This window comes from Microcaecilia unicolor, chromosome 5, assembly GCF_901765095.1.
Source record: "Microcaecilia unicolor chromosome 5, aMicUni1.1, whole genome shotgun sequence".
Classification (NCBI taxonomy): domain Eukaryota; kingdom Metazoa; phylum Chordata; class Amphibia; order Gymnophiona; family Siphonopidae; genus Microcaecilia; species Microcaecilia unicolor.
Genome location: NC_044035.1, coordinates 181,360,906 through 181,505,084, shown reverse-complemented (window position 1 = coordinate 181,505,084; position 144,179 = coordinate 181,360,906). Strand labels below are relative to the sequence as shown.

The following is a 144,179-nucleotide window of genomic DNA, read 5'->3' as shown; positions in this document are numbered from 1 at the left end:
CTTTACTCATTCCCTGTCCATTTGTACCTCAGAATGCAGTGCAACCGCTTGGGAAGGCTGTAGGCTCTCCTCCCATTCCATCTCTCCTCTCCCTTCCACAGATCTCCTTCAAACCTCTGTTCCTCAAAGTCTTGAGGAATGCAGCCTTCTCCTCCTCACAGGTGACAGCGATTTTATATTGATTCTTTATCCAAGGGAACTGGTCCTCCTGGCTCACACTCCCCTGCTGGCCAATGGCGAGATTGACTTTCCTTCTCTGCACCTGATGAGACCAGCTCCGGGATAAAGAGTCTCTGGCTGGTTTTGACTCCCTCCCTCCTCCCTGATGGATTCTGGGTAGGGTAGTTCTGGCTCCTGAAGCTTCTCAGGAGGCAAAAGGGACCTGGTTTTATTACAATATACAATAAGTAAAATACAAAAAACAGTAAAATCGAAATACATCACTTAAACAGGACAATGAAAAGCCTTGAACCAAAGAAAATCTCTTAGGTGCTTTCGAAATGCTGGCTCACATTTGAGCTGTAATGGCAGACTGTCCCATTCAATAGAGCCATGGATGGAAAAAGTACCCATCCTAATGAGTTCCAGGCGCAAATGTTCCTCTCTCTCCCGCCCCATCCCCACCTGTGGGTCCAGTATATCTCCCTCTTCCTCCACCCCTAGACAGGTCCCAACATCCTTTCCTCCTCCACTCCCACTCTTACCCCCACCCCATGCGTCCAGTATATCTCCTCTCCTTCCCCCACAGATCCCAGCATTATTTAGCCCCCCCCCCCCCCCCGACATCACCTCACTTGGGGTATAAAAGCCCTTTCCTTTCCCTTGTCCTGAGGAGAGTGTTTCTGGTGTTATGGTGGGTGATCATCTGGCATCCAGTGATCACCAGATGGTGTGATTTAATATTAAGATAGATGTGAAGAGGGTTCATTCAAAAGTGAAGGTTCTGTACTTCAAAAAAACTAACTTTGTTTAGATGGGGGATTACCTCAAGGGATTCTTGTCTGGATGGGAACATTTGGAAAGCAGTGGGCAAAACTGAAAGGAGCAAAAGGAGAGGAATGGCCAGTAGAAAAAAGGAGGTGATGATGCTCCTGTGTAAGACTGGAGAAGGGGGTCTAATGTGTGTGACTTGGTGAATCTGTATACTTTCTGAATTCAGCAGGGAATCCAATGTATTGCTTTATTTTACAGAGACATCTTGGAGAAATCCACACAGGGAATGGACGTGCTGTCACAAACATGCATATATACACACACAAAACACAAAGAAAAAGCTAAGGGGCCCTTTTACTAAGGTGAGCTGAAAAGTGGCCTGCGCTGGTATAGGCGCATGTTTTGCACACACGCAGGTCTATTTTTCAGCATGCCTAGAAAAGAGGCGTTTTTTGTGGCCAAAAATGGATGTGCGGCAAAATTAAAACCAGCACGCATCCATTTTCGGCCTGAGACATTACCACCACCCATTGACTTAGTGGTAAGGTCTCACACGCTCTTAACCGGGCGGTAAGCATCAGTGCATGTAAACTGCTTTCACCGCTGGGTAAGCGCCACATGGTAAAAAATAGAAAATATTTTCTACCGTGTGTTTCTACCGCATTACCTTGCTCTAACAAGCTTGCACTGAAAATGAGTTTTAGAAAAAAACCTGACTAACGGGGTCTTTTACTAAAGATTAATGCGTTATCTGCAGCAGGGCCCATAAGAATAAAATGGGTCCTGTGGCAGATAACTTGTGCTAACCATTAGTAAAAGACCTCCAAACCCCTGGATTCTATATAGTGTGTTTAGAGATCTATGCCAAAATCGGTGCTTATCAAGCTAATGAGCGCTGATAACAGCACTTAACAAGCAATAATGAGCACTAATTGGCACTGATTAGAATTTAGGCGCACAAGTTGGTGAGCATATTCTGTAACGATGTGCACCAAACTTCTAGCGTGTAGGCAAAAAGGGGTGTGGTTATGAGCAGGCAAATGGCGTTTCATGGGCATTCCAAAATTTATGCGCCTAGTTATAGAATATGGCTCAGTGTGCCTAAATCTACATGCTGGGATTTACGCCATGTTTTCACTGGTGTAAATGGATATATGTAGGTTTAAGCGCTGAAATATCAACTAAGTGTATTCTATAATCGGCACCTAAATCTAGGCACCAATTATAGAATACGCTTAGTTGGCACTGATTTCAATGCCAATTTTTTAGGCGCCATATATAGAATCCCCCCCCCCCCCCCCAAAGTGTCTAAATGACATGGTGTTAGATTGGTAACATCGTAGTTTTGGTAGCTGTCCTGAATTAATTCTAACCAAATCTAAACATGAAAATTTCTGTATTGCTCTTATGTAATACCACTGTCATGTGTCACAACTAGGGGATGCCCTAAAGGGCATTTTCGAAAGAGAAGGGCGCCCATCTTTCAACACAAATTGGGAGATGGGCATCCTTCTCTCAAGGTCGCCCAAATCAGCATAATCCAAAGCCGATTTTGGGCGTCTCCAACTGCTTCCCGTCGCGGGGACGACCAAAATTCCTGGGGGCATGTTGGAGGCATAGCGAAGGCGGGACCGGGGCGTGCCTAACAGATGGGCGTCCTCAAGCGATAATGGAAAAAAGAAGGGCATCCCTGACGAACACTTGGCCCGACTTTACTTGGTCCTTTTTTTTATGACCAAGCCACAAAAATGTGCCCTAAATGACCCGATGACCACCGGAGGGAATCGGGGATGACCTCCCATGACTCCCCCAGTGGTCACTACACCCCGAAAAAACAACTTTAAAAACTTTTGTCTTTTTTTTTTTTTTTTTTTTTTTAGAGTATGGGTGAAGGATGTCCTTCGCTATACCTCCATCTCTGTGATGGCAGTTGAGGATGTCCTTCCTATGCCTCCGTTCCTGTGACAGCAGTTGAGGACGTCCAAAACGTGGATGTTTCTGTGAGAAGGATGTCCATGCCTTTGCTATGCCTCTGACACCTCCTTTATTTATTTGGATTTTGGATCACAAGTAGCAACAGTGGGATTTGAACTGGCCACCTCTGAATTGCAAGACCAGTGCTCTAACCACTAGGCCACTCCTCCACTCCACTCCCTTGAAATTTGGCCATCCCTGGGAGGGGGTATGTGTGTGTCAGTGGGGGCATAACGAAGGCATGGACGTCCTTCTTTCAAACATTTTGGACGTCCTGAACTGCCCCCCCCCCCCAGGGATGGCCAAATTTCAAGGGGGAGGAGTGGCCTAGTGGTTATAGCACTGGTCTTGCAATCCAGAGGTGGCCAGTTCAAATCCTACTGCTGCTACTTGTGATCCAAAATCCAAATAAATAAAGGGGGTGTTGGAGGCATAGCAGGCATGGACGTCCTTCTCACAGAAACATCCACATTTTGGATGTCCTCAACTGCCGTCGCAAGGACGGAGGCATAGCGAAGGACGTCCTTCATGCATACTCTTTAAAAAAAAAAAAACATCCCTGGACTTGTGTTTTTCTAAGATTGTAGACGGCTAGTATACACACAGCTTGTCTGCATGTATGAAGCCATCTTTGGCATGCACAAAGCAGCCACGCATAATGCTTGGCTGCTCTGCACTGGCTTCCCCTCTTTAGGAGGAAATCGTGTGCAAACGAGCTAACAGCGAGCAGCTCATTTGCATGCGATTTCCTTCATGCATACCTGTTCCTTTCCGAATCGCTAAAGGATCGGTAAGGGAAGGGCTTTTTCAGTTCAGTTAGTGGGACCAGTGCACTACGAATGCTGGCTCCTCCCATGACTAAATGGCTTGGATTTGGTCGTTTCTGAGATGGGCATCCTCGCTTTCCATTATCGCTGAAAATCAGAAACGACCAAGTCCTGGGGATGACCATCTCTAAGGTGACCTAAATTTGCTGATTTGGGCGTCCCCAACCGTATTATCGAAATGAAAGATGGCTGCCCATCTTGTTTTGACAATACGGGTTTCCCCGCCCCTTGCTGGAGCATTCCTGCAAGGACGTCCCCAGGAAAACTTGGGCATCCCTTTCGATTATGCCCCTCCTAGTGTACTTGTCCCAGTCTTAACGTTTCTACTGGAGCCAAGGACTACTTGAATGGAGTCTGCCTTTCTATAGCGGAGAGGGCTGACCGAGGAAGTCCCTTTATACTATGGCTGAGCTACCCTGCACACTACTTTAACCTTTCAGGTATAGCCCACTCCTCTGGCCTAAGGCAGCTGCCTAGCGAATAACCAAGCCTCCACAAGGTTTGAATAAACCAAAATACCATTTATTCTAGGTATAACAACTTTCATTTATTTAAACAGTGCTGCACTCTTCACATTCCAGAGAGTAACATAATTCAGCAAAAGTATTTCTTGGCTTCCCACCGCAATTATATAACAGAAAGTTCACTAATACTCTTGATCACAAGCTTGCAGAAAATACCTTATACAACATACTATGTCCATTTAAACAACAGACTTCTGCACCAAGTCTCCAAGCAGATACAGCTTTTGTCCCAGGCTGCCCTCCTAGTCCCTCTTCCACATCCTGCCTCCAGCTACCCCTCCCCCAAGACTCCTGTCATGTTTGGCTAGCACATCTCTTAGGTAAGGACTTATCTTGACCTTTGTTTCTGCTTTTCTTTTGAACCTTTGAGTTTTAACTGGGTATAGCAACTGGTTAATTCCTAACCTCTATGACTCCTGGGGTCCTGACCCAGCTGGTGAGTCACACATGCTGCTTGTTGTTTGGTGACAAAGTTGTTACCTTCACTGGGTGTTGCAGCAGTTAAAGCTTGAGCCTCACCCAGTCAGTTGTTTCTCCACAACTTTTGTTGTCTATGTTTTTCTTCCTCTATTACTACAGCACTACTATAAGTGGACTGATACTAAAGCATCTCCATTGTTTCTCTTTGGATATCAGTCAGTCATGACAGCCCAGGATCCCACCAAACCATAAGCTTCGCTGGCCTATTCTTTTCCAGATTTTGAACCACCCTAGGTGAGCTGAGGATATGTCCTAAAGTTCTGTCTAAGGAGAAGGCCACGATCCACCTCCTTGAGGCATTCTGCTGTCCCAGTCTAGAGCACATGTCATGCTTTCACTCCAGCCTTTGCTGCCATCTAGCAGGGATGAGGAATGAGGCTTCAAGACTAATAGAATTACTTATATCTTTCTGGTTACTACCTCTGTCTTTGGAATGCTACTGTCCATCAAGAAGTTCATTGGCTCCTAGATCTTTATCGAATCATTCTCAAGGGCAGCCTAGAAGCCACCAGAGTTCAGTTATTCCCTTTCCCTTTGTTGTGAAGTCAACTGGGAGCATCTTTGCATCTTTGACGCTTAATCAAGTTGATTATATTCATTCCCTTCTTTCGGAGTAGGACCCTTCTTTTGTAAGGCTTTCTGAGTAGTCTTGTCAACCTCTTTTGGTGCTCCAATGATTTCATTGTCTTCTCCTAACCATAACATGCCATCAATAGATTTGCTCTTTACCATGCCTGGACCTGAAAGCCTCTTCTGATCCAGAGTAGACTCCATTAGTACTGCCAAATTCTTAGCTCTGTGAACTTTCCAGAAGTGTTTAATTTTGTTAAGAGTTACTGCTTCTTTTCTCTTGGTTTCTGCTGCCACCGGACATTCAAAGGCTCTCAACCAATGAAACACATTCACCTTTTTGCTGTGTCTAGCCTCTGTGATCAGTTTGATGGACACGAGGAATCCAAGAACTACCAGAACAAGAAAACTGGCAGCAATTAGACCTTTCTTCATATTCTCCTTCATGTTCTCTAGCAAGAGCAAAATAGTAAATGGAAATCAGATCAATCAGAATTTGCACCTTTTCTCTATAATGCAAGCATGAATCTCACATATAAAGAGCAATTTTCAAAGGCTAGTCACCCGTGTAAATGAAGTTTTGAGGATGGATTCCTGGTTTGGGGTTAAGCCAGGGGTCTCTGGACCTTAAGAACCTCAAACTAGTAAGGTTTTCAGGATATCTGTAATCAATGTTGTTCAAAGTACTAGGGCAGGGGTAGACAACTCCGGTCCTCGAGAGTCGCAGGCAGGTCAGGTTTTCAGGATATCCGCAATGAATATGCAGGAGATAGATTTGCAAGCACTGCCTCCATGGTATGCAAATCTATCTCCTGCATATTCATTGTGGATATCCTGAAAACTTGACCTGCCTGCGGCTCTCGAGGACCGGAGTTGCCTACCCCTGTACTAGGGCAAAGTACTTAAGTAAAGGTAAAAATAATTGTACATTTTAATACTTAAGTAAATAAAATAAAACAAAACAACTAAGTAAAGTACAGTGAGAACACAATAAAATGTACTTAAGTGAAAGTAAAAAAAGGTTATTGCCTAATATAATACTTTTTGAGTGAAAAGTACCACAACTGCAATGAATGTTGTCAACAGTTTTATTTCAACAACTCTATTGCTCTATAATTCAATCTATTTTGCTTTCAGTAAAACTAAATTTTGAAAATAACTGTCACTCGTGCAAGTGCGCTTGTGAGTCATTAATGCAGCAAAGCTTAAAAGGTGTTCAACAACTTCACTGGCAGGATGTGGAGTGTTCAGTCTGATAAAAAGTTCCTTCAGGTCAGGCCAGGCTGCAATATTACTGATTTCTTTTGATTGGGTCTGCAGGTATTGGATCAGGGGAATCTCTGCCCTGAAACACTTGATTTTCTCATGACAAAGAATGCTGTTATCATCATCATTGTCATTATCATCTGCATTAGAAGTAGTGCTGTCTAATTCATCACTTGCATCTTCATCTTCATCCTCGTTATGAGTTCAATTACAGAGAAGGCTTTTACAAAGTGGGAATCATTGTCTATGTTATTCAACAAATTTTCATCTGATGGCAAACTCTATTTGAATTTCTTCAAGAACTGAGGCAAGAATGTCAAATGTGTGGGAACCCTCTAGTCCATCCAACATATGTCTGTTCACCAAGAATTGCAACCATGTTCCAGGTTTTTTTTACTTGATTTACTGAGGAATCGTTTACATCTCACCTCTGCTTTTCATTTTTACTTTTAACTGCAATCATCAGATGTAACTGAGTAAAAGTAATTCAAATTGGTGAAATTATTACTTCAGTAAAAGTAAAAAATGTTTCCTGTACTTCTTTACAAGTAAAAGTGATAAAGCATTTACACTTAACTACATTAACTACTTACATTTACTTAGTTACTCTAAAACACTGCCTGTAATGAATATGTATGAAATATGTTTACATATCATGAAGGTAGTGATTGTGGAAATTTCCTCACACATATTCATAGTGATACCCCATAAACCAACTGACTTGTAGCCCTCAAGGACCAGTATTTGAGACCCCTCAGCTGGAAAGGCAACAAGATGTGTAGTTTGGGCAGAAAGAAAGTATTCACAAGAAGAATATACAAATCTCTATGTGTATTTTTCTTGGCAATTTTCAAAGGTAAAATACTACCTACCTTCTGTTTGAGAAGTGAGCAAGTATCCACAGATTTTGCATCTGCAAGCACAGGTTTGAAAATTGCCCTCTTCAATCCAATCAGGATCTCACTTCAGTCACTTCTGGGACAACCAGTTACGTGCACTACCTAGGAGTAGGAAGGAAACCAGATGTCATTATGTGTATATGCAGCTGGGAGAGTGGAGACACACCATGGAAGATGAACTTCCCCTCCACGTCCTTGTTAAAGCAAAGAATAAAGCCCAGGAGACACAATTTATAGGCAGTTCAAACTAATACAAACATAGGGTCCTTTTATAGAGCGGTGGTAAGCCCAACGCACGCTTACCGCTCGCTCTTCCAGGACCTACGGTAGTCCCACCCCAAGCGTGCATCATTTCTGGGGAGAAAAGGAAACCCCTGGAAATGGATTGCATGGCGGTAACCTGGCAGTAATTGGGCATCACTGTGCACTGTCCGGTTACCGCCAGGTTAGCACAGAAGCCCTTATCGTCACCTCAATGGATGGCGGTAAGGACTCGAGTTATATTACCACATGGTCATATGTGTCTGGGGCCTTTTTACCCGCTACGGTAAGAAGGGCCCTGGCTCATGGGAAAAACAGCCCCTGCCTCTAACTCAGGGCCCTTTTTCCCACAGTTTGATAAAAGGACCCCAAAATAAATTAAACATACAATACCAGACACAAGAATTTAACAATTTCTCAAATTTCAATACAATCAGTTTTCTGCTGGGCAGTTTTCAGTTTCCAGCAAGGCCTCAGACCAACTGAATTTCTAAATTAAAAGCATCTTTAAATAAAAATGCCTTTAATTGTTTTCAAAATTGTACATAGTTCTTTAAAGTACGTATATTATCTGGAAGCAGATCCATAACCTGACACCCTCCGTATAAATATTCTAGATCTGTACTCATCAAGACAAATATACTTAATAGATGGTGCATCTAAAAGTAATTTACTGCTTGAACAGAGAGATCGTTGAGGGCAGTAAATTCTCAATAAGGTTGCCAGTGTGAGAGGAGCATCATTATTCGTACATTTATAGATAAGTGTCGGGATCTTAAATTGTGAATGTAACTTTACAGGAAGCCAATGGAGCTTTATCAATACTGGGGTGATATATTCAAATCTGTGTGTCTTTGTTAACAATCTTGCCAATACATGTTAAGCCACTTGAAGTGATCTTATCATGTAATCTGGTACTCCTAATATTAATAGCGCATTACGATAGTCAAACAACAGCATAATATGTGCTTGAATCACTGTTCTAAAATTGTCTTCCGATAGTAAGTCCTGTTGTCTTCTGATAGTAAGTCCCTTAATCTTCTTAACAACTTCAACTTAAAAAATATAAATGTTATCAAATTGCTGACATGGTTTTTGAAAGACAGAGATGAATCCAGAAGCACCCTTAGATATTTAAATTCTCGCTTTATCAGGATGTGAATCTCTCCCATCTCAAATTGTACTGGAAAACTCATGTCTGACTGGTCATAGAGAATTATTATCTGGGTTTTTAACATATTAAGTTTGAGTCTATTTGCTGTTATCCAACTTTTAGTTGATGAGAGAAATAATCTCAAGCAATTAAATCCCTCTCCAATCAAATTTTCAAAGGGAAAAAAATTGTATATCATCAGCGTATAGCCAGTAAAACACTCCCAACCCTCTAAGAAGCTTACAAAGAAAAAGCATATAAATATTAAAAAGAAACAGAGACAGGGCTGAGCCCATTATGGACTCCTGAAAGAACTTTCATCCACTTAAAAAATAACCCTGAGAGGTCTCCACTCAAAAAACTCTTACCACACTAAAAAAAAAAAAAAATATATATATATATCTAAACCATGCAGAGACTTTTCCCCTTATACCTATTTCCTCTAGGCGGTCCAATAGGAGGTCATGATGTATTGTGTCAACAGTCAAAGGCTGCAGAGATGTCAAGTGCAACCACAATAAAATTTACTCCTCTGTCAAATCCTACTGTGATGCTATCACACACTGTGATTAACAGTGTCTCTGTACAAAACTTAGGCCAGAATCCAAATTGGAAATCATCTAAAATCTGATGGTCCTTGAGAAAATCGTGGCGATGAATCAATACTACTTTTTCCCAGATTTTTGCAAGTTAGAGAATCAATGAAACTAGTCTATAATTGCCTATATCATTTGTCCTTTAGATTGTAAGCTCCTTTGAGCAGGGACTGTCCTTCTATGTTAAATTGTACAGCGCTGTGTAACCCTAGTAGCGCTTTAGAAATGTCAAGTAGTAGTAGTAGTAGATATGTAGCTGTTTGTTTTTATAAAGAGGCTTAACTATTGCTTTTTAACATTTTTCTGGAAAGTTACCCTTGCATAATGATTTATTAATGACCATAGTCAAAAATGGTAAAAGGTACATTTTTAAAGACTTCACAAATGTTTGGAGAACAGACATCTAAAGAGTTAGTAGAGTTGTTTACCATGCTAAAGATCTTCTCTACCTGAAGTACTGTGACTGAAGAAAATTCACACCACCTATTCCTTATTTTGCTATCTAATCCTACCTTGGGAAGGTTATTTGATTCAAAAGAAAGCGGAATGTCCTCCACTTTCTTATAAAAAGTTTCTGCAACCATTTGACTAATAATTGTACCATCAATAAGATCCCTCTTCTGATCCAGACCCACAAGCTGCTTCACTATAGAAAACAGCTCTTTGGGAGTGGATTCTGCTTTCTGAATCTCCTTATCATAATAGATCTTTTTCCTAGGTTTGTCATCTTTAGGTAGTTCTCAAGACAATCCCTATAATCTATCAGTGAATAATGATCTAGATGTTCTTTCAGTATTGTTCCTTCCTACGCAATAACTGCTTTATTTTTATTTTTTTTCAGAGGCTTGATATACTGCATGAGGTCCAGCAAAGCTACTGAGCAATTTATAATACTAATACAAAATAAATGGGAAGGAGACAGGAGGGAGGGGTGACAATGGAATGCAGATTATCCAAAGGTCACAGAGAATAGGTGAGTTTTTAGTTGTGATTTTAATTTACTATAAGAGGTTTCCATGAGGAGAAGGAGCGGGAGGGCATGCCACAGAGTGGGACCTACAAAGCTGAAAGAAGATTCCTGAGAAAGAGTTAGACGAAAGGAAGGTACAACAAATAGGTTCACAGTGGAAGAACAAAGAGAACATGCGGGGGTATAAGAAGTATTACCGAATTAAGGTAACAAACGGCACCTCCCAGAGTTTGGAAGGAGATCAGAGACAAAAAAAAGCTGACCGTTGAGAATTTCCTAGAGGCCTTGGACTATCCACATGTAGATGAAAAGACAACAGTGTCAGAACAAGTTGACATCTGGAATACACACTTAGCCAAGACCTTAGAGAAAACAGCACCACTAAAAAAGGTCTTATGCCCCACTCACAAACGCTCACCTTGGTTTTCTCCAGAACTTCAGATCCTTAAACGTGAAGGACAAAAACTGGAAAGGAGATGGCACAAATCTCACCTGGATGAAGACAGGCTAAACTGCAGGAAGAACATGGCAAAGTACCGCCAAGCTTTAACAGCAACTAAAAAACAGCATTTCTCTCAATGCATTGCACAGGCTGCCAATTCAACCAAGCAGCTGTTCAGTATAGTAAACAGCCTACTGCAACCCCCACAACAAGACCAGCCTGCCCAGTCTAAACTGAACTATGATTTTGCTGCATACTTTGCCAACAAAATTAAAAGTCTCCACCAGGATTTACAGGCAATTCCACCCAGTGCCCAACCAGTCAAACAGGGGTGTACAAACTCGCCCCCTCCTAACAGAGACAGATGGAACACTTTTAACCTAATGACAGAGGAGAGCCTTGACAAAATCCTAAGAGACCTTCGACCAACTACCTGCTCCCTCGATCCCTACCCATCAAAGATAGTGCAGCAGGCATGTATGGGCCTTATAGAAGGCGCCACAAAAATTGTGAACACCTCTCTTTCTAATGAGCAACTACCAACCAGGGGCGTATCTGCGTGGGGCCTCAGGGGCCTGGGCCCCCGCAGATTTCGCCCTGGACCCCCCTACCGCTGCCAACCCTCCCCCTCCGTTGTTGTCGCCTACCTTCGCTGGCGGGGGACCCCAACCCCCGCCAGCCGAGGTCCACGTCCTCCTGCCGCTGCCGGCTGCCGTTAAAAGAATTCCGTCAGCTGGCGGGGGACCCCCAACCCCCGCCAGCCAAGCCGAGGTCCTTTCATTTCTTCTTCCAGTAAAAATATTCAAGTAACAATACAAAGTTCATTCTGTTCATTCTGTTCATTCTGTTTCTGAGTCTGACGTCCTGCACGTACAACGTGCAGCGACATCAGACTCAGAAGAAACTTTCGGCGCCAGCTTTACTGGAAGAAGAAATGAAAGGACCTCGGCTTGGCTGGCGGGGGTTGGGGGTCCCCCGCCAGCTGACGGAATTCTTTTAACGGCAGCCGGCAGCGGCAGGAGGACGCGGACCTCGGCTGGCGGGGGTTGGGGTCCCCCGCCAGCGAAGGTAGGCGACAACAACGGAGGGGGGAGATTGGCAATGGCAGCGGCTGGGGGGAGGGGGATCGGCAATGGTGGCGGCGGCGGGGGGGGCTATAATGTGCCCCCTCACTCTGGCCCTGGCCCCCCCTACCGCCGCAGTTCAGATACGCCCCTGCTACCAACAGCATTAAAAAGTGCAGTAGTTCGCCCTCTGCTGAAGAAAAACAACCTTGACCAGGACAAACTTCAAAGTTACAGGCCAGTATCCAACATCCCGTTTCTAGGGAAACTCATAGAACAAACAGTCTGTGTTCAACTTAATGAATGGCTAGAAAAGAGTAACTGGTTAGATCCATGTCATCTGGATTCAGACCCGGTTATGGAACAGAAACGGTCCTCGTATCCCTGCTAGATGATCTTCACAGAAACCGAGACAAGGGATTCGCCTCGATGTTAGTACAGCTAGATTTCTCAGCAGCTTTTGACACTGTGGATCATGATATCTTGTTAGCACGACTGACAGAAACAGGTATCAATGGAACAGTACTTGCCTGGTTCAGATCCCATCTATCAGACAGGCAACAATCCATAATGTTTGGCAGCAACTCATCACCACCAAGGACACTGACCTGTGGGGTACCACAAGGATCGATACTGTCACCTATTCTGTTCAATATCTACCTCAAGCCACTAGCTGAGCTGATTCGGACAATGGACACTCAGTTCTACATCTATGCGGACGATATGCATCTACTCATACCCATTGAACCTGACTTACATACAGCCTTGAATAAACTGATTACTTGTCTAACATCAATTCAAGAATGGGCTAAACACAACAAGCTTTGCCTGAACAGAAGTAAAACTGAGCTTCTCTGGGTCCCTAACACAAGTGAATACATACCTGACATCAAAATCCCTTTTGGGAAGTATGAACCCCCCCTCAAATACAAGTTAGGAACCTTGGAATACAGTTAGATTCAACACTTACTCTGATTCCCCAAATCCAAGCAACCTTCAAGAGCTGCTTCTATTATTTGCGACAGCTACGCTGCCTCTCTCCTTACATCGAGAAGGTAAATCTTATCCCAGTTGTGCATGCCATGGTAACATCAAGACTGGATTAAAGCAATGCACTATACAATGGTCTGACTACAAAGGGCCTGCACCAGCTCCAGTTGATTCAGAATGCAGCAGCAAGACTCATAGAAGGTTGCAAGTGACGTGACCACATCACACCATTTTTGTAAAACTTCATACAGGGCTAAATTTAAAACTCTATGTCTGATCTTCAAGGCCCTGAAAGGAAATGGCCCCAAGTATCTGAAGAATAGGATGATCCTCCACACACCGCCAAGGACACTAAGGTCCTCCCAAGGACTTTCACTAACTACACCCTCTCCAAAAGACATTACACGATGTGATACCCGCAAGGGAGCCTTCTCCGGAGTAGCCCCCACACTCTGGAATGCATTGCCTGAAAGATTCCACTTAACACAAGACTACAGGAAGCAGGTGAAAGCTTGGCTCTTCAACCAAGCCTTTAATGGAAGAAGTAACTAACTTGTTAGTATCACTCACACACACAAGGATTGATTCGGGCTGCACATACTGCAGCGGGACATGTTTATCCACTCCTACCCTAGCTGAGATGATATTTAACCATCTCTGTGATCTCGTGTGCAACTTTCTTCAAATCCGTCACCTTACTTTCTAATTCTTCCTACTTTTTACTCATCTATATGTTACAACTTTGCCTTACCCTTCACTACCAATTATAATGTTCTATTACGTATTGTGTAGTCATTGCAAATAGTATACCATGCCATACTTTGTATTGTTACTTGAATATTTTTACTGCTGTAATTGCCTATTGCTTATGTTTGATCTATTTTTACTGTACACTGCCTTGAGTGAATTCCTTCAAAAAGGCAGTAAATAAATCCTAATAAATAATTAAAAAATAAATAAGGTAAGCAGGAGCAGTCAGGAAACGTTATTTGTAAGCAAGACAAATAATTTTAAACTTAATACATACAGAGACGGGCCAGCCAGTGCTCCGAGTGAAGTGGTGGAGTGACGTGGTCAAAAAAGTGAGCCAAATGCAAAGGTTTAACAGCAGTCAATTGAAAGAGCTGAAGGCACTTAATGGAATATAGAGGGAGACCAGGGTAAAGTGAGTTGCAGTAATCTAGATGGGAAATGACGATGGATAGGAGGACAGAGCAGATAAGGTTAGGGTCTAAATAACAGCAAAGGGGGCGGATATGATTTGGAGCAAAGAATGCTAAACGGATTACTTTGTCAATTTGAGACTTGAAAGTCAGCCGAGAGTCAGAGAAGGGGAAGGGGTGGTTGTTGATCAAAGGAGTCGGCGGAAGGAGGGATCTTGGATTCAATCAAATCTGCAGAAGACCAAGGGGTGACCTAAAACTTTTGTTTTCACTGGGGCAATGAGATCTAAACAATCAGATAATGAGGAAACCCACTTTCAACTATGGAATTAATGGACAAATCCTCTGATTCACTCAACATGAGAAGCCAGTGAGTCTTCAATTGGGGTAAACAATCAGACCACAGGTTTGTATATTAGTTAGCTGTTTACTTTTACATTTCATTTCCTGAATCTCCAATTTACATAGTAGAGAACAATGATCTGTCCAAGATAAAGGCACAACAACAAGCAGCAAGACTACATCCAAATTATCTGAAGAAAAATCAAATCTAATATATGCCCCACTTTGTGTATAGGTTATAGAGAGGAAAACACATCTAAAAACGATGTCTACTTTCACCACCGGATCTATCCGGTGGCCTAGCTGCAACATGGGAACAAATCCAAAAAGGCTAAAATGAACATATCTGTAACAAAATAAATTTTGCACAACATAATGGAAAATGTCAAAACTATCCTAGGCCTCCAAAGTCTAAAGTGGTAACCAGCAAAGTCTGCACAGCTGCCCTCCAGAGCCAGCTTAACCATTAGGGGACCATTATTCTCTTTGAAAATTTACTAGGATATTTTATAGCATGGAAAAGGACTCATAAAATTTTGCCACCAAATACTCGTGTATGTGTGTTGGCAAGATGACACCTACTTATATACACACCATATGTAGGCATTCACAGAGGCAAAGTTTTGGTGAATCTGAGTCAGACTACACTCCCTCCACCTTCACTCATACGTCTCACCAGTCACCACCACCCATGGCTCTGCTTTCAGTTATCTGGGCTCTAAGCAACGGAACAACCTAAACTCCATGTCAGGAACCAGCCAACCCTCTCTTCCTTCAGACAAGCTCTAAAAGCCATCTCTTTTCTATCTCCTTCCCTTGTACTACGCAGTCTTCCCTCCCTGCCTACTTTCCTCCTTATAGTCTGTGTTTTGTAAACTGCTTTGATGACTATGTGTAGGCCTTTGGTGGTATATCAAATGTGTCAAATAAATAAAGTACATGCACACATTTGTACCTTCAGAGCAAGTGTGAAGTTGCGCTTGAGAATTTGCACACTAGTGGACTGGTTCTGTCTAGCCATTTTATAAAGCCTTTAAAGGGCCTAAATTGCCTGTATAAAATAGGCATCCTTTTGGAATTTTGACATAGATAACTATGTGCTAGGGAGAGCCCTCCTTATCCTGATGTGGCCCTGAGAGAACTTGCCATTATTTGATGTTTACTAGGGCAAGTAGGCACCACTCATTTATGTTTGCCAGGGAGATCTTCCCTTTCCCTGATGTGTGCTAGAGAGAGAGAGAAAAATACCTTGTATTTATCCCGCACACATTAGGGAGAGATATTCCCCTTGCACAACGTGTGCTGTACAGAAACATTCCTCTTCCCTGATGTGTTCCAGACAGAGAGAGGTATTACCCATATTCCAAAACACAGAAGAGACCTTTCAGCTCCCATCATCTGAATTTTTTGTTAAAAAGATTGTCATACCTTTTCCACATCAGGAAGAAAATCGCAAGAGGAGCTTTCCCTTTCTAAGGGCTCTTGTGGTACAACTCTTCAACCTTTGGACTTTCAAAGGAAGGCGTGAAACTTCCCTTCAGAAGCACCTTTGACCCTTGTGCTCAGAAACAGACAGCAACAGTAATACAGGACGAATAGGTTTCTGATACCATTGTGTGAAGTGTGACTTCAGCCAGGATTCCAACTATTCAGCACATGGAGAGCTCGGAACAGAAAGTACTGCAGCTCCAGTGCAACAGATTAGGCAGACTTCTTATGGGTAGCACAACAACAAGAGAATGGGAGAAGGAATAACACAAGACAAAAAGACAGAAGGGAAAGACAGAGGAACAGGAAAATCAGAGAAGAATTAAAGAAACAGAGCATCATTCTCAATCCTTCCTTCCTTACCCAGGGATAAGGATGTGGCTTCCTTACTTTAGAAGTTATTTAAGGTGCTGCGTGCTGGAGAAGCAGATGCCATTGGGATTTTCTAGTTTAGCTTGTGAAGCCTGCAGCCTGCCGTGTATTCTTAATACCCTTACAAATGCATGCATACCAGGTATTTCACACAAAGGTATATTAAATATACAGTATTAAAATACTCATCTTCAGGGGTATCATCACCACTAACCACACCTAAACTGGGAAGCTTTGATAAGCTCTTACCTCCATGGGACAAAAAATGACAATATTCCAGTAAGTATCTCTGGGATTTTCAGATGAAACCAAATGTTGAGACTCTCTCCCAAAATCTATTAGATTTCATCTTAACTACTTACAATTCCGAAAATTGCTAAAAACTCACTTTTTTCACCAATTCATTCCAGAATTCATTACATTAGTTAATATAACAATAACCAGTTGATAATTTTGTCTCTCTTTTCTGTATTGCGAATCTATCAGTATGTACACTATTTGTAGTTTATTTGCTAATCTGTTACTCTCAGCCACTTCATCATAGTACTTCACTATTGCTTAAATTCAAACTCTGTATTTTAAATCTAAACTGTAAGCCACGTTAAACTTGAGCTTGTTTTCTGGATAATGTGGGATATAATGTCATAAATACATAAATTATTCTGTGTATGAAGCCAGGCTAGTTTCCAGGATCTCCTCCTGGCTGTTTCCACAGGGTCCTCTCGTCAGCACACACTCTTCCAAGTGGCTGCAGTTCAGGCTTAGCTCCAGGGAAGTGCATGTGGATGAAGCTTTCACACCTCAAAAAAACTGATATACTACAATGCTAAGATTAATCATTCACAAAATTCCTCGACTTTATTTATTTATTTATTGCATTTGAATCCCACATTTTCCGACCTCTTTGCAGGCTCAATGTGGCTTACAATACATCATGAATAGTGGAAATATAAAAGAAAATATACATTTAGTATAACAGAAGGATCTTGGGTAACATGATAATGATAAAACGTGATAGTAGTTTTACAAGCAAATATTGTGAGGCAGTTCTGGATATATGTATAGTAGTTCATATTTGTTGATCTTTGTGGTATGCCTTGTTAAAGAGATGGGTCTTCAGTAGTATGCGGAAGTTAGTTAGTTCATAGATCGTTTTTAAATTGTGCGGCAGCACATTCCAGAATTGTGTGCTCAGGTAGGAAAAGGTTGACGCATGAGTTAGTTTGTATTTTAGACCTTTACAGTTGGGGAAGTGGAGATTAAGGAATGAGCGGGATGATTTTTTAGCATTCCTGGGAGATAAGATCCTCCAATAATATCTCGAAGTTGGTCCAGGTTCTGTCTGCTGGGTATACACCAGGGTCTGGATCTAGACAATCAAGGAGTGTGGCGTAATCGGTGGTACTGACTGGTATTTTGAGTCACAGTTGTACGGGGTAATTCTATAACTGAGTGCCTCCAGTTAAGTGCTCCAAAAATGGGTGATAGAAGCATATTCTATAATGACATCTGGTTGCCCAGGTGCAGTAGTGTTCCTTGGTTGGCTGCCTCTGTGCACCCCCCTCAAATGCAGCGCACCCCCCCCGGTGCATCACCTCCAACCCCCCCCCCCCCCCCCCCCCCCCCAGGTGCATTGCTCTTACCTCCTGGGGCTGTTGGCTCCGCCGGTTCCCTGCCTTGGAACAGGAAGTAACATCAGAGGGAGCAAGGAACTGGTGGAGCCAACAGTCACCTGGCTGCTCCCTGCACCCCCTTGCAGCACGCACCTGGGGCAGACTGCCCCTACTGCCCCGTCCTCGGTACGCCACTGCCCAGGTGTTGTTATAGAATACTAGTGTAACCTAACATTTATACACCCGCAGTTACACCACACACATACCTGGTGTAACTGAGGTTGTGTAAATGTGGCTAGAATGCATGTAAAATACAGTATTCTTTCATTTTTGTGTGTAACCAGGAGCCCTGCCCATGCTCCGCCCACACATATGCTCCTCTTGCAGTTATGCACTATTCCCCAGATTCAATATAAGGTGCCCAAATTTGTGCATGCTGCTGAGATGTGCATACAAATTAATTGGTTAACTAGCTCTTATCAATCAATAATTGGATTCCTACTCTTGAACTGGACATGGTTGATGCATATGTAACCTGGATCCTGCTGGGGTTGATGTCAACTACAAAGAATACACCAAGAATTAGCTTTAAATGCCTAAGGCTTTGACTGCCTGATCATACTGAGGAAACGTTAACACTCAAAAGATCTCCAATCCAGTCCAAGGCATTATTTTGAAAGCAACTTTATTAAATGTATTCCCCCCAAATAAGGTATCTACTCTACGATATAGCAATATGAAAGGAAATTTTCTGCAAAATCACTGGTATGATTCAAACAAATTAGTTCAAAACAGAATGGCACAGTTAGTAGCAACTTTGTGGATAGGTTCCTTCTTCTGGTAATTCACCCTAGATAGCACCCACTACTCCCTTGGAAATACACACATCAAATTTCTAAAAATATCACACAATCTTTTTATTAGTTCTTGAGTTAAGTACCTGATGAAGCTGTGCCCTAGATGCTCTAGAAAAATCCAAAATAACTCTCAAAAATTAGGCTTCAGGGAAGGTGCAAAGAATGGGAAACATTTTACATCCCCAAGGACAAAAAATCCATTAAAAAATCTCAAGACATTTGTCACGGCCCCTGCCGTCCACTGCACCCCAGCTCACCTTTTGACCTCGGGTGCATTGGGGTTTGGCTCCGTGGCTTCGGCTGACCCTCCCAGTGTGGCAGGTCACCTGCACATCACTTTCAGTATTCCGGGCTGCCACGTTGGGCCTGCAGGGCACTCCAAGGCTGGATTCTTAGGTGCACACTTGCGCCAAAAACATTTATTTAAAGGCACAGCATCAGGGAAGCCAACCAGGCTCTCATAGATGACATCATGATCTGAGGCCTATGTAAGGAGGTGGCCCTCTCCCTATCACTGCCTTTGCAATAGTGGAATTAGAAAGTGCAGAGAAGGGCGACGAAAATGATAAAGGGGATGGGATGACTTCCCTATGAGGAAAGGCTAAAGCGGCTAGGGATCTTTAGCTTGGCGAAAAGGCAACTGAGGGGAGATATGATAGAGGTCTATAAAATAATGAGTGGAGTGGAACGGGTAGATGTGAAGCGTCTGTTTACGCTTTCCAAAAATACTAGGACTAGGGGGCATGCGATGAAGCTACAATGTAGTAAATTTAAAACGAATCTGAGAAAATGTTTCCTCACTCAACGTGTAATTAAACTCTGGAATTCATTGCCAGAGAATGTGGTAAATGCGGTTAGCTTAGCGTAGTTTAAAAAAGGTTTGGCGGGCTTCCTAAAGAAAAAAGTCCATAGACCATTATTAAATGGACTTAGGGAAAATCCACTATTTCTGGGGTAAGCAGTATAGAATGTTTTGTACTTTTATGGGAGCTTGCCAGGTATTTGTGACCTGGATTGGCCACTGTTGGAAACAGGATGCTGGGCTTGATGGACCTTTGGTCTTTCCCAGTATGGCAATAATTATGTACTTATGTCACCTTTTCCCTTCTAGTGTTGCAGCCTTGCTTTGCTCTGTCTCCAGTTGCCTTGCCTCCAGCCAGCCCTGCCTTGCCCTGTTTTCAACTGCCCTGCCATGCCTTCCCCCAGCCAGCCTTGCCTTGCCTCCAGGCAAGCCTTCAGTTCTCACCGAGTCTTGTCTCCAGTTCCAGCCAAGCCTTCAACCCCAGCCAAGCCTTTAATTCTCGCCAAACCTTGTCTCCAGCTCCAGCCAAGCCTTCAGTTCCAGCCATGCCTTCAGTTCTCGCCAAGCCTTCAACTCCTGCCGAGCCTTGTCTTCAGTCCCAGTTCCAGCCAAGCCTCCAGCTCCAGCTGAGCTTTGTCTCCAGCTTCTGCTGTGCCTAGTCCTTGTACTGTCTGGCCTGTGCCTAGTCCAGGTGACTTGCCTGTTGCCAGCCGGAGTCCACGTGACCCTCGGTTTGGCCAGGTAGTGCCAACTTGGCTGCGGCTCACCCTTCCTGAATCTCCGCTCATTCTGCCTCGCCTCACCCTATGCTTGGAACAACCTTCCTGAACCCTTACGCCAAGCCCCCTCCCTGCCCATCTTCAAGTCTTTGCTTAAAGCCCACCTCTTCAATGCTGCGTTCGGCACCTAACTCTTACCGTTCAGTAAATCCAGACTGCCCCAATTTGACTGCCCCGATCGGACCGACTGTTCACTTGTCCTTTAGATTGTAAGCTCTTTGAGCAGGGACTGTCTCTCTTTGTTAAATTGTACAGCGCTGCGTAACCCTAGTAGCGCTCTAGAAATGTTAAGTAGTAGTAGTAGTAGTATGGCAGATTGCAAAGGCCATGAGCTCAGGCAAGTTACCCACTCTGCAGCAGCTCCAACAACTGGCTCTTCAGCTTCAGCAGCTGTGTGGTTCATTCCAGGATCTGATTTCTTATGAGTGTTGTTCAGGCTCAGTCCAACTGTCTGGACCATCTCCAGATGTCAGCAGCATACCAGGCCTCAGCCTCTTCTCCTCCAGATCCTGCTCCGGTGGCCACATCCACGGTCAGGGCCGTGCCAATGCAGTAAGCGGGGTAAGCAAGGCAGGGGGGGCGCCGCTGCCCTTCAGTCCCTGCCTTCCACTCACTTGCAAAATCTTTTACCTGAAGTTGCTATTCTCCTATCTCCCCTGCCCTCCTTTTCATGTGTAAAGTGGATCCTCTTTTCTCAGCGGTTGCAGCTCTCCACAGCCTGAAGAACACCTTCCAGTACTGCTCCTCTTTCCCTCAGAAACAATGACTCTTTTATTGCCTAGGAGGGGCTTCCCTCCTTCCCTCGGTTGTGGCACCAAAACACAAAAACAAAGCACAGTTATCATTCACCTTTTTCAAGCCGGTTAGTTGCCCAGTCCAGGCTTCCACAACTGCTTCCTCTCCCTCCCTCCTGGGGGAGAGTTGCAGCAAAAAAAAAACCTTGTTCAGTGTAGCGGGGTTTTCCCAAAACACAGTTCACTTTTAGCCGAGCTTCCCCCCCACTGCTCAGTTTAGCCAGGCTTTCACAACACAGTTCAGTTCTAGCCAAGCTTGCAAAACACAGCTCAGTTTAGCCAGGCTTTCAAAAACACAGTTCAGTTCTAGCCAAGCTTCAAAACACAGCTCAATTTAGCCAGGCTTTCAAAAACACAGTTCAATTTTAGGCCCAACTTTCAAAACACAGCTCAGTTTAGCCAGGCTTTCAAAAACACACAGTAATGGCTTTGCGCGGGCTCAAAGCCTAGGGTCCCACCCTCTTGGTCAGTCATACTCCTACCTGACCTCCTCCCGCTTAACCCGGCTTGGCCCCGCTACTTCCTTGGCTTTCGCTGAGCCAGAGCCAAAAAGTCCATCGGCTCTTCCAGGGTGTTCTCCGGTTCAGTCAACTCCATAGGGCAAGGCTCACTCTCCGCCTCTCTCTCCTCAGGAGCCCAATCCATATTCTCCTCGCCCCGCCCTTCTCCCAGCTGCTCACCCTTTCTTTCATTAAAGCTCTTTGGTGGCTCTTCTTTCTCCCACCACCTCTTCCACCAGGTTGGAGAATCAGCCTTATTCCTTCCCCTGCGGCCCTCCTCTGGAGACTCCTGGGAATGCACATAGTTTCTCTTATCCCCGGTCTCCCTTGGGGCATGCTGGAAGTTGTAGTTCTTTATTTCTAGTTTTTTTCTGGGGAATGCCTGCCTATAACGGGGGTATTCTGGCCTATCCCAGGGTTCCTTTGGGGCCTGTCCTACATACTCTTTACACATGGCACTGGAACGCATCATTATTCACTGAGGCAGGCAGGCTCTTCAAGTTATTTGAGAGATTGCAACCAGATTGCTATATATGCTTTGGTTTGGGGATAATTCCTCACTCAGGGTGAGCTTCAGAGCTTGAACAGCATTCAAATTAAAGAGAACCTGAAATTTTAAAAGTGCTAAAAATAAGTTTTAAAAGTATTTGCATTAAATCTAATTGCAGAATTCAGGTGCTGGGAGTCTGTACTTGGTTGTCATATGCTCAGATTTGTTTAAATCATATGCAAATTAGTCCGTTTTTTGGGAGGTTCTCATTTGCATATTTATGGATAAAAAATGATGGAATGTTTACAGCCTTAATGTTAGGTCATGGCTGTGATCAAAAGTGTGGAGTTTGATCCAAAAAACGAAGGGTTTATCTAGTGTTTTTCACTAAAAATTCCCATGAGTGTCTGTATGTTAATCTGCATTCAAATAGAGCTCTCTGATTGGATGATCAGCTTCTGTTAGAAATCTGCCCGGAAGGGAACAGAGTGAGACAGCAACTGACCATCGGTTTGGCCAAGAGAGCCATGCAGCTGTGAGTTCCTATGTGTGTTGACTGAAATTATAAAAGAGTGCCTGATTATGTGGTAAATGAGAAAATATGAATGAAAAGAGGTTGGTGGAGATTGAAGTTTCTCTAGTGAGAAAAGGCTCTGAATATTTCAGGATTACTTGAAGTTTATGAAGAATAGAAAAGGGTGAATTTCAGTTTAAGAGTGTTTAAATCCTATCAATATATATAAAAGGCGAGTATCGTACTCACTCGCAAATGCACAGTAGAGACCTTCTCTGCCCCGCCCCCGCGTCAATACGTGATGACGGGGGGCGGAACAGAGAGGGTCTGTTGCTTATTTCTGAGGGAGGGACACCGCCGTCTAACGCTCCCCCCACCCGAGTCGCCGCCGCCACCCACCTTCTACCCGGTCAGGCCCTCGCTCCACTATTGAAACAGCGAGGGTCCGGGAACGCAGCACTGAGCTCTGCTGAGCTGCCGACATCGCCCTTCCTTCTTCTTCTCTACCTCTGTCCCGCCCTCGACGACGTTACGTCACACGAGGGCGGGACAGGCAGCTCAGCAGAGCTCAGTGCTGCATTCCCGGACCCTCGCTGTTTCAATAGCGGAGCGAGGGCCCAGCCGGGTGGAAGGTGGGTGGTGACGGCTCGGGGGGGCGCGAATTCGGAGGGGGAGGGGCAGCGGCGAACTCGGCGGCGGGGGCGGGCCTTTCAACCCCCCCTTCCTATAATAGCCCATTTTTACGGGCTCAAAGGCTAGTAAGCTATATAAAGGCTAGGTAGATTTAAGTGACTGTAAGCAAGGAAACCTTAATATTTGATCTGAAATAAATATTTGATCAGAGATAAATGTTTGATCTGAATTATATCCTTTGGTGCAAAGGAGATTAGAAAAAGAATCTTTGGAAACTAAGAGGACTTTGCTCACATTTTGAATTAGCATTCCTATTTTGAGTTGGAAATCTTTGAAGTGTTATGAAAATACATTTTGCTTTAATGAAATTGCTAAACTTTAGAGTCAGAGACTTATCAATGAGGGATACATACAGTGCTATTTTTTCCTAAGGTCCGGCTTACTTGCCTGCTCCCTTCTGTTCCTGCTCTGCTAGATGGAGGGGGGGGGGGCACCAACTGATAGTCTGCAGGGGGGCACCAGAGACCCTAGGCACGGCCCTGTCCACGGTACCAGGTATCTGATTTGTGGCTCCGCTGAGATACAACGGGAATCCCAAAGACTGTAGAGGGTTCATCAACCAATGTCTGACTATTTTTGAACTCCAAGCTAAAGACCTTTTCAGATAGAGCCCAGGTGGCCTACATTATCTCCCTGCTGTCTGGTCAAGCACTTGCATGGCCTTCTCCACTTTGGGAATGGAACAATCCAGTACTCAGTGATTTTCCTGATGCAATTCAGGAGGGTCTTTGAGGACCCAGGGAAGGTCACATCTGCAGCTTTTGAGCACCTTAGACTGAAGCAGGGAATGCGGACCCTTGAGAATTATGTTATACAGTTCTGCACGTTAGCTGCGGAACTAAGCTGGAACGAGAGTCTTGTTGTGGCCTTTTGGCAAGGGTTGGCATCCCAAATCAAGGACAAGCTGGCAGAATGGGACCTTCCTACTACACTGGATGACCTTATTGGTCTCTGTAATCTGGTCGATATCCGTTTCCAAGAGTGAGCTCAGGAACAACAATCTTCCGAAAAGACAGCCTGACAGGCACCTAGCTATCAGCAAGACACATACACCCCTAGTCAGGGAGGCCTATTCCCTGACTTAGAGGAACCCATGTAGGTGGACTGCTCCCCTATCTCGGTATAGGAAAAGCAGAGGTGGCGGACACTGAATTTATACCTATAGTGTGGTGAGAAAAAACATTATGCACTTAAATGCCCTAACAAATTTGAATCTTCAAGCCTTGTTTTGGCCGGGGGTGGGGCACTAGGCCCACCTGTCAGGATTGGGCATACTCTACCTTTGAAAATTGTCTGTATCACCTATGACAGCTACGAAATCTCTCTCCATATATTGAAAAGACGAGTCTGACCACAGCGGTTCATGATAACATCATGACTGGATTATTGTAATGCCTTGCACACTGGCCAAACCAAAAAGAGTTCGTATCAGCTCCAACTAATTCAGAATACTGCAGCATGACTGATAGAAGACTGCAAACGATGTAACCACATCACACCCTTCCTGTAAAATTTACACTGGCTACCAGTGCCTTACAGGGCTAAATTTAAAACTCTATGTTTGATTTTCAAGGCCCTCAGAGAAAATGGGCCAGAGCATTTAAAGAATAAGTTAGCTTTTTACACAACTTTGGGACCTCTAAGATTCTCTCAAGAAGCACCTGTCCCTTCATCAAAGGGAATTGTACGATGTGATACCCGCCAGCGAGCCTTCTCAGGAGTAACCCCCACACCCTGGAATTTACTCCCAGAGGGGCTGCGTATAACTCGAGACTACCTCTAATTCAGGAAGCGGGTAAAAGCCTTTAATACATAGGGTGACTGACTATACAGTGGGGGAAATAAGTATTTGATCCCTTGCTGATTTTGTAAGTTTGCCCACTGACAAAGACATGAGCAGCCCATAATTGAAGGGTAGGTTATTGGTAACAGTGAGAGATAGCACATCACAAATTAAATCCGGAAAATCACATTGTGGAAAGTATATGAATTTATTTGCATTCTGCAGAGGGAAATAAGTATTTGATCCCTCTGGCAAACAAGACCTAATACTTGGTGGCAAAACCCTTGTTGGCAAGCACAGCGGTCAGACGTCTTCTGTAGTTGATGATGAGGTTTGCACACATGTCAGGAGGAATTTTGGTCCACTCCTCTTTGCAGATCATCTCTAAATCATTAAGAGTTCTGGGCTGTCGCTTGGCAACTCGCAGCTTCAGCTCCCTCCATAAGTTTTCAATGGGATTAAGGTCTGGTGACTGGCTAGGCCACTCCATGACCCTAATGTGCTTCTTCCTGAGCCACTCCTTTGTTGCCTTGGCTGTATGTTTTGGGTCATTGTCGTGCTGGAAGACCCAGCCACGACCCATTTTTAAGGCCCTGGCGGAGGGAAGGAGGTTGTCACTCAGAATTGTACGGTACATGGCCCCATCCATTCTCCCATTGATGCGGTGAAGTAGTCCTGTGCCCTTAGCAGAGAAACACCCCCAAAACATAATATTTCCACCTCCATGCTTGACAGTGGGGACGGTGTTCTTTGGGTCATAGGCAGCATTTCTCTTCCTCCAAACACGGCGAGTTGAGTTCATGCCAAAGAGCTCAATTTTTGTCTCATCTGACCACAGCACCTTCTCCCAATCACTCTCGGCATCATCCAGGTGTTCACTGGCAAACTTCAGACGGGCCGTCACATGTGCCTTCCGGAGCAGGGGGACCTTGCGGGCACTGCAGGATTGCAATCCGTTATGTCGTAATGTGTTACCAATGGTTTTCGTGGTGACAGTGGTCCCAGCTGCCTTGAGATCATTGACAAGTTCCCCCCTTGTAGTTGTAGGCTGATTTCTAACCTTCCTCATGATCAAGGATACCCCACGAGGTGAGATTTTGCGTGGAGCCCCAGATCTTTGTCGATTGACAGTCATTTTGTACTTCTTCCATTTTCTTACTATGGCACCAACAGTTGTCTCCTTCTCGCCCAGCGTCTTACTGATGGTTTGTAGCCCATTCCAGCCTTGTGCAGGTGTATGATCTTGTCCCTGACATCCTTAGACAGCTCCTTGCTCTTGGCCATTTTGTAGAGGTTAGAGTCTGACTGATTCACTGAGTCTGTGGACAGGTGTCTTTCATACAGGTGACCATTGCCGACAGCTGTCTGTCATGCAGGTAACGAGTTGATTTGGAGCATCTACCTGGTCTGTAGGGGCCAGATCTCTTACTGGTTGGTGGGGGATCAAATACTTATTTCCCTCTGCAGAATGCAAATAAATTCATATACTTTCCACAATGTGATTTTCCGGATTTAATTTGTGATGTGCTATCTCTCACTGTTACCAATAACCTACCCTTCAATTATGGGCTGCTCATGTCTTTGTCAGTGGGCAAACTTACAAAATCAGCAAGGGATCAAATACTTATTTCCCCCACTGTATAGTCAGTCACCCTATGTATTAAAGGCTTTTACCCGCTTCCTGAATTAGAGGTAGTCTCGAGTTATACGCAGCCCCTCTGGGAGTAAATTCCAGGGTGTGGGGGTTACTCCTGAGAAGGCTCGCTGGCGGGTATCACATCGTACAATTCCCTTTGATGAAGGGACAGGTGCTTCTTGAGAGAATCTTAGAGGTCCCAAAGTTGTGTAAAAAGCTAACTTATTCTTTAAATGCTCTGGCCCATTTTCTCTGAGGGCCTTGAAAATCAAACATAGAGTTTTAAATTTAGCCCTGTAAGGCACTGGTAGCCAGTGTAAATTTTACAGGAAGGGTGTGATGTGGTTACATCGTTTGCAGTCTTCTATCAGTCATGCTGCAGTATTCTGAATTAGTTGGAGCTGATACGAACTCTTTTTGGTTTGGCCAGTGTGCAAGGCATTACAATAATCCAGTCATGATGTTATCATGAACCGCTGTGGTCAGACTCGTCTTTTCAATATATGGAGAGAGATTTCGTAGCTGTCATAGGTGATACAGACAATTTTCAAAGGTAGAGTATGCCCAATCCTGACAGGTGGGCCTAGTGCCCCACCCCCGGCCAAAACAAGGCTTGAAGATTCAAATTTGTTAGGGCATTTAAGTGCATAATGTTTTTTCTCACCACACTATAGGTATAAATTCAGTGTCCGCCACCTCTGCTTTTCCTATACCGAGATAGGGGAGCAGTCCACCTACATGGGTTCCTCTAAGTCAGGGAATAGGCCTCCCTGACTAGGGGTGTATGTGTCTTGCTGATAGCTAGGTGCCTGTCAGGCTGTCTTTTCGGAAGATTGTTGTTCCTGAGCTCACTCTTGGAAACGGATATCGACCAGATTACAGAGACCAATAAGGTCATCCAGTGTAGTAGGAAGGTCCCATTCTGCCAGCTTGTCCTTGATTTGGGATGCCAACCCTTGCCAAAAGGCCACAACAAGACTCTCGTTCCAGCTGTATCTACATGTTAAAACCTCATGGACCTACCGCCCAGAAATGCCACAAGATCATCTCGCAAATTTCTCAACCTGCACTATCCCAGCTGCAAAGGACTGAAGTACAAACAGATGCATGCCACTACCTTCTTGTACATGAGCACGCAGTTATGGAATGCACTACCCACAGACTTGAAAGCAATCAACAAAACAACTATCTTTCGAAAATTGCTGAAAACATTCCTCTTCAACAAGGCCTACAATGAGCACCCACAACCTCATTAACTCACCTCACCAACCCTCTCAACTATGAAAGCTTACCTTATACAGCTATCCAATTCACTCCCTCCCTCTTCCCTTCTTGATCGCTACACATTACTAACTGTATCTGATATCCTGATATGACAATGTCAACAAATCTATGTAAGCCACATTGAGCCTGCAAATAGGTGGGGGAATGTGGGAAAAATGCAATAAATAATAATAATATATACCCATTCTGCACCTGAACTAGCTTGCTACACCCACTATAACTTAGACCAGTTCCTTCTATCTTGATTAACTATACAAAGAACTTGCCTTTAGTTTAGCCATCCATTTAGTTATCCCAACTGACACTGTACCATGCATTTTGTCCCCATGTATATCTGCACTTGGCCCCTCTGCTATATGGTAAGCTGTTTTGTAAAAAAAAAAAAAAAAGCATTAGTATCAATAGCAATGTTATTGGAATGTTCTAATTGTGTGATTATTAGATATTCCATCACTATTATGCTTACATCGTATTATGTTTCTATTATTTGAATTTCAGTGGCTGTTAAATAATTATATTTTTGATCCTGTTTCATGGATTGTGGAGGGGAATATCTTTGGGAAACAGATACTGTCACAGCCACTGCCATGCCCTGCACCCCAGCTCACCTTTTCACCCTGGGGGGGCATCAGAGTTTGGCTCCGCGGCATCCTCTGCGGTTTCGGTCGGCACTCCCGGCTTGGCAGATTACCTGCACCGTCACATTTGGAGTTCCGGGGTGCCACACTGGGTCTGCAGGCCACTCCAGTGCTGGAAACATTTATTTAAAGGCACAGCACCAGGGAAGAGAATCAGACACACGCAGATGACATCATGATCCAGGGCCTAAGTAAGGAGGCGGTACTCTCCCTATCACTGTCTTTGTAACACAGGTCGCCTTGTCCCTGCTAATGTTGCAGCCTTGCCTTCCCCTGTATCCAGTTGCCTTGCCTTACCTTGCTTCCAACTAGCCGTGCTTTGCCTTACCTCTAGCCAAGTCTTCATTTCTCACTAATCCCTATCTCCAGTTCCAGCCAAACCTTCAGCCCCAGCTAAGCATCGCTAAACCTTATCTCTAGCTCCTGCCAAGCTTTCAGTTCTTGCCAAGTATTGTCTTCAACTCCCACCAAGCCTTGTCTCCAGTCCCAGTCAAGTCTCCAGTTCCAGCCAAGCCTTCAGATACAGCCATGCTTTGCCTCCAGCTTTTGCTGTGCCTAGTCCTTAGTACTGTCTGGCCTGTGCCTAGTTTGGGTGACTTGCCTGCTACCAGACGGGGCTCGGCTAACCCTCGGGTTGATAGTCCTCACACCATAGACTGAACTTTAGTGAGAAAGACGAGACACCCTGTACTGGTCCCACTCTTCCCCTGAAGGATCAAAACTCCAGACTGTACACTTTGAATACTGCTAGATTTCTGCTATTTTCATTAACTAATTCTCTTTGGCTCTCCATTCCAGACCCTTTCTAAATCTGTCCACCTCTCTGCTTCTTCTCTCAGAGGCTGATGTAATAAACTGTGCTGTCCTTTAGCTGGCAGTTTACTTTCATCTTTCCTGCACTAACCTTACTTCTGCTGCAGTGCAGGTTTTAGCATGGAAAAATCCACAGTAAAACCATTGTTCTAAAGGGTAGCATAGTCAGCATGCAAATTGCATGCAAATCTGCTGAATCGGGAATTGCTTCTGAAGTAACGTGTAATACTAAATTTTGGCATGTTTTTTTTTGTTTACTTCCCTTGTAGCACAGAATCATTACTCCAGTTCTGGGTTGAAGTAAAGATTCTTTATGTGACAGCAGCAGAGTCTGGGGCACTCCTTTTAGTGAAACTGAGCATGCGCACATGCTCAATTTCATTAAAATAAGCGTGCCGGACGTGAGGAGAAGAGAGAGGAGGGCAGGCAATGTAGCGGCAGTGGCGTACCAAGGGGGGGGCGGTCCGCCCCGGGTGCACGCCGCTGGTGGGGGGGTGCCGCACGCCTGTTGGCCGAGTCCGCTTGTTCCCTCCCTGATGCTCCCTCTGCACGGAACAGGTTACTTCCTGTTCCGGGGCAAAGGGAGCAGCAGGGAACGAGCGGACTCCCCCCCAGCAGGTAAAAATGCACCCGGGGGGGTGCATCGGCGATCCGCCCCGGGTGTCAGCCAGCCTAGGAACGCCACTGTGCAGCGGCACCAGAGACCAGCGCTACATGAAGACTTCAGCTGGCAGCTGGCATGACCAAAGTGCTGAGCTGGGTGGGGTGATAAAGCCACCATCTGCTTTCACCCCCTCTTTACTCCTGACCCCCCCCCCATCTGTAGAACCCCTAGTTTAGTGATATTCACTCCCAACCCTCGAGGGCTTCAACAGGTCGGGTTTTCAGGATATCCCTAATCAATATGCAAGAGAGAGATTTATATACAATGGAGGTAACTTACATGCAAACCTTTCCCATATATATTCATTTGGGATATCCAGAAAATTTGACTCACTAGGGGCCCTGAGGGACTGGGATTCAATATCATTGCCCTAGCTCCTCACTGTTGCCCTAGATCAGATGTGGGCTGTGGCATTCTCTCAGTCTCTACCACTACCCCCCCCCCCCCCCCCCCCCCACACACACACACACTTTACAAGTAAGGGAAGAGACTGGGTGACCTCACTGCAGGAACTGTAAGCACCAAAGCACCTGAGTCCCTATATTTAGGAACCTGTGAGACAACCCATTGTACACTGGGGGAGCGCAGCATGTATGTTAGCATTGGGGTTGGTATAGAAACCTGCAAGGGGGGACTGGCAAGGTGGATCATCTCCCTTTCATTTGTAATAAATAATTAATTTGTAGCTATTTCTATAATTTTGTTTTTAGATACCCATTATTTTTTTGTCTCCTGCCACCCCAAAATATATTTTCCATGGGCATCCCTGGATGGGAAGTCTGGCTGGATACACTATACATCAGCAGCAGCAGACGGGCAAAGGAGGCGCCCAATTTTGAAGCTGCACAAGGCAGCCAGAAACCTTACATTGACACTACTCTGACAAGATTTATTTTTGTCCTTCCCTAGATCACAACGAGGCAGCTGCCAGTAGCAGAGAGAGAGAAAGCTGAAGATACAATAGAACAAACTTGTGAATTATTTCCCTTTAACCTTCCCTTGTGATAGTACAATACTGTGTGACTAAGTGACAATTGACTGGTCTGCCTTAACCAGTGCCACCTTAACACACTTATGCTCCCCGGACGGCCTTCCTTGTTTAGGGTCACTCACAGGAGGCTATTGCTTTCTCTTTCTGAGAACTCCCAGTTGCGGTTGCCTGACGATCCAGCTCCGAGATTTGCCTCTTGCACAGCTCCTCGCCTGTCTCTTCTGCCTTTTAATCTTGCGTTTCTTTCGGTGTCTGCTGCCTTGACTGCGATCTGCCTGTACCGGGGAGCCTGGCATGGTCCTACGGCTTATCCAGAGGCTATGGGGAGGCCTCCAACCCGGTGCGAACAGCTACAGGCAAAGCAGGAGGGTCTACAGCCTCCAGCATCAGGTCAGTCTGTCTCCTAGTGCAGGGGAGAGGTCGGGATCCCTCGTAGGTACCTTGACGTTTTCCCCAAACCCCGAGAGCTGCATTCCACACCACTCTACTATAGAATCTAGTAGCTCTCTCATTGTGTACTTGGTTTGGCAGCAGGAAGACTCAGGCATTTTGAGTCTTTGCAGCCTGCATTTTGCTAGGGAGGCTTGGGCGTTTGTCTTTTGTCCCCTTTTTCCCCCTCTCCAGACAGCATGCCCAGGTGGGTAGCTTGAAGAGTCCCAGGCTCCCAGCAAGTCAGAGGAGCACCTCCTACAAGATGATTCCTCAGGAAGGGGGCGGTGGAGGGAAGCACCTAGGTAGCAGCAGTCTCCTGCAGAAATAGGTTAATTCCTCCTTAACTAGGGTTTTGTTTTGGGGTTTTTTTTTTTTACCCATTCCTGTTGACTAGAGAATTAAGAAAACTAACTTGTGAAGTTTCTGTAGGTGGGAAGAGTTGCATGTTATCCTGATTTTTGAAAATCAGTTCCCACTGCTCTTGATGGCCGTCGATAACCAGTTCCTTTCTGTGCTCAGGTGTGGCTTACCTGCCAGCTTTGCAACAACACTGAATTGCTTTTCAGTTGCTTTATTGAAAATTTGCACAGCATGTGCAAAAAGAGAATTACAAGTATTTTTGTGAATTAAAAACCTAGCGGTCCTGATCTTTTTTTAAAGCAGTAGGTTTCAAAATCCAAATGAAGTAGGCCCTAGTAGTGATTTTCAAAAATATTTGTTCTCACTGGTGGCAGCATTTACAGCTGTGGCTGGGGTTTTTACCAGGCAGAGGACATGGAAGAAAGAACAAACAGAAACTTCTGCCTGCTAGGATACAGGGTTCCCTCTGTACCCACCATCTTCTCTAACTAGGGGTTACCATATTTGCAGAGATAAAAAAAAAAAAAAAAAAAAAGAGTACAGAAAAAATAAAAACGGTTGTTACCTTTGGTAAAGAAATATTTAATCCTAGCCTTTAGTTAATGAACACAAATCAAACAGTGACTTATAAAACTTCAGGATTTGAGTTTGAGCCCAAGCATACTTATCAGAAGAGCACATATTCCTCAGCAACTTTGGCTGGCTTCTGATATATCTTTACATGACATATGCTTAAAGTTGTGCAGCTCAAACAAAATTCCTTTGACAGATTCAACCAGCAGGGAAACAGAGAGGAGAGATCAGCAATGCCTTTCCCTCTTTTCAGTACCCCCACTGACTAATAGGCCACAGATGGTTTCTCTCATCAGTGGATAGGTGTGTTGGTCATAGGCACATAAAAGAAAAAGAATTAAAAATCCTGGAGGACATATGGTAATCTTATCTCTAACTGACCCCATCCAGTGCTCATTCTCAAATAAATTCAGATTTAGGAAACTGTATAGGCATGAGAATTTGTACGTTTTGACAAAGTAATATATATTAGGGTTGATAGTCAGCCAGCGTGTCCAACACTTAATATGTATATTTAGAAAAGCTGTATGTATAAGGAAGCAGGAATTTTGAATTTATTTCATGCCTTTTTCAGGTTAATTACATTCAGGTATTGGGGGGAAGGCTTACAAATTTGTGAGGTTAATGCAGAAAGCCATGTGCTGATGGATGAGTACACAGATTAGCAAGAAAATATTCTGCAGTGCTGCAGTAATGCAAATTCAAAGTGCACAGAACTTGTGTGCTAATCACGGAAAGCCTGCTGGACATATGCGCACAAAGGTTCTACAATAAGGACAGCTTCACTGCATGCAGGGGCAGATTGCGGGTGGCCTGGGCTCCCTGCCCAGCCGCTGCCCAACATCTCCTTCCGCCCCTGCTACTCCGGTCCTACCTGAGGAGTCCTGGTGGCCTTGGCGGGGGGAGGGATGTTCTTTCCTGCCCTCTGTGCTGCTTCTACCTCCGTGTTTTCAAAATAGCAGCTGAGACTTCCCGTGGTATTCTCGCGGTTCTGGACAGTCTCGACTGCCATTTTTAAAATACGGTGGTGCCGGGCAGAGGGGGGGAACAGTGGCAGCCTAGTGGGCCGGGCAGGAAAAGATATGTGTCTCTCTCCCCCCCCCCCCCCCCCCCATAGAGGCCACTAGATCTCCAGCGGCGTGCCGGGCATCCGGGCAGAGCCTCTGGGCCCTCAGGCACTGCCCGGTTGCCCAAATGGTCAGTCCGCCCCTGAAAGTTTTCTTCACATACGCATGCAGTGAAGCAGCTGTTACCTTTGTGCACAGCGGTTACTTCCATTCTGTCTTTTAAAGTTGCAGGTACTTGCTTTGGTTGTAGAAAAAAAACTGGTAGTAAATCTTTTTGACACCCTTCTACACTGCCTTGGATTTGATAGTGAATTTCTTGCATTGTGCACGCATTAAATCGCCTATTTACTACTGTGCATTATGGAGGAACACCTAATGGCCTCATCATTCATGCTAATGTACTGTGCGTCCATGTGTATCGTGCAAAGTTAACTGCCACAGTGAATCACTTTAAGAACATAAGAATAGCCATACTGGGTCAGACCAAAGGTCCATCTAGCCAAGTATCCTCCTTCCAACAGTGGCCAATCCAGGTGAAAAGTACATGGCTACCACAGAGGAACCTTGTCTCTGAGTCTTTCTCAGAAGCAAAGCGCTAGTGAGCCCTGGCTGTGGGCTTGTGATGCTGGACAGGAGCCACAAGAGGGCCCTCAGCACATGAGAGTACCCTTGGGGGATTACATCATTTAACCCTAACCTCTATTTTCTGTCCAATAACCAATTCCTAATCCATAGAAGGACATTGCTTCCTGTTAACTTTTTAATTTTGTCAGGAATCTCTCATAAAGAACTTAGTCAAAAGCTTTCTGAAAATCTAGATACACTACATCAACCAGCTCACCTTTATCCACGTGTTTATTCATGCCTTCAAAGAAATGAAGCAAATTGGTTTAGGCATTATGCATTTCTGCATTATGTGGCCAGTAAGGTGCATGCTTACCTTGTCACTGTATGTGGCTATTCACAGTGGCTTCCTGCATCAGCCCCTAAGTTTGTACTTGAGACATTGGAGGGTTAAGTGATTTGTCCAAGATTGAAAGGAGCAGCAATAGGATTTGAACCCTGGCTTCCCTGGTTGTTACTCACTATATTTATGCGTTCCTTAGGATCAACTTACACAAAGTACAATCTCACTGAAAAACTAACCAAAAGAACTATACTACTTGTGTCTGTGTAATCTTTTACGGAGGAAAAAGCCTCAACAGCCTCCTCAGTTCAGCTCTACAGCTCTTAATTGCCCAGAGTTCTTGCTGTCATCATTGGCAAAAAAAAATCTCCATTTCCTACAAACTCATTTACTGTTTGTTATTTAATGAATTAAACCAGCACTTATCTTTCTTCTGCGTTCTAACCGTTGTCGCTTTGTCTTTCCACTCCACGGCCGACGTTGGCCAAGGTTTCGGTATTCCTTTCCTGCCTCAGGGTCTGTAGTACTGGCAACTCTGTACAAAACAGCAGTAGAGTTAAAGTAAGAATATCTTCCACTAATCACTAAAGTATACCGTTCTATCTGCGTTCCTCACTTCACTTCTACTTAATGTTCTCTCTGGAAGTGTCACGCTGTTTCCTGCTTCCTTTTATACAGTGACGTCTGACGTCATCTCTTTTCTTCCTCCAATAGCCTCGTTCAGAAAAAGTGAACCCATTCAATTCTGTTATTTAACCCCCTAGGGTGTACAGTCTGTAATCGATAGATTCATCTTTGTTCTTGCTGTAATAACACCAGTTTTTTTAATCTCCTCCCCTGGTGCTAAACTCAACCTTTTGTAGCACTATACATCGGAGAGACTCGAACTCATGTCCCTCTTCTCTTCAGTGCGCTGCCAAAGGTGCTGTCAGTTTTTTAATGTGTATATTGCTTTTGTGTTCTCCCAATTACTGGTGTTACCATCTAATCACTGCTAAACTTGTTTAGTTCCATTCTTTCTATACAGGATTTATACCACGCATTTTTAAATTCTGTTACTGTTTTCATCGCCACCACCTCCAGTGGGAGGGCATTCCAGGTAGATACCACCCTCTCTCTGAAAAAGTACTTGCTGACTTTATTCCTGAGTCAGCCCTCTTGCAACCTCAATTTATGTCCTCCAGTTCTACCACCTTCCCTTCTCTGGAAAAGGTTTGTTTGTAGATTAAAACCTTTCAAATATTTGAATGTCTGTATCATGTCACCCATGTTCCTCCTTTCCTCCAGGGTATATCATTTATTTGTATTTACTATACCACACAAATCTGACAGAGCAAGATGGTATACAATCTAAAAAAAATTAAAGATGGAAAAGAACTGCAATTCAATTGTCAGGCAAGAAAACAGCAATCATACACGTATACAATTTCTGGCAGAGGAAGCAAACAGGAAGGAGAAAGGTGGAGGAAAAGAAGACAGAAAAAACTGGAGAAAAAAAAGAGTTGTCAGACTCAGGCCACATCAAATGGGATGCCAAAAGCCTGGGAAAAAAACTGGGTTTTGATGAGTGATTTAAACCTAGTCAAAGATAACTCACTTTGAGTGATCATAGAATATACGTTGGAGTATAAGGAATAGTGAGGGCAGACTGAAATAAGATCGTATTGCTCAAAGCTGTCTCAGCCCACAAAAGGAAGATTTGACGGTGGAAGAAATATGCTGATTAAACAAGAGATGGGAGCCAAGTGTGACCTCAAGATAATGGAAGAAATCAACTGGTAGTATTGAGGAGCTGGGAGGGTACAAAAGAATGATGCAAGTCACCGTTTTTTTTGGTGTTCAAAATAAGACAATGGGTGGAAAGCCAGCTACCTACTGAGTCCATCAGGATTGGAGAATATTTAAGGATGGAGCCTCAAGATCGGTACAGTAGATGAGTAGGATATCATCGGCGTAAATGTACACCGAGATTGCATATTCTTTAATAACTCTAGTAAGAGGATTAAGGAACAAATTAAAGAGTAGAGGGGATAGAGTGGATCGAAAAAATGCAGTGTTGCAGTAATAGCTAGAGTCTAAAATTCGTAATGTGATACCAAACAAACAAGACTCTAGAGTAGAAAATTATCACAATAGTGTACTTAAATGTGGAGAAAAACCCTCAGAAACCTGAAACTAAACTGTCTCAGGTTTAGAGCGGGGTTACTAATGTTTTAAAGTAACTCACGCTTAGATTCTATCATCGGGAAAAAACTCCACTCAGTTGTTTACTAAATTAATGAATTAATAAAACTTTATGTGTCCATTGATTTGTTGTGTCTCATTTCAATAAAAAGAAAACACTCTCTGTCTTAATGTCCACTTTTGATATTGCTGACAGCATTGCTTGTATAAATATAAAGAAAACGCTCTTATCTTAATGTCCGACGGGGGCCACTGCCGTTTCTCCTTTGCAACAAGGCTTCCTCAGGAACTAAGCGTTGAATCGCGATGCTGTGATTCTGTGAAAATCAAGAAGTGAAACTAAGAACAACATAAAGTATGTAAAGCGCACAACTTTAGGCAAGAGTTCTTGGGTCGGCTTACAGCTAAAGCGGAGCACCAAACTTCTCAAAATGGCGTCTCAGCGTCTTTGGTATGTCAGCTGACATTTATAGAAATTAGAGGCAGTTAACATTGCTCACGGGCTGGTGAATTGAAAAATTGACTGGAAAATGCCTAACTAGTAGGCTAGTAAAAAACATGCCAGTCAATAGAGCTGTTGAGACCATTGGGTTCAACAGAGTTCAAATTGAAAATCCACTCTGCCTCTTTTCTTTGTAATTTTAACTTGCGGTTTCCTCCTCTATATGATGGATCTATTCTATCGATGACATAACATTGTAGATCCTCAAACTTATGATTGTTAATCATGCAATGTTCCACCAAAGGTTCTTTAATGGCTGACCTACGAATGTTGGAATGATGTTCTAATATTCTTATTTTCAACATTCTAGTGGTCATCCCAATGTATAATTTGTCACAGGGACAACTGATTACATAAACAACATGATCTGAAAGACAATTAGTGAAACGACGAAAGACATAGTGTTTGTTAGTCTTTGGAATGTATATTTGCTTAACCTGTTTGGTGATAGGACAAATGGGGCAAAGCCCACATTTGAAATGACCATGTATTGCCTTCTTGTCTGATGTTCTAATAGATTTAAGATCTGCAGGACTGATCCGCTCTTTAAGATTGCTACATCTGGCATAAGCAATCCGTAAGTTGCTGTTTCTGAAGGCAGGAATTGATTGTACAATATCCCATCTGTTTTTGATTAACCTTGCCACAGAGGGACTGTCTTCGTTGTATTGCATAACCATGGTGCAAATTTCTTCGTCATTTTTATCACAGGTTGTAGTTTTTAAGAGCAATTCTCTATCGTTGAATTTTGCTCTTTGATATGCTTTATGGAGTGTCGATTTTGAGTAGCCTCTGTCAGCCAAATCAACTGTTAATTTTTTGGCTTGTTGTTTAAACGTGGAATGTTCCGTGCAGATGCGTCTTAGTCTCAGCATTTGAGAGTAGGGTAAACTCTTCTTTAAATGTACTGGGTGACAGCTTGAACTGTGAAGAAATGTGTTCCTGTCTGTACTTTTTTTATATACCTGAGTGACAAAATGACCATAGGTTAATCTCACTTCAACATCAAGGTAGTGTATCAATTCCATTGAATGTTGTTCTGTGAATTGAATATGTTCGCTACAACTGTTGAGCCATGTCATGAAATTTTTGAGTTCCATGGATGAACCTCCCCAAAGCATGAAAACATCATCTATATAACGCCACCATGTGATGATGGCCTCAGAGAAGGGGGAGTGGTCAATCCATTCTCTCTCAAATTCTGACATGTAGAGGTTCGCAATGGAGGGAGCGAAAGTGGCCCCCATTGCTACTCCACTAGTCTGCAGATAGAACTTGTTGTTAAACACGAAATAGTTTTCTTTTAATGCAATTCTTGTGAGATTTAATAGAAAATCTGTTGGAATTTGATGTGGTCTTTCCCTGTTTTCGAGTGTGTGGTGTACAGTTACTAGCGCATCGGCTTGGGGAATAGAGGTGTATAACGAGCAAACGTCAAGGGTTACCATAATTACCTTGCTCGTTATACACCTCTATTCCCCAAGCCGATGCGCTAGTAACTGTACACCACACACTCGAAAACAGGGAAAGACCACATCAAATTCCAACAGATTTTCTATTAAATCTCACAAGAATTGCATTAAAAGAAAACTATTTCGTGTTTAACAACAAGTTCTATCTGCAGACTAGTGGAGTAGCAATGGGGGCCACTTTCGCTCCCTCCATTGCGAACCTCTACATGTCAGAATTTGAGAGAGAATGGATTGACCACTCCCCCTTCTCTGAGGCCATCATCACATGGTGGCGTTATATAGATGATGTTTTCATGCTTTGGGGAGGTTCATCCATGGAACTCAAAAATTTCATGACATGGCTCAACAGTTGTAGCGAACATATTCAATTCACAGAACAACATTCAATGGAATTGATACACTACCTTGATGTTGAAGTGAGATTAACCTATGGTCATTTTGTCACTCAGGTATATAAAAAAAGTACAGACAGGAACACATTTCTTCACAGTTCAAGCTGTCACCCAGTACATTTAAAGAAGAGTTTACCCTACTCTCAAATGCTGAGACTAAGACGCATCTGCACGGAACATTCCACGTTTAAACAACAAGCCAAAAAATTAACAGTTGATTTGGCTGACAGAGGCTACTCAAAATCGACACTCCATAAAGCATATCAAAGAGCAAAATTCAACGATAGAGAATTGCTCTTAAAAACTACAACCTGTGATAAAAATGACGAAGAAATTTGCACCATGGTTATGCAATACAACGAAGACAGTCCCTCTGTGGCAAGGTTAATCAAAAACAGATGGGATATTGTACAATCAATTCCTGCCTTCAGAAACAGCAACTTACGGACTGCTTATGCCAGATGTAGCAATCTTAAAGAGCGGATCAGTCCTGCAGATCTTAAATCTATTAGAACATCAGACAAGAAGGCAATACATGGTCATTTCAAATGTGGGCTTTGCCCCATTTGTCCTATCACCAAACAGGTTAAGCAAATATACATTCCAAAGACTAACAAACACTATGTCTTTCGTCGTTTCACTAATTGTCTTTCAGATCATGTTGTTTATGTAATCAGTTGTCCCTGTGACAAATTATACATTGGGATGACCACTAGAATGTTGAAAATAAGAATATTAGAACATCGTTCCAACATTCGTAGGTCAGCCATTAAAGAACCTTTGGTGGAACATTGCATGATTAACAATCATAAGTTTGAGGATCTACAATGTTATGTCATCGATAGAATAGATCCATCATATAGAGGAGGAAATCGCAAGTTAAAATTACAAAGAAAAGAGGCAGAGTGGATTTTCAATTTGAACTCTGTTGAACCCAATGGTCTCAACAGCTCTATTGACTGGCATGTTTTTTACTAGCCTACTAGTTAGGCATTTTCCAGTCAATTTTTCAATTCACCAGCCCGTGAGCAATGTTAACTGCCTCTAATTTCTATAAATGTCAGCTGACATACCAAAGACGCTGAGACGCCATTTTGAGAAGTTTGGTGCTCCGCTTTAGCTGTAAGCCGACCCAAGAACTCTTGCCTAAAGTTGTGCGCTTTACATACTTTATGTTGTTCTTAGTTTCACTTCTTGATTTTCACAGAATCACAGCATCGCGATTCAACGCTTAGTTCCTGAGGAAGCCTTGTTGCAAAGGAGAAACGGCAGTGGCCCCCGTCGGACATTAAGATAAGAGTGTTTTCTTTATATTTATACAAGCAATGCTGTCAGCAATATCAAAAGTGGACATTAAGACAGAGAGTGTTTTCTTTTTATTGAAATGAGACACAACAAATCAATGGACACATAAAGTTTTATTAATTCATTAATTTAGTAAACAACTGAGTGGAGTTTTTTCCCGATGATAGAATCTAAGCGTGAGTTACTTTAAAACATTAGTAACCCCGCTCTAAACCTGAGACAGTTTAGTTTCAGGTTTCTGAGGGTTTTTCTCCACATTTAAGCACACTATTGTGATAATTTTCTACTCTAGAGTCCTGTTTGTTTGGGATAGAGTGGATCCCTGGGGCACTCAACATGTGAAAGGTTGTAGGTCCAATGATGGAAGTGTGGTGGTTGATAATAAGACCTTGAAAGAACAATCTGTCAAGAAGAAAACCAAGTTAGTACTACTGTACCTGAAAGACCAAATGAGGACAGATGGGATAATAAAAAAATCATGGTCAATAAAACCAAATACAGCAGAAAGGTCTAACAAATCAGCTAGAGTATTTCTACCTTTATCAAAGTTGGAGAAAATTTCACTGAGAATTCTGGTCAGCACTGTTTCAGTGCAGAAATGAACTCTGTAACCTGACTGACACAGGTGAAGCGTCGATTATTTTCCAGCAAAGGATAAAAACTGATCAAGCACCACCTTCCCAAGAATTTTGGATATGAAGCCTAAATTGGAAACAGGTCGATAATGTGCAGGGTTTGTTGGGTCATGGGAGGGTTTCTTCAAGATAGGGCATACAACCACGGTATATTTGTTCAGGTCCTCAAGTCTCTCTCATACATCTTATGACACAAACCTCATTCTATTTTCGTCACTTTTCTCTGAACTGCATCATGTCTTTTTACGTCCTTCGCAAGATACAGCCTCCAAAACTGAACACAATACAAACGGGGCCTCACCAACGACTTGTACAGGGACATCAACACCTCCTTTCTTCTACTGGTTATACCCCTTTCTAATCAGCCCAGCATCCATCTGGCCATGGCCACCGCTTTGTTGCATTGTTTCATCACCTTGAGATCCTCAGACATCATCACCCCAACATCCCTCTCCTGAGCTGTGCTTATCAATCTCGCTATTCCTATTTGGTACATCTCCTTTGGATTTATGCACCCCAAGTGCATCACTTTGCACTTCTTCACATTAAATTTAAACTGTCAGACCGTTTGATGTGTGCTAAGTGCAAATTCTATAACGGCAATTGTGCATGCAATTGCCGTTATAGAATACTAGTGTAAGTCCACAGTTGCATGCTTAACTTTAGGCACATGCACCTATGCCAGTTCAAAGGCTTGTGTAAATGTTCGTGCCTAACTATAGGCAATTAGGTGTGTAACTGCTAATATTATATTACCCACGTGTGTAAGTGCCATTCATAACCCCAGTTGCATACGGTGGAGTTTGCACGAGCAATTTGCTCAACTAAGAGCAGTTATGCACATAACTAATGCTAATTAGTGCCATTGTCACCATTGAACTTTAATGCAATACCACTTTCTCAGTCCGGAAATGAACTCTCTATACCTGACTGCTTAAAGTACTCTGTCACTTATGAACTTTAATGCAATACCACTCTGTATTTCTCATTCCGATAATGGCGATCGCCACTATGGCATAATGTAAGCCACATTGAGCCTGCAAATAGGTGGGAAAATGTGGGATACAAATGCAACAAATAAATAAAATAAATAAATTATAGCCAATAATTGGTAGTTAATGCTGGATGAAATTGGAGATTCATGGGATGGGGGGAGTGTTCTATTGTGGATTAAAAACTGGTTAAAAAATAGAAAACAAGAGAGTAGGGTTAAATGGGCAGTATTTTCAATGGAGAAGGGTAGATAGTGGAGTTCCCCAGGGGTCTGTGCTAGGACCACTACTTTTTAACATATTTGTAAATGATCTAGAGATGAGAATAATTAGTGAGGTAATTAAATTTGCTGATGACACAAATTTATTTAAAGTTAAATCACAAGAGGACTGTGAAAAATTGCAAGACGACCTTACAAGACTGGGAGACTGGGCATCCAAATGGCAGATGATGTTTAATGTGAGCAAGTGCAAAGTGATGCAAGTGAGAAAGAGGAACCTGAACTATAGCTACGTGATGCAAAGTTCCACATTAGGAGTCACCGACCAGGAAAGGGATCTAGGTGTCATCGTTGATGATACGTTGAAACCCTCTGCTCAGTGTGCTGCAGCGGCTAAGAAAACAAATAGAATGTTAGGTATTATTAGGAAAGGAATGGAAAACAAAAATGAGGACATTATAATGCCTTTGTATCGCTCCATGGTGCGACCGCACCTCAAATACTGTATGCAGTTCTGGTTACCAGATCTCAAAAAAGATATTGTTGTTCTTTGGATCATGATTGCCTCTCTTGTGTTGAGCTCAAAATTTGGTGCCAGAAAAAACTGATTTTGTGTGATTCTATAAAGGGTGCACGCCTTTTATAGAATTACTTCTAGTACCAATTCCTGCAGCTAACATTAGGTGCAAGACTTACGCCTGCTGAAACCTGGTGTATATGCTGGCACCCAAGTTAGACATGTTTACCAGTATTCTATAACTATGCATGCAACTTTTTGGAACACCCCTGACATGCTTATGCCCCTCCCATGGTCACACCCTCTTTTGAGATACGCGCAATGGGTGTTATTTGCCCTGCCTTATAGAATAACATGCAGCCAGATGTGTGTGCAAATTTTAATGTCACCCAATTATTGATGGTTAAGAGCTCATTATCCAATTAATTTGCTTGCACATCTCGGCAGTGTACAGAAATTTGGCCACTACACATAGAATCTGGGGCAGTTGTGCACTTAAGTTGTCCAGTACTAACACTTGCATGCATGACCGTTATAGTTAGGTGTATAAGTGCTAGTTGGGACTAAGCAGTATTTTATAAATTTTAGTTTACAACTGGCTTACTGTATAAATGAGAGTGCATGCACAGGGAGAGATACATGGGCGGGTCCCACATTTATGCATGTAACCAGGGCCGGCTCGAGGTACCATGGTGCCCTGAGCCAACTTTTGGTTTGGCACCCTCCGATTAGCACCCCCCCCCCCCCCCGGGCCTATATTTAAAGGCAGGTTTTCCCTCCTGAATACCGACAGCATTTTACCTAACACTACCTGCATCAGCCCCTACATCTTCCCTCTGCTGCGTCCCTGTGGAAACCATGGGCGTAGTTTGACTGTTTCATTTTGGGGGGCAAAGGATGGGGCGGAGCATATTAGCATATTCATTTGTATATGTATATATTCAAATGAATATGCTAATATGGAGGAAGGAAGGAAGGGAAAAACCTGGCTTTTTGGGGGGAATAACCATAATGAATATGTATGTGATATCAAGCCAGCTCTTTCTCCCTTCCTTCCTTCCTTCCTTCCTTCCTCCTTACCCAGCACTCCCTCTTCCTCTCCAGTAGTATTTCCCCACCCCTTTCCCATACCATGCCAGTGTTGACCTTAGAAATGCATAAGCTCTATATGTAGATCCTTCAAGATGTGTCATGATTTAGGCTCTACACCCTTTCTGATGTTTTGGTGCCACCTCAGTAAGGCCAACACACAATCTCTCCACTGCAAAATGCTATACACAAACTTGTGCAAAAACACACTCACATCCTTACTAATCCATAACAGCAGTAATTCCAAGGACAGGACGAGCTACAACCTTATGTGTGAAAAGGCAGCACTGTAATTATACCAGGCTCTAAAACACCAATACACTACCTTGTGAAAAAAAGCAAAACAACAGGCTGCAAATACTACATGCTAGCAGAACACTGCACCTTGATCACACATGAAAAACACATGACACAACAGACATGACACGAGGAACCAGAAAGCAAAAAATATGAAGGCAAAATACTGAACTGGAAAGTTAACTCAAGAAGTTAGACTCAGCATGCAGCAATACCAGAAAAAATTGAAACTTACATGCAAAATATCACAGATGCACATTTCAAAAAGCTGACATTTTAATTACTACATTCTGAATAAAATACTTTTTTCTACCTTTGTTGTCTGATCATTTAGTTTTTCTATTCACTTTGGTCCCAGTGTCTTCTGTTTTATGCAGTGTCTTCTTTCCATTTGATATTTTTTCTCTCACCATGTCCACCATCCTCCTGTGTCCTTATGCGTCCTGTCTACCATGCAAGCAAAATAGCCAGGCTGCTGTAGAGGTGGGATGAACAGTGACAGTGGAGGCAGTAGTTGCAAAGGACAGAAGCAGCAGCTGCTGTGGGGGTGGGGCTGGAAATGGCAGCAGAAGCGGTCATGAGGGTGGGGCCAGAAGTGATGGCAGTGAGGGTTTGATGAGAAACCACTGGGAAGACTGGAAGTGGGAATGCTGGGACTAGCTTCAGCCTGCAGGGCCTGAGAACATCAATATTTGAGGAAAGAGAGAGATACAAATAGTGGGGACCAGCTGGAGGGAGAGGGAAACTGGCTAGCTCATGTGGGTTGGCTGGAGGGAGAAAGGAAGACTGACTGACTCATGGGGATTGGCTGGAGGGAGAGAGGGAGACTGACTGATTGATGGGGATTGGATGGTGAGAGAAAAGAAGACCAACTGACTGATGGGGATTGCATGAAGAAAGAAAAGAAGACTAACCAACTCATGGGGATTGGCTGGAGGGAGAGAGGGAAACTCATTGATTCATGGGATTGGTTGGGAGAGAGGAAGAGGAAGGGAGATATGGATGACTAGGGGGTCCATCAAGAATAGTGAGGATGAACTGGTGGTCCTTGAACATTTTTTGAGGTTAATAAGCAATCCAGTCAGACAACCAACAAGGTGAACGGTGACGGCTGCGCGGGGGAGTGGAAATCAAGATTAACCAAATGGCTTCCTTACTTACAGTGGACTATAGGCTGGCTGGCTCACTCCACTCCGGAAGTTGCAGCGGCGAACGGATGGGCGTAAAAGCAGCAGCAAGCATCCAGGCTCGACTCCGTCCTTCGCTTCCTGCCCTCTCTGCGTCCCGCCTTCCTCTGATGTCATTTCCTTTCGGGCAGGCGGGATGCTGAGAGAGGGCAGGAAGCGAAGGACGGAGTCGAGCCTGGATGCTTGCTGCTGCTTTTACGCCCGCCCGTTCACCGCTGCGGACAAGAAGATGAAGTCGTCATCGTCGTTTGGGGGGGGGGGCATTGCCCCCCTCACCCCCCCCCCCAGTCTACGCCCATGGTGGAAACAGGAAGTTATGTCAAAGGAGGGTCTGGGTCACGGCAGAAGGAAGATGCTGGAGCTGATGTGGGTAGTGTTAGGTGAAATGCTGTCTGTGTTTGGTAGGGGAAAACGTCCTTTAAAGGTAGATGGGGGAAAGAGGCCTGAGACAGAAGGGGATTGCTGGCTCTTCATTTTTTCCCCGCATACGCAATGCTGCCAAGTATGGGCCAGTTTAACCTATAGGGCCAGTGACATCACAGGCCCAAGCATTTGGTGCCCTTTATCTCTGGCACTGTGGGCCAGAGCCTCACCTTCCATAGATTAAGCCATGTTATGCGCAGAAGTGCCAAATGTAGACATGTGCATTTATACCTGCTATTGATATGGTATAATGAGTCCGCCTGAATCCTGGCATATAAATGCTAACACGCTAATATTCCATAATGGCATCTAGCCTCCCAGATGCCGTTATACAGTTAGGGGCCAATATTCAAACTGCGGGAGGCAACCCAGCTAACTCTTGCGGTCGGCAGTGAGACGGATATTCAATGCCGGGCCATTTCCGGTGACGAGCATTGAATATCTGGTTTACTTTTGGCCGGTTTAAATTTAACCGGCCATGCCAGTATTCAGTTCTTGCCGGTTAAGTTTATAGCAGCCAAAGATAGGCCTGTTCTTTGGGCGGCCCAATTTGGTTGCCAAACTTAGCTGGCGATGCTCTAAATATTCGTAGATAGCTGGTTAAGTGTTGTTTAACTGGCCAGGAACGGCTCCTGGACGGTTAAATGGCGCTGAATATCGGTAGGGTTAGTGCTTAGTGCTCTGCATCTTGGCACCTAACATTTGACAACCTTTATAGAATGACCCCCTAATTCTATAATTTTGCACGCTCTCATTTTTGTGCTTAGCATGCAGAATTGTGCTCACAGGTTATAGAATACTGCCATTAAGGTCAGACAGACAGCAGGGCCACAAGAACTTTCCTAAGTTCCTTTAGTACCCTCAGATGCATCCCATCTGGCCTTATTGCTTTGTTTACTTTTATTTTGGTTAACCCTTCACAAGTAGTCTTCTTAAAATTGAGATCTACCTCACTTTCATCCATCTTAAATAGGGCAGAAATCATTTTGCTACTGTTTTTTAGTTTCCATCTTCTTGCCCTTCAGGGTCGTCTAGGTTTATCTCATGCCTTTTGAATTCCGTGTTTAAATATCTATATTATGTCTTCCTATCTCTCCTCTCCTGTAGGGTATGTATATTTAGGCCCTCAAGTGTCTTGTCATATGCCGGATCACTTCCAGTCTTTTTATATCCTTACTGTGCCCTCCTCCAGTCTTTTTATATCCTTATGAGATACAGCCTCCAAAACTCAGAAGATGAAGCCTCATCAAAGTCCTTTTACAGGGCAGGGCCAACTTAACCATTAGGTGAACTAGGCACACCTTAGGCAAGTTCTGGGGGGGTTGCAAGAATGGCTGTATTCAAGGCAAAACAGCAGGTCCTGATAGCCACACAGATGGTAAAAAAAACATCAGCATGTACAAGGAAGCTGGATAGTTTTCAGATAGCCCCTTTACCTAGATAAATGGCTTTTGGAAATTGTCCTCATTATGTAAATATATACAAAATAAAGTATGATGTCCATTCTGGAAAGAAACTGTTGAAGCAGACATGGTTGGAAGGTGAAGCAAGAATTTTACTAGTACTTAAATTAAATTGATATCCAACACTGCCATGTTTTGCCTGGCCTGGGCTGCTTCAAGGGCAAAACATACTGTAGGACAAATAAAACAGCAAGAATAAATGTAAAATTATAAATATGCATAAGATGACAAATACATGTATTCATGTGATTTTATGGCTATAATCTATTCAGGAAGGACAAGGTAGAAAAAAAGGAGGGATGGCATTATACGTTAAAAATAATATTAAAGTGACAGAATCAGTGGCGTAGCAAGAGGGCTGCCATCCGGGGTGGTTCACCGTTGCACCCCCCCCCCCCGGGTGCAGCACGATGACACCCCCCCCCCTCAGCGCATCAACACCCCCCCCCCCCGACCCAGTGCCTGCCCTCCTCAGCTCCCTCCAACCAGCTGAGCACCCTACCTTTAAAGAAATTTCGGAAACCGTGGAGAGGCGAGGCGCAGCGCCTCGCGCCTGCAAGTAAAAGAAGCGAGGATCGTCATCGGGCCTTCCCTCACGCTTTCTGTCCCGCCCTCCACTGACGCAACTTCCTATTTCTGCAGGGGCGGGACAGACAGCGTGAGGGAAGGCCCGATGACAATCCATGCTTCTTTTACTTGCAGGCGCAAGGCACTGCGCCTCGCCTCTCCACGGTTTCCGAAATTTCTTTAAAGGTAGGGTGCTCAGCTGGTTGGAGGGAGCTGAGGAGGGTAGGCACTGGGTCGGGGGGGGGGGTGTCATCGTGCTGCACCCGGGGGGGAGCTGGCAGGGAGCACCCCAACCCCCGAGCGGACACCCGGGGCGGACCGCCCCTCCCGCCCCCCCCCTTGCTACGCCACTGGACAGAATTGCAGGACATATAGGGTAAGGAAGAAGCACTGTGGGTTATTCTGGAAAGAGAGAATGGAAAATGTGTTTACATTGGTGTGATATACAGGCCTCCTTCACAGTCAGAAGAAATGGACAGAAGTTTAATTGAAGACAGTAACAAAATAACTAGGGAAGGGGAAGTACTACTGATAGGTGATTTTAATATGCCAGACGTTGATTGGGGAGTCCCTGCTTCGGGGTCTTCTAGAAGCAAGGGGATCTTGGATTCTCTGCAGGAAAAATTGTTCTAGCAGTTGGTAATGGAACCCACGTAGGATGGAGCTATTCTAGACCTGGTGTTTACAGACGGTTTCTGATGTTACGGTGGGAGATCATTTGGCATCTATTGATCACTGAATGGTGCGGTTCAATATTATGACACAAGAAGAGAGGACTTATTCAAGATTGAAGATCCTAGACTTCAAAAGAACAACCTGATTCTCAGAAGACTGTGTTCGTGAGGAGCTAGCTAAACTAAAAATAGACAAAGTGATGGGGCTGATGGAATATACCCGAGGGTACTCAAGTAACTTGGAGGTGTTCTGGCGGCTATCAGGCTTATTTTCGAAAGTGATCGCCGGGCATCTTCCGACATAAATCTGGAGATGGCCAGCGATCTCTCAAAAGTGGTGAAATCGGTATAATCGAAAGCTGCTTTTTTGACACCATCGCCGCTTTCCCGTCGCCAAGCTGATGAAAGTTCAAGGGGGCGTATCAGCGGCGTAGCGATGGCAGGACATGGGTGGGCATGGGCATGGCTACCAGGTGGCTGGCTTTTGTGGATAATGGAAAAAAAAAAAGCGGTGTTAATCAGTATTTCGCTGGGTTTACTTGGTCCTTTTATTTTCACGGCCAAGCCTCAAAAAGGTGCCCCAACTCACCAGATGACCACCAGAGGGAATGGGGGATGACCTCCCCATACTCCCCCAGTGGTCACCAACCCCCTCCCACACTAAAAAAATAAAAATAAAAACCTTTTTTGTCAGCCTCTATGCCAACCTCAAAAGTCATACCCAGCTCCCTGACAGCAGTATGCAAGTCCCTGGAGCAGTTTTTAATGGGTGCAGTGCAGTTCAGGCAGGCAGACCCAGGTCCATCCCCCCCCCCCCCCCTACCTGTTACACTTGTGGTGCTAAGTGTTCAGCCCTCCAACCCCCCCCCCCCCAAAACCCACTGTACCCACATGTAGGTGCCCCCCTTCACCCTATGGTAATGGTGTAGAGTTGTGGGGAGTGGGTTTGGGGGGGATTTGGGGGGCTCAGCACCCAAGGTAAGGAAGCTATGCACCTAGGAGCTATTTGTATATATCTTTTTAATTTTTAGAAGTGCCCGCTAGGGTGCCCGGTTGGTGTCCTGGCATGTCAGGGGGACCAGTGCACTACAAATGCTGGCTTCTCCCACAAGCAAATGCCTTGGATTTAGCCGGGGTTGAGATGGCCACTTTTAGTTTCCATTATCACTGAAAAACAAAACCAGCGATCTCAAACCCGGCAAACTCTGGCATTTGGCCGGGCCAAACCACATTATCAAAAGAAAAGATGGCCAGCCCTCTTTTTCGATAATAAGGTTCGGCCAGCTGTTTGCAGCACCGCCAAAATAGATCGCCGGCAATCTTATTTCGCCGGTGCCGTTCGATTATTCACGTTGTCTAACCTCTTCAGTGCTTCTTCTTTAGAGTCTGGAGTGGTCCTGGAGGACTGGAGAAGGGCAAATGTGGTCCCTCTGTACAAGAGTGGAAAGGAGGAGGTTGAGAATTACAGACCAGTCAGTCTGACCTCAGTGGTGAGTAAACTAATGGAAATGCTGCTAAAGCAGAGGATTGTGAGGTTTCTCCAATCAAATGGACTTCAGGACCTGAGGCAGCATGGTTTCACTAGAGGCAGATTTTGTCAGACAAATCTGATTGATTTCTTTGACTGGGTAACCTAACAGTTGGACGAGGAAAGGGCATTAGATGTGGTGGTCTTAGATTTTAGCAAACCTTTGACACAGTTCCACACAGGCGACTGATAGATAAACTAAGTGCCCTCAGAATGGGACCTAAATTGACTGACTGGGTTAAAAACTGGTTCAATGGAAGGAGATAGAGGGTAGTGTTTGCTCTAAAGAAAAGTATGATATCAGTGATGTAATGCGGGGATCTGTCTTTGGGCCGTCTCTTTTTAACATCTTTGTGAGTGATATTGTGGAAGGTTTGTCTCTTTGTGGATGATACCAAACTCTGTAATAGAGTGGAACTTGGAGGGTGTGTATAGGATGAGGAAAGATCAGGGCCGGTGCTAGGGTCTCTGCATAGGCGGTCGGTGGCCCAACTGTTTGGGGAGGCTAAAGGGGGCGGGGTTAGGGGTGGAGCCAGGGGCGGAGCTTATAGCCACAATTAGCAGAAAAAAAATAAGTAAAACTAAAATAGTCACAATTAATACCTTTTATTAAATTTAGATATTAGATATGTATCATATGTCAAAGAATAAAGTGGTTGCTCAAAGCATATACTAACCACAATCGCTCAACTGTAAAACACTATGCACAAATTTGTGCAAAAACACACTCAGAACCTTACTGTACCATAACACTAGGCAGACCCTAATACACCAATATACCACCCATATGGAAAATGCAGACTATATGAAACAAGGGATCATAATATCACAATTCTCATGTAGAGCCACAAAACACCCTTTTAGGGTGGATAGTGTTCACAATGAGCTCCTTTTATTAACGACTATATGTAGATCCTTCAAGAGGTAGTGTGTCATGATTTAGGCTCTAAAACCCTTTCCAATGTTTTGGTGCCACCTCAGTAAAGCCAATACACAATCTCTCCACTGCAAAACACTATACACAAACTTGTGCAAAAACACACTCATAACCTTAGCAAACCATAACAGCACTAATTCCAAGGACAGGACGAGCTACAACCTTATGCGTGGAAAGGCAGCACTGTAATTACTCTGGGCTCTAAAACACCAGTACACAACCAAGTGAAACAAAAAAAACAAACCAAAAAGGGCTGTAAACACTACACACTAGTAGAATACTGCACCTTGATTACACATGAAAAACACATGACACAACAGATATGAAGGCAAAACTGGAAAGTTACCTCAAGAAGTCAGACTCAGCATGCAGCAATACTAGAAAAATTGAAACTTACATGCAAAATATCACAGATGCACATTTCCAAAAGCTGACATATTCCAGTTAATAAATTCTGAATAAAATACTTTTTTCTACCTTTGTTGTCTGATCATTTAGTTTTTCTATTCGCTTTGGTCCCAGTGTCTTCTTTCCATTTGATATTTTTTCTCTCAACATGTCCACCATCCTCCTGTGTCCTTATGCGTCCTGTCTACCACCTGTAGCCCTGTCGCTATCCTTTCTGCAGTTTCAGCATCTGCCCTCAAAGTGTTCCAATCCAGCCCTTAAATTCAGCAATTTGTCCTCCATCCATATCCAGCATTTCTCCCCTCCCCATGTGCATGTACTTCCTGTCTTTCCTTCCCTCCATCCATGTCCAGCATTTCTCCTCTCTCCCTTCCACTCCATCCGTGTACATCTCCTTCCTTTGTCTTTTCTTCCCTCCATACTTATCCAACATTTCTCCTGTCTTCCCTGCCCTCCACTACATCCATGTCCAGATTTCTCCTCTCTTCCTTCCCCTCCGTCCATCCATGTCCAGCACCTTCCCTCTTTCTCTTCTACCCTTCCATCCAGTGTCATCCCTCTTTCTCTCTCCATCCTTCTACCCATTACCCTCTCCCAATCCTTTTGTCTATTGTCTCCCTCTCCTTCCATCGTCTCCCTCTATCTCCCCTTCCTTCTAAACAGTTCTCTCTCTCGACCCTTTTCCATTCAGCATGTCCTCTCTATCCCCATCCTTCCAGTGTCTTTCCTCTTTCACTCCCTACCCTTAAGTCCAGTGTCTTCCCTCTTTTTGCCCCCTCCTTCCCGCATTTTCCCTCTTTCTCCCTCCTTTCATTCAGCATTTCTCCGTCTGACAGCTAGGGTCTCCCCCAGTAGCTTCTCTCTCTCTCTCCTGCCCATGTCCCTTCTTTCTCTCCCCATCTTTCCACTAATCTCTCTCTCTCTACCCCTCTTCCATCCAGCATTTTCTCTCTGGCTCTCCCCTGCTCTTTTCCATGTCCCCTTTTTCTCTCCCCATCTCTCTCTCTGGCTCTCACCTGCTCTTTGGCATGTCCCTGACTCTCCCCTGCACTTTTCCACTTTCTCTTTCTCTCTCCTCCAGCGTCTTCATGCATCTCTCCTCTCCTTCATGCATCCCACCTTTCTCTTGCCTCCCCTTCTTGCTTCCATCACTCTCACTCCTTTCTCCACCCCCTCCTTTTTCCCATGCCCTGCCATTGCTTTCCTTCCTCCCTCTTCCCTTTAGATGTGGCATCTCACATCCTCCTCTCTCCACCCCCCTTTCCCTTTGGTCTGGCAGCTGGCTGGCATCGCTTCCCACCCCCACCCACCAACCGGACTAGTGCAGTATCGATCTCCCCCTCCGCTTCTGTACGTCGTCTTTCAACTTTGAGGCTTTCTTCCGGTAGCGGTAGCAGCAGCAATGATGTAAGCGCTGCTTTCAGCCTGCCCCGGAAGCCTTCTCTGGACAGCATCCCTCCTACGCGGGAAGCTGTACAGAGAGTGCTTCCGGGGCAGGCTGAAAGCAGCGCTTACATCATTGCTGCTGCTGCTGCTGCTGCTACCGGAACGAAGCCTCGAAGTTGAAAGACGACGTACAGGAGCGGAGGGGGAGAAGCGACACCGCACCAGACGGGGGGGGGGGGGGGGGGGCCAAGATCGGAAGCCTCGAAGTTGAAAGCCGACATGACAGGAGCGACGGGGGAGAAGCGATACCGCACTAGACGGGGATCGCACGGTCCCCCCACCACCCCGCCCTTGCTGCACTTCTGGCTGGGGAGGCTTAGCCTCCCCAAGCCTCTTATACCGGGCGCCTATGGGTCTCTGGCACCCCCTCTGCAAACTATCAGTTGATGCCTATTCCTCCCCCTCCCCCATATCCAGCATCTTTTTTCTCTCTTCTCCCTCCCCCTTTTTCAGCCCAGTGACTTAAAAGATGAAGAACAAGTTTTTTTGTTTTTTTTACTCAGTAGCTTTTTAATTTATTTGAAAGCTTCCCATATGTAGATATAAATATCACAAAATTAAAATTGAATATCACTAAAACTGCTTAAAAAATTATTGTAGCTGGTGGAAACAGCACTAATAAAGGCTGTATTTTGTGCTCTTTTTTCTACACTGTTCTATACAATACAGTAATATATGGTCAAATTTCAATGAGGATATCCTCTTTACTGGTGGTTTCATCTTAACTGTTGTTGTAATCTGCCTTGGGAAGTCTGGTGTTATAAAGATTGGAAGTAAAATGAAACTCTCCTTTCATTGGAGCACATGGAATCACATCTTCACCTCATCTCTTTTGTACAAATGGATTATTCTGTTTTGAGTATGTTTCAGGGACAAGTAGTTTTCAGAAGTCAGAATAATAAAAATAAATATTTTCTTTCGTGCAGGTCTCTCATTTGCTTAAACATAACTAAATGGGCTATAAGCCCCTAATAGTTATGTTTAAGCAAATGACTGATCTGCATTAGTTTTCTTATATTTTGTCTTTGTGATGACTTATACTGTGCCAACCCCCTATCCCACACACTACAACCCTCCCAAGAACACCTACCTTGATCCTTGAAGGCCACCCTGGTGGTGTAGTGGCCTCTGCAGCTGTGGGGGCAGGAAAGAATCCCACTCTTTCCTGCCCTCTGCCGCTCCACTGTCTCCGCTTTGCTCTTCTGTGCTGCGGGCGACGACGCCGGGTTATCAAAATGGCTGCCGATACTGATCATGAGACAGTCCCTGCTCAGAAGAGCTTACAATCTAATCAGGACAGACAAAAAGGACAAATAAGGGAATTACTAAGGTGGGAATGATAAAACATACATTGGTACTGTGCAAGTGAATAAGGGATTAGGAGTTAAAAGCAGTATCAATTGAAGACAGCCAGAGATGGAGCTTGACGTACGGGCTCAGGAAGTCTATTCCAGGCATATGTGCAGCAAGATAAAAAGAACGGAGTCTGGAGTTGGCAGAAGAGGAGTAGGGTACAGATAAGAGAGATTTACCCGATGAACGGAGTTCATGGAGAGGAGTGTAGGGAGAGATAAGAGTGGAGAGGTACTGAGAAGCTGCAGAGTGAATGCACTTGTAAGTCAATAAGAGGAGTTTGAACTGTATGCGGAAATAGGGAGCCAATGAAGTGACTTGAGGAGAGGGCTAATATGAGCATAGGGACACTGGCGGAAGATTGAATGGCTTAGTGGGAGACCTGTGAGAAGTAAGTTGCAATAGTCTAAGCGAGAGATGATAAGAGTTTTGGTAGTGTGCTTAGAAAGGAAGGGATGAATTTTGGTGATATTATAGAGAAAGAAACGACAGGTTTTAGCAGTCTGTTGGATATGTGCAGAGAAAGAGAGAGAGGACTCCAAGATAACCCCAAGGTTACGAGCTGATGAGAGTGTTACCCACAGAGATAATGGAGGAAAAGGAGAGGTGGGTTTAGGGAGAAAGATAAGAAGTTCAGTCTTGGTCATGTTTAGTTTCAGATGACGGTAAGACATCTAGGCAGCAATGTAAGACAGGCAGGCTGATACTTGGGCCTGGATTCCTGTTGCAATTTCTGGTGTGGAGAGGTAGATCTGGGAGTCATCAGCATAAAGGTGATTCTTACAAACTATGGGATGAGATCAGGAACAGTTGCAGTGGAAAGTGAAAGATTGAGGATATGACAGATAAAAGGGATGACAGTAGGAGAGATAAGTAGATGGGTGGGAATAGGATCAGAAGAACAGATAGTCAATTTGGAGGAGAAAATAAAATGTGCAGTTTCCTCTTCGGTGATTTCAGCAAAGAAAGAAAAGGAGGGTTTATTTTATTTATTTGTAACATTTGTACTCCAATCTCTCCACTCCTCTATGCAGCACCATCTGATCATCCCTATTGTCTGAGATATTGCTCATGCTAGAATTAGACACTCCATTTTTTCTGTTTAAGGCCCAGCTTCTTAGATCTCAGTCTTCTCTGGAATGGTTTAAGACTGAACTTAAAACCTACTTCCTTTTTACAGGCTTTTCACTACCCACCGTCACTCCCTTCTTAGACTCTGGCACCAATGGGCTCTGAGATTGCTTCTCCTTCTGTTGTGTCTTACTCCCCCCCCCCCCCCCCCCTCCGCTTTCCTGTCATGACTGTTGTAGTTCTCCCCCTTTTTCCCCTCTTTGTTGTATTGTCCTTTTTCTTCTCCTCTTCTCTCTTCTTTTTTACTAATCTGTAAGCTGCTTAGTTGGCATTGCTGATAGGCAGGGTAGTAAGTTCTTAATAAACTTGACACTTGAAACTATTTCTAAGAGCTCCCCTTTCAGAGGTCGCCAGAGTAAATTGTGCTTTTACGGTTACTTAGAGACTCCCCTACATTCTCCCGTCTAGCAGAGTCAGAAGAAACAATACACAGAATCCTTTAGCATATTGTTCTTCATTGCAAGGCCCTGGGGACAAATACTACTACTACTACTACTACTATTTAGCATTTCTATAGCGCTACAAGGCATACGCAGCGCTGCACAAACATAGAAGAAAGACAGTCCCTGCTCAAAGAGCTTACAAATAACGGTCCCCATTGACCCTAAGTGTAGTCCCATGACTCTTTCCCTAGAATGCATTCTCCCCTCACCCCACCTTACTTTCATAACAGTTATTTTGTTTAATATATGTACCACGCATCATTTAATAAGTTTGAGCTATGTGCTGCCCAAAATCCCACTCTATTTCTCACAAGTCTGAGAGCACTATGCAGTTCAAACTTACAGTGAGCTCTCTGGTCCTGGAAGAAAACCAAGTAGCTGTTCAAAAAGTGGCACCACAAACAGGCCTCTAGAGAACTTATAGGGGGAGATAGCCAACCTGAAGATGATGGGGATGGAGTTTGGATGGTGGAGGTTGTTCAGAATATCTGCTGCTTTGTCTGATGAATATCTTGGCTGTCACATAGAGGCCAGTTTGTTACACAAAGTTCAGCTTGCAAAATAGTGAAGATCTCTGCTTTAGTACATCATCTCACTACCTAATTCTGAATAAATTACATAACTGTAACCCCCCACCCCCGTTGTATGGAGTTACTGAGAGGAAAGAGCCATGGTAGAAGGTCAGTGGGGGGAGTATCCTGGAGGTCCTGGGTGGGAAGAAATCCCAGCCCGAGGGGGCAGGTTAGGAAATAAAATGCAGAAAAGATGATGAGTGACATGTTGGGAGGAGTTAGGAGGAGATAAAAGGGTTATCATGTGTTTGCACATGGTCTTTTGGTTGTCCAAGATTTCCTTCCATTAGATCAGTGAAGAGAAAAAGGGGAGTCCCTGATTAAGAAGTGGCAACCCATGGCTAAAGGAAAGAGCAGTCATAGTCCAGATGGGCAGTGGCTGTCAGTGAGCTCTGGAGAGTGGGTCAAGGGGATCACTTCCAGGAGCTGGAGTTGGGAACTAGGGAGAGTTCCATCTGGGTTGGGATCTCGGAGCCCGGAACCGCGTGGCGGAAGAGTATAGCCCGTTTGGGGTTGATTGCCATTTTGAAGGGATGGAAAAGGAGAGGCATTGTTTAAGTGTACATATTTTGGATCTGCACTCCTGTAAATACTCTGCTAAAATCAAGTCAAAGTTATATTGGACTGTTAACTATTTCTTGGGTTCAAACAAACTGAACTGCTGGTTGCAGAGATTAGTAAAAGTTCCAGTTAATGTTCATATAAACTGCTGGACTATGGAGTGATTTAATCTTGGAAAGTGTTTTGGGAATCAATGGCCCTCAGGGGTCGTAATTGACTGCCAGCTTGCATCCCACAGGAGATTTGGAACAGAGACTGAGTTCCTGGGAGGAGAAGAGGGTCTCCGAACCCAATAATCACTTCTTTTTCCCTGGTGAAGGCACCATTTGTCAACTGTGAAGTGAAAGGGTCCAAAGGAGTCTGCCCGTCGAGGAGACAATCCATCCACTTGAACCCCAGTTCCGGGGAAGCGCGCAGAAAGGGGGCGTTTCATAACCTTCCTCTGCTTAAAATGAGACTGTAAGCTTTTCAGAGCAGACTATTTTGACTAGAGGACTGAAAAACTACAATTTATTTAACATCGCAACCATAGAACTTGCCTTAAATGTGGTGATTAATCTTGTGAGTTCAGTTTATTGAATCATGATCCTAAATTGGAACAGTCTACTGATTTTCTCTCTGAAAATAATATACAGTGGGGGAAATAAGTATTTGATCCCTTGCTGATTTTGTAAGTTTGCCCACTGACAAAGACATGAGCAGCCCATAATTGAAGGGTAGGTTATTGGTAACAGTGAGAGATAGCACATCACAAATTAAATCCGGAAAATCACATTGTGGAAAGTATATGAATTTATTTGCATTCTGCAGAGGGAAATAAGTATTTGATCCCTCTGGCAAACAAGACCTAATACTTGGTGGCAAAACCCTTGTTGGCAAGCACAGCGGTCAGACGTCTTCTGTAGTTGATGATGAGGTTTACACACATGTCAGGAGGAATTTTGGTCCACTCCTCTTTGCAGATCATCTCTAAATCATTAAGAGTTCTGGGCTGTCGCTTGGCAACTCGCAGCTTCAGCTCCCTCCATAAGTTTTCAATGGGATTAAGGTCTGGTGACTGGCTAGGCCACTCCATGACCCTAATGTGCTTCTTCCTGAGCCACTCCTTTGTTGCCTTGGCTGTATGTTTTGGGTCATTGTCGTGCTGGAAGACCCAGCCACGACCCATTTTTAAGGCCCTGGCGGAGGGAAGGAGGTTGTCACTCAGAATTGTACGGTACATGGCCCCATCCATTCTCCCATTGATGCGGTGAAGTAGTCCTGTGCCCTTAGCAGAGAAACACCCCCAAAACATAACATTTCCACCTCCATGCTTGACAGTGGGGACGGTGTTCTTTGGGTCATAGGCAGCATTTCTCTTCCTCCAAACACGGCGAGTTGAGTTCATGCCAAAGAGCTCAATTTTTGTCTCATCTGACCACAGCACCTTCTCCCAATCACTCTCGGCATCATCCAGGTGTTCACTGGCAAACTTCAGACGGGCCGTCACATGTGCCTTCCGGAGCAGGGGGACCTTGCGGGCACTGCAGGATTGCAATCCGTTATGTCGTAATGTGTTACCAATGGTTTTCGTGGTGACAGTGGTCCCAGCTGCCTTGAGATCATTGACAAGTTCCCCCCTTGTAGTTGTAGGCTGATTTCTAACCTTCCTCATGATCAAGGATACCCCACGAGGTGAGATTTTGCGTGGAGCCCCAGATCTTGTCGATTGACAGTCATTTTGTACTTCTTCCATTTTCTTACTATGGCACCAACAGTTGTCTCCTTCTCGCCCAGCGTCTTACTGATGGTTTTGTAGCCCATTCCAGCCTTGTGCAGGTGTATGATCTTGTCCCTGACATCCTTAGACAGCTCCTTGCTCTTGGCCATTTTGTAGAGGTTAGAGTCTGACTGATTCACTGAGTCTGTGGACAGGTGTCTTTCATACAGGTGACCATTGCCGACAGCTGTCTGTCATGCAGGTAACGAGTTGATTTGGAGCATCTACCTGGTCTGTAGGGGCCAGATCTCTTACTGGTTGGTGGGGGATCAAATACTTATTTCCCTCTGCAGAATGCAAATAAATTCATATACTTTCCACAATGTGATTTTCCGGATTTAATTTGTGATGTGCTATCTCTCACTGTTACCAATAACCTACCCTTCAATTATGGGCTGCTCATGTCTTTGTCAGTGGGCAAACTTACAAAATCAGCAAGGGATCAAATACTTATTTCCCCCACTGTATTATACACCAGACCATTGTTATTGTCTATCTCACCAGCTGTTTGTGCATGATGGAGAGGAATGAAATAAAGAGTGCAGATATTTCATCATGACCTCTCTTGGCAGGCCCAGGTGACTGGGGAGATGATGGAGGCCCTGAGGGAAGTAGTGGGCAGTGCTAATGTTTCCACGGCGATGGCAGTGCGGGAGCTTCATGGGAAGGATGAATCCATGCACAGGTATGGCATGCTTTACCAGGACAGGAAAGGTTTTAAAAGGGAGTCATAAAAGGAAAGGCCTGTTTCTCAGGGGGCAATTCTATAACTTCGAATGAATTACCCCCCTTACTAATTAAACATCACTGGCTTCTGATTCCTTTCAGAATACAACACAAGATACTTATCTTAAACTAAAAAGTGTTCTACTAGGGAATTCTCTCCTATCTCTCCTCCCTCCTCATTCTGTATACCCCCTTCTAGGACCCTGTGATCAGTCACACCCCCTTCTAGGACCCCTTTGATCAGTCACACCCCCTTCTAGGACCCCTTTGATCAGTCAGTAATAATTGTTTTCATATCCCACCATTCAAGCAAGTTCATTACGAGTGGCGGGAAAAAAACACTTTTTTTTGTTTGCATGCTCCCTCTTTTTTGGAATTTTCTCTCTTCCTTTACTAACTTGAAGCTTCCTACCCAAAATTTAGATCCCTTCTGAAGACATACCTCTTGGGCAGTTAGCTCCAGACAAGCACTCAGGGATCCACTAGCTTCCGCAGCGTTAAGCCTTGTTTTATTTATTTGTTTTTATAATCTAATTTTATTGCTTCTTTATCTTCTCTTCTTTCTTGTCAGATATGGCATTGCTTTCCTCTAATATATGTTATACTATATTTGTACACTGCTTTGCTATCCTCCTGATGAAAGGCGGTTGATTAAGTATCAGTACACCATATTTGTTTTCAGTTCCTTTTTAGTTTTGTGATCCACAGCAAACCAAAATTTGTCTTCTGTGGAATATAAGGCTCGTATAACATAAACCGTGTACCTATATTTAGGTGCCTACTTTCCTTTATAGAAGACTTCCTCAACTAGGTATATATTGTGAGTATGCACTTAGCTGTAAGCAGTTAGGCCAGCCATAGAGCTGGTGTAAGTATGCCTATCTAAATGCCAGAGTTAGGCACATAAGTGTGAATCCTGCCCACACTCTGCCCAGACTCCACCTATATGTATGCCTACCTGTAAAATACATGGTATAAAATTTGTGCATATTTACAGAATAGCATTTCGGCATTTACATGTGTAAATGTTTAGAATAATGGCATATATGCACTTACGTGTACACATACATAGTAGATGACGACAGAGAAAGACCTGCACGGTCCATCCAGTCTGCCCAACAAGATAAACTCATATGTGCTACTTTATGTGTATACCTGACCTGGATTTGTATCTGCTGTTTTCAGGGCAGAGACTGTAGAAGTCTGCCCAGCACTAGCCCCACCTCCCACCACCAGCTCCGCCACCCAATCTCCACTAAGCTTCTGAGGATCCATTCCTTCTGAACAGGATTCCTTTGTTTATCCCATGCATTTTTGAATTCCATTACCGTTTTCATCTCCACCACCTCCTGCGGGAGGGCATTCCAAGTATCCACCACTCTCTCTGTGAAAAAATACTTCCTGACATTTTTCTTGAGTCTGCCCCCCTTCAATCTCATTTCATGTCCTCTAGTTCTACCGCCTTCCCATCTACGGAAAAGGTTCGTTTGTGGATTAATGCCTTTCAAATATTTGAACATCTGTATCATATCACCCCTGTTTCTCCTTTCCTCCAGGGTATACATGTTCAGGTCAGCAAGTCTCTCCTCATACATGTTGTAATGCAAATCCCATATCATTTTTGTAGCTTTTCTTTGCACCGCATCAATTCTTTTTACATCCTTAGCAAGATAAGGCCTCCAAAACTGAACACAATACTCCAGGTGGGGCCTCACCAACGACTTCTACAGGGGCATCAACACCTCCTTTCTTCTGCTGGTCACACCTCTCTCTATACAGCCTAGCAACCTTTTAGCTACGGCCACCGCCTTGTCACACTGTTTTGTCGCCTTCAGATCCTCAGATACTATCACCCCAAGATCCCTCTCCCTGTCTGTACATATCAGACTCTCACCGCCTAACACATGCGTCTCCTGTGGATTTCTACTCCCTAAGTGAATCACTTTGCATTCCTTCGCATTGAATTTTAATTGCTAAACCTTAGACCATTCTTCTAGCTTCTGCAGATCCTTTTTCATATTTTCCACTCCCTCCTGGGAGTCATGACTGCAAAAGAAGCAGAGTAGAGCAGGCTCACCTTCAGCCTTCCCCTTCTCTCTCAACATCCCGCCCTTGCGGAAACAGGAAATGAGGGCGGGATGCTGAGAGGGGGAAGGCTTAAGGCGAGCCTGCTCTACTCTGCTTCTTTTGCAGTCACGACTTCAGTCAGGTAAAATGAGTTTTAAGCGCTGGCTGGGCGGCAGGAAGGCAAGGAGGGCTGTTGAGGGAGAAGAGGGCGGGAAGGTCGGGCAGGGGGGGTTGGAACTGGAACTCAGGGGGGCAGGTGGGGTTTGGGGTGTCACTGGACATGGAGGGGAGGGCAGAGGAGCATCGCTGGACATGGAGGGGAGGGCAGGGGAGAGAGGAGAAATCGCTGGACATGGAGGGGAGGGCAGAGGAGAATCGCTGGACATGGAGGGGAGGGCAGAGGAGCATCGCTGGACATGGAGGGGAGGGCAGGGGAGAGAGGAGAAATCGCTGGACATGGAGGGGAGGGCAGAGGAGAATCGCTGGACATGGAGGGGAGGGATGGGGAGAGAGGAGAAATCGCTAGACATGGAGGGGAGGGCAGGGGAGAGAGGAGAATTGCTGGATATGGATGAGGGAGAAGGGCAGGGGAGAGAGGAGAGTTGCTGGACATGGATGGAGGGGAGGGCAAGGGAGAGAGAAGAGTTGCTGGACATGGATGAAGGGGAGGGCAAGGGAGGGAGGAGAGTTGCTGGACATGGATGGAGGGGAGGGCAGGGGAGAGAGGAGAGTTGCTGAATATGGATGGAGGGGAGGGCAGGGGAGAGAGGAGAGTTGCTGGACATGGATGCAGGGGAGGGCAGGAGAAATGCTGGACATGGATGGAGGAGAGGGAAGACAGGAAGGAGTTGCCTATGGATGGAGGGGAGAGAGGAGAAATGCTGGACATGGATGGAGGGGAGGGAAGAGAGGACGTGAGATGAACATGGATGGCGGAGCAGAGAGAGAGAGGAAATATGGTGGATATGGTGGAGAGGGAAGAGAGAGGAAGGAGATGCATATGGATGGAGGGGAGTGAAGAAAGAGGAAGGAGATGCATACTGACAGAGATGAGGGAAAGGGAAAAGAGGAGAAAAACTACACATGTTTGGAGAAAATAGATGCTGGATGGAAAGAGGGAAGAGAGGGGGCAGACGCTGGATGGAAAGGGGGAGAGAGGGGGCAGACGCTGGAAGGAAAGGAGGAAGAGAGGGGGCAGACGCTGGAAGAAAAGGAGGAAGAGAGGGGGCAGACGCTGGAAGAAAAGGAGGAAGAGAGGGGGCAGACGCTGGATGGAAAGGGGGGAGAGTTAAGATTAAGGAAAGAAGAAACAAGAGACTGGGACCAACACAATTAGAAACAGTAAACAGCCAGACCACAAAGGTAGGAAAAAAAAAAGGTAGGTCTATACTCTATTCTCATCCTCCTCGACCTGTCTGCTGCTTTTGATACTGTTGATCACACCTTACTTCTTGATACATTATCCTCTCTTGGATTCCGGGGCCCTGTTCTTTCCTGGTTCTCTTCCTATCTCTCCCAACGTACTCTTAGCGTATACTCTGGTGGTTCCTCCTCCACATCTATCCCGCTAACAGTCGGTGTACCCCAAGGATCTGTCCTAGGACCTCTCCTCTTCTCCATCTATACCTCTTCCCTTGGTGCTCTGATCTCATCCCAAGGCTTTCAATACCACCTTTACGCTGATGATGCCCAGATCTACCTCTCCGCACCGAAAATCTCAGCTGAAATCCAGACCAAAGTATCGGCCTGCCTGTCTGACATCGCTGCCTGGATGTCTCGCCACCACCTGAAACTAAACATGACCAAAACCGAGCTTCTCCTCTTTCCCCCTAAACCTGCCTCTCCTCTCCCCCCGTTCTCTATTTCGGTAGATAACACTCTCATCCTCCCTATCCCATCTGCGCGCAACCTTGGAGTCATCTTTGACTCTGCTCTCTCCTTCTCTGCTCATATTCAGCAGATTGCCAAAACCTGTCGTTTCTTTCTCTATAATATTAACAAAATTCGCCCTTTCCTCTCCGAGGACGCTACCAAAACCCTTACCCACACCCTTATCACCTCTCGCCTAGACTACTGCAATTTGCTTCTCGCTGGTCTCCCGCTCAGCCATCTATCTCCTCTTCAATCTGTCCAAAACTCTGTTGCGCGTCTTATATTCCGCCAGAGTCGCTATACTCACGTTAGCCCTCTCCTCAAGTTGCTTCACTGGCTCCCTATCTGCTTCCGCATACGGTTCAAACTTCTCCCTTTGACCTACAAGTGCATCCACTCCGCAGCTCCTCAGTACCTTTCCGCTCTCATCTCTCCCTACACTCCTCCCCGTGAACTCCATTCGCTGGGTAAATGTCTCCTGTCGTCCCCCTTCTCCCCCACTGCTAACTCCCGGCTCCGTTCCTTCTATCTCGCTGCTCCCTATGCCTGGAATAGACTCCCTGAGCCAGTACATCAGGCTCAGTCTCTGGCTGTCTTCAAGTCTAGGCTTAAAGCCCACCTCTTTGCTACTGCTTTCGACTCCTAACCATGACTCTCTTACTCAACACCCTCACTTATCACCCCTACCACTGCAATTTCCCCACCCCTAGCTGTCTGTTCGTCTGTCCAATTTAGATTGTAAGCTCTGTTGAGCAGGGACTGTCTTTTCATGTTAATTTGTACAGCGCTGCGTAAGTCTAGTAGCGCTATAGAAATGTTTAATAGTAGTAGGAAAAAATGAATTTTATTTTTAGTTTAAGATAAAGTAGTGTGGTAGCTGTGTTAATAAATACAGAAAATGGAAGTAAGGTGATATCTTTATTGGACTAATTTTAATACATTTTTAACTAATGTTTGGAGACCAAACCCTCCTTTATCGTGTCAGAACGGAATACCATAACAGCAGTATACTGTCCTGACCTGAGGAAAGAGGTTTTGGCCTTTGAAAGCTAATTGAAAAATGTATTTAGTCCAATAAAAATATTATCATATTTTCCATTTTTTTGTTTTATTTGTATTTGTTAACCTATAGTATAGTGATTGAAATATGTCAGTTTTTGAAATTTGCATATCTTTATATTTGCACAGTACAAGGGGGACTGAGGGGTTGGGACTTTTCAGGGAAGAAGTCCTGGTGCAGGTTGCAGGCAGCCTATGAGTGGCACTGCCTAGGTGAAGACTGCAGCAGACAGGATTTTAAGATGGGGGGGGGGGGGGAGAACGCACTGCCTGTAAAAAAAAAAAAATGTCAGCACCCCCAATCATTTTGAAAAGTCAGAGATGGAGAAAACGTAGATTTTGAAAGAAAGCTAAATTAGGAGAAAAAACAAAACAGAAGCAGAGGAGACTGAGAACCAGTCGGGGGAAAATTCCTTAAATAACAAACTTAGAAGGAAAATATTAGCTATCAGTTACTTTTTACAGTTTTGAATTATTATATTTATAATCTTCCATTTTATATTCCTCTCAATCCAGCTTGAGCCAGTCTAAAGAGATTACTGTATAGTGGATGTTTTGTTTGGGCGTGTGGGTGTACATTGTAATCTGGTTAGGTTGACTCTAGCTAGATTGAATGCAGTATAAATAGAAATTAATAAATATAGGGGCCCTTTTACCAAGGCGTGCCCAAAAGTGGCCTGCACTGATGAAGTCGCGTGTTTTAGATGCACGCTGGTCCATTTCCTGCCGGAAAATGAATGTGCAGTCAATTGAAAACCAGCACGCATCCATCTTCAGCCTGAGACCTTAATGCCACCCATTGACTTAGCAGTAAGGTCTCACATGCTAACCAGGCAGTAGGCGTGCAGTGCACGCCAACTGCCGATTACTGCCAGGTAAAGGCCCCGTTTTAGAAAATAGAAAATTATTTTCTACCGTGTATTTTGGGTGTGTGCCAAAAATGAAATTACTGCCCGGGGCACGCGTTAACTGGGCGCTAGTGCTAATTTGGCACACAGGCGCCTACGCGCCTTTGTGAAAGGGCCCCATAATAATTTAACATAAATTAAACCTCTTATCTATACAATAGTAGGCTGAATATCAAGTTGCTGGCTCCAATATTCTCAGCCACTCGCTATCCGGATTACGGCGCAGAATATAACTGAAGCACTTGAATATTAACCCAGTTATTTATTCTTAAAATTGTTTTGGGGAATTTTGTGGGCAATAACTGACAAGTAATTCTGCTGCACCCTTTGTGTAGGGGACAGGATTTGGGACTTCAGGCTGAGTGCACCTTAATCCTGGCCTGCAGCTCCCCTCTCCCTGCCCAGGCGCTCATTTTCGAAACAGATGGATGTCTCAAAATGGCCAAAAAAATGTCCATCTGCCAAATACATCCAAATTGTGATTTTCAAAAAGTAGAATTTGGACGTTTTACATTGCAGTTCATTCAATTAGCAAAGGGGCATGTTGCAGGTGTGTTTTGGACGGGACTAGGAAGGGCCCAAAATTAGGACATCTTTTAGTGAGGAATGGAAAGAAACATCCAAGGCAAAAAAGGATGTTTTTATTTAGACCTGTTTCAGTCACATCCAGGGTACAGAAAGATGCCCTGATTGAGCAGCTGAGTACTGGAGGAATGAAGGCATGACCCCTCCTTAATCTTCCCTTGGTTACTGACTCCCCCTCACCCCCCAAGAAGTGAAAGTAACAGTGACTACCAGGCTCTGGGTGGGCTTCAGATATTAGAGCCATTCCTAATAGAGCAGCAGGCAAGTGTAAGGAGTAGCCTAGTGGTCAATGCAGTGGACTTTGAACACTGGGACTGAAATGTAACTCCCACTTTTAACTCTTTCATTTCTGTACAGATAAGTGAGCCCTCCTGGAACATAGAAATATCTACCGTACCTGAATTGAAAAGACACCTGCAAGCGTGATGGCTACCTTAGGTACAGTAGGTTTTTATCTGTTCCTGGAGGGCTCAAAATAACATATAACTGTATTAAGGTGGGATTTGTACCTGGGTCCCGTTGCTTAATGTCCACTATGCTGACCACTAGGCTGTCCCTCTACAGGGACTCTGTGTGGCCATTTTTGTGCAAATGATGCCATATAGGCATTTTTGTGCCTGCTTTTTTGGACGTTTCATTTTGGAAATCAGCGCAAGAACATCCTTCTCATGTATTTGTGAACAGGAAATCCCAATGTTTTTCCTGTTGGAAAATGGCCGTGAGGTGGTATTTATTTGGACATTATGAGCAGGACAACCCAATCCTGACTTGGACGTTCTTTTGAAAATGCGTCTCCATGTGTGGTTTAACATGGTCTTTTCTCTGTGGTAGGTGCAGACCCCCTGACATTGTGGTTTGGCCACAAAATATGGAGCAGGTTAGCAGGCTGGCAGAGATCTGCTATCAGCACAATGTTCCCATGATCCCCTTTGGCACAGGCACAGGACTGGAAGGAGGTGTTGGTGCAATTAAGGTAGGTAGCATGTGGCACAGGAAAGCAAAATCTCTTATCTATATAAATGCACATGTCTAACCTGTAGCTTCTGAAACTTCCCATCCCATTAGACAAGCATATCCTCTTGCACACACGGTTGCATGGGTCAGGGTTCTTAGGTGAGCCAGGTTTATCCTGTCCAATAACATGTGCCCAAATAATGGCAGTTTCTGGTCCCTTCTGGACATCTGCAGTTCTCTCTCATCAGCCCATCCCCTCTGGCTATTTGAAGCTGAGATCTCAGCTAACATCAGTTGGTCTTGAGTCCATTGTCAAAGGTACAGTGGGAGTAGTGACGTTTAAAATAAAGTAAATCTGAACGTAGGTATTCATACAAGATTTCGTCTACAAAATTAACTTTTTTACAGGTGTGTAGCTATTAGCAGATCTCCGACTGTGGTACAGAAGCAGTGCATGTGTCTCTGTGGAGGGAGGAATGTGGACGTGTCAGTAAGGGGTATATTCTATAAGTGGCGCATAAAAATCGGCTCTGAAAATTTTACATGCTGAGTTCTATTCTATAAAGGGTTCACATCCTTCACAGAATAGCGCTTAGGGCATAAACCACGCCTAACTTTAAGCACTAGCAATTACGCATACCAAGTCGGTGTAAATGCTAGCGCCTAAATTATGTGGGGATCAGGTGAATTCTGTATTTACGTGTGTAAAATTTTGGAATGCCCACTGTGCTGAAGCGCCTGAGAAATGTAAATGGATAAATAAATATCACTTATCATTTTGAAAGTGCTACTTGTCATGCACATTGCTGTACAAATACACATAAGAAACAGTCCTTGCTTCATGGATTACATACATATATGTCATGTAAGTGTCTATGACAGATATTTTTATTATAGAGAAGTGGTTAAGATTTCAAAGAAGCCTCAAAATAGTGGCTGGATTTGAATATGACCCAAGAGAAAGAGGATGGTGCACCAACTCTTCTGCACACATGGTTCAGTAAAGTATGCAGTAGAAATAGAATACAATAAAATAAAGAAAAGAAAATAAGATGATACCTTTTTTATTGGACTAACAATACATTTTTTGATTAACTTTCGAAGGTAGCTCTTCGTCAGATCAGAAATAAGCAAATGTCAATAAATGACAGTATATATAAGTGAAACATCAAAGCATTTCAGTGACAGTCTAACAGGGGGAGGGTGGGGTGGGTTAGGTGAGAGACAGGGGACAGGGAGATATGCATGGTGATGAGGGTGACAAGGCAGTAGAATTTCTATGGTTTATAGTGGGCTAAAAACCCCAGATCTTTAAGTTCTGTCTGGTGGGTGTCAAAATATTTAATCATTCTGACTTCAAAGGTCTTACGTTTCTGTATTGTTTTAGAGTTCCCTTTTAGTATTCTTACCATAAAATCATTGGTACAGTGTTCTGGTTTTGTAAAGTGCTGTCCCACAGAGGTAGTATCCTGGTTGGTATTGGCATTTTTCATATGGTGTCTATGTAAATTAAATCTCTTCTTTAGCATCTGGCTTGTTTCTCCAATATAGCACCCTTTGTCACATTTCTTACACTGAATGATCACCTCTATGGGACAGCACTTTACAGAACCAGAACACTGTACCAATGATTTTATGGTAAGAATACTAAAGGGAACTTTAAAACAATACAGGAACGTAAGACCTTTGAAGTCAGAATGATTAAATATTTTGACACCCACCAGACAGGACTTAAAGATCTGGGTTTTTTAGCCCACTATAAACCATAGAAATTCTACTGCTGTGCAGTTTTGATGTCATTTCCTTCATCTGGCCCAGTTTTTAGCTGAGTTTACAGACTATTTCAGGCTTATGTCCCATTTCCTTTCAGGCAGAAAGAAGTTCACTTACCTCGAGAGTTGGGAACCAGCTTAGAGGGCCTTCATCCCCAAGTTGGCCAGGAAGGTTGGGGGGGGGGGGCATCACCTTTTTTGCCCAGGGTGCCACACTTACTGAAGCTGGCCCTTTAACTAACTTACCTTCTGACTAACCTCATCTGTCCACAGTCCTCAGCCCTCAACAGGAAAGTCATTTTGCAATGTAAATATTGTCCTTGAGTTCCATTCTTTCTCCTGATTATACATTAATGTGTTTGTATAGCAGAGAAGCAACAGTACATGTCCAGGAATAGTTCTGTACTAGAATTTGTATCTGTGATAGAATGCATACTGAAGGCATAGGTTCTGGATTAGAGACTCCTGCTGTGGTCTGATAGTGCCAATGTCTTCTTTTATCTTGGACAGGGAGGCATCTGCTTTAACCTCAGTCACATGAACCGCATCCTGGATTTAAACGTGGAGGATTTCCATGTTACTGTGGAGCCAGGAGCGACACGAAAAGCTCTGAACAGCTACCTGCGGGACAGTGGCCTCTGGTTCCCTGTAGGTAGGCCTTTACTTCCTATGACCAAGTTTGCCTCTGTGTGCACAGTGTGAAGGGAGACAGAGCAGCACAGCACAGCAAAATGTGAGGAGCCAAGCAGACATGTGTTTAACACAAGGATTAATATCCCTTTACACGTCTGACATATTATATCCATAATCAAAGCCGTCCCTAGTCGCACCCAAAAATGCACACTTCTCTGCCAATGATCATTTCTATATTGTACCACCTTTCCAGTCCACTCTGCCCCCATTGCTCACCACTCCTGCTCTATTCCAGTCATATACACTGGCCCTGACCCTCATCCAACCCTTATTGCCACCCCTGACTATTCCTACCCCATCCAAACCTGGCACATGACACACATTCAAACATGCGTGGGATAAACATAAAGGAATCCTGTTCAGACGGAAGGCATCCTCAGAAGCTTAGCCGAGATTGGGTGGCAGAGCCGGTGGGGGGAGGCGGGGCTGGTGGTTAGGAGGCGGGGCTAGTGCTGGGCAAGACTTCTACGGTCTGTGCCCTGAAAATGGCAGCTACAAATCAAGGTAAGGTATACACAAAAAGTAGCACATACGAGTTTATCTTGTTGGGCATACTGGATGGACCGTGCAAGTCTTTTTCTGCCGTCATCTACTATGTTACATATACAAACACATTAGTTATTGCTTAGTGATTTTATGCATGTTTTATTGTAACCTGCCTAGAAATGGGCAGAGTAGAAATATTTTAAATAAAGACACCTTCTCCTGCTACTGATTGTTCCTGTCCTGTCCCACTCATCTTTGCTGTCCTGTTCTAGCTCTCTGTCACTCGCACACATATAACTCAGAATGGAAAACCATTGACGCAGACTTTGACCTGTGCCTGTGCAGTTTCTGTGGCAGGTCTGCTGCACTGGAATTGATTAACAGATCTTCATTTAGGGCTGGATTTGATGGATTTTAGGAAAAACTTAAAACTTATTTTATTTTCACAAATATAGTTTTCATGAGGGAGGATTACTGATTTTATCTATACAGTCCTATTTTGTTTTATTCTTGTGTTAGTATTAGGTTTGTGTAATTTTATTACTGTCCTTTTTAAATGTGAACCACCTCAAATGGCAGCTAGATGGTATACAGAATTTTTAATTCAACAAATTCCTGTCCTTTGCTAGCCTTTCACAGCAGGCAAAAGTAGAGGCTGACCAAAGACGAATCACCACTGGAGATATGAATCCAACAGTCTTTATTAATATGTATAAAGAAAGGACCCGACACGGGCCGTGTTTCAATGCATACAAGCGCCTACATCAGGGGTCAAATAGTAAACTCTATAAGTGAAAAATAATGATGAAACAATAATAAAAACAATGTACAAACATATATAACGATGTTCAAAAAATATATATGTGTAATTTAAATTTTGAAATTTCTTAATAAACAACATATAAACTGAAAAATAAGAAATATGAGATAAAAAAAAAGTATATAATAAAAAATCTAATCAAAGAAGATATGGAAAAAACAGCGTACATGTATCTTTAAAAAGACAAATTAATAGAATGTGGGTTGATAAAACATTTATATACAAATTAATTAAAAACATTCACAATAAATAAAAAGTTAAGTAACAATAAGCCATAATTGGCATTAATGTCGTTTTAATACAAAAAAGTGTTATAAGGGACTGAACTATTGTATAACAAAATAATATTAAAAATGTAATATTAGTATGAAAACCACTAATAGCATGAGATACCAAAATGAGGAAAATTCCATATTTGAATTTGGAATACAGAAAAATTGATTCCGAAATGTAAATCAAAACGAACGCAAAGAAACCAAAGTCAGAACAAAAATAAAGAAAGGAATAAAAATGAAAATAAGCAATGAATAAATAATAAAGTAAAAAAAAATATGAAAATATAACACCAAATGCAAATTACCATCTTGTGTCATAATGATAATCATCAAAAAGAACTTCGAAATGGAAAACTTGTAATTGAAACTTTGTTGAACAAGTCTTGAGCAAACTTTACTGATATATTGGCCATGAAGCATCATGGAATGCGCTAATAAGGGGAGATATGGACTCGGAGTAATTTTACCAGAAGTTGAAATTATGATTGTTTATATACTACAGACTTAGCTACACGAAAAAACGATAACCCCATCGAAAACACTTAAACATGTAGTGACAAAAAAAAGGGAAGAGCACCATCCAAAATGTAAGGAAAAAAGTATACATATGTCATATAATATTCAAAGTACAAACAAGAGCCAAATACAGGTAAAAAAAAACAACACACCGTTTTTTATAAAAACGTTTTGAAGAACGTGCACCTGATACATGGCACGTTCTCTATTATAAACACACCAAATTTTAATCAGTACTAAACCAATGAGTATGGCATCAGTATGGGATATACTTGCGAGGCGCAACGACAAATCAGAGATTGGAAAAAATACAAACCGTTCAAAAAATCAAAAAGATCCAAAACAATTGCAAACTGAGGGGAAAACTATTCCGTAGCTGCACTTACCCAGATTGAGGCACGGGACCACAGCTCTGCTCGTGTACGAAGCTGTAGACCTTCCAAAATACTTGAGCACTTACTTGAGATACAAGATATTTAAACAGCAAACTTTTAAAACCATTGCTGTATTGTTTTTAAAAAAGAAGAATTATCAAGGGGGGGAGGGAGGGGAGGGTTCTCAAGGGTAGGGGAAAGATAAGGGGGGAGGGGTTCAGTGTTAAAAAATTGGTTGATGAACAATACTGTATTTTCTTATGCTGTATCATTTTCCTTTTTCCTTTTGGGAAAAGTATCTGTTTGTTAAGTTCTACCATCAATAAAAAAAAGTTGAAATCTAAAAAAAGAAGAATTATCTCAAATGAGTAAAAAACTAATGGTGAGACTGTCTACAAACGTTGAAACTCATTATGCAGAAAAAGATGCCAAAAGCACTTGTAAGGAAAACGCTGACATCTAATGTTGTGGAGAAGGATTTCTCATTGTGGCGGACCAACTTGACCAAGAACAAGCATCTAATCTTAAACTGCATTTGTAAGAGTAGAAATAGGGACTTACCAAAATGTACAAACACTTGCAACGACTGTAGGAACAGAACTTGCAAAACAGGAAGTGACAACAGTATCGACGGATTTAAAGGGCATACATTGCATATGCATGAGCTATTAATGAATAATGCATAATGTAGTACTTCCTGTGGAAACCGGATTTGAAATTGAGAGGTATGTGTCAATCAATATCTCTGGATGTTAGCAAAAGGGTTTGTCGAAACGGTGTATTTAAAAGTGAAATTCTAAAAATGAACAAGGAGAAGAAGAATGTATGTTATAAATAAAACTAGAATTAAAAATTATAATAAAATGATAAAAGAAAACAGCAGTCTCAAAAATAAAAATGAAAAAAGTCGAAAAAAAATAAAAAAAATTAAGATGAGATATATTTTAAAAATGTATCTATATACATGTGAAAAAATGTATGACCATAGAAAAAGGGAGTCAACTGATAAATATATTCATTTCTGAATATATAAACCCATGTTGGTCGTCGTCGATTTGTACAAATAAAATCATACCTAAATGCATATGTTGAGCATGATGTTGCTAAATAAAATCTGTAACACCGCATTATGACAATCTAACACAATTACAAATAGTCAAAAATTTTTATATAGGCAAACAACTGAATTATTATAAAACATTAATAATTTTAGATAACTGGTATAAACAAATAATATATAAAAACAAAATTCTTGTGTATAATATCCGTATACTATGTTTAGCATGATGTTATTGAATCAAATCTGTAACCCTGCATTGTACCAATTCTCCACAAGTACAATTAAAAAAATGTTTATGAACGAACTGCTAAATTATTGTAAACCAATGACGATTTTTCAGACAGTGTCAATAAATAATATTTAAAAATAAAAAATGAATAATGATGTAAAATAGAAACATGAATAATATGAAAACCCAGTTAATGAAATCCTTCTCCCTATCTAACTTATTAAAATATAGATGTAAAGACAAATTAAGAAATAGATAATAGATAAATAATTAAAAACGTATTGTTGAAGACCTTTTTGACAAGTCTTGCTGTTAAGATATTTAAATGATTAGAGAAAATGTACCCATTCTAAAGTTGCATTTAAGCCCTGTGGGCTCAATGTATTTAATTCAAAAATGGCTCTCTGTTACTCTCTTAGTAATTGGTTATCAAAGTTACCTCCTCTCCATGATCTTTTTAGGACTTTGAACACTAAGAATTTTAAATCTGCAGTTGTGTGATTTTCCTCTTTCCAATGTTGGACTAAGGGGGCACTGATAACTTGACAGTTGATACAGCTCCTGTGTTCAATTATGCGTGTTTTGATCACTCGTTTAGTCTTCTCTACATATAACAACGGGCATGGACATATGATGATGTAAACTACTTCACTGGTGTTACAGTTCGAAGAATGAGAACTTGTAGTCCTTCAAGTTGAGCGGATGGTGAAATGCCAAAGTGGCCATGGCATGTGAGCATACGCTGCACCGGCCGCATGGTCTATGTCCAAGTGTGAGTGTAGGGAATAAATCCATTGTATCTTCAGGAAGTGTAGATGGAACCAGCTTCTCCTTGATGCGTCTATTCCTGGAATAGGCGACCACTAAATCTTTATTTTTTAAGCACTCATGCCCTTCTAAATTATGCCAATGCTTCCTGATGGTTCTTTGTATTTGGCTTGCTAAATGAGAATATCTTAAGGTGCATGCATACAACATAAGGTTTCTTTTTCACATTCTGTTGTTCCAACAGTTCCTCTTGTCTTAAGGCTTGCCTTAGTATAGCTATCCTCTATATGTTTCGCAGGATAACCTCTCTTGCGGAATCTTTGTTTCATAATTGTAGATTGTTTTTCATATTCATCAAATTCTGTACAGATTCTTTTGAGTCTTAAAAATTGACTGTAAGGAAGATTGCGTTTGAGTGATGCATTGTGAAAGCTGGTGTATTGTAAAAATGCATTCTTATCTGTACTTTTCCTATATATAGTGGTAACAAAACCATATTCTTTCTTCTGTATTAATAGATCTAGAAAACTGATCTGATCTGATCGTCCATATTCATTTTAAACTTCAGATGAGTATCTCTGTTATTCAGCCAATGGAAAAACTGTTCCAAACTGCCCTTATTTCCTCGCCAGAGAAGGAAAATGTCATCAATATATCTTTTGTAAAATAATATGATATTACCTGAAAACGGATGTTCCTGTAGATGGATTTTTTCAAAATTTGCAACATAAAGATTTGCTACATCGGGAGCCGTAGCAGCTCCCATTGCAGTGCCGCAAATTTGAAGATAATACTGTCCTAAAAAACAAAAATAATTTTTTGTTAATGCTATTGTTGCCAATGTTATAATGAACCAGTTTGGAATGCATAAATTAGAGGTTCTTGTTTGCAATGATTTTTTGATTATTTGTATAGCCTCTAGTTGCGGGATATTCGTATAGAGAGAGTCTATATCTAATGTTACCAATACTATATCTGTTAGGTCACCATCAAAGTTTTCGAGTAATTGTATCATGTGACCAGAATCTCTGACATAAGATTCTATAGATGGTATTAAGGGATGGAGGAAAAATCAACAAACACAGATAGGGGCTCTAAAATGGATCCATTACCTGACACAATTGGTCTGCCTGGAGGATCTGTTAGAGATTTGTGGATTTTGGGCAAGGTATATAATGTAGGTATAGTTGGATGTTTAACAGTAAGGAAATCTTTCTCTTTGTCAGAAAACCTCTGGATGCTGCTAAAGTGATTACTTCATCTATGTCCTTTTGGATAGTAACTGTTGGGTCTGTGTCAAGTTGGATGTAATATCGTCTATTGTCTAACTGCTTTCTGATCTCTGTTACATATTCTGCGCTGTTTTTTCCATATCTTCTTTGATTTGATTTTTTATTATATACTTTTTAAATCTCATATTTCTTATTTTTCAGTTTATATATGTTGTTTATTAAGAACATGGTTTAAATTTCAAATTTAAATTATACATATATATTTTATGAACATTGTTATCTATGTTTGTACATTGTTTTTATTTATTATTGTTCCATCATTATTTTTCACTTATAGAGTTTACTATTTGACCCCTGATGTAGGCGCTTGTATGCGTTGAAACACGGCCCGTGTAGGGTCCTTTCTTTATACATATTAATAAAGACTGTTGGATTCATATTTCCAGTGGTGATTCGTCTTTGGTCAGCCTCTACTTTTGCCTGCTGTGATTCATCATCGTAGAGGACTTCCCTGTTTTGTACTTTGCTAGCCTTTCACACATACATACAGACTGTGCTCCACTGACCTTTCTTGCCCCTTCTACCTGCCTCACATCATGCATACTGACTCCTACCACTGACTACCTTGGCCCAGCCTCACAGAAATAATGTCCCGTTCCCCCCTCCCCCCACCAGCTACACACACACAGCCTCTTTTCTCCCCCTTCTTCAGGGTCTTTCCTGCACTATCTTGCTCCTTTTTTTTTTTTTTTTTTTGAGGTGAAGATGAAATAGAGTTTATAGAAGGTCAGGGACGGCCCAAGGCAATCTGCTGCTTGAGGAAGGGATGAGATGCCACCCTGCATCTATCCCCTTCCCTCCCCAGCCTTCTTCCCCATGTGGGGTGGGTTGGTGAGAGACAGAGAGAGATGGATGGTTTTCTCCCTGTTTCTCATCCACCCCACCCCTCTCTCTTCCTGTGAGACTGTCATTGGAATGCTTTTGTGTTTCACTTATTTATTCTGATATTTGTCAACATTTGCTTATTTCTGATTTGAAGAAGGGTTACCTTCAAAAGCAAATCAAAATTGTATTGTTAGTCCAATAAAAAGGTATCATCTTATTTTCTTTTCTCTGTCTTGTTTTATATCTCTTTATTTTACCATTAAAAGTGGACTAACACAGTTACTACATCAATTTACTCAACTGTTTTCTGAAAGTAAAATAGGAAGATTCGAAGTGTATTGTATTATGTAAGGAGTTTCACAATGGAATAACTATAAATGAAAACAAAACATTAAAATACTTGAAAAAGCGAACATTCTTGGTACTTTGGGGTGCAAAATATAAGCACACGGACATCCATTTCTCATGTATTTTAGAACAGGCTGTATGTCAGCAGATCCTGTTCTAAAATATGAGAAATGGACATCCATATGTGGATGGACTGGAGTGGAGGACTAGCCTAATGGTTAGAGCACCGGTGTTGCAATCCAGATGTGGCCAGTTCAAATCCCACTGCCGCTCCTTGTGATCTTGGGCAAATCACTTAACCCTCCATTGCCTCAGGTACATACCTAGATTGTGAGCCCTCCTGGGTCAGAGAAATATCCAGAGTATCTGAATGTAACTCACCTAGAGCTACTACTGAAAAAGGTGTGAGCAAAATCTAAATAATAAATAAAATATGTGATGTACAGAGTTGGACATCCTTTCTAAAATGCCACTCCACATAATTGTAAAGTATACAATACTGATAAAACAGAGAGGAAGATAGCTTAAGACACCAGGACAGGGCTGAATAGTACAACAGTAACAACAGTAAAATTGCTTAAGAAAAACAGTTAATTTAATATGTGGAACACAAAAGGGAGGCGGGTAAGGGAGCCCTCAGCCACTCTCTACCTTTCTGCTACTGCTTACTCATATTTATGAATTAAATACACTTAGTTTCACCATTCATTCATGTTGTGTATAGAAGCATTATCTTTCCAGTTGTTGAATTGTTTGGGCCTTCAATTCGGAATTTGTGCAGACAATATTGAATTTTTCTTCCTGACTGACAAATCGGTTATAGAAGTTATTTGAATTTTTAAAACTTTGCTTGCGATCAATTAATTTATTGATGAAAGCAAATCATTTGCATTTAAATATGCCTAAACTCAGGTATTAGAATTATCTAGTTTTCATTCAACTAACATGCCCTCTCAGTTCTCGATTTATGATGTTAATTTCTAGTGAACAAGAAATTTGATATTTAGGTATATTATTGGATTCTTCTTTATCTACGAGGTCTCATGCAAAGTTGTACAGATTTTTTTTTAATATATAAGTTAAGGCTAGTTTGATTTTGTGATTATTTGTGACCAGTAAACTTTAGAACTGTGGTTCAGAGTTTAGTCATTCCTCATTTTGATTACTGTAATGGATTGTTTCTTGGTCTTAAAGTTGCACAAAATGTTTGTCTCATCAAATTGTTGAGTGTTCAAAATTTGATCACAGTTCCCTGATTTTATTCAAACTTCATTGACTTTCTGTTGATTGGAGGATCAAATATAAAATGTTATCCCTAGTCATAGGTGCTAACATTTCAAAATAATTGGGGGTGCTAAACCCAATGGAAATTACCCTTCCCTAGACACAGTCAAGGAGTTTGTTCAATATTGGGGGTGCTCAAGCACCTACAGCACCAGCTTCTATGTCCCTAATAAGTCCTAAATAACAATGTCCTAGCGATTATTGCAGCCAACTAGCATGTCTATCAGCTGTCTAGGTGGTTGAGGTAAGCTGCCAAAATTTTTCTGGATGTGCCCTCGTTTCACACTGTAAAATTTTATGAATATAACTCAGTTTTTAATATCGCAGGCTGAAGCTGTGGAATACATTACTGGTAGAATTGATAAAGACTTATTTGTTCAGGCAGGCTTATGGAGACAGAGTTGCTTGATTTTATATTTGAGATGGTATACTAATTACATAATTTTATATTGTGATATGAGGCTCAGGGCCCTGTTTACTAAGGCGCGTTAGCGTTTTTAACACAGCTACAATTAGCACGCATGCTAACCGTGTAGGCGCCTATAAGGATAGTGTAGGCATGCTGATGCACGTATTATGCGGCCTAGTAAACAGGGCCCTCAGATTGTTTAGAATAAAAAGAGCCACACTTGAAAGTAGTTGCTTTTTAATATGTTTCAGCTTTTCAGTTTAATTTGGTTAATCCTATAGGAAAGGAAGGAAAGGGGATGGGATTTGATATACTGCCTTTTTGTGATTACAGTCAAAGCGTTTTACATATTATATACAAGTACTTATTTTGTACTTGGGGAAATAGAGGGTTAAATGACTTGCCCCAGTCACAAGGAGCTATAGTAGGAATTGAACCTGGTTCCCCCAGTTCTCAGGCCACTGCACTATTAGGCTACTTCTCCACTTCTATTTAATCTTATGTTTGTTATTTCGTTTGGTTTGTGTGACCTATAATTTCTAAATAAGTGATGCTATAAATAAGAATATATCCAAAAGTTTAAATTGCTGATCATCTAGCTCAGACTTGTCCAACCTGCAGCCTGTAGGCCAGAACTCAGCTCACAAACCACATTTTCTTGGCCCACAGAAGCTCCGGGTGAATTCCTCCGATGGGATCTGCTTTTCTGATTTGACTGGTCTAACTGGGAGCTTGAGCTGCACATCACCAGAAGTTGAGGCTGTTCACACAGTATCAAGTCTCACGAGACCAACCTTTTCCTGTGCAGCATGGCTCAACCTAGGGTTACCATATGTCCAGTTTTACTCAGACATGTCCTCTTTATGAGGACATGGCCGGGCAACCGGGCAGGTTTTGCCAGCCTGCCCATTTGTCTGGATTTCCGGACAAACAGGCAGGCTGGTAGGTGAATGGTGTCCTATCCTAGCCTCCCCTTACTTACTCCACTGCCTTGGTGGTCTAGTGACCTCTTTGGGGTAGGAAAGAGCCCCCTCTTTCCTGCCTGGAGTGCTGCCCTGCATCCTGTTCCCCTTGCAATGCTGAGTGCTGACGGACCCGACGCCGATTCAAAATGGCCGCCGAGAGTTCGTCTCGAAAGGCCGCTTCAACTCTCAGCAGCCATTTTGAATCAGCGCAGGAACTGTCAGCACAGCATTGCAAGGGGAACAGGATGCAAGGCAGCGCTCTGGGCAGGAAAGGGGGGGTCTCTTTCCTGCCCCAAAGAGGTCAATAGACCACCAGGGAAGTAGAGTAAGGGAAGGAGAGGACACCCTTAGGGGGGGTGACAGGGGTGAGGCAGGCCATTTGTCCTCTTCTTGGGGGGGACCAAATATGGTAACCCTAGCTCAACCTCATGGTGAAACCAGTATTGGCAGAGAAGCAGGGATCCCAGCAGGGAAGCAAGGATCCATCGATGCATTAAGATGAGGTGAACAAGACAGGGTGAAGGTGGGCGAGGAGGTACATATATAAGAGAAGGAGAATGGGTAAGGAGGGGGGGGAGAAAGAGAGAAAAATCAGTGAGATACTAGGTAAAATGCAAATGGGGAGACAAGTGTTCAAAATGTATGCACCACATGCAAGCAAAATAAGCTGGAGGAGGGTCAGAAGAAGAAAGCAAAGAGTTTCATATTACTGAGATAGTGAGGAACAGTGGTATAGCCACAGGAGGGGCTTCAGGGCATGGCCCTCCCCCTATTTTGGGCTCAGGCCCCCTCCAAACCTGCACTGGGGTAAGACTGGATGGGTGGAAAGGAAATGAGAAACATGGAAAGATGGGAGGGGAGAAAGAACAGGGCAATGCTAGATTAGGAGACAGAGAAAAGAAAGAGGGCAATAGTGAATAAGAGGTGGGGGAGACACAGCTGAGAGGAGAAATACTGCATAGGAGGAGGGAGAGAAAGAGATAGAGGCAATGCAGGATGGGGAAAGAGATAGGCAGGGGCAACACTGAATGGTGCAATGGAGGGGGCGAAAAGACGGGCAAGTCAACGTTGCATGCTGGGAGAAGGCAGACAGGCAATGCTGGATATTGGGGGAGGGGAGAGAAGGAGTGACAGTGGAGATGATAGATGGGGAGAGATAGAGAGGAGATACTGGATGGCATGGGGGAGAAAGACAGGCAGTGCATGATGGGGGGGGAGAGAGAGATGGGGCAATGCTAGATGTAGGGAGAGAGAAGGAAAGAGACAGGGCAATGGTGAATGGTGCAGGGAGCGAGGAGAGACAGGGTAATGCTGCATGCCAGGGGCAGAGAGACAGAGACAGACAGGCCCAAAACAATTAGAAAAATTAATTGGCCAGACAGCAAAGGTAGAATAAATAATTTATTTTTAATTTAAGATGAAGAAATGTGGTAGCTGTGTTAATCTACTTTAAAAGTTAAATATAAAGAAAAGAAAAAAATGGAAAATAAGGTGACACTTTTTTAAATAGGACTAAATACATTTTTTTACTAGCTTTCGGAGGCCAAAACCTCCTCCTTCAGGTCTGGAGAGTATATTGTTATAGTATGTTTGGCCTTCAAAAACTGGCTAAGATTAGTACAATTAAAAAATATCACCTTAGATTTTAAGGAACTGTCTTGGCAGGGGGTTGAGGATTTGGAGCGGTCTCTGTGGATTGTATGGGAAGGAGGGATATTGAATGCTGTTGAACGTCCCTTTTTCTACAGCATTGCTTTTTGAGGCTGCTTATAATTATGTTCCTTTTTTTTTTTTTTTTTTTTTGAAGGAATTTGATTTTAATAGTTGGTCCATTGCACCAGTTTTATTTTCACTTCCACCTGATAATTTGTTCTACAACCTAGGGGGTTGGGGGCAGGGATCATCTAGGGTTAGGGAGAAATCTGTTTTTTAACTTGATGATGGTTTCGTGGGGGGGGGGGCTTGTCTTAGCTTGTTATTGGCTGTGAATTATTGACTGTATATCTGTTGTTGAGTCATCAGTAAAAAAAACATTGAAACATAAAACGTATCACCTTATTTTCCAGAGAGTATGAGTGCATGTATGTTTTGGCCCGCCGAGTGTTACAAAATATACAGTGTGACCCCTGACAGAAAAAGGTTGGACAAGCCTGGTCTAGCTGCACCTGAGTTGATAGCAACTTCCACACTATTATCTCGTATGTGAGAAGTATTAGACAGGATAGAATCAGGGATAATCATTGAGAAATGTCTGTTCCTTGTCATCAAGCAGATGAATCCATTACAAGTGGGTTGTGTCCATCAACCAGCAGGGGGAGATAGAGAGCACTGAAAAACCATAGTGCCTCATGGCCAGCTAGCTCCATCTGCCTCTTCAGTATTCTCTATCTCCCCAGCAGGGTGGTTGCAGCTTGTTCATGCTCCTTCAGAAAATCTGCCTGGGATGGCTCCTATGCTTTTGTCAGTTGTAGCAGAGGTGTTGTGGCTGATGGTGCCCACTTTAAAGGCAAATAGGTTAGCCCTTTCCCTGCCTTACCCAGCCCCCGATGTGGAAGTAGACAAATAGGCAAGCCCTGTCCCTGTCTTTGCCCACGCTGTGGATGCAGGCACATAGGTTCGCCCTTTCCCTGCCTTTCCCACGCTACTGATCCTCCGGAGTTGGAAATTGGCCTCTTTTGCTGTTGCCTCAAACTTTCCTCACAGCGTTAAAAAAAAAAAGTCACGTTGCGCTTTGGCGCTGCAATCCCAGAAAAGAGGTTTTCTTCTGATTGTACAGCGTGACCAGAGCTCGGAGACTCGGTCTGGTGAGGTAAGAGCATTTTGTAGCTCCTCCGGGGAGGGCCCGTTCAGGACGATTTTGGCACGAATCTGCCATTTTGAATTTCTGCCGTTTTCGGCAATGGCTGCTGAGAAAGTAAAGCGCTGTTCCGTTTGTGGCAAGCGCAAATCTGCAGCGGGGCTCTGTAAGGCGTGCTTTTCAAACGGTAGAGCCGGTCCGAGCATGGTGAGCGATGTTCCTTCCCGCTCTGTGGAGCTGGCAGTGGGCGCCATTTTGGAACAGCATGGCGCGACTCCCGCTGAGGCGGAGGGGTTTGAGCCTGTAGAGGCTAATAAAAGAGCTGTTTTCCCCGGACTGGAACCGGGAGGCCAGGGTGAGCCATTTTCCCCTGAATTTGTTTTATTGCTGCATAATGCATACATGTTAAAAAGAGCTCTTCCGCAGGGGTCCTCTGCGGCCCTGCTTTCTGTATCCCCTCCAGTGGAGTCTGGCCTTGGATTACCGTCAGGCGCGTTTTCCCCTGACAGATGGCTGCAAGACAAGCACAGAAGGGTGGATTCCCCTTCAGAGAGTGGCGCACCCCCTTTTTCCCCCACGTGGTCGGGATGTGAGGACTCTGAGGGGTCTGGCAGGCCTTCGTGGTCTGGAGAGCCAGAAGAAGGTGCAGGATTGCCACCGGATTCAGATGATCCTTCCGCGGTGAGGATTTTCCACCGTGATGAGCTGCCAGCGCTTATTACTGATGCCTTGCAGGTCCTCTCTATAGAAGAGTACTGAGACCTCCTCCGATAATCCGAGGATGGCAAGTACTAAGAAGCCTGCTCGAGCCTTTCCTTTGCATGACTCCATCCAAGAGCTTATCACGGCTCAATGGGCTGACCCCGAGGGGCCTTTGAAAGTCGCCAGGGCTATGGGGCAATTATACCCTCTAAGTGAGGAGTATTTGGCGCGCCTAGCAGTGCCTAAAGTGGATGCCCTAGTCATGGCTGTGACAAAGAAAACTACCCTCCCAGTGGAAGGAGGGGTTGCCCTGAAGGACATGCAGGACCATTGGCTGGAGGCAGCTATGAAACGGTCCTTTGAAATTTTAAGCCTATCCTTACGGGCATCTGCATGCAGCTGCTACGCTGCCCGAGCCTGCCCTGCTTGGTTACAACAGGCAGTGGACAGCCCGGAGATGGAGCGGAGCCCCTTTCGGAGGTGGCACCGCGGATGGAGTCGGCCTTGTCATTTTTGGCTGACGCCCTTTATGATCTGGTCAGAGCTTCGGCTAAACAGATAGCTGTAGCGGTGGCAGCTTGCCGTCTTCTGTGGCTACGGCATTGGGCAGCTGACATGGCCTCTAAGCAAAGATTGGTGAAGTTGCCCTTTCAAGGCCTTCACCTGTTTGGTGAGGAGTTGGAGAAAATTGTGAAAGGCCTAGGGGATGCCAAACCCCAGTGCTTACCCGAGGATAGGCCGCGGCCTTCTTCCAAGGGTCAGGCGGTTCCCTCCTCTTACAGACCTCGCTTCCGTGAAGCTAGAAGGTACCGCCCGGAGCGTTCTGCTGGGTTCACTTCTCGTGCCCGTTTTCAGCAGAGGAACTCCTTTCGCTCGGACAAACGTTCTGCAGCTGCAGGCTCAAGACCTGGAGTTCAAGGGTGACCCTCTCAATGATGGTGCGCCGGCCCCCTCCTCGATTCCTGTGATAGGAGGACAACGACTTTCCCTCTTTCTCGAGGAGTGGGCCAAGATTACCTCAGATCAGTGGGTCTTGGACATGATCAGAGAAGGCTACAGAATAGAATTCAATGCCCCAATAAGAGACGTGTTTGTGGAGTCCCGATGCAATTCTGCCACCAAACGGGCAGCGGTAGAGGAGACCTTGCAAGGCTTGATTTACATTGGAGCGGTTTCCCCCGTGCCTCCCGCCGAATGTGGCTCTGGCCGTTACTCCATTTACTTTGTGGTGCCGCGAAAAGGTGGGTCTTTTCGGCCTATTCTGGACTTAAAACAAGTCAACAAGTCTCTGAACGTGCGGCATTTTCACATGGAAACCCTGCCCTCCGTCATAGCGGCGGTACAGCCAGGAGAGTTTCTCATGTCTCTGGACCTGAAAGAAGCTTACTTGCACATACCAATTTGGCCCCCGCACCAGAGGTTTCTGCGTTTTGCGGTGATGGGAAAACATTTCCAGTTTCGGGCCTTGTCTTTAGGCCTCGCCACAGCTCCCCAAACCTTTTCCAAGGTAATGGTGGTAGTAGCAGCTTTTCTCAGGCGAGAGGGTATCCGGGTTCACCCGTACCTAGACGACTGGCTCATCAGAGCAGACTCTGCAGAAGGAGTCATCAGGTTACAGCCAGAGTGGTCTCAGTACTGCAGTCTCTGGGCTGGGTCGTCAATATAGCCAAATGTCACCTAACCCCCTCTCAATCTCTAGATAATTTGGGGGTCCGGTTCGACACAGCCTCGGGGATGGTCTTCCTACCCGAGCAAAGGCGATGCAAGCTTCAGAACCAGGTCCGTCTGCTCCTGAGGATGTCTTGCCCGCGAGCTTGGGACATAGTCCAGCTGTTGGGGTCGATGACGGCCACTTTGGAAGTGGTGCCTTGGGCGAGAGCGCACCTGAGACCTCTGCAGTGCTCCCTGCTTCAATGGTGGTCTCCAATATCTCAAGATTATCAATGCAGACTCACGTGGCTCCCTGCAGCCCGGCTCAGTATGGAGTGGAGGATCCCCGATTAGTGCCTGGTGGTAACAGATGCCAGCCTGAAGGGCTGGGGTGCACATTGCCAGGGAAGGCATGCCCAGGGTCTTTGGACACCCGAGGAGTCGGAGTGGTCCATCAATCGCTTGGAGTTGAAAGCGATTTTCCAGGCGCTTCTGGCCTTTCAATTGACCCTGGAAGGATTGGCTGTCAGAGTTCTGACAACACGACAGCAGTGGCCTACATAAATCGCCAAGGAGGCACTTAGTGCATAGCACTAGCAGCGCAGGCCGCACAGATTTGCCACTGGGCCGAGCTTCATCTGCAGTTTCTGTCAGCAGCTCATATTGCAGGTCAGAGCAACGTGCAAGCCGATTATCTGAGCAGGAATCAAAATCGACCCAGCGGAATGGGAACTTGCAGACGAAGTATTCCTGCAGATATGTGCCAAATGGGGAAAGCCCGTAATGGATCTTATGGCGTCAAGCACAAATGTCAAAGTCCCGTGCTTCTACAGCAGACGGAGAGATCCTCGCTCGGCAGGGTTGGATGCCTTGGCTCAACCCTGGCCTCAGGGCCTCCTGTATGTGTGGCCCTTGATAGGGCGAGTACTCCTGTGGATTTGGCTCCACCAAGGAGAGGTGGTTCTCATTGCCCCAGATTGGCCCAGGAGGCTATGGTATGCGGACCTCCGGTGGGTGCTGGTAGAGGATCCCCTGCCGTTACCTATGGTACCGAACCTGTTGTCACAGGGCCCGGTGACCATGGAGGACGCCTGCCACTTTGGTCTTACGGCATGGCTATTGAGAGGGCGCAATTGAGAGACAAGGGATATTCCAGTAAAGTCATTTCCACTCTCCTACAGGCCCACAAGCGTTCCACTTCTGTGGCTTATGCCAGGATTTGGCGCCAATTTGAGGCTTGGTGTGCTTCTAGAGCGATCACACCCCTGCGGGCTTCTGTCTCGCCGATACTTGACTTTTTGCAGGATGGTTTACAAAAAGGTTTGGCCTATAATTCCCTGCGTGTTCAAGTGGCAGCCTTAGCATGTTTTCGAGGGAAGGTTGCTGGCCTCTCTCTGGCTGCTTGCCCGGATGTGACACGGTTTCTTAGAGGGGTGCTTCGGCTCCGTCCTCCTGTGCGGGCTCCGTGTCCGGCACTTCTCCTTTCTTAAGTTTGTTTTGTAACATCGGGGAATATCTAAACTTTCTTGCCATAGAATAAAGTTTGTAATTTTCGAAAGGATAAACGCTTTACCGCCTCCAAGTCTTGCTCAAATACAAAAGAAACAAGTAAAATTGCTCTTTCAGAATCTTCAGATAGAGACGCCTCTAGTAATTCAGATACATTCAATAAATCTTTCTTATTGATTTCTTGAGGGATCATATCAAAAGTCTCCTCCGGAACCTTTTTATTTGGTATATAATATATCCGATTTATTGGGGGAATAGCTTCTGGGGTATAATTCAAAATTTCAAGCAAATATTTCTTGAATGCTTCCAAAGGAGTAATACCTTTTGGAAAGTTCAAAAAGCGAAGATTTAATCTACGATTGTAGTTCTCAATCTGCTCAATTTTTCAGTGTAATAACATTTTATCTTTTATCATTGTAGCTGAAAGATCTTGTAGCTTCTTAACATCTTCTTTAACTTCAACCATTTGAGTAGTGAATTCTGCTTTTGTACCTTCTAAAGATTTAGATAAAGTATCAACTGTACTCACTAAAACAGAAACATATGATGTGGATTTGGCCACTGTGGTAGCCAATCGTTGGAGAGCTTCCCATATGCTCTCCAAAGTTACTGTCTATGGCTTCTGTATTAGAGCCTTGCGCTCAGTTAGAACTCCCGCAGAAGTCGAACCTCAGTTGGGACCCGCCTTCTCAGTACCTCGAACCAGAGGCCTACCCTCAACGTCTTCCGATTCGGGAGACCTCTGCTGGGATGGGCGTCCTTCGAGGAGAGGTGGTGGGTTGAGAACCGGGGGAGATAGAGTAACATCCAGCCCCAAGTCTCCAGGGTCTCCTCCTCCTAGAGCAACAGCAGGGCGCCTCCCAGTATTTTGGACGGGGGTTCTCGCAGCGAACCTTTCAATGGATTGCTGTTGTGGAGAGGAGGTTCTGGCCATTGAGGAACCAGCCTTGACCGTCCCCTTACGCTTGGTATGTGGCATCGGAAATGTGGAAAAGCCGAATAGAAGAGCAACCAGCGAAAGAGCTCAGCCACGATCAACAGTGTGCCGCCATCTTGACACACCCCCAAAACATGGTTTTAATCATAGAGGCAGACATAGACATTGGAATTAGCAAGCCCTTAAATTTTTCCCACTGTGTTGTAGAGATAGGTCAACCATATCAACTATGGGCTATAGTTACTGGGAAGAAATGGTAGAACTTAGAGGCCGAGTGTACTAAAGAACCAATGGTATTGCCGTCATGTTTCTAGATGTTTTCTTGTCCCCAATCCACATCAGCTAAATTAAGAGTGGTAATTACTATGAATCATCTGGAAACCCTGAAAGAAACAGGGCAAGCCAAACTCCTGTGGGGACAGATTGGAATCTGTTGCTCATTATCAATTGGCCCAAAGACCATAAGCCATTCTCTTACTGAGGTCTCCAAGAGATCAAATTCTGGTTAGCCTTGACGAGATTGGACTTTTTTTGAGATTTGTTTTTGCTGTTCTATATGAGAAGCACAATATTAAAGGCCTTCAAGAGCACTGTTCCCTCTAAGGTGAGTGTGAGTCCTCCACCTACAGTCCTGCCAGTGGAAGGTGCTGTTTCACTATCACAATTTCAATGGTGAGGGACTGGCAAGCTCTGCAGGACTTCAGGGAACTTACCTATCCCTAGTGATTGAAAACACAATTTTGAAGCACCACCCCCTACTGGCAGAAATACAGTTGGAGGACTACTGCTCAGCTTAGAGGGCACAGCATTCCACAGTGGCCCTGTTACTAAATGCTCTTTACATAGGGAAGAAAATATTATTTGGAGCCAAAACTGAAGGATGACTCCTAATTGGTCAAACTGAATGAGTCAACTGATCTTTATGTGCCTTCATTTACTACATTACTGTAGAGTCCTGACTATACCTACTGATGCGTATTCTATTTCTGGCTGCAGATCCTGGTGCGGATGCTTCTCTCTGTGGCATGGCTGCCACCAGTGCCTCTGGGACCAACGCCGTGCGCTATGGCACAATGCGGGAGAATGTCATCAACTTAGAGGTGGTGCTGCCAGATGGAAGGGTCTTGAACACAGCTGGTAAAGACCGTAGATTCAGGTACTGCATCAGACACGCCTGGCATACCAACCAACCAGTGCCATGCTATTGGAATCCTGCACAGTTGTAATATACTGCCTTCTATTGCTAAGCATTCTGCCACGCACAATCCCACATTCTATGTCCATAAAAGCAGGCTTACAAATTCCAGAATGCATAGAGATGAGAGTTTTAAAATAGCTGCAATTTGTTGTCCTTCTCTTTAAAGCTCCTGTTCCAACACAATCGCTCGCTGATCAAAACTAGTGGATGGGGGGCTTGGGCCCATACCTGCATCATCTTCGGGAGGAAGAGAGAGGAAAGAGGGAATCGGGATTGGGCAGGTGGAGGGGGGCTCGGGTCATCTTCAGTGGGGAAGGGAGGGGAGATCGGGACAAGAGGAAAACAGATGCCTGTGCCCTGAATATTCAGATCAGTGCCAGGTTGGCTTTGCAGCAAAGGTTGGGACAGCCTTTTTTCTCCCCTAACTTTAGCTGCTTAACTAGTTGTCAGTGTGAATATCACCGCTAACCTGGATGGTAACTCCAGTAATTAGGAAGCAAAGCCAGGGCTGGGCAGACTTCTACAGTCTGGCTGGACAGATTTGGATGAGCTGGAAGGGGGCTTCAGTGATAGCTTCAGTAGTTGGGGAACAAGGCCAGTGCCAGGCAGACTTCTATGATCTGTGCCCTGCAAATGGCAAGGACGAATCAAGATCAAGTATGCATACGTAGCGTGCTATGAGTTTATCTGGTTGGGCAGACTGGGTGGGCTATATCTGCTGTCAACTACTATGTTACTATGGTGAGAAGTCTACTTTGAGAGGAACTCTCATCTGTCATTTCTTTGACCAGCAGCCACTTCTTTTCCTTTCCCAGGATTAAGTATGTTGCCTGCATGGTTTTTCTGACCCCAGCCTGCCGTCAGAATAGGGAATTCAAATGGGTTGTCTGTCTGTTATACAGTGGTTGATTGTGTCCTCACCCTTCTGTCTGTCTCTGTTGTACAGCTGTTGATATGTCCCTCACTCTTCTGCCAGTATCTGTGATATAACTGCTAGATGTGTACATCTCCCTTGTGCAATAACTTTATCCCTCTCTCTTACACACAGGAAGACCTCCGCTGGCTATAACCTAACCAGTCTCTTTGTGGGTTCAGAGGGCACCTTGGGTATCATCACCAAAGCAGCATTGCGCCTATATGGCACCCCCGAGAGCATAGTGTCAGCTGTCTGTGCTTTTCCGAGCGTGCAGGCTGCAGTGGACAGCACCGTGCAGATCCTACAGTGCGGTATCCCCATCGCCAGGATAGGTGAGCCATGACAGAGGCATCCCTTGAGCAGGTCAGAGTACATAAAGTATTGCAACACTGTGACAGACCAAAGGCCCATCAAGCCCAGCATTCTGTTTCCAACAGTGGCCAATCCAGGTCACACATACCTGACAAGATCCCGAAAAAGTTCAATACATTTTATGTTGCTCATCCCAGAAATAAGCAGTACATTTTCCCCAAGTCAATTTAATAATGGTCTATGAACTTTTCCTTTAGGAAGCTGTCCAGACCTTTTTTAAACCTCGCTAAGCTAACCGCCTTTACCACATTCTCTGGCAACAAATTCCACAGTTTAATTACATGTAACTTCAAGAATTTGTAATTTCTATGAAAAGTATGACAAACCCCCTTGAGATAGCTGACCAGAAGAACGCTTCTGTCTGATTGTATCGCTGGTATAACCTCTGTTCTAGGATAATTTAGTCATTTAGACAATTCTATTTGTATTTTTTCCTGATCTTGGATCAAATGTTGTGGTCTAAATTTATTATACAGTTTCTTTTGTATTTAATTTTTCTGATTAGCGAGTTTCAGAGATTTGTGATTATTATGTTCATTTTGTGAATGCTATAAAGTAATAATTAATAAAGAATTAAATAATAATTACATGTTGAGTGAAGAAAGATTTTCTCCAATTCATTTTAAATTTGCAACTTTGCAGCTTCAATGCATGCCCCCTAGTCCTAGTATTTTTTGAAAGAGTAAGCAAGACGAGTCATGTCTACCCGTTCCACTCCACTCATTTTATAGACCTCTATCATATCTCCCCTCAGCCATCTTTTCTCCAAGCTGAAGAGCCCTAGCCGCTTCAGCCTTTCCTCATAGGGAAGTCGTCCCATTCCCTTTATCATTTTTGTTGCTCTTCTCTGTACCTTTTCTAATTCCACTATTTCTTTTTTGAAATGCGGTGACCAGAACTGAACACAATATTCAAGGTGCGGTCGCACCATGGACTGATACAAAGGTATTATAACGCCCTCACTTTTGTTTTCCATTCCTTTCCTAATAATACCTAACATTCTATTTGCTTTGTTAGCCGCCGCCGCACACTGAGCAGAGGGTTTCAACGTATCATGAACAATGACGCTGATATCCCTTTCTTGGTCGGTGACTCCTAACGTGGAACCTTGCATTACGTAGCTATAGTTCGGGTTCCTTTTTCCCACATACATCACTTTGCACTTGCTCACATTAAATGTCATCTGCTATTTAGATGCCCAGTCTCCCAGTCTCGTAAGGTCCTCTTGTAATTTTTCACAATTCTCTTGCGATTTAACAACTTTGAATAACTTTTGTCGTCAGCAAATTTAATTACCTCACTAGCTACTCCCATCTATAGATCTTTTATAAATATGTTAAAAAGCAGCGGTCCCAGCACAGACCCCACTATCTTCCCTTCTCCATTGAGAATGCTGACCATTTAATCCTACTCTCTGTTTTCTATTTTTTAACCAGTTTTTAATCCACAATAGGACACTACCTCCTATCCCATGACTCTCCAATTTCCTCTGTAGTCTTTCATGAGGTACTTTGTCAAACGCCTTTTGAAAATCCAGATACAGAGTATCAACTGGCTCACCTTTATCCACATGTTTGTTCACCCCTTCAAAGAAATGTAATAGATTGGTGAGGCAAGATTTCCCTTCACTAAAGCCATATTGGCTTTGTCTCATTAATCCATGCTTTTGAATATGCTCTAATTTTGTTTTGTCCGGCACTGACGTCAGGCTCACTAGTCTATAATTTCCTGGATCCCTTCTTTATATATTAGCTTTATATGGGCTACCCTCCAATCTTCCGGTACCACACTTGATTTTAAAGATAAATTACATGTTACTAACAATAGTTCTGCCAGTTCATTTTTCAATTCTCTCAGTACTCTGGGATGACTACCACCATCCGGTCCAGGATATTTGCTACTCTTCAATTTATCAAATTGCCCCATTACATCCTCTAGGTTTATAGAGATTTTTTTTATTTTGTTACATTTGTACCCCGCGCTTTCCCACTCATGGCAGGCTCAATGTGGCTTACATGGGGCAATGGAGGGTTAAGTGACTTGCCCAGAGTCACAAGGAGCTGCCTGTGCCTGAAGTGGGAATTGAACTCAGTTCCTCAGTTCCCCAGGACCAAAGTCCACCACCCTAACCACTAGGCCACTCCTCCACTCCATTCAGTTTCTCAGACTCATCAGCTTTGAATACCATTTCTGGCACCGGTATCTCTCCCAAATCTTCCTTGGTGAAGACCAAAGCAAAGAATTCATTTAATCTCCCTGCTAGGACTTTGTCTTCCCTGATTGCCATTTTTACCCCTTGGTCATCTAGCGGTCCAACCGATTCTTTTCCGGCTTCCTGCTTTTAGTATACCTAAAAAAATTTTTACTATGTGTTTTTCCCTCCAAATCAATCTTTTTTTTTTTTTTTTTTTGCAAAATCCCTCTTATCAGCGCTTTGCATTTGACTTGACATTCCTTATGCTGTTTCTTATTATTTTCAGTCTATTCCTTCTTCCATTTTGTGAAGGATTTTCTTTTAGCTAATAGCTTCCTTCACCTCACTTTTTAACCATGCTGGCTGTCGTTTGGTCTTTCTCCCTCCTTTTTTAATATATGGAATATATTTGGCCTGGGCTTCCAGGATGGTATTTTTGAACAGCATCCACGCCTGATGTAAATTTTCGACCCTCGCAGTCGCTCCTCTAAGTTTTTTTTTTATTTTTTTCCCACCTCATTTTATCAGTCTCCTTTTTGAAAGTTAAATGCTAACGTATTGGATTTCCTGTTTATACTTACTCCAAAGCTAATATAAAATCTGATCATATAATGATCACTGTTATCAAGCGGCCCCATCACCATTACCTCCCACACCAGATCATGTTCTCCACTAAGTACTAGGTCTTGAATTTTTCCTCCTCTTGTCGGCTCCTGTACCAGCTGCTCCATACAGCAGTCCTTGATTTCGTCAAGGAATTTTACCTCCCTAGCATGCCCCGATCTTACATTTAACCAGTTAATATCGGGGTAATTGAAATCACCCATTGTTATTGTGTTGCCCAGTTTGTTAGCCTCCCTGATTTCTGATAACATTTCTACATCTGTCTATTCATCCTAGCCAGGCAGACGGTAGTACACTCCTATCACTATCTTTTTTCCCTTTACACATGGAATTTCAATCCATAGGGATTCAAAGATATGTTTTGTCTCCCGCAGAATTTTCAATCTGTTTGATTCAAGGTCCTTCTTAACATATAATGCTACCCGTCCACCAATTCGATCCACCCTATCACTACGATATAATTTGTGCCCCGGTATGACAGTGTCCCACTGGTTAGCCTCCTTCCACCAGTTCTCAGAGATGCCTATTATATCTCATTTTTCATTTAGTGCAATACATTCTAACTCTACCATCTTATTTCTTAGGCTCCTGGCGTACTATGTTTGTTGTTTCTATTTACATCATGCTCAGTACTTGACAGTATTAATTTGCAATCTTTAGTCTGAATTTTATTTTAGGACACTTGATCTACAATGGGCTGTTTTGCAACCTATCGGGATACCCTATCTTCCCTATTTTGGTGATAACTTTGAAAGATACCTTATTCTGAACCATGCGCTTTTGAGCGACTGTTGGCCTCCCCCCCCCCATTTCTAGTTTAAAAGCTGCTCTATCTCCTTTTTTAAATGCCGATGCCAGCAGCCTGGTCCCAACGTGGTTAAGGTGGAGCCCATCCTTTTGGAATAGGCTCCCCCTTCCCCAGTATGTTGCCCAGTTCCTAACAAATCTAAAACCCTCCTCCCTGCACCATTGTCTCATCCACGCATTGAGACTCCAGAGCTCTGCCTGTCTCTTGGGCCCTGTGCGTGTAACAGGTAGCACTTCAGAAAATGCTACCCTAGAGGTTCTCGATTTGAGCTTTCTACCTAAGAGCCTAAATTTGGCTTCCAGAACCTCTCTCCCACATTTTCCTATGCCATTGGTACCCACATGTACAAAGACTGCCAGCTCCTCCCCAGCACTATCTAACATCCTATTTAGGTGATGCGTGAGGTCCACCACCTTTGCACCAGGCAGGTAAATGACCAGGCGATCCTCACGTCCACCAGTCACCCAGCTATCTACATGCCTAATAATCAAGTCACCAACTACAACAGCCGTCCTAACCCTTCCTACCTGGGCACTAGCTCCTGGAGAGACATCCTCGTTGTGAGAGGATATTACATTCCCTGGTGTGGTGGTCCTGTCTACAGGATTACTTCCAGCCTCACCAGGGTGATGCTCTCCTTTTAGAAGGCCTCCCTCCTCCAAGGCAGCAAAGGGGCTGCCAGATTGGAAGTGGGATGTCTGTACAACGTCCCTGTAGGCCTCCTCTCTGTACTTCTCTGTGTCCCTCAGCTCCACCAAGACTGCTACTCTAGCCTCAAGAGAACGGACTTGTTCTCTGAGAGCTAAGAGCTCTTTGCATCAAGCACACACATATGACATCTCACCAACTGGGAGACAGTCATACATGTGACACTCAATGCAAAAGACTGGATAGCACCCCTCTTGCTGCTGGATTACTGACTGCATCTTAGTATTATAGAGTTGTTTAATTAAAATTTCTTAAGGTATTAAGAGATATCAGGTGAATATAATGATCCTTTTCACTGTTGTAATTTGTAATTTATTTAGGGTTTGCTTCTTAGAAACTAACTAAATATAATTCAGACTCTAATTAAAATTGAAAATTCCCCTTTTGTTGTCTTAATTAGAATAATTGACTATATATGAAGCGTTGAACTAGGAGTGGGTGGCAGATGGGGAGGGTGGGTGGGAATGATGACTGAACTGGGCCCTTCTATGCCTTCTAGAACTGAGCCCTTCTATGCCTTCTAGAGACTATCTGTTAATGCTGTGGCAGAAACTTCAAATTCTAACTGTGTTTATCAATATCCTACAATTCCTCTTTTAAACTCTAATCTTAAACTGTGGCAAAAACTTCAAGTTTTATAACTATGGGGAAAAGATATGAAGACTAGCTAATAAAGTTTGCTTGCTTTTTTTTAATTTTAAAATTCTGTGTTTATCAATATCCTACAATTCCTCTTTTAAACACTAATCTTTAAGTTACCAAGCTCAGAATAAAATTCTGTCACTTACCCACAGAGATGACTAGATAACTATAGCATCCTGTGCCTGGATGAGGTATTTGTTCATGGGATGACATATAGTGAGAAGTACCAGATTTGTTTGCGGCCTGTGAGCACAGAAGCCTATGGTAACAGATTTATTTTGGTAAAACTTCTTTATGAAGGTAGTTGAGGCTCTCATAGCCTATGGATAAAGAAGTTGGGCCTCTGTGGACCTGCTGCTGAACTGATACCAGCCTGAGCTGGAGCTTTAGTCTTCACTGTATAACACTCTTACAGATTAAGAGAGAGCTGCCCCCAATTCAGGCTGGTAATTGAAGGGCTTCGTTCCAGTACCTGCTATGTCTGTCAGCATATAAATGGAGATAAATGGAATTCTCTATTTATCACCTCTTTAGAACTTAGCGGGTATTGAAAAAATAATCCAGAGCCTATACTGAGACTATACAAATTTTGGCAGAAATCGCATTTTAATAACATGCATATTCAGAGTAACTATAAAATATGCACTTTGTCCCTTTTAGCAAGCATGGGAACCGTTGTCAAGAAAACTTAAATTGTGAGCCCACTAGGGACAGAGTAAGTACCTGTATGTAATAGGTAAATCACTTTGGTTGTACCACAGAAAAGCAAAATATCAAATTTGTGCAGTGCTTTGGCAGCCTCTGGGTGTGGACAGTGGATTTATTTGGTTTAGTTGGCAATAGTGACAGATTGTGCATCATGAGCCCAGTTAACAGTAGAATTGGATATTCTGAATTTAGAGTGCACCATCATTTGTGCGTACACTAAGGAGCACTTTTACTAAGCCGTGGTAGGCTGTACGCGCATGCAGCATGTGCCCAAATGAGACTACTGCATTTAATAAATCGCTGACTGCTCCGGCTGGATACTGACTTGCAAGCTTTTTTAGCCAAAGAAGAAAAAGGCAGAGAGATGACAAATTCTGTCCACAACACATCTGGCTAGAATCAGAGCTTGTAGCAAGTTTTTTGTGTTTTTTTGTTTTGTTTTGGTTTTTTTTTTAAACATTAATAAGGTGTTAACTCTGGCTGTTTATTATTTGATGCTGGCCAGAAGTGGTTTCTGTGGCTATCGATTTCTTGCTGCCTGCCTCTAACTTGTTCCAACACGGCATATAGCTATTAAATCTCAGAGGTATTTCTCACTTATCTATTAGTATGAACCTGGCTCTTCAAATATTGCTCTGCCAGTCTCTAGCTTCCTCCTTTGCTTCTTCTCTGCTAGGCCTGCCCAATACTCATGAGAGTAATAGATTTGACATACTGCCTTTCTGTATTCCAACAAAAGCATTTTACATATTACATATTGTATTCAGGTACTTTCACTATCCCAAGTGGACTCACAATCTAAGTTTTGTACCTGGGACAATGGAGAGTTTAAGTGACTTGCCCAGAGGCACAAGGAGCCACCGTGGAAATCAAACCCAGTTCCCCAGGTTCTTAGCCCCATTGCACTAACCATTAGGCCAGTAAAGCCTATGGGGGCAATTCTATAACTTGGTGCTTCCAGTTAGATGTACTGATGCTGAGCAGAGTACTTCAGCCTCATGAATTGTCCCTCAGCACCTCTGTAGTTTGTTGAATATATCAGCAGTGGGGGACCCTAGTAGCAGACCTTTTCGCTTCTCCTCAGAACAATGAGTTTTCCCGCTTTTGTTCCAGGATATATGCTCCCAACCGTACAGCCCCAGATGCCTTCTTGCTCCACTGGGGAGCAAACCTTCTATTTGCTTTTCCCCCACTACCTCTCATAGGAAAAATGCTTGGCGCCAATTCTGTAAACAGTATCTGTGTGCCAAGATGCCATTCTCTAGCATAATGTCATAAATCTGAATTGGCAAGTGTTCCATGCAAGGCGTGTAGCTTATAGTATTCTATAAGCTGTGTGCTTATGTTGGAGACACGCCCGCCCCCCTTGCACTTATGCACTATCTTGTAGAACAACATGTAGTGCACATACACATGTAAGTGGCGCTTTTCTGCGCAGCAATGCTGGGAATGCAAATGCCCAGTTACACAATTGCCCTTCATATTTCATGCACAACTGTTTTGGGTCAGCCCTGTGCATGCATGGAATATTTCATTTCTTTCTTTTAATGAACTGTTATTTTCTTGGTAGAATTTTTGGATGACGTCATGGTTGGCGCATGTAACAGGTTTAGCAGTCTGCAGTACACAGTGCTGCCCACACTCTTCCTGGAGTTCCATGGGTCAGACCAGAGCGTGGAGGAACAGGTGCAGCAAACAGGTACTGTAACCCAGTGCTGAACATGCTTCTGTCCACAGCAGGAGCCACAGAGGTGCAAGACTATGCTTTCATGTGTGGGCTGAGAGGCAATCAGGGAGTCTGAACATCTATTCTTATTTATTTTCTACTTCATTTGTCGCCAAAACATCAAGGCAGTTTGCAGTGTGAAGGGTTGATATTCAAAAGCATTTATCTGATTAACTTTGAGAGTTAACTGGATATATGTTTGTTCCTAAATTTCTCAGCCCACCGAGGCAATAATGTTATAAAGTTGGTGCTAACACTTATTTATTTATCTATCTGTTTACCTCACACCTTTTTCAGTAGTAGCTCAAAGTGAGTTACATTCAAGTACACTGGGTATTTCCCTGTCTCTGGAGGGCTCACAATCTAAGTTTGTACCCGAAGCAGTGGAGGGTTAAGTGACTTGCCCAACATCACCAAATTGCACCAATTCTTCCCCTAGCTCATTAGAATGATGGCATATAGACACATAAATGCCAAATTCTTCCTAAGCGCTATTTTGTAACTGTTAACATAAATTCCATAGTAGGCCAGATTCTGTAGATCAGAGATTTTCAACCCAGTCTTTGGGGCACACCTAGCCAGTCGGGGTTTTCAGGATATCCCCATTAAATTCAATGACATATAAACTCTTGGGTAAAATATATTTCATTATAGTTACATTATTATCAATAAATTAATAAACATAACTATGAAAGACAAATTTACCATTACTTTATTGCACCAACTTACCTATCAACATTTTTTTTTAATATTATTAAAATATAACTACAGACATTACGGCACTATCTATAAATCACACATTGTAGAATTAACTTAAATGCTCTGAAAGTCCACCTAACCACTAAATGTCCTTAAGGGTGTGGAGATAACAATAACAAAAAGTCAATTATTTGAACACACAATCCTCTGATGAAACTTGATGATTCCAATATCTCAATGTTTAAGTTGTTCATTGGAATCACCAAGTTTCATCAGAGGACTGTGTATTCAAATAATTGACCATTTGTTATTTGCTGTTCTTCAGCAGCAAACAGGAGCCACCAATGCCTTCAATAGCACAGCCCAACTTACTGCCACCTCAAGAGGAGGTGGTAAGTTCAACAGTGTTACCAGCAGTCCCATAGCACAACACGCTGTCAATGTGGATATAGCAGTGCTCTCTCCCCTCCCCCCCCCCCGATCTCCCCATAGCACTTCCAGCCCCCCTGACAATATCCAATTCTATGCCCCCAGATTATCTCCAAGAATCCCCTGCAACACAATCAAATGGTTCCCTCAACCCCCCACCACCACAGTCACATGAGACCCTTGCTATCCCCATCAATACTCCATCCTTCTCTCAACAACCCAGCCTCCCAATTCACAAACTCTGCCATCCCCCAGGAGCATACAATGTGAAAACCACTCTTGTCACCACAGTGAATGTATGACAAAATAACATGTGGCAAATATTCTGTCTGGTTTTAGAACTGAAAATGTAAAGGATACATGCTGCACATTAAATTTGTCTCTGTCCTTCTCCGTACCTTTGACAGAGGAGATCACGCAGACGAATGGGGGTTCAGACTTCGTCTGGGCAAAGGATCAGGAAACACGCACCAAACTATGGACGGCCCGACACAATGCCTGGTATGCAGCTCTGGCTCTGCGCCCAGGGTGCAAGGTGAGTATGAAGCGGGGGCTAACATTGTATCCAGCATGAGACTGGGAAATGGCATGGTGTATGGGGTGTAAGGTGGGGACTATCACTCTGTTCTGCCACTGTGCCTTGGGAATACAGCAAATGTGAATATGTAAGTGAAAAAGAAAGCTGGTACTTCATCCTAGGTGCATACCCACACCTGGCATTTTGGATGGGCCTTCCAAAACACTCACACTCCCTTTTGTCCTGCATCTTTCCCTCTACTCTACCCCCAGAACTGACATTTGCTTCCCTTCCCTCAGCCTGGCAACCCCCCACACCCATTCTACCTCAGTGCTTTTGCCAACAGCAGCAGGGATGTACATATGTATCTGCGCCATCCCCACAGGCTTCCCTCTGCCCCTCCAGCCAGAAAGGAAACGGGAAGTGACGTGACACAGCAGAGGGAAGCCTGTGGGGCTGGCACAGGCAGCAGATGTGCATTGCTGCTGAGGTAGAGTAGCATAGGCATCACTACAGGGTGGCAAGTGATTACCCCCCCCCCCCCCCCCCCAAAAAAAAAAAATTGCTTTGCCACACCAAAATTGACACACTTCTCCTGCGAGGTTGGTATTGCCTCCCCCTCCCCTCCTGCATGGCTGGCATCTCCCCTTCCCAATTCTCCGTCCCCCTCCTTCCTGCACGCAAGCTCTACAAACTTGCATGTTTGCTAGTGCTATTTACATCAGGCTCTCTCTCACCAGCCGTGGGGTCCTTTCCTCTGTTGCAACTTCCTGTTGCCACGTGGACAGGACATGGCAGAGAGAAAGAAATCTCACAGCAGCTGGAGAGAGCCTGATGTAAACAGTACCAGCGAACATGCAAGTTTGTAGGTCCCTCGGGCTGGGGGGGTGCGGGGAAGAACAGAGGGGAGGGGAAGGAGAGATGCTGCACATGGATGGAAGAAAAGGAAGAGGGGAGACGTGCATGGATGGAAGGGAAGAGAGAATAGGGAAATGCTGCACTTGGATGGAAGAGAAGGGAAAGGGGAATGCTGCACATGGACAGAAGGGGGAAGAGAGAGGAGGAATTGCTGCACATGGACGGAACGTGAAGGAACACGTAAGGGAAGGAGGATGCTGCATATGGATAGAAGGGAAGAGGTGGAAAACTAGATAGATTTGAGAAGGAGACAAAAAAATGCAGGATAGCTAACTGTGAAAGATCAGCACTAAAGTTAGATGTCGGGCAAGAAGTGAAGAAGAAAGGAGGTGAGAAAAGAAATAGCAAATCGACAGGAGGTTCTGGGAACAGATTGAAGAGCACAGACACAGGGAAGCAGAATCAGAGATTAAGAAACAAGATGATTAGAAAAATAAAATCACCAGACAACAAAGGTAGGACAATTATTTTATTTTCAGTTTAGTGATTGAATTATGGCGGTTTTGAGAATTTATATGTGCTGGTATTGTTTTGCACTGTATAGGAGGAAATGCATTTCTTTCTCTGCATTCCGAATCTGGCATCTCAGGTTTCAGTTTGTTGTCTACATTTGTACTTTAAGTTTTTAGTTGCTTATCCTGTATTTGAACAGGGGCTATCTGTGTTCTGCATTTGTGGCCAAGGCCAAGATAGGGAGATGTTGAAGAGTATGAGAGGAAGCATTAAAAAGGTCAGATAGCGGAGCTGCCAGAACATCTCCGAGTTCCTTGAGTATTCTCGGATGTATCCCATCAGGCGCCATTGCTTTGTCTGCTTTTAGGTTAGATAGCTCCTCACTAACAGAGTCTTCTGAGAATCAGTCCTGGTCTACCATACATTATTCCCCATTAGCATTTGTTTTCTGCAGTCCTACCCCTGGCCTTTCAGCCATAGACACAGCAGTTCAGCTTTATCTTTATCGGCTTCTACATATTCCTCCCCCTCAGCTTTGAGCCTCACAATGCTATTATAACGCTTCCTCCTGTCACTTATATATCTGAAAAATGTCTTATGCCCCAATTTTACCGTGTTGGAGATCTTTTATTCCATTTGCCTCTTTTCTTTCCTGATGGCTTTTCTAGCTCTTCTTAACTTTTCCATATATTTTTGCCTGTCTTTCTCTTTCTGAGTCCTCTTGTAACTACTATGTTTGAGAATCAGAGCGGTCTTCTTTTCCTCTTAGTTTTATGTAATTTTCTAACTTAAAGGTTTGTCGTCGTTAAGATGGCTCTTTTCACTTTTGCCCACTGCTGTTCTACTTCCTTCAGCTGTTCCCATCCAACTAACTCTTAAGAAATCCCCCCATCTCGACAAAGTTAGTTCTTTTGAAATATAGGACCTTTAATCTTGAATAAGCCTTCTCCTTCCTTTGTCATGAACTACACCATTCAGTGATCACTAGTTGCCAAATGGTCTCCCACCTTAACATCAGAAACATTGTCCCCGTTTGTCAGCACTAGGTCTAGAATAGCTCCCTTCTGCATCGGTTCTGTTACCCACTGCTGAAACAGTTCTTCCTGTAGAGAATTCAAGATCTCTTTGCTTCTAGATGACCCCGCAGCAGGGACGCCCTAATCGATTTCCGGCAAATCAAAATCACCTAACAGTAATACTTCCCCTGTCCTAGCTGTCTTGTGGATGTCTTCAATTAAGTCTCTGTCCAATTCTTCTGACTGTGAAGGTGACCTGTATATTACACCAATGTAAATATATTTTCCTTTTCCTCTTACCAATTTAACCCACAGCGCTTCTTCCTTACCCCATATGTTCTGCAGTTCTGTTACTTGAATATTATTCTTAACATATAATGCTACTTCTCAGCCCTTTTTCTCCCTTACCGTGTCCTTCCTGAATCAATTATAGCCAGGTATAACTATATCCCAGTCATAGTTCTCCGTAATCCACGTCTCTGTGACTGCCAAGTTGGCTTCTATCATTGCAGCCTCTAGATCTAGACATTTGTTTCCCATACCACGGGCATTGGCATACAAGGTTCTCCAGATGTTACTCTTTTTTCCCCCTTTCTATAACCTTCCTGAGGTTATTAATGACTTTGGGACTTTTCTCCTCTCGTTTGTGTGACTGACTCCACGGGGTGGTACCGGATGGTAAGACAGTGATTGAGAAGAGACCACCAATCTTGTAGAGAATCCAGACTTCGCTTCCATTCAGAAGAATTTGTTGAATGACACTATCAAGTAATAATGCTAATTTAAAAGTGTGGGGGAAAGAGGAAGAGGGGTATGGTATGTGAAAATGTCGCTTTGACTTGCCTTCCCCCCCCCCCCCCATGCCTAGCTTTTGCCACCCTAAATTATTTGTCTACAGATGCCACTGCAGAGCAGGGAGGGGGCAAATGCTGGATCTGGGGGTGGAAGAGTGGGGAACAAGGCCATCTCCACTGAACTGTTTTGGGAGCCAGACAGGGTGGGTGTGAGCCCAAAATGGGTAGGCTTGGGCCCACCCGTAACTATAACACTGCTTCATTCAGGATGTAATTTGAGTGGGGGGTTAAAATGAGAGCAGCTGGTAGTTGGACATTAATCCTTTGTCTGTGCTTAAACTTGTTGCTAGGGCATGAGATACCTGCCTAAATGTGAAGTCCTGTGCTGTTCTGTTCCTTCTTAATTCCCTTCTTCATGTCTAATATGTGTTCTAGCTTTCATCGAGCACATTGTTGGCACATGGAAGATAAGAGGGGACAGTCCAAAAGGAGATGGGAGACTGAAACTTGTACTGCAAGAATTGCATAAGATCCTTTGTGCAACTTTCCTTATAGTTTACTGGGGTTAGCAAATGACAACGCTATCCTTGTCTCTCAGGGCTACGCGACAGATGTTTGTGTCCCTCTCTCTAAACTGCCTGAGATCATGGTGGAGACAAAGAAGGACCTAGTGGAATCACAGCTAACAGGTATGGGCTCCTGTTTTAGCATCTTGTCTTTTTATCTTAGTATATACATCAGGGGTGTAGCCAGACCTCAGCGGGAGGGGGTCCAGAGCCCAAGGTGGGGGGCACATTTTAGCCCGCCTCCCCCAGCCGCCGACCCTCCCCCACTACTTTCGACCCCTCCCGCCGCCAGGTAAATTTGCTGGCGTGAGTCCTCAACCCCCGCTAGCTGAAGTCTTCTTCAGTGCTGGTCTCCGGCATGTTCGCTGATCTGTTTCTGTGAGTCCTGCATGCACGTCCTGCATGGGGCTACATACAGGACTTGCATGCAGGACGTCAGGACCCCCGCCAGCAAAGGTACCTGGTGGGGGAGGGTTGGCATCGGCAGCGGGGGGGGGGGGGGTTCAAAAGTAGAGGGGGCCAGTGCTAAATCTGTGTGGGCCCATGGCCCCACCTAGCTACGCCCCACTGTACACAGGGCCAGTTTTGAGGGGAGAAGCAGCGTAATTGCCCATCACCACAAGGGTGATGGCACTGAGGGCATCTGGGATCTGCTTTGGCAGGGCCCACTTTTTAGTACTTGCCTTACATTCAGAAGGCCCTCTTGCAACTTATTACCGGCTCTGAGGCTATAGCCTCTGTACCTCTTGACCGGGAGAGGGAAGAGAGAAGTAGATCATCTCAAGGGAGAGTTTCTTGGAGGCATGGACTAGAGGTAACATTCATACCTTTGAGGAGCAGCCCTGCATTTTGGAAAACGTTCTTGAGGGTGATGTTCTGTTACACTGTAGCACAGAATGGGGCACACTTGCAGAAACATTTTCTGAGGTAGGCCTAGGTGCACTAAAGGGTTGTTTCATTTTGTGTCTGGGGGGAAAATGCATACTACATTTCACCCTATATTGTCTCTGCACCAGCTCCCCTTCTGGGCATACCTTTATGTGCATGGACTGAGGGGCTCCATATTTCCTGCAACTGCTGTATCTTTTCATGGCAGTTGCCCATTCACAAGAGCTTAGTAGTGTACCTCAGTGCCAGTCTCCTGCTACAGGGCACACATTTGGATACTGAACAGCAGGAGAGGCAGATCTCCTTTATTCCCTCAGACGAACCACAGTGCTGTGGTCCTCTTAAGTTCTGCTTTATTCTGATTTCCCTTCTTTATTCTGCCCTGTGCCTGCACAGACCATAGTGCAGAGAAATGTTCTTGTTTTGCTGGTAGCCTGTAGAAGAAGAGAATGAGTGATACTCTTTTAAATGACCAGGATGCTCTGGCCCCAAATCTTACGTCAAAAACTTTAGAACACCCATCTGTAATGCAGGAGACTGGAGTGAGGTTCTCAGGTGTCTGTTCAGCCTTCTTGCATCACGTGATCCCCGCCAGTGTACACTTTTCACTGGAAAAAAAAGTTGTGAAATAAACTTGAAGTCCAATTTTGTAAAGGTCATTTTGTTCTGGCAAGGACTGTTCAAAAGGTGCAGTAAACATGAAGCCTTTTGTAAAATACTTATAACAGCACATATATGTCTATTTTGCAGCATTTACAACAGGAAAGCTCCAAAAGAGCCTGCATAAGTCAGGATTTTGTATGTATAAGCAGTTTCAGTTAACCTTAAATGGAAGATTTTGATACCAACATCTGTAATCACCAAGGGATTGATATTCAAACCAATTTAACAGCCAGAAACAGCTCCTGGTCAGATAAATTGCCTGTTCGGGGCTAACCGCTAATTTTCAGTTAATTGGTTGGTGCCAAACTGAAACCAAGCTATTTGGGGCCAGAATCAGCACTTGGTCAGTTAAATGCCGGTTAGCTGCAGTCAGTCCTATCTTTGAGCAGTGACCCATAGCCAGTTAAGTGTGTCTTTTACAAAGGCATACTAACGTTCTTAGCACATGCTAATGAGTAGCGTGCACTAAACTGCTAGAGATGCCCATAGGAATATATGGGTGACTCTAATGTTTAGCACATGCTCATTTAGAGTGTGTGCTAAAAATACTAGTGCACCTTTGTAAAAGGGGGCTTATGTGCTGAATATCTCACTTAACCGGCTATGTATTAGGCAGCTCCACAGACCCAGAAATTCAGTGCTGGTGCCTAGATACGGCCCGGCGTTGAATTTCCAGGTATAACACCGGTGGCGGTCATCAAAATCAGAAGCGGAGCCAGGTTGACGGCACGAGAGCGGACTTCCGCCAACGCCGGCACACATTTTCAGTGCAACACATTGAGAAAAAAATAGGCGCCGGCAGAACTCTGTTTGGGGGAGCGGCCGCTCCCTTGGCGCCCCCCCCCCCCCCCTTAGCTACGCCACTGATCAAAATGCTCATTACCGCAGGCTGAATATCAGGCCCCAGATTTTTAAAAAGTACAATATTTGATGAATAAAAATCAAATAAAATTAACAAGCTTTTATTTTGATTTTTATTCATTAAATATTGTACTTTTTCACATACGTATCTGCTTTGTCTGTTTTCCAGCTTGGAGTTTGAGATTGATTACCCTGTTGTTTTCTTGGACCCAGATTTTTAAAACCTGCCCTTGCAAGGTGAACCAATTTAAGGAGCCAAGTTATGAAACTCAGTTTTGGCAAGTTGAGGTGGTTTTCAACACAGGAGGGATAAGCACAATTTCCCCCATCAAGCTCTCCTCCCAAGCCCAGGGCCCAAACAGTTAGCTCACACTTAGAAAGATTCAAAGCAGATGTAAACGCACAGGGAAACTTCTCAAGATACATGTGCATTGTCTTTACAAAATACAGAAAACGCATTTACTGTTGAAGCCTGCCCAAACTACTACTACTTAACATTTCTAGAGCGCTACTAGGGTTATGCAGCGCTGTACAGTTTAACAAAGGACAGTCCCTGCTCGAAAGAGCTTACAATCTAGAGGACGAAATGTCAAGTTGGGGCAGTCAAGATTTCCTGAATAGAGGTGTAGTGGTTAGGTGCCGAAGGCAACATTGAAGAGGTGGGCTTTGAGCAAGGATTTGAAGATGGGCAGGGAGGGGGCCTGGCGTATGGGCTCAGGGAGTTTATTCCAAGCATGGGGTGAGGCGAGGCAGAAAGGGCAGAGCCTGGAGTTGGCGGTGGTGGAGAAGGGTACTGAGAGGAGGGATTTGTCTTGAGAGCGGCGGTTACGGGTAGGAACGTAAGGGGAGATGAGGGTAGAGAGGTAAGGAGGGGCTGCAGATCGAGTGTATTTGTAGGTTAGTAGGAGAAGCTTGAACTGTATGCGGTACCTGATCGGAAGCCAGTGAAGTGACTTGAGGAGAGGGGTGATATGAGTATATCGGTCCAGGCAGAAGATAAGACGTGCAGCCGAGTTCTGAACAGACTGAAGGGGGGATAGATGGCTAAGTGGGAGACCAGTGAGGAGTAGGTTGCAGTAGTCAAGGTGAGAGGTAATGAGAGAGTGGATGAGAGTTCGGGTGGTGTGCTCAGAGAGGAAAGGGCGAATTTTGCTAATGTTATAGAGGAAGAAGCGACAGGTCTTGGCTATCTGCTGGATATGCGTAGAGAAGGAGAGGGAGGAGTCGAAGATGACTCCGAGGTTGCGGGCAGATGAGACAGGAATGATGAGGGTGTTGTCAACTGAGATAGAGAGTGGAGGGAGAGGGGAAGTGGGTTTGGGTGGGAAGACAATAAGCTCGGTCTTGGCCATGTTCAGTTTCAGGAGGCGGTTGAACATCCAGGCAGCAATGTCGGATAAGCAAGCCGATACTTTGACCTGGGTTTCGGCAGTGATATCTGGTGTGGAGAGATAAAGCTGGGTGTCGTCAGCATAAAGATGATATTGGAAACCATGAGATGAGATCAGGGAGCCCAGGGAAAAGGTGTACATTGAAAAAAGAAGGGGTCCAAGGACAGATCCCTGAGGAACTCCAACAGAGAGCGGGATGGAGTGGAGGAAGAACCATGAGAGTGTACTCTGAAGGTACAGTGGGAGAGAGAAGAGGAGAACCAGGAGAGGACAGAGCCCTGGAACCCAAATGAGGACAGTGTGGCAAACCTGACTTAGTACAGTCCACAAAAGCAGAATACATGTCTTCTAATAGTTAAAAAGGCTTTTATTCTTGCCACTTTAAAACACAACCTGACATGGCCACATTTCAAGGGCACAAACCAGGGGCAGAGTGAGAGTGGTCTGGGCCCCCCCCGCCTGGCTACTGCACGACACCCCCTACCGCCGCAGCTGACGCCATCACCATCCCAGTTCTTTCCTACCCACTGCGGTGCTGATACTCCCCGCCCACAGATGCAAATTTCAAAAACTGACATATTTCAATCACTATACTGTAGGTTAACAAATACACATAAAGCAAAAAAATGGAAAATATACCACCACCAATTTATTGGATCAAATATATTTTCCAGTTAGCTTTCAGAGGCCAAAACCTCTTTCCTCAGGTCAGGACAGTATACTGCTATTATGGTATTCTGTTCTGACATGAGAAAGAAGGGTTGGGTCTCCAAACATTAGCAAAAATGTATTAAAATTAGTCCAATAAAGATATCATCTTATTTCCATTTTCTTTATTAACACAGCTACCACACTACTTTATACTAAACTAAAAATAAAATTCATTTTTCCTACCATTGTTGTCTAATTGTATTGGTCCCCGTCTCTTGTTTTCTTCTTTCCTCGCCCCCTTTCCATCCAGCATCTGCTCCCTCTCTCTTTCCCCTTTCCATCCAGCATCTGACCCTTCTCCCTCCTCACTTCCATCCAGAGTCTCTCCTCTTTTTCTCCCTCCTTCATCCAGCATCTGACACCTCTCTCTTCACTTCCATCCACTCAAGCCCCTCTCACTCTCCAGTTCCATCCAACACATCTGCATCCTCTCTCCCCCTTCCATCCAGCTTCTATCTCCTGTCTCCCCTTCATCCAGTGTCTGTCCCTCCTCTCCCCATTTCCATCTGGCATATGTCCCTTCTCTCTCCCTCATCCAATGCCTGTCCCTCCTCTCCCTCTTTCCATCTGATATCTGTCCCCTCTTTCCTCATCCATCATCTGTCCTCCCTTCCCCCTCCATCCAGCATCTGTCCCATCTCTTCTCCCTTCCATCCGGCATCTGTTCCCCCTCCCCACTCCATTCTCCATCCATCGGCTGTCCTTCCCCATCACCCAGTCACCCTGTACCTCCCCTGCCCTCCCCTCCACCCACCCGTCCATCAACTCTCCTCTCCCCTGCCCTCCTCTCCATCCACCCATGTCCAGCAGCTCTCCTCTCCCCTGCCCCCCTCCATCCATCCATACCCAGCGATCTCCTCTCTCACCTGCCCTCCCCTCCTGCTCCCATCCATGTCCAGCGATTCTCCTTCACCCCATCCTCCCCTCCCATTCATATCCACCTGCCTGCCCTCTTCTTCCCCCAACATCCCTCTTTTTCTTCCTGCCACAGTACCACCCTACATGGTTTAAATCTTTTTTATTACCTCCGTCAAAGCGACCGCTTTTTCTTCCTGCCACAGTACCACCTTGCGTGGTTTAAATCTTTTTTATTACCTCCGTCGAAGCGGCCGCGTCATTGAAAGCCCCGCCCGTCTCTGGCCTTCCCTTCATGAGTTCATTCCCTCTGAGTCCCACCCTCATGGAAAGAGGAAATGACGTCAGAAGGCAGGACTCTGAGGGAATGAACTCACAAAGGGAAGGCTAGAGATGGGCAGGGCTTTCAATGACGCGGCCGCTTCGAAGGAGGTAAATAAAAGATTTAAACCCCAGTGTGTGGGAATGGGGAGAATATCAGGAGAACGGTGGGCATCAGGGCAGAGCCTCTGGGCCCCCGAACACTGCCTGGTTGCCCAAACGGTCAGTTGACCCCTGGCACAAACAGCTAATAGTTGGTAAATGTAACTATGAAATCAGATCAGCAGCTAGCAGCAGGATAAAAAGAGTATCTCCTCCTTTCTCAGCAGCCTTTGAGAAAGGAGAAGACACTCTTTTTATTAGAAGACGTGTATTCTGTTTTTGTGGAGTGTACTGCTCCTTCTGCAGAACGTTTGTTCTCCACTTCTGGATTTCCAAACCAGACTTAGGACATGCCTCGTGTTAACACCTATTCCCAAATCACTGCTTAGGGTTTATGCTGGTTCATATGTGTAAATCTTCTAAAATCATCTCCTTAGGGTACCACATGCAGGGAAGTGTTGGGATGGTAGTATGGAGAGAGGGGGAAGAAACAATATTAAAATTCAAGAAGATATATAATAAGCACAGAGGGTCATTAGGGATGGACAGGCCTAGATTTAGGAATTGGCAACAAAGGCAATGCCCTAGGGTGCCAAAGTTTGAAGGCACCAAACACCGGGGCTGAAAAATCTGCTACTATTTGCTGTAGGACTATAGAATATTATTTGCTGACTGCTCTTCGGTCCTGCTTATGGATGCAAATATCTGAACTCTGCCCCTAGCAGCAGGGAAGGAAGAGTAAAACAAGCTGAGTAGGGTGTATCATAGTGTAGGTTCCCTGGGCAGAAGTGACAGATCTGGAGGTCTTTGCCAGCAGTTTCTCTGGAAACCTTGAGAAAGTGAAGTCTGACTTGGTGTATGAAAACTCATCTGCTCTGGCTCTAGGTCCTATCGTAGGGCACGTTGGAGATGGAAACTTCCACTGCATCATGGTGCTGAATCCAGACGACCTGGAAGAAGTCCAGAGGGTGAAAGAGTTCACAGACAGACTGGCCAGGTAAGCAGGCATAAGAATACAGAGGAAGGTGTCATGGGGCAATGTGAACCCCGAGCTGAGTGCAGAGCAGCAGAGAAGCAGCTTTGTTTCAGACCATTTTGCTCATCAGCTTGGGATGTACTTGCCTTGGTGTAGAATTATGGTTAAAGTCAGAAGAACCCGGGGGGGGGAGACCGATGTCTGAAGGACTAACAGACAACCAGCTGGTCTTTCACCTAAGTGGTGATGATAGGTAAGAGTAGGGACTTAAATAGAAGGGAGGGGGTGAGGGGTAAATGAAAGCAAGGATGGGGGAGAGGGGGGTTCATATTGACAACAGCAGCAAATACTTTATGGAGAGATGCAGTATGTTGATGTATGTTAGCAGTTGATCAGCGTTGCCTGTAGCCCTTTTGATGAATAAATTAGTAAAATTTATTGATTCAATAATAAAGTCAGAATCCCTTACCTCTTGTTTCGCTGTATAAGGTTTAGCAGAAAAGGTTCCATGGATCCAAATTTAGAAGCATTCTCCAGTTTTCAGCAATTAAAAGAACATGGGCACAGATTTTAAAGAGCAGGGACTGGAGCAGTGCAATTCTGTTGCCTGTTCATGACTGTCTACCTATCTATCAACATTTATATTGAAATAATCTGGATTCATTGCAGTAGAATACACATCATAGTAAAACACATACCATAAATGTATACATATAAACAATGATGAAGTCCAGCTTAGACAGACATAAGGTAAATGTTCCAGCGTACATTCCACAAACAGAAATATTTCTCCAGCACAAATAAGCAGCAAAACACTTGAAAAAAACAACAATTCTTTCAGTTGTTAATGAAACTTCAGATAATTCTTTTCCACTCTCGAACTGGGTCCTGCCACTGAAAAAGCCACTCACTGAACAGTAACAGAGCTGTCAAGTTACTCATTCCAGGAGGGAGACTTTTTGGCCGGTCCTTGTAGTGATTTGAAATAGATCGTGAAAATCTCAACTGTGAGCTGAATATTCTCATCACCTGTAGGTTACAAGTTGAAATCTAACTGAAACCTTTTACTTTTCTCAGTTGTAATCCAACCCACACTATTTTTCTTATATAGATGTCTAAGTAAAGAGGGTAAGCCATCCTATGAATTTTTCTCAGCAAGGTTAAATAGGACCTGTACTCAAATTTTACCATACACAAAATGAATATCAGGTCTAAACTGTTACGCAGTTTGCGGCACGAGTGGCAACTGCATAAGTATTTCCTTTAAAAAAAATGTTTTTGCAACATATAACTTTCACTGTTCAAATCACCCTCCGTTTTCTGACAAAATGTTATTAAAGTTCCAACATACAAATGTAAAAAGGACAGAAAGTAAACACCTAATATGAGCAATCCAAACAGAACAGATGTTACAATACTGTATTTACTTACAGTACTTTAATCATGTCTATACCCAATTATCCCTTCCCATTCCCTCCCTGTCCACCCAAACAAGTTATAATATTGTCACTCTATTTCCACCTGCAGCTAACATTATAGCCTACCATTTGATCCACTGCTAATCTATGATATAAGTGTACAATCTCCTCGGACTCTGTACACTTATATCACCCCAGACAGGCAAACCGAGGTAAATGATGTCTGACTACTTCTTGACCAGATGTTATAAGTACATAAGTAATGCCATTCTGGGAAAAGACCAAGGCCCATCAAGACCAGCATCCTGTCCCCGACAGCGGCCAATCCAGGTCAAGGGCACCTGGCAGCTTCCGAAACGTACAAACATTCTATACATGTTATTCCCGAAATTGTGGATTTTTCCAAGTCCATTTAGTAGCGGTCTATGGACTTGTCCTTTAGGAACCCATCCAAACCGTTTTTAAACTCTGCCAAGCTAACCACCTTCACCACACTCTCCAGCAACGAGTTCCAGAGTTGCATTATGCGTTGGGTGAAGAAACATGTTCTCCTATTTGTTTTAAATGTACTACAATGTAGTTTCATCGCATGCCCCCTAATCCTACTATTTTTGTAATCTGTATATGACAAAACGTTTTGTCATATACAGATTACAAAGAGACGCTACAGTATCTGTAATCTATTACAAAGGTCTGTATCAAGACCATCCAACATCAAGGCTGATTTCTAGTACCAGGATCATTCAAGACTCCTGAGGCAGGCCTTCGCCCGAAACACGGTACTGTGTCGAGTCTGTGAATAAAGTGATACCCTACACATCAGTATCCCGTTTCCCTGGAGTCATTGGTCCACTTCCCACTTTTCTTTAACTGTTGTGTTTTCGTGGGAGTTAGTGTTCATCCACCCCTGTGGATTACCTCCTCCATGATTTAGGCTCTACACCCTTTCTGATATTTTAGTGCCACCTCAGTAAGGCCAACACACAATCTCTCCACTGCAAAACACTATACACACTAAACCATAACAGTACTAATTCCAAGGCCAGGACGAGCTACAACCTTAAGCATGAAAAGGCAGAACTGTAATTACACCAGGCTCTAAAACACCAATACACTACCTCGTGAAAAAAAAGCAAAACAAAAAGGGTTGCAAATACTACACGCTAGCAGAATACTGCACCTTGACCACACATGAAAAACACATGACACAACAGACATGACACAAGGAACTAGAAATCAAAAAATATGAAGGCAAAATACTGAACTGGAAAGTTAACTCAAGAAGTCAGACTCAGCATGCAGCAATACCAGAAAAATTGAAACTTAAATTCTGAATAAAATACTTTTTTCTACCTTTGTTGTCTGATCATTTCGTTTTTCTATTCGCTTTGGTCCCACTGTCTTCTGTTTTATGCAGTGTCTTCTTTCCATTTGATATTTTTTCTCTCACCATGTCCACCATCCTCCTGTGTCCTTATGCGTCCTCTCTACCATCTGTAGCCCTGTCCCTATCCTTCCTCGAGTTTCAGTATCTGCTCTCAGCGTGGTCCAAACCAGCCCTTAAACTCAGCAGTTTCCCTCTATCCATATCCAGCATTTCTCCTCACTCCCCTCCATCCATGTGCATCTCCTTCCTTTGTCTTTCCTTCCCTCCAGCCTTGTCCAACATTTCTCCTCTCTTCCCTGCCCTCCACTCCATCCATGTCCAGCATTTCTTCTCTCTTCCGTCCCCTCCATCCATGTGCATCTCCTTCCTGACTTCTCTCCCTTCCATCCATCTGTCCAGCAACTCTCCATTCTCCCCTGCCCTCTCCTCCATCCACCCATATCCAGCAAATATCCTTTGTCCCCTGCTCCCTCCCTCCCTCCATTCATCCATCCATGTTCAGCAATTCTCTCTCCCCTGCCCTCCCCTCCATCCATCCATGTCCAGAAATTCTCCATTCTCCCCTGCCCTCTTCGCCATCCATCCATATCCAGCAAATTTCCTCTCTTCCCTTTCCCCTCAATCCATCCATGTCCAGCAATTCTCCTCCTTCCCCTGCCCTCTGCTCCATGTCCAGCGATTTCTATTCTCTCCCCTGCCCTCCTCTCCATCCATCCATGTCCAGCAACTCTCCATTCTCCCTGCCTTCTCCTCCATCCATCTCCAGCAAATTTCCTCTTTCCCCTGTTCCCTCCATCAGTCCCTGTTGTCTAGCAATTCTCCTCTTTCCCCTGCCCATCCTGTTTTTTTCCATCCCCTTCCCCATTCTATCCGGCGTCCCCCCCCCCCCCCCCCCCCCCCCCCCCCAGCATCTCCCATCTCTCTCTCTCTCCTACTGGCAGCCTGGAGGAACCGTGAACTTACATGCTCTTCCCTTTCCTTCTCTGCCTCTCATTCTCTCGCTCGCTCACTCCCTCCCTCCCCCTCCCTGGCAAAGCATAATACAAATGTGCGCGTGGCCGTAGTCCTGCTGTGTGTGCCGCTGCCGGCTTCCCTCCTCTGTCTTCCCTCCCCTCCCCTCCATCCATGTACAGCATTTTCCTATCCCCCTCCCCTCCATCCATGTTTATCTCACTTCCTCTCTCTGCCCTCTTCTCCATCCATGTCCAGCATTTCAACTCTCTCCCTTCCCCTCTATCTGTGTGTATCTCTTTCCTCTGTCTTTCCTTCCCTCCAACATTTCTCCTGCCCTCCCTTCCATCCATCCATGTCCAGCAACTCTCCTCTCTCCCCTGCCCTCCCCTCCATGTCCAGGGTAAACCTACAAAACAGATGAGGATGTGATTCCATGTGCCCCAATGAAAGGAGAGTGTAATTCTACTTCCATTTAATTTTAATATATTCCATTGTCTTTATAAACACTAGGCTTCCCAAGGCAGATTACAACCAGACAGTTAAGATGAGCCCATCAGGAAACAGAATATTCTCACTGAAATCTGGCCATCTGAATTGTATAGAATAACAGTGAAGAAAAATGAGCACAAACTACAGAATTTATAATTGCTGTTTCTACTAGCTACAATAATTTTTGAAGTTTTTTTTTAGTGATATTCAGTTATTTATTTTCTCCTCCACCTTGTAAGGCACTGCCTACCCCACAAAAAGAGTGTTAGACTTGTTAAAGATGGACCAACAATAAAGAATGACAACGTGGATGCAGCAGCTCATAGGTTTGCTTGCTGTGTTTTGAGTGAACAGCGACGGCTGCGCGGGGGAGTGGAAACAGAGATTTACCAAATGGCTTCCTTCCTTACAGTGGACTAGATAGGCTGGCTCACTTCCACTCCACTCTCTAGTACTGAAGTTGCAGCGGCGAACTGGCGGGCAGCAGTAGTAAAAGCAGCAAGCAGGCAGGCTCGACTCCGTCCTTCACTTCCCTGCCCTCTCTGCGTCCCGCCTTCCTCTGATGTCACTTCCTTTCAGGCAGGCAGGCAGGCGGGACGCTGAGAGAGCAGGGAAGCGAAGGACGGAATCAGCGTCAACTGCTATCCATGTTGGCACATCCTCGACATCAGTGGAGGAAGCTTCGCTGGAGCCAACACAGATGCCCCTCGGGGTCATGGTACCTCTTCATCGAGGCGGGCTCAGTCTTAGCCCTTCCACGAGAAGATCTTGGCTGACACCGTTAAGGAGCGCTCATGAGATTCAGAAGAGGATCCATGGTACTTCTTAAAGGAGGAGTCCTGTGGCATCCCATCTGATCCCTCCCCTCCACAGGAAAGGAGGAAGTCTCCACCTGAGAGCCTTTATTTCCCCTTCTTTGTGAAGGAGATGGAGACTGCCAACCCAATTCCTTTTGAAGTGGAGGACGAGCACAGGGCTAAGATGTTCGAGGTCTTGGACTTTGACTCTCCTCCTAGACAAGCTGTAATGGTTCGGCTTCACAAGATCTTATGGGACATTCAAGTGAAGAACTGGGAGTCCCCTCTGTTGGTCCTTCTCCTCCCCAAGAAGATTGACACCATCTTCACACGATCTTATGGGACATTCAAGTGAAGAACTGGGAATCCCCTCTGTTGGTCCTTCTCCTCCCCAAGAAGATTGACACAATGTACCGGATTCAGTCTTCCCCTGGATTTGATAGGCCCCAGTTGCCTATCATTCCCTGGTAAAATCTGTGCTCAAAGGGCCAGGAGTTCTAGGGACTATGCTTCGGTGCCCTCTGGCAGAGAAGCTAGAACCCTGGATTCTTTTAGGTGGAAGATTATCAGGCCTCAATGTTCATCTCCTGTATCCAATTGTACCAGCTCTACACGAGCCTGTACTTGTGGTCCTTGGTGCGCAGTATGTCTGACTTAGCAGACTCTCTCCCACTGGAGCAGGCCAAATCTGTTTGCCAGCTGGTCAAGCAGCAGAAGGCGTGTCGTAAGTTCTTGGGCAGGGGTGCCTACAACAATTGTGATATGGCCTCTAAGATCTCTGCCCAGATCCAATTATTAACCCTCCAAATCCAAATAAATAAAATAAAGCATAGCGATGCACAGACTCTCATGGCTGCATGTCTTTGACTTGAACTTGGTGGTCCAACAGAGATTGGTGGATGCCACGTGCCAGGAAGATAATCTTTTTGGAGAGAAGGTGGAGGAGGTCACTGACCTCATCAACACACACACTGATACTATCGATTCTGTCTCCCACTAGGCGCATTCTGCACCTGCCTCCTCCTCTAGGTGTTTTTCTTTGGCAAGTTAAAGAGGAGTACTTATTACTCACCAGCCTCAGCAGGCTCAGCCCCAGCATGCTTGTTCTTGACAACAGTGTGCACCTAAGGCCCAGATGACTCCCCAGTCAAAGCAGGGAGTGAGCTTTTGATGGCTTGCAGGTTGGGGAAAGGCTGAAGTATTATCAAGAAAGGTGGTCCCTTGTAACCTCCGACTGGTGGGTTCTTCAAATAGTCCATCTCAGTTGCGCCCTGCATGGGGTAGACACCACCAGATTGCTTATTGAGAGCACATCACTTCAGCTCTACTACTACTAATCATTTCTATAGCGCTATTAGATGTACGCAGCGCTGTACACTTGAACATGAAGAGACAGTCCCTGCTCGACAGAGCTTACAATCTAATTAGGACAGACAAACAGGACAAACAAGAGATAAGGGAATATTAAGGTGAGGATGATAAAATAAGGGTTCTGAACAAGTGAATAAGGGTTAGGAGTTAAAAGCAGCATCAAAAAGGTGGGCTTTTAGCTTTAATTTGAAGACGGCCAGAGATGGAGCTTGACGTACCGGCTCAGGAAGTGCACCAAGATAAAAGGAATGGAGTCTGGAGTTAGCAGTGGAGGAGAAGGGTGCAGATTTACCCAGTGAACGGAGTTTCCGGGGAGGAATGTAGGGAGAGATGAGAGTGGAGAGGTACTGAGGAGCTGCAGAGTGAATGCACTTATAGGTCAATAAGAGGAGTTTGAACTGTATGCAGAAAAGGATAGGAAGCCAGTGAAGTGACTTGAGGAGAGGGCTAATATGAGCATAACGACACTGGCGGAATATTAGTCATGCAGCAGAATTTTGAACAGAGCAGGTACTTGCAGAGGAACTCTCCACCCTTCTCAAGGCCTGTGTGATAGAACCTGTTCTACTAGGGGAAGAAGGTAAGGGATTCTATTCCAGGTACTTCATTGTACAAAAGAAAATTGGGGGGGGGGGGGGGGGGGGGGGGGGAACAGCAAAAGCAGGTACTTGCAGAGGAACTCTCCGCCCTTCTCAAGGCCTGTGTGGTCGAACCTGTTCCACCAGGGGAAGAAGGTAAGGGATTCTATTCCAGGTACTTCATTGTGCAAAAGAAGACAGGGGGGATGCATCCCATCCTAAACCTAAAGGGCCTGGACAAATTCTTGGCCAAAGAAAAGTCCAAGATGCACCCTGCTTCCCATGCTTCAGGAAAATGATTATACAAAAGCAAACCAGGGAAATAAAGTCAAACAAAATTTTATATTTAATAATAAGTACACACTGTGTAGAAAAATATATAAAGAATAGAGAAGACCCTCAGAAAATAAACTCACCCTTGCAGCTTGCTAGAATATAGCTGCTAAAAAGGATGGATAAGCTTTTTTTCATTCACTGGGTCTCCATACTGCCATCCCTTTATCCCTTGATCTTAGCCAGCACTCCTCATTTCAGTGTAGAAGAATATATAAGCAACAATTTTAATCAATTTTCTACAACTGTGCACTTCACCACATACATTCATACAGCAATATAAAGATAATATTCAAAAATAAATGCAATAATAATCTTGTTTCACTTCCCCATACAATAACAGCACACTCATATATCAAAACATGTATAAGCTATATGCACTGTAAGTATCAAAATATCAAAGTAGAATATAATATAGGAACTTATCTTCTTGCTGCTCAAGCACCCACAGAGCTGGCTCCTATGGTCCCACACTCTCGTGGCGGGCGGGAAGGCACTCGGGCATGTGCAGTGGAGTATTTCTCGCACTAAAAGATCTACTTTAAGCTAGTTACAACTCTGGACTGGCAACTTGGACTCTGCGTTACCCATGTGTGATAATATAAGGCCTGCTGTCCTCAGATTATACCTGCTACAGGTAAGCAACTTCGCTATATTGTTATCTGGCATTGATCAATGGTAGTCATGTTATATTTTTCTTTGACAGTAAAGATATTACCTCATGAAAAGAAATTTCAGACTGGAGTGGGTTTCGATGACAGTTTCAGTAGTTGGAGAATAAGGCTAGTTCCAGGCAGACTTCTAAGGTCTGTGCCCTGAGAATGGCAAGGACAAATCAAGATAAAGTATGCATACGTAGTATCACATTTGACAAGTCACAAAAATCCCCACACCATTAATATGTCCAAGGATTGCAACTTCATTCCCTACTATAATCATATTTATATTTTTTGTTTTTCTTTATGTTTTTTATATTTTTCATATGGAAAAATAAAGAAAAATATATATGATTATAGTAGGGAGTGAAGTTGAAGTCCTTGGAAACATTAATGATGCGAGTATTTTTGTGATTCGTCAGTTGTTGACATCCTTTCACCTGATTATTTTGTACCAATTTAACATTGCTTTGAGTATATGTAGTATCACATCATGTCTTATGCCATGAGTTTATCTTGTTGTGCAGACTGGATGGACCGTACAGGTCTTTATCTGCCATCATCTACTATATTACTATGCAAAAAAAAAAAAAAAGGCTAGAAACAATGGGAGCTGTAAAGTGTAATACACATGAGGCAAAAGTTTTTTCAGGCAAACCTTAAGGAGGCATATCAAATACTCAGATTCTGAGAAAATAGGAAAAAATATTAGCAGTGCCTCCATTCTCTTTCCCACAGTCACATGTCCTGGTTCCTGTGTTAAGGCTTAGAAAGGAAGTTGCTGCAACATAGTAGATGATAGCAGATAAAGACCTGTACGGTCCATCTAGTCTGGCCAACAAGATAAGCTGATAGCATAAAGTATGATGTGATACTACATATGTATACTTGATCTTGATTTGTCCTCGCCATTTTCAGGGCACAGACTGTAGAAATCCGCCCTGCACTAGCCTTGTTCTCCAGCTACTGAAGCTGAATCTGTCCAGCTATGATCAGGGCACATCTCATCATCGCTAAGCTTGTTGGGTTCCATGCCTTCTATACAAGATTCCTTTGTGTTTATCCCCATGCATTTTTGAATTCTGTTACTGTTTTCATCTCCTCCAACTCGTGCAGGAGGACATTCCAGGTATTTACCACCCTCTCTTTGAAAAAGTACTTCCGGAGTCGGCCCCCCCTACAACCTAAATTCATGTCCTCTAGTTCTGCCACCTTCCCATCTCTGGAAAAAGTTTATTTGTAAATTATTACCTTTCAAGTATTAGAATATCTGTATTCACCCTGTCCCTCTTTTCCTCCAGGGTATACATTTTCAGGTCTTCAAGTCTCTCCTCATACGTCTTGTGATGCAAACCTCGTATCAGTTGTGTCGCTTTTCTTTGAACTGCTTCAAATCTTTTTACATCCTTAGTAAAGATATGGCTTCTAAAACTGAACACAATAATCAAGTGGGGCCTCACCAATGACTTTTACAGGAGTATCGACACCTCCTTTCCTCTGCTGGTTATATCCCTCTCTATGCTGTAAGAAGCTTTAAGACCTTCTTTTTAGAAACTGGTAAAATTTCAGCTGTACCTAGGGGTTTAAGTTTTAGGGTGAAAGTCAGCTCAGTTTAATGACTAAGTGTAGGTACTTAAATTTGGTGGCTAGTACTGAAAATGAGTGCTAAATGCTTAGCTTTCTTTGTCTTAGTCTAACCCTACCTACTTTTGAGACACTCAGCAAAGATATTTTCAGTTCTGTGTATCTAGGCACCTGGATCGTTTGAATATTGGCCTCTAAGAAAGCCTAAAGAGATACTTAATTTGATCTCTTTCTTCTATGAAATTTTATTAAAGAATAAAAACAGAGCTGAGAGATTTCTCAGTCCTTTAGAAATTCCAAAAATAGATTTCCGATGAAAGTCTAGTTTGAATCTATTCCAGCTGGAGGTGACTGCAGTAATTAAATCATTGGGCACAAGGAAATCATTAACTTTTGATGAGCTTGTGTCTGAATCCTACATCATCTTTCCAGATATTCTAAGGCAAGTTTTAATAAGCAGATATAAAGCAACAATAAGCTGAGTTCCAATTGTTATTGAAATTACTATTATGTAAATGGCAGTTGAGAGAGATTAAGAGCGGCTTATTGCCTTGCTTAATATAAAGTAGAAAATACCGGCACATCAAGATAGCAAGGCAGACGTTATGTGAAATGAGAAAGAAAGCAGGCCAAATATTAAGGTTTACCATATTTGATGTATGGCAAATCAATTGTTACTGTGTTTCTAAGTGGTTAATAGGCATAAGATAAAACAGTAACAAAATAAAGATTAAATTAAACATAAAACAAGAGGAATATATATTCTGTATTGTCCATGCCAGACCAGTCTAGACAAGTGGTTTGTGTCCCCCTGCTAGCAGATGGAGTCAGAAATAGCTCAGAGCTGCTGACTACATTCCCCTTTATAGGGGGCTAGGGCGGCCTTCAGCTCATCAGTATTTCTCTGGTGCCAGCAGATAGTGCAGACATAATGCAGCAGCTATGACTAGGCCACTCTCATAGTAACATAGTAAATGACGGCAGATAAAGACCTGAACAGTCCATCCAGTCTGCACAACAAGATAAACTCATTTTACATGGTATGTAATACTTTATATGTATACCCAAGTTTGATTTGACCCTGCCTTTCTCAGGGCACAGACCGTAAAAGTCTTCCCAGCACTGTTCCTGTACTAAAGGTTCTGAAGCTAACGTCAAAGCCCCTTTAAAATTTACACTCCAGCCCCTCCATATCTATTCAGTCACGATCAGGGCACTGACTGTAGAAGTCCGCCCTGCACCATTTTTATTCTCCAAATACCAGCGTCACCACCCAATCTCTGCTAAGATTCCATAGATCCATTCCTTCTAAACAGGATTCCTTTATGTTTATCCTACGCACGTTTGAACTCCATTACCGTTTTCATCTCCATCACCTCCTGCAGGAGGGCATTCCACATATCTACCACCCTCTCCGTAAAAAAAATACTTCCTGACATTACTCCTGAGTCTGCCTCCCTTCAACCTCAATTTGTGTCCTCTAGTTCTACCACCTTCCCATCTCCGGAAAAGGTTTGTTTGCGGATTAATACCTTTCAAATATTTGAATGTCTGTATCACGTCACCCGTTTCTCCTTTCCTCCAAGGTATACATGTTCAGGTCAGCAAGTCTCTCCTCGTACAGTTTGCAACGCAAATCCCATACCATTTTTGTAGCTTTTCTTTGCACCGCTTCCAGTCTTTTTCATCTGTAGCAAAATACGGCTTCCAAAACTGAACACAATACTCCAAGTGGGGCCTCACCAACAACTTGTAGAGGGGCATCAACACCTCCTTTCTTGTACTGGTTATACCCCTCTCTATGCAGCCTAGCATCCTTCTGGCCACGGCCGTCGCCTTCACACATTGTTTCTTCACCTTCATATCCTCCGACACCCCAAGGTCTCTCTCCTGAGTCGAGCTTACTAATCTCTCCTCTTCTATTCAGTATCTCTTTTGGGTTTCTACATCCCAAATGCATCACTCTGCACTGCTTGGCATTAACTTTTAACTTGAAACTACAAAACACAGCTTCACACTCACTGTGTAACACAATGGGTACAAGAAGAAGCTCTTATTTCAATTAATATCAATTTATGTAAATTTAAGTGGAGAAAAAAGGCTTCAGCATCACCACCCAGCCAACCAGAGATTATCCAACTATAAGGCGTGGGCCCGGCGCACCATCATCTCACCAAAAAAAACTCCACAATAGTAAATGTTTTCAAAAGTTGCTAATGAACAAATTCATGTATCCATAAATTATAGGATTTCCACAGTACTTTATAATCTAGTGATATGTTAATACTGCCGGTTACTTAATTCCAATAAAGTTGGTGTGATGGAGCCAACTTTATTGGAATTAAGATAAGTAACCAGTAGTATTAACACATCACTAGATTGTAAAGTACTGTATATATGGAAATCCTGTAATTTATGGATACATGAATTTGCTCATTTGCAACTTTTGAAAACATTTACTATTGTGGAGTTTTTTTCTCCACTTAAATTTACATAAATTGATATTAATTGAAATAAGAGCTTCTTCTTGTACCCATTGTGTTACACAGTGAGTGTGAAGCTGTGTTTTGGAGTTTCAAATTAATAATAATACACGAGCTTGAGTGAATCAATATTAAATTTTAACTGCCAGACCATTATTCTAACTTTTGGAGATCCCTTCTTATCGTTTCTACTCCCTCCAAGGTATCCACTCTATTGGCTATCTTCGTGTCATCCGCAAAAAGGCAAACCTTTCCTTCCAACCCTTCAGCAATATCTCTCACAAATATATTAAACGAAATGGGCCCCAGCACCGACCCCTGATGAACCCCACTGCTCACCATCCTTTCCTCCGAGCGGATTCCATTTACCACCACCCTCTGCCACCTGTCGGTCAACCAGTTTTCTATCCAGTTCACCACTTTCAGTCCTAAGTTCAGTCCTTTCAGCTTATTCACGAGTCTTCTGTGGTGGACAGTATCAAAGGCTTTGCTGAACTCCAAGTAGATTACATCTAGCGCCCGGCCTTCTTCCATTTCTTTTGTCACCCAGTCAAAGAAGTCAATGAGATTCATTTGGCAGGATTTTCCTTTGGTAAAGCCATGTTGCCTCAGGTCCTGTAACCCGTTGTCTTCTAGAAAGTTAACTATCCTTTCTTTCAGCATCGACTCCATTATTTTTCCTACCATCGACGTGAGACTTACCGGTCTGTATTTTCCCACTTCTTCCCTGTCTCCACTTTTGTGAAGAGGGACCACATCCACTCGTCTCCAATCTTGCGGAACCTCTCCCTTCTCTAAAGCTCCCTCAGTATCCTGGGATGTATCCCATCCGGCCCATAGGTTTGTCCACCTTCAGATTCTTAAGCTGTTTATCATCTTTCTTCTGTAGATGGCGCAGTATCCACTCAATTCCCAGATATTCCTTCGGCAGCCAACCGCGGTCCTTCACCAGGCTTTTCCTCCGTGAACACCGAAGAGAAGTAATTGTTTAGCACATTCGCTTTATCCTCCTCACTCTCCACAAAACCATTCTCATTATCTTTCGGTCTTGCAATTCCATTCCTTTCTTTTCTCCTTTCTCCAATATATCTGAAAAAGGTCTTGTCACCTCTCTTTACATCTTTAGCCATTTTATCTTCTGCTCGCGCTTTCGCTAGCCATATTTCTCTCTTCGCTTCTTTGAGTTTAATCCGATAATCTTTTCTGTGATCCTCTTGTTGTGTTCTTTTGTATTTCTTGAACAAAGTCTCTTTTGCTCTTATTTTTTCAACTACTTGGTTGGAGAACCATATAGGCTTCCTGTTTCTCTTGTTTTTGTTTACTTTCCTGCGTAAAGATCAGTCGCCATATTTATAACAGCCTTCAACTTTGACCACTGATGTTCCACTTCTCCAATGCCTTCCCACTCCAACAGCTCCTTTTCAGATATTCCCCCATTTTATCAAAATCAGTACGTCTGAAATCCAGTACTTTTAGTTTTGTGCGTCCACACTCCGCCTTCGCCCTTATATCAAACCATATCATGTCATGATCACTATTACATAGGTGGGCACCCATCTGGATATTAGAAACACTTCATTCGTGAGCACTAGATCCAGCATCGACCCTTCCCTCGTGGTTTCCATCACCATTTGTCTGAGCAAGGCACTTTGACAGGCATCCACAATCTCCCTACTTCTTTCCAATTCCGCAGATGGGACATTCCAGTCCAGTCCACATCAGACAAGTTGAAATCTCCCAACAGTAGCACCTTCCCTTTCAAACCAATCTTTTGAATATCCTCTATCATATCCTTGTCTAGCTTCTCTACCTTAGGTCTGTAGATAACCCCTGTGTGGATACAGGTTCTATCTTCTCTTTCCAGGACGATCCATAAAGCTTCTTCCTTTCCCGCATTTCAGTCGCTCTGATATTGTCTCTCACATACAGCACCACTCCTCCACTCCTTTGGCCCTCTCTATCCTTTCTAAAAAGATTATAGCCCGGTATTGTCACATCCCATTCATGGGGCTCATTGAACCATGTCTCTATAATAGCAACAATATCCAAGTTTTCTTCAAACATCAGGGCTTGCAAGCCTTGAACCTTTTTACCTAGATTTCAGCCTCTCAGGGAGGCTGTAGACTCAAATTTCTTGTGGAGTATAGACTGAGTCTGGGGGATGCTGTGGATAACAGTCTTTTGGGGCCAATTCCCCCCACCCCCACTCCTTTAGAAACAGACTAAAGTGCTAGGATAGGAGTCTGCCAGTTAGAGACCAGGTGTGCTAAACCCAATGTCACCAGGTCCTTCCCCTTCCTTCCTCCACCCCCCCCCCCCCCTCAATCCTTGTGGGGATTGTGGCTGCAGCACCTATTGTCCTCTAGAAGCTGGCTAAATTTCATTTTCAGTTTCAGCACTGAAACCGGACCGAAATCCAGGTTCAGGTTTCAGATGAAAATGCCTGTGTATTTTCATCTGAAAGCTGAAACTCACCTCCCCCCCCCCCCACCCCATCCTATCTGACCACCTATAGACTTTCTCCGGGCCTACCTTAGAAAGCCATGGTGTGGTGATCTAGTAGCCTCTTCAGGGGCAGAAACAAACCCTTCACATTCCTACCCTATGCTGCTGCTCCTCCAATGCAATGGCTTCCTCTTTTCCTTGATGGAGAAGTGAGGAAGTTCATGAAGCCTTCATGGGAACTCCATCCCAGACCAAATCTGACATACTTACCAGAGCACCTGATCCTATCATCAAATAGCGTTTGGCCTGTAGTCACCTAAGCTGCCTTCTCCCAAGCTACATGCTTGGATTGCTGGGGTGCTAAATGGCCAACTCCGGCCTAGACTCAGAACTATGGGTTTTCCACCAGGACTACTAACACTTCAGCTGCTCCAGACCACAGCTCCTCTCCCCACATATCAGGTTCACCTCTGTAGTGCAAAATAACCAAGCAGGGGACTCCCTACCCATTCCTTGTAAGAGACAGCTGTGAAAATCACATGTGCAGACACCTTCCAGTCTCCCTAGAGAAAGCAAGAGATACTGGGCTAATAGAAGTTACCATGAAAGGAGTCTGAACCTGAAGAGACATATACAGTGGTGGAAATAAGTATTTGATCCCTTGCTGATTTTGTAAGTTTGCCCACTGACAAAGACATGAGCAGCCCATAATTGAAGGATAGGTTATTGGTAACAGTGAGAGATAGCACATCACAAATTAAATCCGGAAAATCACATTGTGGAAAGTATATGAATTTATTTGCATTCTGCAGAGGGAAATAAGTATTTGATCCCCCACCAACCAGTAAGAGATCTGGCCCCTACAGACCAGGTAGATGCTCCAAATCAACTCGTTACCTGCATGACAGACAGCTGTCGGCAATGGTCACCTGTATGAAAGACACCTGTCCACAGACTCAGTGAATCAGTCAGACTCTAACCTCTACAAAATGGCCAAGAGCAAGGAGCTGTCTAAGGATGTCAGGGACAAGATCATACACCTGCACAAGGCTGGAATGGGCTACAAAACCATCAGTAAGACGCTGGGCGAGAAGGAGACAACTGTTGGTGCCATAGTAAGAAAATGGAAGAAGTACAAAATGACTGTCAATCGACAAAGATCTGGGGCTCCACGCAAAATCTCACCTCGTGGGGTATCCTTGATCATGAGGAAGGTTAGAAATCAGCCTACAACTACAAGGGGGGAACTTGTCAATGATCTCAAGGCAGCTGGGACCACTGTCACCACGAAAACCATTGGTAACACATTACGACATAACGGATTGCAATCCTGCAGTGCCCGCAAGGTCCCCCTGCTCCGGAAGGCACATGTGACGGCCCGTCTGAAGTTTGCCAGTGAACACCTGGATGATGCCGAGAGTGATTGGGAGAAGGTGCTGTGGTCAGATGAGACAAAAATTGAGCTCTTTGGCATGAACTCAACTCGCCGTGTTTGGAGGAAGAGAAATGCTGCCTATGACCCAAAGAACACCGTCCCCACTGTCAAGCATGGAGGTGGAAATGTTATGTTTTGGGGGTGTTTCTCTGCTAAGGGCACAGGACTACTTCACCGCATCAATGGGAGAATGGATGGGGCCATGTACCGTACAATTCTGAGTGACAACCTCCTTCCCTCCGCCAGGGCCTTAAAAATGGGTCGTGGCTGGGTCTTCCAGCACGACAATGACCCAAAACATACAGCCAAGGCAACAAAGGAGTGGCTCAGGAAGAAGCACATTAGGGTCATGGAGTGGCCTAGCCAGTCACCAGACCTTAATCCCATTGAAAACTTATGGAGGGAGCTGAAGCTGCGAGTTGCCAAGCGACAGCCCAGAACTCTTAATGATTTAGAGATGATCTGCAAAGAGGAGTGGACCAAAATTCCTCCTGACGTGTGCAAACCTCATCATCAACTACAGAAGACGTCTGACCGCTGTGCTTGCCAACAAGGGTTTTGCCACCAAGTATTAGGTCTTGTTTGCCAGAGGGATTAAATACTTATTTCCCTCTGCAGAATGCAAATAAATTCATATACTTTCCACAATGTGATTTTCCGGATTTAATTTGTGATGTGCTATCTCTCACTGTTACCAATAACCTACCCTTCAATTATGGGCTGCTCATGTCTTTGTCAGTGGGCAAACTTACAAAATCAGCAAGGGATCAAATACTTATTTCCACCACTGTATGGGTCTGAGCTCAAAGTACAACATACAGGTCCATTGTCCTGGAACCTAGGACCTGCAGAAAGGACCTTTCTCAGGGAGGACATGGAAACAGGAGATGTGGACACAGTGAGGTCTTGAGCCTCTACTCTCCTAGGCCACAAGACCATGTTTTCCTTAGGAGATAAGAGGGCTTCCCTGTGCTCCAGAGACCAGGAAGGACAGAATTGTTTGTCATGATAATTGTCAGCGCAGGGATTCCACATGGCTACTGTCAAACCCTCCTGTGCTGACTCATGGTAACATAGTAAATGGTGACAGATAAAGACCCATAAAATCGTTTACAGACTCAGATCTTTCTACCATGGTGGTCTCTGAATGCTGTACTTCCCTCTAATTATGGTTTTACGTAAAGACAACTCCTCATAGGTGACCAAAACACCTTATTCTTCCCTAACCAGGAATAGAATATAAAACCCTTGGCCACCTTAAGGCTAGAATCAGGTATTGCAGCTGAGAAGAGCCCATCTCCAGCTGTCAGGTATATCAGGAAGCACTTTGAGGGGGGGGGGGGGGGCGATGGACTGTGACCACCCAGGAAAACAGGATCCAAGAAGTACCCAGAGATCAGGCCTTAGAAAATAAGAGTCACCAACTTTATTTATTTTATTGCTTTTGTATCCCACATTTTCCCACCTATTTGCGGGCTCAGTGTGGCTTACAATACATTGCAACGATGGAAGTACAATAAGTTATTACATGATTATGTGGCTTACAATACATTGTAATGATGGAAGTACAATGAGTTATTACATGATTATGGTTACATTATGAGGAGTTGAGTTGAAACAATGTCCAGGTATCTCTCTCCCATACAACCTCCTCACTGAGGAATCCCTTTCTGAGGAAAGGAGCTCCCTCTGTCTGATGAACTATCTCCTTTTGCCCCAGTCAATGGAATGCTCTAGCACTCCAAACTTTACCAGAACCAATCTGTGGTTCCTTCCAAGCGTAATCTAGTCTTTAAGGTACTCTGAATAGCTTTACTTGTGTAGAAGAGCAGAGAGCCAGATCTGTAGGCTGTTCCCGTCATTGCTTCCCTAACTGGACTCTGACTTGTATGCGACATCAACTGCTAAAATACTAACTCACAGAGAACTGGAGCTGTGCAGGTTATGCCATGAGAAAAACATCACCACCATGAAAGAAAAGAGGGAAAAAAAGAGGCACTTTTTTTTTTTTTAATGGTGGCAGTGTTTTTCTCACTAGTAGATGCTATGCCGAGTGGCAGAAGTGATCCATAGGTGCTGGTATCTGGGAACAAAATTTGCTGATTCAATATAGGATGCCAACGGAAGTATGGAGTTAAATATATTACCCCCTGGGGCGGGTCCAAGATGGTGTAATCAGAAACACTGCACAATAAGTATCAGAGCTCTCTCTTACTAACCTGACGATTCTACATTCTTACCTTGAAATGGAGAAGAGAAGGGAAGACCAGAACATCTCCCTCTAAGTCTGGTCCAACTCTAGTACTTTGCCAGGAAACACTGGAGGTATTCCGGACCCGCCTGGCAAGCTGTCTGGTTGTTCCTGCCTCAAATACGACACCGGGAGATCTGGATGAGCACAGCATTGAAACAGTTTCCCCTTAGCCCCCAAACCTAGGACAGCTCCCCCACACCCCAGAAGTGAAAAATGTGATGGTGCATGTGATAAATTAAAGAGTAGCAAATCGCTTGGACTGGATGGTATACATCCCAGAGTGCTGATAGAACTGAAAAATGAATTTGCAGAGCTATTAGAAATATGTAATTTATCTTTAAAAGTCAAGCATGGTACCAGAAGATTGGAGGGTGGCCAATGTAATGCCAATTTTTAAAAAGGGTTCCAGAGGTGATCCAGGAAATTATAGACTGGTGAGCCTGATGTCTGTGCAGAGTAAAATGGTAAGAGCCTATTATAAAGAACAAAAATTACTGAGCATATGCATAGGCATAGATTAATGAGACAAAGCCAACATGGATTTAGTTAAGGGAAATCTTGCCTCACCAACCTACTACATTTCTTTGAAGGGGTGAATTTAAACATGTGGATAACGGTGAACCAGTTGATATTGTGTATCTAGAGTACCTCATGAAGAACCCCTAAGGAAATTAGAAAGTCATGGGAGAGGATGTAGTGTCCTATTGTGGATAAAGAACTGGTTAAATGATAGAAAACAGCAGGCTTAAATGGTTAATATTCTCAATGGAGAAGGGTAGATAGTGGGGCTCCCCAGGGGTCTGTGCTGGGACAACTGCTTTTTAACATATTTATAAATGATCTCGAGATGGGAATAACTAGTGGAGGTAATTTAAATTGGCAGAGGACACAGTTATTCAAAATTGTTAAATCACATGAAAAATTGCAAGAGGACCTTATGAGACTGGGAGATAGGGTGAGCAAGTGCAAAGTGATGCATATAGGAAAGAGGAACCCAAGCTATAGCTACGTAATGCAAGGTTCCACTGTAGGCGTTGCCGCCACCCAGGAAAAGATGTAGGTGTTGTCGATACATTGAAACCCTCTGCTCAGTAGCGCTCTAGAAATGTTAAGTAGTAGTAGTAGTAGTGTGCAGCTGCGGCTAAGAAAGCAAATAGAATGTTAGGAATTAATAGGAGAGGAATGGAAAACAAAACTGAGATTATTATAATGCCTTTGTATCGCTCCATAATTTAATGAGTGGTTCAACCATGTACAACCATAAGGTGTGAGGGGAAAGTCCCATAAAGCCACTTGGACTCAAGAACTGTATAGTGTCCTTGACGTGGCAGATATAATCATAGACAAAAACCCCGTCCACCTCGTGTTATTTTTTTGTTGCAATTTTTTATTAATTTTTCTGTTATGTCATTTTGTATAGATATTATTTTGTTAAGGCAGGTAAGACAAGTCATATATCTCAATAGTCTGCAAATTGTCCGTACAAGGAATAAAACAAGCACAAGGAATGTCAGCACAAGTAGAAGCTGAGGAGCATAGAGCTTAGGATTTAACAAACTTTTTAAAATCCTCCCTGAGGTTATTACTCAGATTAACTCTGGTGGCTACGTTCACTTTAGAAATGGAACATAATTTGGTGCCGTGTTTATTCTTCAGACACATGCAAGAGCAGTTTTTGGTATCTAATATTCGTGTATTTCCTAATTTATCAAAGGTAATGCAAAGGAGGAGACAGGAATTCTTGGCTTTAAAACCAAGAGCTCTGGTGTTTGGTACTAGCCTATCATTAAAATTTCCTTATAATTGTTCTATTCTTTTAGATGGTAATTCCTATTTGGTTTTTTGACCCCAAACAGCTCTTAGACTTTATATAGAACAAAGAGGATACGAAGGCTTTGGGTATTGTTCCACAGATTTGAATGCTGGTAATTTGGCTGCAGGTTTAGTCAAGAGTTATTTTTCTGATCTTATGTATTAACTAGTAAATCAGGCCCGTTTCTGACACAAATGAAACGGGCGCTAGCAAGGTTGTCCTCGGAGTGTGTATGTTTGAGACAGTGTGTGTGAGTCTGACTGTGTGAGAGAGAGAGAGTGAATGTGCGAGTGTGTGTGTGTGAGAGAGAGAGAGTGAATGTGCGAGTGTGTGTGTGTGACAGAGAGAGAGTGAGACTGACTGTGTGAGAGAGAGAGAGTGAGTGTGTGTGAGAATGAGAGTGTGTGTCATGGGCCTCCCTCCCTCCCTCCGAGTTCCAGGGTCGTCCCCCCTCCCTCCCTCCCTCCGAGTTCCAGGGTCATCCTCCCTCTCCCTCCGAGTTCCAGGGTCATCCCTTTCCCTCCCGCCCTCCGAGTTCCAGGGTCGCCCCCCTCCCTCCCACCCTCTGAGTTCCAGGGTCCCCTCCCTCCCTCCGAGTTCCAGGGTCGCCCCCCCCTCTCTCTCCCTTCGAGTTCCAGGGTCGCCCCCCCCTCCCTCCAATTTCCAGGGTCACCCCTCCCTTCCTCCGAGTTTCAGGGTTCTAGGGTCGTTGTCCCTCCCTCCCTCCCTCCCTTCCAGTTCCAGGCGCACTCACTCCAAATTGTAAAAATCATCTTCGCACGAAAGCAGCATTAAAAGGCGTGCAGCCTCGGCCCTTCTCTCTGTGTTAGCTCTGGTCCCGCCCTCGTTGCGGAAACAGGAAATGAGGGTGGGACCAGAGCTAACAGAGAGAGAAGGGCTGACCGTGCACGCCTGAGGGCGGCGACCTGGGGGGGGGGCGTGGTGTTGCAGCGAGGGCGGCAGGGGCAGGGCCTCATGCTGGTGTCGTGCTGTTGGTCAGTGCTGCGGCTGAAGTACCCGGAAGTACGTGACGTCGGTTCAGTAGATGGAGCCTTACAGAGCGCAGGAATGCTTCAGCCACGGTCCACGGAGTCAGCTTCAGAAGGTTGGAGGTGCGTTTTATTAGATAGGATATTTCTTAAAGATATTTTTTGGACCTCCGCCTTTTAAAATTGTAACAAATGTTTTAATTTTTGGCTGCATATTGTCATACATATTCTGATTTTCCTTCTTTATTTCCTTCACTTCTTTAATGTTGTGAATTATGTATTAAGATTTAGAAATAAAGCATTAAAAAAAAAAAAATATATATATATATATATATATATATATATATATATATATATTTGGGGGGGGGGGGGGTCATTTATTTGTGACATTTATATTCCACATTATCCCAAATATATATTAGTCAAGGTGTCCTCCCCTCCCCTCTGAGGGTGCTGTGCAGCTCAGGGGGCAGGGGAGGACATCTTTACTAATAAGTTGAATACTGTCAGCAATGCTTAGTGTCTTAGTTAGTCCCACAAATGGAATTTTTAAGGTGCTTATGGGTGCATAATTTCTAGGCTTTGGATGGCCAAGTAATAGAACTGGCTCTATCTGATCCTATCCAAGGCTATATCCTCTCAGCTGTTGAGTGTTATCTCATAAACTTTAAGGTTATACTTGTACTTGAGGGTATCCTTTAAGGAGTGGCTTTCCCTGTAATCTATGCCCACTTTTCAATTGGTCATAGAACACAGTTTTGGGAAGTCTGCTGTCTAATGGAGTGGAGGAGTAGCCTAGTGGTTAGAGCACCGGTCTTGCAATCCAGAGGTGGCTGGTTCAAATCCCACTGCTGTTCCTTGTGATCTTGGGCAAGTCACTTAACCCTCCATTGCCTCAGGTACAAACTTAGATTGTGAGCCCTCCTAGGACAGAGAAATATCCAGAATGTAATTCACCTTGAGCTACTACTGAAAAAAGGTGTGAGCAAAATCTAAATAAATAAATAGATAATCTTCTATGCTGGAAGTTTGGCACCTTGTAAGGACTTACGATGACAGCTACTGGCTTAACACAGATTTAAAACAGAGACAAAATACAGTTCTGTAAGGAGAATTGGGGGATTTACTAAACACAGTGCCTCCAATTGTGCGAGCTTTTTTAATCTGTCCACACAGGGGATATCAGCACAAGTAGGAACTGAGAAGAATAAGGCTTTGGATTTAACAAACATTTTAGAATCTTCTTGAGGTTAATACTCAGAGGTTAATGCTGGTGACTAAGTTCAATCATAGCCTAAATCAGGTGTCCCCAGTGGCCACAGTCTAGGTTTCAGAGTTTCCACACTGGCTATGTATGATATCTGTTTCCATGTACTGCCTCCAAGAGCATTCTGAGCCAAAATCGTGCCCTGTGTGACATGCCCCCTAGTGCCCTCCCACTCTTCACCCACTGTGCCGCTACCACCACAGGGGAGATGGTGGATGAGAAGCCACCTTATTGCCCCGTCTCCCTTGCACCCTTTGCAGCCATACTGCTCACACAGCCCTCAGGATGGCCCTGACTACCTGCTAACATTTTCTATGTTAAAATGGAAGCAAAGACCATATGACCTACCCAGTCTGCCCATGCATACAAAGATCTCCCTTTCTCTCCCTTAGAGATCATGGGCTTGTCCCATGCTTTCTTGAATTCAGATACTGCTTCTGCTACTTCCACACATCCACCATCCTTTCCTTAGGTTGCTCGAGTCTACCGTCTTTCACCACCTTATGCCCCCTTGTTCCTGAGCTTCCTTTCAATTGAAAGACTTACCTCCTGTGCATTTATGTCACTGAAGTACATAAATGTCTCTACTACAACTTCCATTTCTTATCTTTCTTACAAAATATACATACTGAGATCTCTAAATCTCTCCCCATAAGTTTTGTTTTTTGACAGACCGCTGACCATTTTAGTAACTGCCCTCTGGAACAACTCCATCCTGTTTATATCTTTTTGAAGGTGCAGTCTTGAGAATTTTACACACAGACTTATACAGAGGCACTATCACCTCCTTTTTCCTGCTGGGCATTTCACTCCCTGTGCACCTAAGCATCCGTACGGCTTTTGCTGTCACCTTTTGGACCTAGTTGGCCACCTTACAATCATCAGATACAAACACCTTCAGGTCTGTCCCCCAAACACACACAAACTTTTATGCTTAGAAGTACTATACCAGTGTTCTTCAATGCAATGCCCAGGGGCCAATGGCAGTTTTGGATACCTTTGAGGCAGTAGTCCCCACCATTTGTTTGTTATGGTCCTGTTGTGGCTTGAGCAGTGAGCTCTTGTGCCCCGACTGAACACAGTGAGTTGAGTCGCGCCGCGCTCGGTCAGGCAGCCGGACAACCCCTAGCTTCACCTGGGAAGCGACCACCGTTCCCCAGGGGTTGAGCCCCCAGGTGCAGGTGGCCACCAGGACTTTGGGAACTGGACGGGGTTGGGCCGCCCAGACCAGGCTAGAAGCAAGGCGGGCGAAAACTCAAAGGGTGAGCCGGTACAGTCCAGAGATCAGGGTAGGCAGCAAAGCAACAAGTATCAGGTTCAGTCCAAGGGTCAGGGCAGGCAGCAAAGCAACAAATATCAGGTCCAGTCCAAGGGTCAGGGCAGGCAGCAAAGCAACAAGTATCAGGTTCAGTCCAAGGATCAGGGCAGGCAGCAAAGCAACAAGTATCAGGTCCAGTCCAAGGGTCAGGGCAGGCAGCAAAGCAACAAGTATCAGGTTCAGTCCAAGGGTCAGGTAACGGTAGGAAAGTAAAGCAATGGAGTGCACAAGAATGAGCACCAAACCTCTATAAGCATAGAAGCCGAAGCAAGGTGTGCAGGGGACTGCCGGCCTTAAGTAGTCCCCGCATCAGCAGTAACCACGGGCAGGTGAAGAGAACGCTCCAGATTGGTGCCTACAAGGGAAAAGGTGGAACCTTGAGAAAGGCGCCCAATCCCGTGCAATCAGGCCAAGTGAGCTACCCGCACCGGAAACCAGCGTGGCTGGCCACCGCACGATGGTCGTCCAATCAATCAACTGGACCCGCGCCCACGGCCGGAGCGACATACCCAGCCATCGAAACTGGACCCCACAAGACTGCCGCCAACAGCCCGCATGGCTGGCCATCGCCGCTGGGACGAGGCTCGGTGGCGAATCGGCCGCACGGACTGCAATTCAGATGAGGGACGTAACATTGTTTTTCTTTTTCCACTACTCTGCCTCTCTACCCAAGCATGTGGCAGAAAGGGAAAGGGCTGCATATTTGATGGACAAGGTATTTCTCAGTGGAAGAGAGTGCATTTTGAAATACCCATCTCCTTGAGGGTACCCCCAATGAATAGTTTGAAGGTGAGCTGGAAGGGATGATGTCATTGACCCACACTGGTAAGCAGTGTCACAACCCTTTATAGGAAGATATGTGGTAGCTCTCCTTTAGCTCATTTGGATCCAAAGTGGTTCTGACTTAAAAATTAGTGAAGACCACTGCCCTGTACTGTACCATTCCTTTAAGTTTTTGCAGCCCAAATGCATGACACTTCACTTTTTAGTATTAAATCTTAGCTGTGAAAGTCTAGGTCATTCTTCAAGTCTCACTACATCCCTCCTCATGTTATCCACACCTTCCAGCAGGGCCGTGCCAACACGGTAAGCGGGGTAAGCACCGCAGGGGGGCGCTGACCTCTAGAGGGCGCCACCGCGGTGCTTACCCTCGCCGCTTACCTCAGCTCCACGCCACCCTGGGGGCTTTTAAATCTTTTACCTCCGACGGTCGCAGCAGCTGAACAGCATCAGTGAAAGCGCTGCTGATGTCTCCAGCCTTCCCTTTGCAATCGCTCATTCGTTCCCTCAGTGTCCCGCCCTCACAAGGAAATGATGTCAGAAGAAGGCGGGACACTGAGGGAACGAACGAGCGAGCGCGAAGGGAAGGGAAGGCTGGAGACGTCGGTAGCGCTTTCACTGACGCTACTCAACTGCTGCGACCGTTGGAGGTAAAAGATTTAAAGCCCCCAGGGCGGCGCGGAGCTGAGGTAAGGGAAGGGCAGAGAGGGACATGGATGGGAGGGCAGGGCCCAGGGAGAGGAGAAATTGCTGGAAATGGAGGGGAGGTGAGAGAGGGGAATTGCTGGATATGGATGGAGGAGGGAAGGGCAGAGAGGGACAAGGATGGACATGGATGGGAGGGCAGGGCCCAGGGAGAGAGGAGAAATTGCTGGAAATGGAGGGGAGGGGAGAGAGGAGAATTACTGGATATGGATAGAGGAGGGAAGGGCAGAGAGGGACATGGATGGGAAGACAGGGCCCAGGGAGAGGAGAAATTGCTAGAAATGGAGGGGAGAGAGGAGAATTGCTAGATACGGATGGAGGAGGGAAGGGCAGAGAGGGGCATGGATGGGAGGGCCTACGGAGAGGAGAAATTGCTGGAAATGGAGGGGAGGGGAAAGAGGAGAATTGCTGGATATGGATGGAGAAGGGAAGGGCAGAGAGGGACAAGGATGGACATGGATGGAAGGTCAGGGCCCAGGGAGAGAGGAGAAATTGCTGGACATGGAGGGGAGAGAGGAGAATTGTTGGACATGGATGGAGGGAATGGAAGACAGAGGAAGAAGATGCACATGGATGGAGGGGAAGAGAGAGAGAAGAAATGCTGGGCATGGATGGAGAGGAGGGAAGAGAGAGGAAGGAGATGAGATGAGGGAAAAGGAAGAGAGGAGAAAAACTGCACATGGATGGAGAAAATAGGCAGAAGCTGGATCCACTGGACAGTCAAGTCTGCGGAGGACCCAGCTTTTACTTATGGATATAGAGCAAGAAATGAAGAAGAAAGTAGGAAAGTAAAGCCGCACTGAACCTGCTATCGAGCGGGAAAGAGCAGGGTATAAACGCCACAAATAAATAAATAAAATAAATAAATGGAAAGGAAGCCCTGGAAACGGAGTTAAGAGGACAGATAGCAGCTGAATCAGATACTGGGCCAGCATGATCAGAAAAAGAAAGTCACCAGACAACAAAGCTAGAAAAAAATCATTTTATTTTCATTTTAGCGTTTGGAATATGTCCACTTTGAGAATTTACATCTGCTATCTTATTTTGCAATGTATAGCAATTTGTTTCTAAGAATATTGCTGACAATTCCTGTCAGCGTGGCAAGTGGTGAGCGATCATTTTCACAGTTAAAAATCATAAAAAATTATTTGCGATCAAGTATTTCACAAGAAAGGCTTGTAAGCCTTGCCGTGATTGCTATTGAAAATGATATATGTGCCCAGTTAGATATCAAAGATTTAATTACTAATTTCATGAACATGAAAGCACGAAAAGCTAAGTGGTTGTAAACCCTCTATTTGTTGAGCAATCCCACAACGATGCACTCCATCTTTCAGCTCCTATTTCCTTTGCATCTTGTGTCACACGGGGGGGGGGGGGGGGGGGGGCGCCAACTGATAGTCTGCAGGGGGGCACCAGAGACCCTAGGCACGGCCCTGCCTTCCAGGGTTTGCATCCTTGGCAGATTTTGGTATCATCCACAGAGGCAAATCTACCCAACAACCCTTCCACAGTATTGATTACAATAATGTTAAACAGAAATGCTAATGCCAATTCAGAGCAAATGCCATTGTCACCTCCCACTTAACTAGTTTCTAGCTCAGTCACTTTAGGGTTCATACCAAGGGAGCTTAGTTTATTTATTATAAGTCGCCTACATGGAACCATGTCAATGGTTTTGCTGAAATCTAAGTATACCATCACATCTAGCGCTCTCCCTCGATCCAATTCTGTGGTCACCCAGTCAGAGAAATTGATCAGATTTATCTGACCTTCTAGTAAAATCATGCTGCCTCAGATCCTGCATTCCGGATTCCAGAAACCGCACTGTCCTATGTATGCAACTATTCCTTTCACATATTTATCATGAGATTCTATATATCACTCCAAGATTTCCACGTGGAAATTGAAGCATATTCCATAACAATACGCATAAGCTAATTGGTTAGCAAGCTAATCAGTGCTGATAATTGGATGTTAATTATCAGCACTAATTGACATTAATTAGAATTTACACACAGAACTGTCTAAGTCAGTGATGGCGAACCTATGACACGCGTGTCAGTACTGACACGCGTAGCCATTTTCGGTGACACGCAGAGAAGCAGCGGAGTTCCTTGAGCGCGACCTCCCTCCCCCGGTGAAATCACCCCCCCCCCCCCCGGTGCATGTTTACCCGCTGGAGGGGGGTGCCGTGTGCGCTCCTATTGGCTCCCTCCCTCTGCCCCGGCTCCTGCACGGCCGTTAGGGGATCTTTGATCTCACTTCCGGCCGGCGGAGCAGAGAGCAGCGGAATGCCGTGGGGGACGCATCTCTGAGGGCCCTGTGATCACCATTACCCGCAACCATCATCCAATCTACTGTTCTGGGGTGTCGTGGATTTGTAATTGACCATCATTACTGAGATAGGTGAGGGGGAGGCTGGGAGAGGCGAGGGCATGTGCTATGGGTGCCGTTTCCCGCCATTAGAAATAGCGGCAGCCGTCTTAATTTACATAAGGTGGTCAGTTAGGCTAGTTAACCCCTAATTGCCTGCAGGGCTAACAGGCTATCTATAATTCTATCTTCTGTCACTGCCCCCCTGATGGAGAACCCAAAAAATAAAAAACCAAGGTTAAGTAAAGGAAGTGGTAGTAGCAGTAGCCGACCCTTTCAAGAGACATGGACCGAGATGTATGGCATTATAGAAAAAAATGGCAGATCATTTTGCGTTCTATGTACTGAAACGATAGTAAGCAGAACGTGGAATATAAATAGACATTTTGAAACTAATCATTCCCAGCTCTTGAAAAAAAGTGAGGATGAAAGGAAGGAATACATTTCCAGGCAGCTACACTTTTATAAGAGCCAATCTAATTCCATCCTTAAATTTGTAAAAGGTTCTACAAATTTAACATCTGCAAGTTTGAGCATTGCTCACTCCATAGCTCAGCATGGAAAAGCACTCAGTGAGGGAGAATTTATTAAAGAAACTCTCCTAAGATGTGCACCAGTTCTATTTCACGATATGCAGAATAAAGATGCAATTATTAAGAGAATATCTGAGTTACCAGGAAATTTGGAGTGCCTGGATCCGATTACCAGACACTTTTAGCACCCTGAAAAATATAGCAATGGCTTTACTCACAATTTTTCCCTCTACATACTTTTGTGAAACCTTATTCTCAACGTTAAATAATATCAAAACCAACAAAAGAAACAGATTGAAAGATGAAGTTAGTAGCGCTTGCTTGGGCTTGAAGTGTACAAAATACCAACCTTCAATTGAAGATTTAGCCTATGAAATTCAGCAACAAAAAAGTCACTAATAGGCAGATTAGTTAAAGAATTCCCCCTCCCCCTCACTTATCTTAGTTCACGGCACCCCACACAAGTTAAATAATATCAAGACCAACAAAAGAAACCGACTGACAGATGAACAAAGAAGTCACTAAGCAGGTAAGTTAAATAATTAGGTTTTGGTTTATTAAATACAGTTATATATTACAATTATACATTTTTGTTATTTAAACTATAAATATCGCGAAATTATGGTTTTTTTCTCGAAGTGACACACCACCCGAGTTATGCTCGGTTTTTTGGCGAATTTTGACACACCAAGCTCAAAAGGTTGCCCATCACTGGTCTAAGTGTATCTTGTAACATGCTGTGAACATGCTGTGCATAAATTCTAAGTCTCATAGTTGAAAGGGGGCATGGCCATGGGCATTTCTAAAATCTATGCGCATTGTTATAGAATACACCCGGCTCTGTGGGTAATTTAGGCTTCGGGATTTATGCCAGGTTTTACTTGGTATAATTGGTCGTGACTAAATTTAGTCACATGGACCGGTGCTAGGCATATTTTATAAATTGCGTGGAAATTTGGGCGTATTATATAAAGTACACCTAAATTAAGGTGTACTTTATAAAATGCGGTTAAATGAATTCCATTTCGGTGCCAAATTTTTAGTGATGATATATAGAATCTAGTCCTTAATGTAGAAATCCTGAAAACCCAACTAGGCTTGTTGCAGGCTAAGGCATAGCCAGAATATCTTTTTAGTGTTCCATTAAAATATGGTATATGACTTGAATAAAGATTCTTTGTCAGAAAGCAGAGGATCAGAGTACTTAATAGGGGGGATGGGTAAACCCCTCTCTATTCAGTATGAGGTGAAGCCTGGATGCCAATGTAATGCTCACATTCTCAATTTCTTCCTTAGTTACATTAATATAAACAGATTTATTTCTCCAAAACCTACGAACAAAGTTAAATGTTGCCTTCATTCCCCATCCCCAACAGTGCCACCAGTGACTGGTATCCCTGGTGTCTACCTTCTCAACTCTGCCATCTTCTGCTGATCTGAAATCTACTCTGTTCTTGCCTCTTCCTGATGATCTCTGCAGAGTATCAAAAAATTGTTAAACTGCAGTAGTGAAAATGCAGTCAAACATCTCCCAGCAGGGATGTAGGTTCATTAGCACATATTCAGCTCATTAACAGTCTTAAAAGATGTGTGGGTCAGTATTGAAAGCTGTTAGCCATTATCTCACTTCTTGCCAAAAGATGGAACTCATCACACTGCAAATTGGGAATCTTTAGGACGTTTTCTAAACACTGTCAGAGTGGTACATCCCAAACCATATTCCTTTGAGAGCCACTTAGAAGTAATAAGGTAATCTACTAAAAAAATTTACATCAAAGCCCAGAGCAGAAGGTGGAGCATTGCCAGGCAGAGGGTGGTGTTTCAAGTGGATTACACATTTCTCTCTCTCTCTCTTTCTCTCTCTCTCTCTCTTGGATATTTGGTTTGCATGACCACAGCAGGGCTTTACCAGATCTGCAAATCTTCTGGGGCGCTCTGTATACATTAGACAGACGGGGCTGGAAACTTGAAGACAGGCTGGAGGTCATCATAAAACCAAATTCAAATATTTGTGCTCTGTCCTGGATTTACCTGCTGCTGCCAGCAAAGGCAAGAAGCACAAATGGGGGGGGGGGGGGGGGGTCTGTGAGAGCAGGAAGATGAGATAAAGAGGAATATGCTGACACGCAGATACTAGATCATTAAATTGAAAACAAAATGATTTTCTCTGTCTTTGTTATATCTAGGTGGTAATTGAGAGGAAGGGGGTAAGCGGTTTTGGTTTTAGTCTGGGGGGGGGTTCCTTTATTTCCTCTTAACTGAGGAGCCGATGCTCAAATGTTGCCTTTAAAAACCACGTGCGTTTAGATCTGCAGTTGAAGTTACCGATTTCTAAATAGCGAGTGATGCTGAAAGAAAACCACATGTAAATGAGCTGCAAGCAATTTCAGCAAGCAGCTCGATAGGGAAAGCGCCTAACATGCGTAGAACAGGCACTCAATAAGTGTTGATGCTATACACATACCCAAAGGAGAAAAAAAAGCTACAACTGCGTGTGCCATGGACATACCTCCACAACATACTTCATGGGGGGGGGGGGGGGGTTGGGAGGGGGGTTTAGTTCCATGACAACTCTTTTATAGTTTCTTTTTGTAGGGTTCCATGACAACTTTCATGCCCTGGGGGGTTTGTTTATATCTACATGTATGAACTGCGGGTGCGATGGATGCACCTCCACAACATGCTTCAGCCTTTTTTTTTTGTTCCATGACAACTTTTTCACAGTGCTGTTCCATGCAGGACATACGCACATGGCATATTTAACACAGATGCAAATACTATTAAACTATGACAGCAGACTTCTCCGCCGAGAAGTCACCGTCATGACACGACAGCTCCAGATCTCCCAGAAAATTTTGTACATTAAAAGGTAGGCGCTCCTTTCTGTACATCGCTTGGAATGCTCATTTTAATTCTAATCAGCTCGTTGTAAAACATTTACATAGGATTATCATTGGCTGCTGCCATGAATGGTAAGATCAACGCAGAACCCCTTTGAGCATTACTTGCTGAATAACGTGAACTGTAAACTGGTTAGAACCAGTCTAAATTGGATGCTGCTAGCATGGTAAGCTTTGTGCATCTTCCCCTCAGTTTGCAAGTTCTCCCATTTTAATTCTGTCATCATCCCTTCATCCACTTCCTAGTTGACAGTGGCTGTTTGAGTATTGTTTAATCACCTGGGTAACTGTGTCGGCGGTGAGTAGAGCGAAATTGGACCATATTCGGTCAGCAGGGTATTCACCAGGGGTTGGGTCTAGACCATCAAGATAGCAGTAATAGCAGAAGGAGCAGGGAACTAGCAGAGCCGACAGCTGCTCCCTGCACCCCTCCCGCTGCATGCACCCGGAGCGGACCGCAACCACTGTTCTGCCCTTGGTACGCCACTGCTCCAAGGACTGGGGGTGAGGCAGCCTGCCAAAATGTACTAGGATAGTGTTGTCAGAAATCCAGGACTGGCTCAGAATTTCCCTGCAGCAACTGGGCAATTTGGTGGTTCTCCAGCTCACTCACAAACCATTACTAGGCTCTGCACTTTTGCCTGCTACTTCTAGAGAATTGAAATGCAGTGAGAGGGAGAGCAGTAATAAGAAAAGAAGTAAATCTGGGGAGGGGCCACAGCCCACAAATATATGTTTGCCTAGGCCCCACTATAGTGTTAATCCAGCCCTGTTTTGACAAAATGTCATTGACAATGATGTAATAGAAAGTAGGTTGCGGTGCATAGAGTACTAAACAGATATTTGCAAATGGAAGAAAAGAAAATATTTTGTTTGGTCAAGTTACTGTTTATAGGGTATTGACATTTATTTATTTCTGGCATTTATATCCCACATGAGTTCATTGTGGCTTACAATAAACAGTATTGGATACATAAAAAATAATGCATAAGAAAGTAATTTGTTGTAAGAATCCAATTTTGGAATACAGTATCATAAACATACTTGGATAACTATGGATATTTAACATTTAGAAAATCTATTATGAATGAGAAATTGTACATGAAGGAAAGAGAAAGTTAATGGTAAATAGAGTAATAACCAATTCATGTAATAATTAGTTGTTTGAGATATGGTGGTTATTTGTGAGGGTTTGTTTGAATAGGAACAATTTGAGGATTTTGCAGAATCTAGTATATTCATGTATATTTCTTATTTTGTGTGGTAAGGAGTTCTACCATTTGGTTCCTAGGTAAGTGAAGTCTGCAGAGTGGACAGTTTTGTAGATCACTTTTTTTGCAATTTGGGAGGTGTAGTCTGAGATAGTTTCTTGCCTCATATATTTAGTGTTTCTTTGAAGTACCATATAGTCTGGAGCTGTGTCATTTAGGATTTGAAAGATAGATAAAGGTACATAATTTGAAGGTGATTCTTGCTTTGATGAGAAGCCAGCAGTGCCGTAGTGAGGGCGGCTGACACCCGGGGCGGGTTGCCGCTGCGCACCCCCTCCCCCCCCCCCCCCCCCCCCGATGCAGCATGGCGCCCGCCCCCCTTCGGGTCGCACCTTCTCCCCTCCGAAGTGCATTCTTACTTGAATTAGGAAGCGAGGGGCGGGCGAGAGGACCGATCCACCCCCGAGTGCACGTCGCTGGGAGCTGTGTCAGCTCCGCTGGTTCCCTGCTCTCTCTGCCCCGGAACAGGAAGTAACCTGTTCCGGGGTAGAGGGAGCAGGGAACCAGCGGAGCCGACACCCCCCCCCCCCCCCCAGCAGCGTGCACCCGGGTGGACCGCCCCATCGCCCCCCCCCCCCCTTCCTATGCCATTGGAAGCCAGTGTAATTTGATTAATAAAGGGGAGGCACTTTCAAAATGAGAGATTTTGTATATGAATCTGGCTGTAGTGTTTTGAGCCGTTTGGAGTTTTTTCAACAGGTACTCCTTACAGCCTGCATATATGACATCACAATAATCAAATTGGGATAATGTTAATGATTCTACCAATAGTCTGAATGTTTCTGATGAGATATAGGATCTGATCCTTTTTAATTTCCAAAGAGACCTGAATGTTTTTGTGATACTGAGGAATCTTGAGTATCAGAAATTAAATGTTTGTCAATAATCTGAAAATTCTAGGTATAGTTATAGTCAATGGCGAATGAAGTGCCAATTGTGAAACTGTTTTGTCGTTTTGGTCTAATAGGTTGGTAATGACCATGAATTTAGTTTTTTCTTTCGTTTGGATTCTGAGGCCCAGGTTTCCATCAAACGTAAGCCAAGTTTTGCCTTTTGTAAGATGTCTTGAATGTTCTTCTTGAAGGTTATGTATATAGTAACATCGTCAGCGTATATGAATGTTTTGAATCCTGCTGTTTCTAGTCTGTTACCTAGTGGTGACATCATTACATTAAACAGAATAGATGATAGTGGATGAGCAAACAAGGTTTCAACAGAGTTTATAGGTTTATTACATTCCTGAAAAGAACAAACCACCAAGCTATATAGATAGGCTGCTGCATAAAGCCCTCCTTGATAATGAGAAGACCTTTAGGTCCCTGGTCCTGAGCTGGAATCCATCGCTGTTCATGGTTCTCATCCCACTCTCTAAGCACTGAGCTACTCCCCCATTCACTCTGTGTGCATCTGCCCCTGATCAGGACACCAGTTAGGATTACTAGATTTTTTAGAAATCTAGAAATATATCACACCCTGCCTGTACCCTCCTCAGCACATGCCCCTCCAGCGAGATATATGTGGTGAAAGAGGGAAAAGTGTGCCACCCACATTCACCCCTCCTACTCCCTCATCTTTCCTTGAATTCACTCTCTCCCCCCCCCCCCCCCCCCAACCCATATTGTGCTTTTAGCTCTTTGGATGACAGACTGTAAGTAGCCTTGCTGCCATCATGACTTATCTTTGTTGTGCTTTTCTCTTGTATTGATTCTGCTTCAAGCCGCTGACACCTGGTACCTTACTTGCTGTTCTTATAGGCATCTTTTGTTTCTCTTCAGGAGGGCACTAGCACTGCATGGCACCTGTACGGGTGAACATGGAATCGGACTGGGGAAGCGAAAACTGCTGGAGGAAGAGATTGGGGAGGTTGGCATGGAGACCATGCGGCAGCTGAAAGCCACCTTGGATCCCAAAAACCTGATGAATCCTGGGAAAGTCTTGTGATACTCCAGAAAAGCGCAACTGTGCTACTCATGTACAAGGACCTGTTTCTCACTTGTCCAAGTTTGGGGGCATTGAGGCTGATATTAGTTAATGCATTAAGTACCTAGGGCTAATTTTCCACAGCTTGTCTAATGTGGATTTAGAAGTCTAGGTTGCGACTGAAAATTTTCCTTAATTTTGCTGACTAAGTTTATACAAACTGAAGTAGGCTGCCTATAAAGTCTCACTATCCTACAGTCTCTCCTCCCCCCTCCCCCACACACTTTTGTAGCGATCTTCCTCCCACACCCATTTCAACTCCTGATGTTTTAATAAGGTGTCCCCCCCCCCCAACTTTCTCCTCCCCCAGAATTCCTGATTTTGAACAAAGACCCCTGGACCCAGGAGCAACATATTCCTGCATTATCATATCAGTATCTTTTGAAATTTGGCATAGGAGCAGGGCAGAGGTTAGAAGTACTGAGCAAGAGAGGGATAGGGATATAGGGGGGGGGCTTTTTTGAAACACTGGCAATTGGGTGAATAATCAGAAATTGATTGTGACATGGAAGGACTTTGCCCCACATACTCTCTCTCCCCTCCCCCCAAATCCCTGCTGTTTGTGCAGAGTCAACCGTGGCTACCTAGGTTTAGATCATTTACTTATACTGTTGAAACTTAGGAATTTAGTTGACTAGTGCTTTCTGAACATAATCCCACTCTGACTGCTATCAGTTTGAGCAGTGAAAATATGTGGCATAGCTAGGTGGAGCCTGGCCCCCCTCAGATTTTGTCCGAGCCCCTGGTTTTGCTGGTGGGGGTCCCCCACCGCCGCCAGCCAAAGACTTCTTCAGCACCGGTCTCCTGCCCCCCCCCCCCCCGCACCACCTCGCTGCTCCCTCCCCCACTGTACCCCACACAGCACCAAATACCTTTGCTGGCAGGGGTCCCCAACCCCTGCCAACTGAAGCCTTCTTCAGCACCGGTCTCCAGCACGCCACGTTCGCTGCCCTGTGCTTTCTTCCTCCTGTCCTGCATGTTCCTTTAAGTGAAACTGAGCATGCTCAGTTTCACTTAAAGGAGTGTGCACAGGATGTATTTCGTGCTGTGGGGTACGGCGGAGGCAGCGAGGAGACCAGCATCGAAGAAGGCTTTGGCTGGTGGGGGTTGGGGACCACCGCCAGCAAAGGTATGTGGTGCTGTGGGGTGCAGTGGGGGGAGCGGGGGGGGGGAGGCAAGGAGACCGGCACTGAAGAAGGCTTCGGCTGGCGGGGGTTGGGGACTCCCTCCAGCAAAGGTATGTGGTGCTGTGGGGTGCAATGGGGGGAGCGGTGAGGCGGGGGGGGAGGCAAGGAGACCGGCGCTGAAGAAGGCTTTGGCTGGCAGGGGTTGGGGACTCCCTCCAGCAAAGGTATTTGCTGCTGTGGGGTGCAGCGAGGCAGTTTGGGGAGGTAAGGCTGGGGGGGAGGCGGCGGAGTGGCAGACTAAAATATGTCGTCCCCTCCACCTCAGGCTCTGGCCCCCTCCACCACGAGGTCTGGCTATGCCCCTGGTTAAAATTTGAGATGTTACAAGGTGGCTGGATTTAGCTACACAGCAGTGGCATTCAACTTAACTTTACAA

The 144,179-nt window shown here is 44.2% G+C and overlaps 1 protein-coding gene and 1 long non-coding RNA gene across 2 annotated transcripts; one reads left to right on the top strand and one right to left on the bottom strand.

Moving 5' to 3' along the window:
* Positions 1-4,283: 4,283 nt before the first annotated feature.
* On the bottom strand, positions 4,284-15,948 carry LOC115471217. Its single transcript, XR_003942298.1, has 3 exons — positions 15,883-15,948; positions 7,447-7,575; positions 4,284-5,760 (listed from the first exon to the last, which is right to left on the bottom strand). It is a non-coding gene; the product is annotated as an uncharacterized LOC115471217 (long non-coding RNA).
* Positions 15,949-31,283: 15,335 nt separating this feature from the next.
* LDHD (lactate dehydrogenase D) lies at positions 31,284-143,375 on the top strand. The gene is made up of 11 exons (XM_030203636.1): positions 31,284-31,555; positions 59,135-59,247; positions 66,611-66,752; positions 69,016-69,157; positions 87,441-87,600; positions 88,691-88,890; positions 96,185-96,313; positions 97,876-98,003; positions 101,765-101,855; positions 108,410-108,521; positions 142,412-143,375. The coding sequence occupies exons 1-11, from the start codon at positions 31,460-31,462 to the stop codon at positions 142,575-142,577; spliced, it is 1,479 nt and encodes a 492-aa protein (XP_030059496.1). The 5' UTR covers positions 31,284-31,459; the 3' UTR covers positions 142,578-143,375.
* Positions 143,376-144,179: the final 804 nt, after the last annotated feature.

What these genes read in the sequence shown, in the direction of transcription:
- LDHD (XM_030203636.1), top strand. Translation starts at nt 31,460, where the DNA reads ATGGTCCTACGGCTTATCCAGAGGCTATGGGGAGGCCTCCAACCCGGT. An exon ending in GAGGTGTTGGTGCAATTAAG is followed by an intron (nt 66,753 to 69,015) that starts GTAGGTAGCATG and finishes TATCTTGGACAG; the next exon opens with GGAGGCATCTGCTTTAACCT. An exon ending in CTCTGCGCCCAGGGTGCAAG is followed by an intron (nt 98,004 to 101,764) that starts GTGAGTATGAAG and finishes CTTGTCTCTCAG; the next exon opens with GGCTACGCGACAGATGTTTG.